This window comes from Achroia grisella, unplaced genomic scaffold, assembly GCF_030625045.1.
Source record: "Achroia grisella isolate CSIRO2021 unplaced genomic scaffold, CSIRO_AGI_Agris_v1 utg853, whole genome shotgun sequence".
NCBI classification, from domain to species: domain Eukaryota; kingdom Metazoa; phylum Arthropoda; class Insecta; order Lepidoptera; family Pyralidae; genus Achroia; species Achroia grisella.
In genome coordinates, this window is record NW_026713043.1 from 467,692 (window position 1) to 611,870 (window position 144,179).

A 144,179-nucleotide genomic window follows, 5' to 3' on the forward strand; every position below is an offset into this window, starting at 1 on the left:
AGGGTCAACCCTCGTAATTTTTTTATTATCGTTGTTTAAAAATAGTAGGCGTAAACATTCCGTTTATATAATGTGTACAAATGTATACAATTATTAAAGAATGTAGTGTTTTATAAGAACCTAACGCTTTAATTGTCAAATTAACAATGCAACAACATTGAAGTATCACAAAACGATTAATTTAAATAACGGAAATGTTAGAATAAAAGGTATATTTGTAAGTTAATGGACGTTAGAGAAGTCCAGGAACGTAGAATCTCGAGTGGCGTTACGTAAATTTATTCGTGCTTTATTATTGGAGTACTTCAAAGAATAACATTTTAAGTTAAACTGTATACGTGACGGGGTTTTAGTATTGGCGCATTAGGTAAATCGTAAGCGGTCCTTTTTAACATGTATCACATTTGTATGCGGCGACTTAGCCGCACACACCTGACAGTTACGTTCAGGGGAAATAGCTGTGGAATATTACTTCAGTTCGGTTCATTTCTCCGTACCGTATTCTAGTAATTACATGGTATTCACTGTTATCTATTTGTTATGTGTACGTTATACATCTACGTACACATGTGGCTGATTCATAATATACTCCCCTGAGTGTCAAACAGCCCCGTCACTCATTCTCTGCTAACTATAAAGTAATGATCATTTTGACTGTTGAACGTTTTATCATAGTATGTTCTTATGCTATCCACTTACACTGCTTAAGAAAAGATCACATAAAGCTAAAAACTATTAACTTTTTTATTCAAATTTACATGTAGGTATATATGATATTTATATGTATGAAGATAAGCTATAAATTAGGGGATACAAATAACTGCACGAAAGAAAGGTTAGGAGTTATCATGAAAAATATATATAAAATTCATCGGCGTTAGATGTAACAATAAAAATAATATCACCGGAATTACGATTCCAGGAAAAGGTGCTAATTGGACTGACTAAAATCGTTGTTGAAAATATGAAATATGGAAATATTTTTTACCTTTAAATATGAATTGTAACGTAACGTCGGCGTAGTCGACCATCCACCGCAAACATACATATCTCCCGTATTTTTTTGTTTGACACTCGGGTTACCCCCCTTTTCACCCTTGGGTTCCACCCCTGGCCGCGCCTGAATGTATCAATTGGAGTAGGGGTAGTACAGTAAAACTTTGTTATCGATCTATAAGAATGTTGCAAAAATAATACCACCAAAAAGGGTCGGCAACGCGCACGTGTCACCCCTGTTGTTTCAGGCATACATAGGCTACGGTAACCGTTTACCATGAAATGGGCCACCTACATAAAAAAAACCAAATATGAATTATACGCAGAGATTAATTATACTAGGATTTGTAGTTTTTGTTTCCGTACCGATCTGTTTGTGTGTTTGTTAAGTTTTTGTGTCAATATGTACGTATGTCACCTATGTCCATTACACTTATAACACCGAGCCGGCTCTTGCCTAAAATACCTCATAGTTGATCAATCAGTTAGTTATCTATATCCCGCATGTTATATATATATTGTTAATTTCTTACAATGTTTTATAATAATATTTCACATGTTCCTATATTATACGGCGATAACTTCTAAGTAGATTTCTTTAAATCTGAGTTCTATGCAATTCTTGTTTTTACCAAGTTATAACTTTTAATGACAGTGTTTATAGGTTTTTTAATAAACGTAAATCCACCTGAATGTTAGAGTTGATTCTAAAATATAAAGTTTTAAATTTTGGACAAATCTATAGCTATAAATTATTATAAAATGTTGCATATAATGAGGTAGGGTAATGGTAATAAATTGTGTTTACGTGGAAACATCGGATGAGGTAAGACGAGGCGGTTTTACTCTGCTGTCTGCTCCCACATTATTACAACGCAGTTACACCACGAGATTATAATTGTTTTTTCGCATGTGTGATCGTGTTACTTTGTATATTGCCATTGTTTTGCTAATCATTTATTAATTTAGTATCTTTTTATGAAACTAAAATATTGTCTCTAATTGTTAAATAAACGAATATATTATGCACAGACAATGCGGTCGATAAAGATTGGTGTGCGAAATAAAAGTTTTCTTTTTATATACAATTGTTTTTCTCCAAATGTATGCAATTATCTCATTAATATGTTTCCTCAAAACGTGATTTGATTTGATATGAATAGCCACATTCTGTCAAAAGTGTAGCTCGTCTTAATACGTAATATATAGACATTCATTCTAATTTTTAAAAAAATTGCAAAAGTAGTGTTTCCATTATATACGAACTAATTGCGAAATTTGTAACTCTGTCTGTCGAACATCGATAAATAATCGAAACCCCGGTGTCACAGATTCATAATAGGTACTTTATAGCGTTCTTCTTAATAGAAATGACTCATTAGAACTGTGTTGTAACTTCCGGGACTAAATGTCTATCAACTCGCGTTTTGAGGAAACACACGGTCTTTATCGTAATATTTCTTGTGTTTGTATGTGCAATATTAAAACAAACTCACGAAGGGTACTACTAACGTTTTAACGCTAAAATTTACACTTTATACAGTGGTAATATGATTAATATTGTAAAAACTTAGCAGTAAGTGCATGAACTATAATTATTATGATTTTTATTCTAGTAATACTTGCCCTATAATTTTTTTATTAAGTTTTTTGACTGACTTATTATATCTATTAATTATGTTATGTATTCATTATCCAATTTACAGCTAACCGTGATTTTGAAGTGTATTCAATATGTATAAATATGTTTTTCAAAATTCATGACACTGGTAAATAAATCACAGCTGAATTTTTATTAGATGATGGATTTATTGATAATGGCTAATTGTGATCGTAAAAGATGGTGTTCCATGTTGTTTATGCATCATCAGTTTTCGTAGTTATATGATGTATTAAAAATAATGTTATGATATAATATTATTTATTTATACTTATACAATGTTTCGAGACTCATAAATTTAAGTAATAGACTTGCGCACCGATGCCACGCCATGTTGATCCACGTCCTAAACATACATAAGTACGTTTATTGTACGAATGAATTTTAAAATAAGTAGTTATTATTAAAGTTTTCATAATTATAATTGAGATAAAATAAGCACAAAATTTTTATTTAATAACCTACAAAATATCCATCTTTATATTAATATTATACATATAGGATTTCCAAACCGTAACGAGATAAACCGAAAAATATATTTTTTTTATGGGTAAGTATAATTTTTGGTATAAACCTATTTTGCATGCGTGATCCAACCAAAAACGATTTCTTATTGAAAATTTACCATTATGTACTTGTTAGTTGAAGTTTTCACTTAAAATATGCGCTACATTGATTGTGATAAACATTACAAGAATAAGAAATATCGGTGAAGATCTACAAATTACCAACTCTCAGCGATGTTCCCTGTCAAGGGAGAGATGTTTGTTTACTGTAGTACCTATATAGTTTTTTACACACTACCAGGAATAGTTACAATTATAAAACAATCTCAATCATAGACGTAGCATCTGTATTAATAATCTAAGCTTCAAGCTTAATACTCTCTAAAAATATCGAAAAGTATTTCTAAGTAAATGTCCGTATTCGAGGGTCAGCGACTCCTCTTTACGTATTCTAATTATTTATATATAACGGCGGAGCCACCTCGCTAGAAAGCTACGTGTTTTGGGTTTTACGCGGCATTGCCCCAGAATAACACCCGTCGAGATTTCTTGGTAAGACCGCGTCGAGTATTTCGGAATCGGAAACAAGGATTCCGGGAAAACGCTGGCCTCAGCTCGCGCGCGCGTTGAGGACGCGCGATTAGTTTGTTTGTGTGGGTACGTAATAAATAACCTTCCAATGTATAATGCATGAGGTCCAAGCAGGCCGGCTTTTCGAGTTCGCGGCCACGAGCCCGAGCCGGCTCCCGCACTCGTTAGTCGTTACATGCTATGCTATCAATTTACTACTAACATTTCAAGGTAATGTTTCTTTTCCCAGAATAGAAAACTTAATCTGCTAAAGCGTTGGTGTACTTCTATAAATATATTTAGTAGTATGTATTTTTTTTTGTGCGTATCGTCTGCTAGATATTAATGAATTAAAGAACCAAAATAATGATGTTGATTACATTAGTGACTTCAAAGTAGCTGAACGGCATAATATAAAGGCGCCGCCCGTGTTTCATTGTTTATTTAATTCAATTCGCAGGCTCCCTAAAAATGCCAACTTTAATAACAATCTGTCAAACAGTATTAAATTTCTGGAGCAACTGTGAACAGGCAAAAACAAAGTAGACTGACCCCCAAACTGGAATATCATCCATAGCCTTGTTATCACTAAAGATAGTAATTTAACATTTGAAAACCGAATAAACAGGTAGAAGTGATCGTTAATAATGTCAGCTAGTCACCATTTGCTTGTAATGTAGGTACCTACGATATCAAGTCTACCTCCGCGCGTACCTCCTGGAAACCATTTAAATTCACAATGAGCAAACTGACTTGACATATTTTATGCTCATCCTATTATTTCCTACTGTCATTAGCATAGCTAGAATAACCATTTTATCATCATCTTAAAAAATACACTAAACTAGTGAAAGAGAGATAGATATATTTCTTTCTATCGGGGGATTATAGAAAGAAATATTTAGATTCGATTTTGTCCACGCATAGTTATGGAAACCCATGAAACTATACTAACGAATATAGCATTTTTTCTCGTTACAGAATTAAAGAAAGTGTTTCAATTGAGGTTCTTGCTAGTTCTTCTCTATTGGATCTATATACCGAAGTGGACGGTAGGGAAAAAATTAAAATTATAATGTAAAAAAATTAACGTTCATAAGCGGCTAAAATGTCCTACATGAATAAATATTTTTTTAATTTGAATTTGAAGGGAAATCAAAGAGCTGTAAATCATTTTGCATGATTAACTATTTAGACCTCTGTTTTTATTTAAAGTGATGCGGTCTGTTAAATGCTTTTTGAGCAAATAATCACTGGTATCGTTGTTTGCGTGTATGATATTCAACGATGTGATTGCGGTCTCTTTATTGACATACCTGTCACTCTGTATGAGTGACTGTTATGAGTGCAACTGTGCAATCAAAGTCATTCTCACTAATTTCTATTATCATATGTTATTGTTGTGTATTTTCCTTGAAATTATCATTTGAAACTTTAAAACTTGAATAAAAATAATAAATAAGGTTAAATATATTCAGCAGCATCTTTTTTACTATTAAATGTTGTTAACAAAATTGCTAATTTAATTAAACATTTGTCTGAACTTATCTGCTGTTTGCCTACAATTACAATCATTAATTCTGAATCTTTTCTAAGAGCATTATTTTTGTAATGTAAGAGGTAATCGTAATTGTAATTACTGACTTTCACTTAAGGACTCCCGTTATTCCTGAGTTTCTACAGAGATATTTAAAAAAATAAACATGTATACACATCTGATATAGTATATATAGATATATGACAACATGGCATCAGCATTTCAGCAACAAATATTTGCTTTAGACGCTCGATTCAATGCATATCGAGCGCCAAATTATCCCAATTTCAGTAAGTACTATTTGATTAATTTAAAAAAGTAGTTCTGTGGGTAATCTTAGATCTTAGACTTACATTACACATATGAATTGTTTTTAGAAACCTTATATATACGACGTCGCAGTCAACTTCTTCGAGAGAATGCTAAATTTAAGGTATATAAAAATTATATATTTACATTTGTTGTATAAAATTATCTATATAATTAATAATATTTTTTTCTTAATAGGATATAGAGACAATAAAAAAATATATAAATATTAGAAGTCAACTGCTGCAGAGGCGGTATGGCGTTCAGGATAACATATCCATCAGTTCAAGTTCTTCACGCCCAAGATCTAGTAGTAAGGTCAGTTTATGGAAATAATAATGTAATAATGACGAAAAGATATTTGTATGTAAAAGTATTTAATGAAATAATACCTTACATTTAAGGTAGGCATTAATCAACAGACCTTAAAGGATATTTTACTACTCCATACTAAGTTTCTTTGAAATCAGATAACTTTTTATAGCTGCGGGTCTAATATGCTACACAAATAATGAAATATAGATTTAACAAAACCTATTATTGTATTACTCTATGTAAGAAATTTATTAAAACCTACAGGCTATATAACACAAACTTTATTTTATCATTCATCATTTAAAAACCCCAAAAATAGTAAGAAGTGTGGGTAATGGAAGCAAAATGTGCTTAAGAAAAAATGAGATTTAATTATTTATTACCTATACTTATAAGAGGTTAATTTAAAAATTTTATTAATTCATTGAGAAATATTGTTTTTAATTTTAATTCCTAATTGTTTTTATTATGTACTTTAGGCTAGTTTAGCATTTGATGATTATCCAAGCTCGAGCAAGAGAAAAAATGACATGACTATATCTGAAAATTATGCATTTTCTGGAGTTCATCATATATTTGATCAGGTATTATTTTAATAATTTTATTACATTTAAATCAGAGAAAGTTTAAATGATAATAACGTACATACTTCCCAGGAGGAAGTATCATCCAATTCAATTGAGAAGAATGGCAAGAAATACATCTGAATTTTTTTCTTAAGTTATTATATAGTTATAAATAAAATATGTTATAAATCTACTTCTAATTTTTTGTCCTACTAATTATAATGTACAATCAAACCTAAATCTAGAAACCTTGTTTTTCAGCACACTGATCAAGTGAGTGTAGTGAAGTTTGCTAATAACGACAGATCGAAATTGTGCTGTGCGTCGCATGATGGCACCGTGTCCATCTGTGACGTAATGGCTTCACCACCACGCGTAAGTTTTGTTCTCGAGGGACACACCAAGGCGGTGACCGGTAAGATTTTTTTTACTGAAATGTCACATCTTGGTAAAGTGATTTAACACACCGGGATTCTTACGATTATGACCAGTCAATTCCTTGCATGATGCACACATTTTATTCAAGTATATGATTATTTTTATCGGTCTGGATGTTTTCTGCATAGAAATACAAAAATAATAATTAAATATTTATATCAGTTGTATAGTGCCCATAACAAAAGCTTTGCTTAGCTTGGGACTAAATGGCGCTGTGTGAACTACGTACTATCCTAAGTTTTTATTGTCTTTATGTAATTGTATATTATGTCCATCTATATTGTCCACGTTTACATAACTGTAGTTTTATGTGATTTGAAATAAATATCTTATCTATAAAGAAGCTAATGGCTCACTCGATGGCAAGTTGTGGTATCATCATCAACATAATCAAAAGTTAATCTTTTATACATGTATCAATTGTGTAAATGCTCTACTTGTATAATACATAATATATGTATGTCTGGGGCATATAGGGTGTGATTGGTCGGCGTCGAACGAGCTTCTGGTGACAAGTGGACTGGATGGAACGCTTTGTCTATGGGACGTAACGCGCCGGCGGCGGCTACGCGTGGTGGCAGACCAACTGGCCGCACCCCTTCTCTGTTGCGTCTTCCAGCCGGCTAATAACAACATGGTCATTGTATCCTTGTCATATGCTCGATATTATCCTCGTATTCTACAGTAATACGTACTAGTTCATCTGCGAGACCTAGGATGCCACATGATGACAGCTTCGAAGGACAGTCTGTGGCACAGATAATATACAGTACAATAGTGGCACTATGTTGTAGCAATTGATTATTGCTTTTACCACCTTTATATTGACTTCCTCTTTTAAATTCAGTTCGTTAGAAATCCATTCAATTATAGTTTTAGTCCATCTCGTACTTCCATAAAGTACGGCAAATTTGAAATGCGATGTCACAGAACTCCCATTTTTAAGAAAAGAAAATTTTACTTAATAATGTGTCCAGCTGTGATATGGAGAGGGGGATCGGGTAAATATGACTGAATCTGGTATGACGTAGTTATTATTATGTGAGAATAAAGTTTATTGACTAATGTAGTAAATTAATAAATAAATAATGATATCCTTAAGAACATTTCTATATATATAGGCTGGTAACGCTCGAGGTATGGTCGAAGTACTCAATGTGTCTACTGGGATATATCCGAAGGGTAATTACACGTTAAATTATATAGCAAAACAAAAGAATAAATTATTAATAACCAGCTTATATGTCTTTCATGACTTTGTCTAATTTCACGTAAGAACACAAAATAATTGTTATAAAATTACAATACTCTAGGTACTCTAATTTGAAGAATCCGGAACCTTATTGACTACATTATTCTTACTCTTAAGATAAAAGTATTCCGGTAGACGCTACATATCAGAAAAGGTATACTTGAAAACACAGAGCAATAATTATAGCCAGACATCGTTTGTTGCACATTTTTCAGGCGGCACCAGCATCCTGGGTGGGAGGGTGTTGTCGATAGCATGTGAATCTAGCGGCAGAATGTTCTGGGCGGCAAACGATAAGGTATTATTTAGCACATAAAATAAATATTTCGTTTGTTTTTCATTTATTCAAAATTTAAAGAGTACATATATTATTTACTGGAAATCCTGTTAACTAAATGAACCATATATTTATACTATGTATTTGTTAAGGGGCCGTTCAAGTATTACGTAAGCACTATAGGGGGGCGGGGGGTCTTTTCTTTGCTTATTTTGGATGACTGATGATTACGTCATGAACTTTTTTACATATATTTAAAAAAACAATACATTAATTGAGAAATGTTTCCGTACGCCTGGGGGGCGGGGTAAGAGCTTTGCTTACTTTTGCTGACAACGGGGGATGAGGGGTAAATAATTGTGATAAATCTGCTTAGGTAATACTTGAACAGCCCCTAATTGGAATATTATGTTATCTGTGATTGATAGTTAAATCTCTAATAAAAATCCGGCTCAAGGGATCAAAAATTTTAAGGTATATCATCTTTTATTATTGTATACCGTAAATTTAAATAAAAAAAGATGTGTGATACTGATACATACTGATGATACTGATACATCAGATTAGGGATTGTAGAATATTAAGTACCTATCGTATATACTAAACTAAAATAAATTTATTTAGCAAATATTATTGACATTAACATGCATTACAAATAGCATAGATTAAATTAAATTGGCCGCATGCATACATGTACACATGTACATATACATACCACATAGCTACACCTACAGAATAAAACAATTATAAATCAATAGTGAGCCGATATTAAGTATTCTTAGTTAGAGATGTTAGTACATGATATGTACCATACACGTACATAATGCTATTGGCGAAGATTATTAATAGACATAGGACAATTTAATATGATTAGGAACATGTAAAGTTACATCGTTAATCTTCCTAAAATAAATTATATTATAATCATGAACTGTGGCAGGGTGTCATAGTGAGCTATCGGCTGGAGGGCGCGGGCGGCGCGCTCAGCAAGCTGCGGCGGTGTATTGTAGGCGGCGCAGCTAGCTGCGTCAGCTGGAGCCCGTATCTCGCGCGACACCCCGCTCTGCTCGTCAGCGCGGCCGACAACTCGCTCTACCTGTTCCGGTATGTTTTAAAATAGAATAGAATTTACCGCCGACACTTCACTCTACCTGTTCCAGTAATTTTTAAAATAGAATAGAATTTACCGCCTCCAACTAGCTCTTCCGGTATGTTCTGTCTCATGTACTTAATACATTAAAAAATAGTTATTTTTAATGTTTCGTGCCTAATACAATTTGTTCCACAATTAGCGAAATATGTGTACTGAGCAGGTATACAATCGGTCGAAGTGGGAGCGAGAGGTATACCAGCGTAATCTCTACAATCTTCTAAAAAAACTTGGTCTGTCTATAATGGCACATACTAGAGCTGTACTGGCAGGCTCCTACCAGATTTGACTGGGCAAAGAGAGAAATACGAGCGGCGAAGGTGAGTGTTGCCGTACAACGGCAAAGGCCTTAAACCTACACCCGGGTCACAAGTCCCGGGAACTGCTCTGAGTTTCCCTCTCTGCTACACGATAGACCCGCATGGTAAATCCACGGACTGCTAAGGTTCGTTAGTCTTGTTTCTTCTTACATCATTCCAACCATATCCTAATACTTTTCATTGTTCATACTTAAATCAGGATAGTGGACCGCGAGGGTAGTTTGGTGTTGAAGAAGCGTTTCGACACCCTACACAGCGTGCACAGTGTGAAGTCGACGTTTTGCCCGATCATGTCGTTCCGGCGGGGCGTGTGCGTGGTCACCGGCAGCGAGGACTCCTGCGTGTATTTCCTCGACATAGAAGGGCACGCCGACCAACCGGTCGTAAATAAACTACAAGGTAACTATAATAGCTGACGAAATCAAAATTGATTTTACTACTTTCTATTTAATATCTATTAAAAGATATTAAATATTAATAGTAAAGTAAATAGTTATGCAATATCTAATGAATTGCATAAAAATTCAGAGGATGTAGATTTTCTAAGTTTACTTTAGACACCACAATGCCTCTGATATGAGGGCATGGATTCCTAAGATGCTGATCACAGATCTAGTTTGGGTGCCTTTTTGGGTTTCTTACAAGTTTCCTAATATGATAAGTGCTATTGTTATATATATTTATTTACAGAATGTCTTTTTTAATTATACCCTTTGCGTTATTACGATGCATAAGCTATGAACTGTACAATTTCCAGTAGTTCTTTGCATGAAAGAGTAACAAATATTTATCCATCCATATTCATAAACTTGCGCGTTTATAATATTAGTGAGATAAGATTTATACAATAACATGTTTAAATTACAGATTTATACAATTTTATAAGGTTACACCAAAATATTAGCACTATACCCATTACATTTACAAACATTTACAAACGTTTTATTATTATTATATATATTGTTTAAGTTTATGCTAAGTTTTTATTCAAATTCAAATTCAAGTCATTTTGTTCACAGGACACGCGTCGCCTGTGCTGGGCGTCAGCTTCAGCTACGACGAGAGCTTGCTGGCTACCAGCGATGTATCTGGTCTAGTTATCATATGGCGACGCAGTTGACAGCGGTCGGCCCGTACCGACCAGTAATAGTATTTTTTGTATATACATCTTATTCTAGTAATTGTAAATAAATTATGTATAAACATTAATAGTACTTAAAAATGTATCCATGTAAAATTGAATATAAATAGATAAATTTAAAAAAGATGTATTAATATATTTTTCTGTTCACATTTTGAGGTTCTTTTTTTCAGTTTAGTTACAGGTTATAATTGGTTTATTCGTTTAGGATCAAATGTCGCAGACAGACGGATACACAGACAGGATAATTAATACCCCTATTTTACGAAACTATGAAATTGTTAATCTGAACAATAAACAATATTGTTCATTTCAACTGTATTCTATAAATTGTGTAGACTCAAATAGGATAATTTTAACTTAAACTGGTTCATTGAAGGTACCTATTTTTACTATTATGATAGAGTAACAATCGCTCTGTATTGTGTAGATAAATAACATTTATTCATGAACGTAAATAACTTAGGATTTATTCACAGAAATAAAAATCACATATTGAGTCACAAGTTTCATTTATTATTATTCTTTTTCATAGAAATACTTTTAAAAGACTCGACAAAGTCACAATATGAAAAGACTTTTGATGCGTTCACATTCACTAAATACTGCCTACAGCTCATACAAATCAATAACAACTTACAAACAATAAATATCATAATTATTGGACAATTCATTCAAATAATTCCTTGTACTGTATATTAATGTAAAGAGACGAGTTTGTTACGTTGGAGATTTCTCGAACCAGAATATAATTTCGTAATACATTCTTAGAGAAAAAGGACCACAAAGTCGCAGCTTGTGGCCGACAATAATCTAGATATTACTAACTTGTGTATACATGAAGTGAGATAAAATCGGAGGTGGCATTGACGTCAGGACCACGCCTCCCTCCCCATCTACCTTTTGAACCAGCTCCTTCTAGACAAAGCATATTTCTATCAGCGGTATCGCATGCAGAAAAGTCTAAATGTATGTAGCGAGAATAGCCTATGTTTATGGGTCGCATACAGTTTTCATTTTTTTTTCTTGTGATATCGCTAACAAAAATGCGCTAAGGAGCTAAGTCCAGAAATCTCACCAACAACCATAACAAGATACCATCCCTACTTAGTAACAAAATGAACATCTATCACATATTTACACCTGTACATTAACGAAAACTTATTAAACTGTAAAAAATAATGTTCAGAACAATAAACATGTAGTAATTTGAATTAATAATTTGCAATCATCGTAAAAACATCTCCAAATCTATAAACATTAAATTATATTTACAGTAATAATAACTAAACAACTAAAACGCAATGATATGGAAATGAGAGGAATTGCACATCAGGTTCACACTTGGACGTATTGCATACTATATTGATGACGTAATTTTAGTGGCACTCACTTCTGTACAGTCAGCAACAGAAATGTTACAACATTGATTGATATTGGCTCATACTGATCGCAAAAGGAACAATGAATAGTTACAGAATATATGCGATATCTTAACATAAGCATAGTTCATACTAAAGTACGATAAAGTTATCTTTGAGTTCCAAAAAAATTAAATTTTGAAACTGTTGCTACATTTACTTTATTATTTATATCAGGGGTCCACATAAAATATAAGTACGGTCTATATCATGTATTTATGCATATCCTTATATTTAGAAACAGGTTTTCTGAAATCGACCATCATAGGTACAATTCATTTTATTCGAGATTGCGTTTCTTTCCTGTCAATGTGCGCCGGCCCTGAATCATTTCTGTTGCTGAGTTCATGTACAAATAACACGCTACGTCGAACTCACCACAATAAGATACATCTAACTCTACACTTACAATTATAACATTTCTTAACTAACAATTGGCTTTTTAACCTCAATAGGTATAGACCGAAATATTTAAATTTTGTTATCCTTATTACATTCGAGGACTAAATGATGGAAGATGCGTGATACTCACTTGTGCGTAATCTATAGCCGCAAATATAATTTAGACAATGATTTTGTTATTATCAGATACTTGTTTTTTCTTTTAACTGTGACATTAAATCATTTATATGTTTATTCATTTTAATAATATCTAGCCCCAAGGTAAGCTAGCTAGAGCTTTTGTTATGGGTACTAGACAACTGATAAAAATACATACATTTCATAGGAAACACCCAGACAGATACAAAAAATCATACTCATGAATACAAATGTTTGTACCGCGCGGGGAATCGAACCCGCGACCATCGGAAGTAAAGCGGTGTGCTAAACCGTAAGACCACCGATGCCGTCAAATCACTGTTAATTATATTAATTAAATATCATGTAATATTTCAATAATTAATTATTACATGATCTGTGGTACTTGTCATCATTCAAGTATCTGAACGTAACTGTATAATCGAATTCACTACGACATTATGAAATGAGATTAAAAAGTTTACGTATGAAAAAATCTAGCAAGTACAACATTGGGCGGTAATAATCGTACAAAATTGGATAGGCCTTAATTAGCAGTATTTACCACGAAAAACAGTAGAAAACATTAATAATATAACAGCTATTACTTACTGCAGGAAATGTATCAAAAATGCATTATATGTAAAGTGCGGCACAGTGAATAATGTAACATAATTAAAACCAATCATTCGATAAAACCATTCAAAATTGTCCATGCAATTTTAAATTTAGTATACTTTCTTATACGCGATTTTTTTCAATGTCCCTATTCGTGGCAATACTGTAATAGAATGTAATTAAAATTAGCCAGATCAAACCATTTAAAACTGTAAAAAGTATTCGAAAGTCCTTATTAATAATCAGTATTAAAAGTGTTCCATTACATTTAATGGCTTTTGTACCTTATGTCGTGATTGAATATGTTGCTAATATTATTGTAGTATGTATGAAGTATTAATAATTAATGTATGGGGCTCATTCATGATCAACTTTTTAATATGCTCTCAACTGCAGATTAAAACGCCACCTACATACATATGGGTTAGGGCGAATTAATTACGAGAATTAATGAATTTTGATATGAAATTTCACTTTAAAATTGTAAGGATTGTGTAATTAGTATTATAATCAAATGTAAGCTAAGATTTATGACAGTAATAGATTTCGATACTTTAACACTTTGATTTTCGTTTAAAAACGTAGGTGGCCTAGAATGATCTGATTTGATATTTATATATTTAATTTACGTAAAAAAAGTTCTTTGTATTTATACGCATATATTTTTTGTAGTTTTATATAAAAGAGTTTGACCACTTACTAATTGTTAAGAGATATTAAACTTAAACATATCTAAATAAAGGTTTGGTAATACTAAATCTTGGCTATTGTAATGGCATTATTTACAGCATGTCCCAATTTTTCTTTTTTTCGGACTACTCTAATGCTGTTGGCCGCGGCTGGCCTTTACAGCTTCACCGGACGAAAAGTCACAAGCTACTATACGTCTATTCAATTGCTTGCTCGACATGCTGTTACACCGCCCGGAATTACGTCATAACTTTAGCTTAAGAAATTACATAATGTATACAGGATGTTTCCAAAATTTCATAGCACTGTTTATGTATTTTACAATGTTGATGACATTTTAAGTACTGAATGTAATTTTTTTAACGCGCGTCATCCATTGTTTAATTGTCGCTTCTCCCAAGGGGTATTTCATCGTCGACATCGGGCGGATTTTTTATAATAAAATATAACAACATCAGTGACAATGACATTTTAGATTCTATTTAAATAGGTCTAAAACCATGTTTAATATAGAAATGTAAAAATTATAGCCATTCAGTACAAGACATCGTATCATTATCGTAACCTACATATCTAATAAGTACTATTTCAAAAGCAGATATTTTGAAAACACCTTATATAGTACAATTATAAATTAATCACATTCAAAATCTTATGTAATATGAGTGAAGAGTATAATAATTACAAAACATTTCTAAAGAGTCCCCTTCATACAAGTAACCAGTACAGTATTGAGGACTTCGTAGGTTTTGCTTTAGTCCGTTACCACAAATTCCGAGGGCGGTGACTATTTTAATATAGAGATAATCCTATTTATACAATAACAATACCACTACTGTTAACATTTTCTATAATTAGGAGATGTTCGGAGTCGTTTTGTTCCGTTCTAGAGTAGCCTTAGAGCTGCTCTCTATACCGGAGTCCTCGTCGCCGCTATCCAGTACCGTACCCTCACCTTTGACTGCTTCCACCACTTTTGGACTTTCTACTTTGTTCTCACTGTTCTCTTCAGCGTGAACGTCTTCTGTGAGTATGATACCCTTTTGTTCGGGATCGACTTTCTGAACGCACTTACCGAATGTGGAGAAGGTGGGTTCTGGTAGTGGCAGATCGTCGCTTTCCTTCGGTAGCGGTAGCGAGGTACTAACGATCGGTGTTTCATCGCTCATCACCAGCGGCGTACTACTGACCTCGCTCGGCCTCTCGTCTTGGACCTTGTGTCGTTTCGGCTTGTCTAGCATAAAGTTGAAAACCCTGTTATGTCTCGGCGATGGCAAGTGCGGACTCGGAGGCAGGTCGAGCTTCAGTTTATCCCTCGTGTGTCTCAGACCACCTAGAGCCTCGCCGCCCGGTGAGCTCGGACTGACCGATTCACTGGAGCTCCCACTGTCGACCACCCGCCAGCACTGACCGAGGTCGGTTTCCGGCAATTTCTTGGTTTTGTAGTCTTCTTCGGTAGTTGTAGACCCTGGAGTGATATCTTCAACTCCCGAGTCTGGTGTTGTGAAGTCTAGTGAAGGTGTCCTGGTGTGGACAAGTGTGGTGGTGTGGGCCGTGGTGGTAGCGGTGGGCAGCGGCGACGGCGGCGGTGGGAAGTCGTCGACGTCGTCCAGCTCGCGGTCGAGTAGCGCCGGCTTCATGTGCATGCCGGGGAAAAACTGGCTCGTTGTTGTCATTATGCCCAGACTCTCGAATGGCCGAGCCGAAGACGATATGAAGAAATCCTCGTCGTAATCTAAATAAATAATAATACAAAATGCAAATGAAATAAACTTTTTAGGATGGTATAAAAGGGGAAACCTACAATAATATTCACAAAACTTAACATCTTTTCCTGACTTGATAGTATTCGGTAACCGTCGCCTATGTATATGATGAACATTATGATCGTCACGGTATCATGCGAATATGTCATGCCTCATGGTCTATGATTTCACTTCCTAATTGCAGCCTACAACCGAAACAGCTTACAAAGTACGCTGTTCTTTATCGAAGGGGACCTTTATATTAGATGGTATTTGTCGATACAATTAAAGCAAAACCAAAACAGCTTCTAAAGTAAGCTGTTCTTTATCTTAGTTGACCTATATATTACATTGTATTTGTCTACAATTAAAGCAATTCCCGAGACTTGTGTGTTGTCTTACTCAAGTTCTAAAATATATGTCATTTGTTAAATCAAAGGATGGAACTTACCGGCACCGAATGCAATACCACCCCGCAGTGGATACAAGTCTAGCGCATTCGGAGCTCCAAAGAGTTGACCGTAGCCTAACTCCGCCTCTTCTGCACTGCTGGGGTCCCAGTCTATAAAATGACAATTAATTTTATATGGTCATACACCATTTTTATTAACACTATAAAACCTAATTACATTATGTAAATAGGCCAAAAAAAAATATTTCTTCGGTGCAGATTTTTTTATAGAATTAGGTGTTATTTTGCGGAACTCTATTTCACTACTTAATCGATTAATATTATTTTATTTAATTACGCTACTAAATTCTCGTGTCACAGGTTTTGTGTTTATACTCTTCCGAATACCCCTAAGTGTTAAATGTGCTTCACCACAATTTTTTTTTCATTATATCGTCAATTTTTTTTTATAGTGGCATTAAAAAATACATACAGCCTTAAATTTGCAACCCTCTACTCTACCTTATTTTTTAATAGTGATATTAATTTATATGGCAAAACAAAGTTTGTCGGGACATCTGGTATATATATAATAATTATTAGATTATATACGGTTCAGTTGTAACATACCTGTGTAGGTAGAGAAGTCCGGCATGTAAGCAGCGGGCGACTGAGTATCTAATTCGGCCACTTCGCGTGGATATTCGTACACGCAGTGATACTTCTGCCGTTTGAATACCACGCGCTTCTTGTGCTCCTGTGGATTATTTACTCATTACTTTGGAGTGGGTCCGTAAGATCTACTAAGGAACCAGTATCTTAGTTGTATTTGTCGACATTTTATTCGTAATAATTTACAGATTATATGCATAAGATATTAATGTTCATATACTATATAGTCAGGTGGTCGAATACAGTGAGTGAGACAGCAATACAATGTGTTCCCGTTCTCACCGAGGTTATAAATGTGCGAGGAAGCGAGGAGCTCGCGTTACACTAGCAGTTAGCGCGCTGCTGTAATGCCCAAATAATGTGTGATGGTACACTGTCATCCGAGTATTTTAATCGATTATAAAAATAAGGAGATGTTTGATCGATATTTTTTTTATGTATGTTCATTTATCGTGAATTGTCGACCGATGTTCATATACACGCCAGAGGGGACTTCCATCAGCTTCTATCCTTCCACACAGGTCCTTCTTCAGTCACTTTCATAACTTATCTCATATACACTATTCCGGAGACTTGAATGATGTTATATAAAATACACATACCGGTGTAGCTTGTTCAAAACTGCGCAGTGAAGACTTCGAGGGTGCAGCGCGGCAGTCCCACGAAGACGGCACAAACTCCACTTCATCACCCTCCGAGCCTGACCCGGAGTCTCCGGAAGCCTCCGATGGAGCGTCAGAAAACGCTTTGTCTTCCGCTTGTGCGTTGCCCGATTCGGTATTGTTGCCTCGTTGCTATATAATAACAATTGACTATATAAGTACAGTTGAAGACATTTCGCGACAAATGATCATGCACGTGTGATCAGCCATACAGATGAAAACCAAGCATCCATAGCAAAGCGAAAAAAGCAACATAAAGTTAATATGAACACTTAAACTACGCACCAAAACCGCAAGAACAATGTAATAATATGATTACAATAACCCTGGACAATACACACAGCGGCATCTAGTCCCAAGCTAAGTAAAGCTGATGTCAGCGGTACTAGATAATTGGTAGAAATACTTAGATAAATTTTTTGTAAATTTGTAAATACATAATATAGATAACACCCAGACCGATACAAACAAACATAATCATGAATACAAATGTCTGCACCGTGCGAATGTTTGCATCGAACTCGCGACCATCAGAAATAAAGCGGTGTGCAAATCCACAAGACTGCTGAGGCCGTCGTATTTCTATATGAATTGTACATTTAATAGGTGATTATGAGCGCGAAGTGCTGGTATGGGTGGGTTTTGTTATAGGTTAAAAAAGACAGTAACAAATAAATTAAATGTCCAACTATCTTTAGAAAATACGAGTAAACAGCTTAATTTATATGTGTATCTTATGCGATGTGTTTGCCAGTAAAGAAATTGCGTTTGGGGTTATTTTTTGAAGCAAGAACAAGCATTTAATCACAAATTTACCATTTATGTACCTAGCTTTACATGAGACCCATGAGAATTTAAGCACAGCAATTATCTCGTAAAACATCGATCCATTCCTAACCTAACTAATAACTCGTGTACGAATCCCCTTAAATGTGAGGGTTGTATGCAAACATTTGTGATTCGGATATGGGCTGGCCATATTCATATAAATGAAAAAAAAAACTATATGAATTCAATTTACATGATTAGACACAATACAACAAAAGGATGATGGATGGTGATAGAATGCATTTAATAGCTGTCTTTACACGACGTTCTTTCACGCGCGATCAGGAGCACCGGAATTCGTAAGTGCTTTTATAAATTAATTAATATTTTTTATATATTTTATAATTATTCATTTTTTCTTCTTTTGGCAAGAGGTTCATTTTTTTTTTGTAATCAATCGTACGTTGCGTGTTAGCGCGTACATTATTTTCCAAAGACACGTTTAAGATTAAAAAAATATCAATAACTCTATTTATGTCTTTGCTCTATAGTCCGATGTCCGTTATTTTACAATAATAATAGGCGCTCTAGCACCTTTTAAAAATAATAATGCTCTAGCATGCACGACTGCAGAGCGCGTGAATGCGCGAGCTGACAACGCGCGCGGTCTTTCTTATTACATTTGTTCACATACAGATTCTTTCCTGCGTAAAAGAGCGTACGTGAAAGCTAGCTAATGAGTAGAATGGTAGACAAGGGGGGACTTACATGGTCGAAGTGCGTGGACGGTACGACCGAGGTCTCGTGGCCGTCACCATCCTACGCGCCACACAGACAAGTTACAAACATGCAAGCACACCGACACCCACACGGGATTATAATACATACACATGTACAGTCGATATAGAACTTAAATAAATTTACTAAGCTATGCAAACTATCAGAACGTTGCCTTATTAAGGTACTTTGTTACGTGTAGGTACATTCGGATCGTCGGGTGCAAAGAACTGACTTAATAAAAATTTTAATAAATAAGTTTGTTACATAACTAGACGAGTGCTGTGAGTCATCCACTCTCATGTCACGCGTAAATTTAATATGGCAGTCATAAACTAAAAAGTGTTAAATTAAAATTACTTTAACTAGGTTTAGAGGCTAATCCAGCTCGAAGGATCAAAATAGTGAACTTCTTGGACAATTGAAAGTACTATTATTGATCGTTGGTCAATAATGAATGTGTGTTAATGTAATATGATCAGTAAACAAAGATTAATAAGGCATTACCTCTTACTTTGCACCAAACAATATATTTATCACATCAGTTAATTGATTTGAATAAGATGAAAAATAACAACTGTACATGTATACATATATACCATATTAAAGCCCTCTGATCAATTGGCAATAGAGTTTATAAACATACAGCTTTAATTTAATTTCACCGAGATTTGACAAGCCAAATAAGTTCAATAAATGATGATGACTAAACTAGAAATATTTGCCAACAGACCAGATAGCTCGAGATACTTCAGGTGTAAAAAGCGAAGAGCCTTTCCTTTAAATTAATCACTATTTAATATAAAATATAAATTTAACCCGATAGTCCAAAGCCTCTAACAAAAACATACTAGCAATCTTAGGGACCTATTATACTATCAAGTGATATAGATGGAATTATTCTCATCTTCATTCATAATATCTCAAGATGACAGTGACAGTTATTTACTGTCAAAATGTCGCAAACGACAATCAAACGACAAATGAAGGCTCTTAAATTGTTACTATAATCTAAACATAATTTGATAGTAGAATTTGTCCCTTAGTTTTCGATTACATCGACTGTTTATAAACCGAAAGTATCTGGAAACCATAGAGTTAAATTGTAACATGTTGTATAGTTACAAAATATTATTAATCTGTTCACTAAGCGAGGAAAAAGGAAAGATGCTGCCTACATAAACTCACACCATAACAAATCATATTTAAAATAATACATTCATAAATTTAATATTCCGATATTAATATAATATATACATATTCTTCTCTCTTATTGACAAAAACTAAAATCGTTAAGATTTTGTCACTTTCTTTTAAATTAAGATAATAGGTCAGCAAAAAACAACTAATTCGTCGACTTATGTTTTTATGAAAGATTAAATTAGTAATAATTTTTATTGCTAAATTAAAATCGAATCTAAATTTATATTAAAATTTTGCATTTTATGTATCTATCTTGCAATCTATCTTAGGTACCCTAAAGTGAGGTAAATATTTTAAACGAATTCTATTTCTCATTGACCATTACTATTAAATGTACATCTTCTTAGTAGTGATTTAATTATATTGATATATAATTAATATATATTTATAACGTTACTAAATATACATACATTTAATTTACTGTAATATTTCTTCATATTAATGGCAACACAATTTTCATAAAGTAATGTTATTTCTTGTGGAAATGGAGTAGATTATGTTTTATATCAGCTTTAACAGAATGTTGCAATTATTGTACGGACCTTTTGACGATGTATGGTTTAAATATTGTTTACAATGCAATCACAAGGGTATTTTCTCTGAATAAAAGAGTGATGCAATAAGCATCATATTTCATTATTACGCATAACTGTACATATATGGAATAAATGCAATATAGAATCATACAAATATATTCAATTTATTATGAACCACTATTACCACTAAAAAGCAACGGTCCTTTTACGGAATCTCACTATATTCTGTCACAGAAATACAAAAATACAGTTTCTATACTGCAACGCACGACGCGCGAATTACGTGAAGACTGCATTATAAAATTTATTTTGTAATAGTCACTACATTTTCATAGTCAAATATTACATTTCAATGGCGTTAATGACTCATGTCGCTTTTGGGGACTATATATGAGATATCTTATATCACTAATTATACCGGCTTACTCAGTTTTGTTTACACAATTATTTTTTTATTACATCACTGCATACATAAGGCACACAAACTAACATCTAGAAAATGTATTTGAATATAATTCATCACAAAATCAAATATTTACTCTAATTATCTTTTTGGTAATGTTATACACACTGCACATACTAACGGATTACGTTCGGAGTACATTCTCTTACCTTCCAAATGAATTCGCCGCTGGAGGAGTTGCTAGAATGCGTATCGCTATCACTGTCCCACTCTTTCAGTATGTCTACAGCGGCATCCGGTTTGCTGTCTTGTTCGCACTCAGGGGACGTCGGTTCGGTTGGGGATTCTTGGTTAAATGGCGTACTCATTATTTCTTCGGCTGGACCTGATACATTTGGATAAAATATTTACATTTAATAGAATTCTACCATCATATAGGGTATTGACAAATAAGTCACAAATATATGTATAAGTGAACATACGGTAAAAACTGTACATTTTATCAGTCAGTTTTTATTTATAAATTCTAAAATCGACTTTAATTAGGTTAATTACTCTTAATTAGTTAAGACTTTTCATCAGGTACTGCATATTATGATTTGTTATTTTTGTGACAGCATCAATACATTGTCATTTCATTATCTCTTAGTATAATGAATTTTTAATAGGATTTTTCAATAAAAAGCATATACCATAGCTTGAAAGTGATTTGTAGCTAATATACTATTAAAATTGCTGTTTTTTTTTCATAGAAATAAATAGATATCTACTCACCAGTGAACCTGATATCACTCAATAGTGGGAAATAAGAATCAAACTGACAGAATTTCTTCTCGTTTACCAAGAAATTCTCAGTTACAGATGTTAATTTGTCATCCACACCATTCGTGTTTACTTCATCACCCTCATGTAAATATTCATCCACATTTTCAGATAGTTTCGACTTGGAATTATTTATAAGTTTATTATTTTCAGTAATAGATTCTATATTTTCACTTTTAAGCTCAGATTGATCTTGACTAGATACTTGATCACATTTGTCATTTTCACAAAAATCTTTAGTGTCCTCATCGACATTGCTCTCCATAAGTTCTTCAAATGGTTCATTTAGAAACTGAACAGTGGCGTAGTTCTCGCTACTCCCGTTGCACTTTATTTCATTCATATTGTTATCTTCTTCATTTGAAAATGATCTGTTTAGGACACTTTTGCTGTCTGAGACATTAATTACAGCTGGTAAACACTCGACAATTTCTTTTACTTCATCTATATTTTCGGTTTCGGAGGGCTTTTTGTCATTAACTTGGCTTACATTTTCAATAACAGCATCGTGTAATTTATGATTTTCCTGTACCGCATCCAGAGTATCATCCAATGAATCAGGATCATTTATTTTAGTGAAAACATTTTCAATAACTCCATTTACTATAGGCTTTTCTAAAACTTCATTTGTACTTCCAATGTTAATTTCATTCCGGTGACTACTATTTTCATGAGAATCATAGGTATCGTTAAGATCTAGAAGCATTACTGCAGCATGAGAATCATAAGTACCATTTAGACTATCTTTCGCTATCTCTTTAGGACTCTCAGTAATGATTATTGAATGAGGCTGATCTGTTTCTTCTTCAGTAAAATCTAGTAAAAAATTATTAACGGGTACATTGACATGAGATTCTATTAAATTCACATTATTAGGCGGACTAACAGCTACACATTGAATTGGTTCGTTATTGCAAAATTGTCCAGATTGACTAGTCTGATCAAGTTCCGTTTTCTTCAGACAACCTCCTCCGAGTTCACTGGATTTCCTCTCACTTTTCAAGAATAAAGAACTAGACTCTATTACAGACGAAATATCTTGCGGTCTCTGTCTAACAGAGTCCTCAAACTGTCTAAATTCCTCTGAAGTAATTCCACTTTCCATACTTTGACTAGAGTTTTCTCTCCATTGCATATCTTGAGGTTTGCACAAAGCGGAGTTTTCAAAATCTGAGTACGATGGTGTGCGTTCTGCATTTGCCACACTATCTTTATTACTGTTTCTGCTTAAAGTTTTACTATCGCCTTCTAACATTATGCCTGTATCCACATTAGGCGTACAATCATTACTTCCACTAGAAGACATATCTTGAGGTCTTATTTCTGCAGATTGTAAGAACATTTGGAAATTTGGTATGTTCATTTCTGGAGTACTCAGTTGAATTTCTGGCAACTTCATGGGTATACCCTCGACTTCTTCATTCCCAACTTGTCCCGTCATAGGTGTACTAGTGACTGAGGGGGCCATATCTTTGTAGTTAGAGTTCGGACTATCGTTTATTTTATCTACCGACACTTGGTTCTCAATATTTTCAGATCTATTATGACTATCTAGCAGTTCGTCATGTAAACAAGAAATTTCTACACTATCCATTTTCTTAATTTCAGGATGTGTGGTTAATTGAGGACTAGTTTCACTACATACTGTGTCTTCCGTAACTCTAGGTGGTGTGAAATGAACATCATTATTCATAGGTGATCTTCTCACCAGCTCTGGTTGATGTAATTTCCAAACATCATCAACACCTGATAGGACTTCTGTTGTACAGTTTGAATACGACGGTAAACCAGACATCAATGTGCCATAAGCCAGGTCTTCTTTTGTTTGAGAATTCTTTGTAGAATCCACTTCAGATTTTGTAAAGTTGGATGGAGTTGCAGCCGTCGTTTCTGTCTTGGCTTTTGTGTACGTATAGTTATCGTTAGCGGTAATTGAGTCGGGTGAAAATGATTCACAGGCCTCTGATTTGCTATCATGGACTATGTAAGTTGAGCAGTGGCTCAATTCTTTTTCATCATCATTGTGAGTTAATGTGCTGCTACTTTCACTGTGTTCTTCCTTCTCAGGCTCATATTCTACGGGAATGTCTGAGTCCATTGCTAGATCGTCGAAGTTTTCCTCAACGTTATATAAAGTATCGTTTGAGCACCAAGAATCCATGCTGGTCGCTTTTGATAAGCATTGAGTGTCAAACGGCTTTGATATTTTAGCGTCTGTAGGTACTGTTGTTCGAGATAAAGTTGAAGCACCGGTCCCGTTGTCGGCGTTATCGGTCGTGTCGGGAGCTGATGTATCAGTAGTAGGGCTCACTAAAAACGGAGAGACTTGCGAAATCCTCTCGCAATTGGACTCGTTTCCTTCTTCATTCTTAGTGTAAGTCCTATCGTTGATTGGTGATTGAATTTCTGTTGCAGGTATTTTTTGAGGGCTGGCGTTCAAGCTGTCCGCACTCATTGTTATTCTGTAAGTAATATATTGTAGAAATTTAAAGTACACATGTAATAGGTTTGATGACACAAATTTAACACCAATATGTGGATGTCAAATTCTTTGAGAGTTCATGAATTAGTATAAGTTATAATTTCTAATGTATACTATACACCGTAGTAATATACGCGAGGATGATCACATCGATAGCCTTATTATTTTGCCATTTTAAAGTATCTTGGCCACATTTCATTGTGTCTATTTTTTTAATCCAAAATGACAAAGGGGGAAAGCGATATTGTCGCTGTCTATCGTCTATTATTGAATAACACAATTGTATAATCGTATAATATATCTAAAAGCATATTGTATATGTACTAACTCTTTGCTGGTGGTGAGGTCTTTTTGTAGCGTGTAGGTGCGGTGCGGGTCTGCGCTGGGCAGCGTGTAGGTGGCGCTGCGGGAGAGGTCGCGCGGGCTGCAGCGCGTGGCGTCCTCGTCCTCCGTCCAGTTGTTGCACGGCTCCGGGTAGCTCTCCGACGACGACGCCGCTGACACCGTCCCTGTATACCGCCGCCCATACGTTCTACATAATTAACCGTGGCTATGAAGGTCTTAAGAGATGGCGATAATGTTAGACCGTCCGTTTCTACGGCCGGCCGTACTTTGTACATAGTTAGACCATGATTACGGTGATGTACGTATGCGGGTGTGCAAAACTCAAAAAGACCGAAAACATCTTTAGTGTTTTACTGCTTGCACTAAAACACAATAATCTAACTCAAAACACAGTGTTTCGGAATTGTTAAATATAAATTACATGTTTTGGAATTTCAGATTCCAATCAGATTTGAATGAACTGAATAGTTGATGAATAAAAAAAGTACGTCGATACATCACCATAACAATAAGTAACTCATTTACTTATTATAAATACACTTTATTAGAGGTAGACTGTAAAAAGTCGCCCGAGTGGGTACCTCAGTGATCTATATTGGCTTGCTTTGTAAGCTATGTTTCGAATGTAGGATGCGATTTGGCAGTAAAATTACAGGATAAGAGCTCTCTTATCTCGTCAATATACACTAAGCTCTATGCACCATTCTAAAAGACGAACTTGTCATGACGTCTTAGTCCTGATGGTATCAGGGATGTCATATGATAATGTTATGTCCCTAGTGCTGTTAAGGCGATGGTGTTTACCATCAAGTCGCCCTTCAGGTTACCATTCCATTTACAGAATAAAGTCAGACAATCATTAACATAATAGTATATAGATTTGATAGATTTCTTCTTAGTAATGAGAACACATTCGTTTGACGTTCATGAGGTGTAAGTTATGTACGTACAGTTGACGTCATTCTCGTAGGCGGTGAGCTGTAGGCCCGTCTCCTCTGCGATAGGGCTGAGGGCCCCCGGGTACGCCAGCACCAGCTCGGGCGGCGGCGGCGGCTGCCACTCGCCCGCACTCGAGGCGGCCGGCTCGATACCAGACACCTGCGGATATAACAACGTCCATTAAAGTATTTACCTCTTCATTTCTAACAGATAAATTAAAATTATTATATGAAGAATACACACTACAATATATAAATGCATGCAATATACGCTTGATAAGTTTGGATGATTAAAGTTATAGTTATTAGAAAGTAACATAGAACCACAGTAATACTGTGAATAATTTTGGGTAAATTTTATCAATCAAGTAAGCAGACCCGCACAACCATGTCACATTTTCTGTGTTGTTTGCAACAATAGTCGCGTATTATATAGCCGATCAGATCACAGCAGATCGATAAATAGGCTATCAATCAGTAACACTATTGAAAATCGAGTTTGTTATCAAAGATTACTCATCCAGACTTTATCTCTTTGTAATGTTAATATAGATTTATTTTAATTTTTTACAGAAACTTCAATATTTTATCATTTGAAACTATATTAAAACTATGTATCACAAAGACTAGTAATACAATATTGTATCTATAATAGCTCTTCAAGTCTAGCCCGAAGTCACAATTCAAATTCCTCAAGTCTTACTTCTACTCTGCTGCATGATGTATAACCTCAGAGAGTAGAAAGAAAAAGTTTTCTTAAAACTGCACTTAAAGTAAATGCGATTTTCGCTAAACTATTTCTATTAATTTACTGCTAATTACTTAATTTAACATTTGTCATCACACGACTTGTCAACTTACCTGCGCCAAAGGTAACTTCAATTCCAGTTCATTTCTTAGCGCCTTCACACATTCCTCGTCTAGCGTGAGACTTTCTCTGAAGTCTTCTATAGTGCCTCCATTACCTGCTAAATAAGATTCAGGTATTTCATCACTGTCACGTATCAAGTGAGAATCTTCAGACACGAGACCTTCCACAGTAAGTGGACCTGAATATTCAATATTCAGATTGTTCTCGTTTTCCGCCATTGCTAACTTTGAAGTAATCTGCAACTCAATCTGATTCATTTCAATCTCTTTTTGTAGAGAACTGAGGCCCGAATCCGTTTCGGCTGCATGCTCTGCAGTCTGATTCAGATCTATATCTACTAAATATTTCTGCTGCGACGTTGACGCTAGAAAATTACCGGGCGAATTTGGTGGTGTGGATGGTGATGCACGTTTCTCTGTGACAGATTGCACCTCCGATTCCACTGTATTCACTTCAGACGGTAGCTCTTTTTCGGAATGCGGTTCGCTTATGGTTACTAGATCATCAAATTGTGTGTCGTCTGGGACGATGTCTGGCACTTCGTTTAGAAAGTTACCATCACGCAATGGTGACGGAGTTTCGAGATTTATTTCGCTAAAGTTTGACGAGAAAGCTAACAGTTCTTCCTTGGGTAAGTCTATTAAATCAATAGATTTTATACCTTTGAATAACTCGATTGTGCAGTTCTCAAAGGGTCCCAATACAACAGAACTATTTTCATCATATGTGTCGGTATGGTGACTTTTAGTCGGCGATTCGAATGGACTAATGCTATCTGGGACACATATCTGTTCCAGTTTCGTAAACGTTACACCTACACCATAATCTGGCATTTTCGTTTCTGATAGCATTTCGGCGTTGTTTTCATTAATAGAGCATTCTAAAGTATCATCTGTGGTTTTATCGCTACCCATAGGTGTGCTGGAGACAATAACATTTCTAAATTCTACATCTTGACTACAAATTATTTTTTCAGAATGCAAAAAATTATCTGTCTGCTTTATTATACTGGGTAAATCTAAATATTCTGTTGAATCGTATTTAGCTAAAGAGCAAGATGTTTCATTTGATAAAGGTAGACACGAGTTAATTACTTCTTTTACATTACTATCCATTGTATCATTCTCCATTATTTCACTATTTGTATTATTAATGAGATCCATATATACAGTACTATCGCTGTACTGTTCTGGTAAAGTCTTATTTACTATTTCATTTTGTTCAGATCTAATTGGCGTATTTACAAGCTCTTGTTCTTGTTGCTCTTTAGTGCCATGTGAATTTCCATCATCCTTTGAGAATGTTTCATAAATACAATTTTGTACTGTATTATCTGTTAAAAACTTATTTGCTATTTCTTTTTGTTCAGATCTACTTGGTGTAATTGAATTCTTTGTTTCATTAGGAACATCTGCATTTTCTGCATCCATTACAAATGTTTCATTAATATAATTTTGTACTGTATCAGGTAGCGTAAATGGCGTTGTGGTTGTATTCTCATGAATACTTATGGGTTGTACTGTACTAACATCTTCTTCCGTAGCCCAAATATTATAAGTTTGATTTTCACTATTGTTAATATTTTGTACTAACTCAGGTGCATTAGGAGTTGTAATTACATTTAAATTTTCAATAAGTTCTGATTCATCCGGTTCTACTGTGTCTTCTTGGCAAATTGTTTCATTTTTTGTGTTTTTAATTGTATTTTGTACCGGGGAGATGAGATCATTACTTTTATCTTCATGTTTAGTGAGAACACTATTAGACAAATCAAATGGTTGTTTCAAATCACTTGTTACAGTTTCAATAGTCAACGAATCTTGACTGTTCTCTATAGGATGTCTCTCAGTTGTTACTTCTGGCAAGAGTTCATCTTGTACATTATATAATTTTGATTGTTCATCATATTCTATGATTGCTATTTCTTTATTTTCAATAGCATTTGCATTTAATTCATCTGTATCTTTTATTGACTTAGTATCGATTTCGTTATCAGTCCTTTCTTCAGTTAGCTTATTATCACAAGATCTTTCACAGTCTTTTCTTACATTCAATTGTTCAATATTTATTTCACTTACACTAGGCATTGAGGCTATACATAATTCATTTAACTTGGGTACTTTACTAGCTTTATTATCTACATTTTCTATTGGCGAAACAGTATTTAAGAGTAATTTGGTTTCCTCATTGAAAGCTACTTCGAGAGGATCATGTTTTTCCATTGCCACAATTCCATTTTTATTCTCGATTTCACATATAACGGCTATATCTTTTATTGGAGTAATGGGTGTAATATTTTCTAAGGTATGCTGACTGGTCGTGTCACTATGGCGTTCAAAAGAATGACTCAATGTACCAATTGTATCACGATCAATATCGTCTTCCTCACATGGCTCACTATCAGACGTATTATCAAAACCAGTTACTAGTATATTCTGAAAATTACTAATACCAGGGGATTTGACCATACTAGATTGCATTGGATAGTCTGTTTTACAGTCTAAACTCAGATTATCTCTGGATGGACTAGCTTGATGACTTGATTCGGAGCTTGAAGTCTTTTCAGAATTGAGAATATTGTCGAGATTCTTAATAACATCACTGACATCTTTATAATAGCTGACATCATCCTGACTGCCAGCAATGATATCCTTGAGCCACGGGTCGACGGAACTATCAGAGTTATCGTGATCCTTATCCCTGCTGTCATCGAGAATAATGTTGCCTTGATGACATTCTAAGACGGCCATTTCATTGTGAGTGAGGTAGATGTTGCGTACATCTTCTAAAGAACCGTGGAGATTGGTGAGGCTTTCCGATTTGATTTGTATTGAGAGTGGGTCTTTGTCGGACATAATGCTGCTAGATCTGGAGACGGCAGTATCCATGTCGACACTAAGCGATTCGTGGACTGTGGGAGTGTTATCAAAGTCTTGATCTGAGCCAGTGAAATGAGACGCCATAGAAGTGGACGGAGCGTGCACTATGGCGACGTGCTCGTCTATAACAGGTATGGAGTTAGGTTTGAGTCTCTGCCAGCGCTCTTCGAAGTCGCTGCTACCATAACCATCGTCAGCAGAAGCGGAGCTCGATCGCGTGTGCGCAACATATAAGTGGTTGATCAGTGCGTAAACTTGGGCACAGGTCGGTCGAGCTTCGGGGTCGGGATTCCAACAGAGTTGCATCACTTGGTATCTGCATGAAAGAAATGAAAGCATTTATAATTCACAGAACTCTGATAATGGCCATTCTATGATGGATATAAAAAATATTTCTAGTATTTAGCTATCCTTTTAAGACAGAACACTGTTAACTTAATAATAGTCATTTGCAATTTATATAATGCAAAGTTTTCAAATGTAACACACAGCGTGCAACAGCGCAGTAGTTTGGTTCAGATATGACAGAACAGTCAAGTTTGTTTTAAAGTATTCAGAATCTATTACTCACAAATTAGCCAAGATGTTTTGGAGGTGGCAAACTTATACGTTTTACGTTTGTGATGACAACTTTATAGAGATGACGATATATGGTGGTCTATAATCCTTTCTAATATTTGACGATACGCAGATAATCATCACTCTCTTGTTTAATCCGATTATCAGAAATTGAAACTTTGAATATACGGGATCCAGATCGTATTCTTAGCGATTTTACCGAGATAATAGTTATCAGATAATATCAGTCGAGTTTATTGGTCGACTACAACTATACTAAATACCATTTCCTAAATACAAGAATGACAAAGGACCTTCCTTTACCTCCATCAATGTCACATTACATAGGTACTTCTAATAGTATGTAAACTAGAATTGTTTGTCTTATGAACATTACAAATTTAACTTTAGAGTAATAATAAAATGAAATGCGGAAATGTCAAGCAAGCAAGCATAGCCATATGCTATTTAGAGCGGTTTCACCCGTATTAAATTTATAGCCTATGAGTTATTCTGATGTACAAGCTATATTATTGTAAAGTTCCATTAAAATCCATTCAGTAGTGTTTGCGTGAAAGAGTAATTAATAATATTCATTCGTCCATCTACATTCATAGCTTCCACACTTATATGTATTTAGAATTGCAGAGTTTGGTAGAAGCGCTATCTAGTAAAGACGATAAAACATCATTAAGTAAAGAAGAATGAACACTGAACAAATCAAAGAGTATTCGAGGAAACATGCTGTAAAGTTGAAGCAGAGGAAGTCATGGGAAAATCAGAGCGATCAAGAGAGCGTAAACAAGGTAAGTAAATGACTTATTTTATGCCTGAAATTAATTTATTGGAATTTGTTGCACATAATCCAAAACCATGTACTATTTAAAAGATTAATTCTTAGCAAATTTGTTTTCTTATGGATGATAATGAAATGGTGGCTCCCGCATGAGGTCAGGTCAGTTAGCACATCGTGGTAAATGCACTATGATTTCCAGGAAGCAACTTGACATGGTACACTGCTAGCAATGGGGTTATCAGTCCACATGACAATCCCCTTTCCCCCCGGAGTTGTTTATATTAGTAACTGTAATATAAGTAAGATATATAGAGTAGTTACAGGTGATTTCTGTAGGGGCAGGGCAGATCCGGAGGAGGCGGCGGCTGCGGGTGCTCCGGGGGTGGCGCGCCCCACGTGCACACGCTCCACACCAGGCCGCCCATCGCACGCACCTCGCTACTAGCCTGCAGACAGTACCCCACATGTTACAGCAGTCTCAATAAAACAATAGTATAAGCACACACCACTGCTAAAATAAAAATATTATATTAATTTTCAACACACATCCTCGTAAAGTGGATTTAATTTCACCGGTTTTTTATATAGAAAGCAGCTCATAAAAAACGTATAAAATGATACCTCATAAAGGCATTATTTGCTATTTTTTTATACAATTTCGAACCAAACGCCGTGCAGCGCCAGCAAATCTGCAGCGTGATGATTTAAAAAATGAAAACGAATTAATAATAATTGTACTTTCACTGTTGCAATAATTCAAAATGAACACAATATAATCTCATCATTGTTTCCTTGCAAGTGTGCTGGAAAACGTCATACAATATACGCACGTATTTAACACACTCGGCTCTTTTACTCTATTGCCTTCGGCTCGGGCTAAATTTCCGCCACGTGTGTTATAACTATCATAACGCATTTATATTGTAATGTACATACTATAACAATAACCCAGGACAATTCACACTGCGGTCTAGTCACAAACTAAGCAAAGTTTGTGTTGTGAGTACTTTCACAACTGATACAAATATTATAAGTAACATGGTACGCTAAATCGCTAGACCACCGAGGCTGTAAGCTATTAGGTTACAGGATATGTAAAACGCACATAAGCCAGAAAATATTATTCGACTGTCTGGCCATTGAGTAAAGATTAACATATACTTTACCAAAAAGCAAAACAAACAGGTAACCATATTTCTTTTTATTTTTTATTTCTCTTTAAAAGTATTAATTTTGTGTTTATAATACTAACCGTGTGCGGTAGATGAGGCGGTGGCGTCGCGTCAGTGTTGTAGTGACCCAACACAGCACGAGCGGACGTAGATTCATCCCCAGCTTGTCGCACAAGCACTGTATCACAGCTCACGTTCCTGTGTTACCACAATTATATATTTTAGGTTTTGTTTAAAAAATAAAAACTGATTAATAATAATATCTCAGGACAAAATATTATACAACACCATCTAGTCCCAAGATATTATAATAAATTAATCCTGGATTATTAACTAAGCAGAACTTGTGTTATGGATACTAGACAACCAAAATATATAAATACTACATTTTTTTGTAAATTAGTGTACAGGTCACTAATGTACCTATATAATAGTCTTGTACGTGTATACAAATGTGTGCATCATGCGAGGCATCGAAGTCGCTTGTACATTTAATATTTTCTCTATTTGAATATTTAATTGCATTAATGCTAGTTGGTAGTTAGTATTAACACACTTCAACTTAAAAATGTAAAGTAAACAAACAAGTAAACGTAAGTTTTATGCTCGTTCTTCTTGGATGAGAAATCTTTCTGAATGAGTGGTAGATTGAAAAAAAAAATGTGATGACTATTCAAAAGTGTTTCAATGTTCTATTCTATTGTATTAATAATATTTTTTATATTTTACTCACCCGTACAAGTAACCCCTTGTGTGTAGATATGCCAGTGCCGACGAGACATCGCACATAAGCCGTAGTGGTACACCGCTCTCGTTTAATATCGCCATTTTGGGACGGTTAACTGTTAAATATTGCTGAAGATCCTAAAGAAGAAGAAGATAGAGTAACAAACATCCATGCATACTCACAAATTTCGCGATTATAATATTAGTAAATTTTACCATTTCTTATGTTTATTGTCAAAGTTTGAATATTTGTAATAATTAGATTTGAAATTATATTGTTAACTTGTACATTACAATTTATTACCCATAAATTCCATTGTGACCCCATTATTTTCCTTTGTAATATTTTTCTCTTCCTTGTATTGTACCTACGTTGGATTCAAAATATACTGAGCGAAATATGGACATGTTGGGCCCTAATTATGGTTAAACTGTGGCAAAGGGGCTCGCCCCGAGACCCCAACCTACACCCTCTTAGGGGGGTGCGGATGCCCTGGTTTATTCATATGTTGAGTGTTGTGTTCACTACAACATTGATAGTTGACACTCGCAATCTTAAAAATATAATCTTGAATAACATTTAAAAGAACAAAACGTAAGTTACTTGTTCGTATTTCTTGTGATGTCTGTTTTCTGAATCAGTGGTAGAATAAAAAAATATGACTATTCAAAAGCTTATATTAGTGTGCGGAGAGTACGTGTACCAACAGCATCCTGAGCATGATTTCGAGCAGGCTGGACTATACATATTTTAATCACTGCTGTGCAATTTCCAATGAAATTAGACAGCGGTGAATTTTATTTAATTTAATATTTATTTATGTCATTATTTATATGTGTAATTTGCGACAGTTTTATTATAGTTAATGGTTTAATATAGTACTTACACTACCATTAACTATAATAAAACTATAATACTAACAAAATGGGTAAGAAAGCCAGATAATAAATCAATTATTATTATTAAGTTTATTTAAATAGACTATCTCTAATTATTTATTAGATGAGATACTTACCATAGGACATAACTCGAATATCAATATCCAGGGCTCTTCCTGCAAGCATTTGGTCAGCAATGTGAGAATATTCTCGTGCCTCGCGTCTCTGTACAGCCGCGCCTCATCCAGGAAGCGCGCCTTGTCCTCAACGGAGGCGTTTTGGTTTAATATCTTCACAGCCACCGTTGACGTTGAACCGGCCTCTTCTATTTCACCCTCTACCACCTTCGGAAATGTAGGTAGAAATTAATATTGTGTAATAAATAACAATTATAAAACTGCCTGAAAAAAGATTTAAATGTCATATAAAACACTTCCTTTGTAAAAAAAGCTTACTATAAAATTGAAGAATTTAATGATAATGATGTTTTCATAGAAAACCTTAAACTCCATAGCGCTGATAATATTATCTGATTGCACAAGAATGAGTGCGTAGCGGTTTCTATGTTGATTATTACAATCACTATCACTATCCCTCTTATTTGTTATAACATAATATACATAGAAAACACTTAGGTGTTGAGTATGAATACAAATGTTTGTCACATGCGAAGAAGCTAATCCACGACCATCAGTACACGACATAAATTAAGCTATGTGCTAAACAACTAGACCACCAAGGACAACGCACAATGCCATATAGTCCCAAATTAAACAGTTTTCAAATACTATAAATAATAGATAAGTGATAGTCACTTATGAGAAACGCCAATACAAATGGATATAGCTACAAAATTTGAATTCATGAACAAATGTTTGTATTATGCAGGAATCGAACCCACAAAAATAACACAAATGTAAGATTTAATGATATCAGGCACGTTTCAGATATGACCAGTATATAATTACATATGACACACGTCTATATTAATATAATGAATATGAATAAAAGTATTTATGGTTTGACTGACTCATCTAAGCGTTATAATTTACTTATTTAAGGATTAATTACCTATTTAAGGATGCATATTTATTACAATGAAGGACGAAGGAGGAAGTAAGTAAACATTTTTTAATATATTCCAAATTATTTCATATGTTGTGAATTGATTTATGAAGTTAAGTCAATCACATACATTTAGTTTAGATCATGACAATCATCAAAATTTATAAAAGTATTCAAAATATTCTCTCTGTTATGAAATATATCGAACAGCAATAGAATTCATACCCTGCCAAACCATCCTCGACCGATTTCTCGAAGATATTGCAAATTATTTCTCGGAAAGTCTTCACCACCTGAAACAATACGCAAAGTTTTATTAAGTTTGTTGGAAACATATATAACAATAGAACCTATTTGCACGACATGGCATTCCCGTATTCATTCTCGTAACTACTAAAATGTACTGAACAGATTTCCTATAAGAGCAATAATAGTTCTTTTTATTCTTCAAAAATTTCCAAATATTCTGTCATGTTTTATTTGTTTAAAAATAGAGGCCACTACTTCTAATGCAATATTATATTTAAGTTCATTAATTTTCGTACCTCACCAACTTGAGGGTATAAATAATAAATAAAGAACATTACAAATCTGAGGAACTAACCAAACCAATCTGCCCGGTGGTCCAAAGGATTTCCAACTCCAATCCCGTTAGGAAGAGGTTCAAATTCGACGACCGACTCCCGGCTGACCCTATTCCGTTCCTCATTCTCGCTGACTATGTATGCTGTAGCATTGTTGTTCGCGATGTTCTGCATTTCACGTAGCGATATCGGGCCATTGTTGTTGTCCTCGCTGATATTGTTGTTGACGGGCTCCGAGAATCCGGAGTCCGGCGGGTGGGAGAGACGCACATCGTGTAGGTGTGTGGCGCTCGCTGCGAATAACTGTTGGATAAATTTGAACATGCTGTATTTGTTTTACCTTTTTTCTTACGCAATTTACTCTATATATTTTTTACTCCTTTTTCTAATTATTTAATGTACAAGTAATCAAAATGCTGTATGTAGTACCGTATGTTCAGTGTATATCAACCTATTAGCAAAATGGGATTTTTTGAAAATTAAATGCTCTGGCGAACCCCTAAGGACTTAGACTAAAACTACGACTTAAGTCAATGATTTTAAAAGACGTACTATAGAAATAAATCGACTGTATTATAAATACACTAAATATTAAAAGAATTATTGCTAAATGTACTTGGGTACGAAATGCTGTTGCATGTAGCAAGACCATTTCATCCCTAAGGACTTAAACTAAAACTACGACATAAGCTAATGATTTTAAAGACATACAAACAACTAGATTTTATTAGTGTGTAAATAAAAGAATTATAGGTAAATTACGTGCACGCGTACTTGACTATTTTGGTATTTAATTTTCTAGCACCTGTATGAATTGAATGAGACATCAATTATCAGATACAGGATACAAATTACATAAAACGCATGCGAAAAACATTACTCATTAATCGAATAAAACATGACCTAATATACTACATGTAACAGTAGTAACACAGTTTCTTATACACGCCTGCTTACAACAATCAGTTACTATATTAGATCCATATTTAGAAAAAATAAACAACAACACATTTTAATCTTATGTCAAATATGTACGCAGGCGTGCGAATGTTCTGCTTTCTGAGCTGAAACGACTCTAAAGCTACTTTTGAAGAAACTTCTTTCACAGATTGTGTTAATTTTGTTACATGTTAAAAATATGTAAAATTAGTTCTATCCGACAGATTTTGATTAAGAATCTAGTCAAATCTTATATGTGTACACATCTCTGATAGTGTCTATATTGAATTGAGAAGAGATCACACTTAGATCATCTATATGGGGAGTCTCCAAAGTCATGTTCCTGAATCCTGTACATAGGCCTGAATTAATAACTTCTATAAAGACCTTACAAACTACAATTTATTGTCTAATTAGGTTATGGACCACCAAAATACTATAGCATGCACAAGGCTATGTTCATACTATATCAATAGATATACTATTAGACTAGTTGTTGATGTAGTATGATGAGTAATGTATTCAATTGTGTTAATTAGTTGTTGTGCGGTATGAGTTACATAATTTTCCAAATGACGTATTAGATTCCCAGTCATAGATGCCCTAAAGTGCCGTTAAGTTACGCTTAAATTTGACAAACAAAATTTTTTAATTGTCATTAAGTTAAATCACTATAGCTGGCATACAGATTTTCTGGACGAAAATAGGGGCGTGAGCATAGGGCGCTCCAGTTCCTTTCGAACTACTTACAAAGTGTCTGAAAGCCCACTCATGACGGATACGACTTCAGTCTGAGGGCACCGCTAATGGCTCGACCCTCGGCGCAGGCCATCATTATTTCGATCCCGTTGAAATGGCAGAGGGAGTTGATATGTATTGATGTTGAGTGCACGATAAACATATTGATGGACTATTTACTTGATTAATGCGATAACACTTTTGTAGACAAAATACTATCGATGCAATTTATTGTTAGAAATGTTCAGACGCTCGCTGCAATGCACTATGTTATATTAAGATTATGACAGTGTACTTAATGTAATAAAAAAGTAAGCCAGAGTTTATCAAAACATATGTGAAAGAAAATTTCTAACAAGTAACAGTTAAATTTAGTACCTTCACTTGATGACCCTAAGGTCATAGTTGAGAACCAACACCAAACACAAAAGGCCACAAACACAATACAGGACGAACAATACAACTACTTTAATATACGTTACTAAGTGACTACCTGATTGTCTGCTCCTGCGTTTGGCTGAAGACAACAGAAAAATATGTTTATGAGAACATTGTTATATGATTTGATACATAGCATAATATGAAAATAATAGCTAAGTAAACACTGTTTGCAACTTCTACTAATTAACTTGGAAATTACATGGTTAAGTTTAATTCGCTTCGGTACATTTAAGTATTCTTCTGGGTATATATAGAGTTATTACTGAAAATTTAGAATAAATATTTAAGTATCAAATGAACACAACTCATTTAACATGTATTTTACATTACATATATTTGCTAAAGTCGCTGGAAAATATTAGTGTCTATGATACAGGCACGGCCTAGTTTAGATATTGGTGGTAAATTCTCTACTATGTATGCTTTGCTACCTTACATTGATACAACGAAATGTTTTATGAGAATTTGCTTGTTTTGATGACAATAAAATTATTATATTGATACCATTATTATGTACTACATACTATTTTAACTATTTGTTAATAATATTTTCTACATTACCCATCATCGACTGGTAAAAATTGACGTGAACTTATTATCCGCTAAATGCATCTTTGTTAGATCATAAATAAATTAAAAAACGTATAAGCAATAGAAATGCATTATAATACTAATATTATAAAACTTGTTAGATATCCTATTGTATATAAAATTACTTTAAACGCTGAACCTTAATAAAACCTTTTCATTTTGTAGCATAATAACAAGTAGGTAATAATATTTTTCCTAGTTGCTATGTCCCAGCGTAAAGTACCACTAGACCGTCTTGTTAGTGAAATGAAGGGAACAGCGTAGAAGAGCCTCGAGACTAGGGATGCCGACGGTACGAAAATCCTCGTACAAGTACTTTTTAAGAGATTTTTTACCATTTTCATCCTTGTACAAGTTTGAACCAGTTTTTGACCTACGAAAATCGATTAAAAATTACAATGTACGAGGTTAAATAGCCAAAATGCCAAAATTTCATCATTTTTTATTTCTTCGTACGGATTTAAATATTTAAAGGCTGCCAACCCTGCTCAACAGAGAACTCACACGACATTCCTATTTTCTGAGACTGTGTATTACTGAGGAAAATGCTTTAAAATTCTACTATACATGTAAGGACCTTAGCAACAATAAGTACTCATAATGTTATATTACTATTTTATAAGTTCAAATATACCGGTATAGCTACATGTAAGAAGATATTAAACATTAACATTTTCTTTTCATACTGATGCAACTGCCAGATTTTAAGATCGTGAACGATATATTTTTTTATTCCAGTCAATCACTATAATATGGACGAAATTATAGATCGAAAAGAGTAGAACAAAAAAAAAGAGATCCATATACCTCTATCGTTTTAAAATATAAAACTAGTGGTTAACGTAACCGCTAGTTTTATATGATGGAGTTTGATAAGAGAAATTATTCATTTTTTAAGCTAGAATGATATCGTGCATGTCTTATTTGTAAAATAATTAGCCTAAATAATTAAAATTGCTATCCAAGGGCATTATTCCACGCTGACAAACATGCGGGTACAGCAACTTGTTACATAAGTAGACCTCCTACATGAACTCGATAAATGAGCATAAACTGCGGTTGTCGCTATAACAGTAGCAGTAGTACAAAGCAGTATTGTCACAAAGAGTGTGTTTACAGCAGAGACAGCAGCAGGGTTCGTGTAACCGATACCTGCATCTGTCGCCACAACATCACGCAATGTGTCGTGCGAACGGGGTCGACAACGGCTAGTTAGCCTCCGTACTTATCTCTACCACTGCGGTGACGTAACGTGCGAAAATTCTGTATAGGGATAGGCTTTGGGATGGGCTGTAATGAATACGGTTGACATTGTATTGTATTTGCAATTCATGCTAGATTGAATGCCAAATTGATTGTAATAATATACATACTGTAGCGATGAAATCAAAAAACGTAGATGAATCCCGAAGAAAATTCAATTGATTTACGTAGTATCAAAAAAAGACAGACAATTTATCAACTATGATATTTTCCTATAATTTGCACGAAGATATCGCTGCACATTTTAATTAGCAATCAGTTGCAAAGCTCTGATAGAATAGACCCCTTTTTTAAAAAAGCAATGCAATGTAACTCATGATATTGTATAAAAAAGATTTTTTTTATGAAACTGAAAAGATAAACAACGAGTACACTTGACAGAAAGTGGCAAACATTGTTGGACGAGTATTCAAATAAAACAATATTAAAATGTGAGAAATTGTAAGATAAAATACATAACTCTGCAACGGCGAAAATCCAATCATCTCTATAATAGAGCATTCACAACGAAACGTCGCGACGTCGTCTTCGCAATGAAACGTCCCAGTGACACGGCGGACAATGAAGTTGTAAAACACAGGACGACTCTTTGAATTTGCACAATGTGTCAGATATTGCTAAAAGCTGTACTAGCATACAAACAAACGACAGGGCGCCTACGATATTACAGATACGAATGTCAGAACGATTCGCGACAACAATTTACATGACTATGGTTTAGACAACTAAGTTTGTATTTCTTAACATTAAAATTATTTAAAATTAATTACATACAAAAAAATCCGTCCAAAATTTTAAACAAATTGTCGCATTTCCAAGAAAGTTACTGAAGTAGACTTGTAAAAAGTTGTATGCTTGGTTGCTACAGTCTCACCTATTTTAGACAACCGACCAAGCAGATGGGTTTGTAATCTGTATTTCGATCCTGGATGAGATTAGGCAGTGAAATTAATGATATGAGTGGTATCATGGGCGTGACATGTTGTTTTTTTTATATAAATAGGCGACTGTTATCGGTGTATCATATCTACATAGGCCGTCAGTTTGTTTATCATTACAATTACATAAAAAAGAAACCTTTAATCTAGATATTACAATATTTAAACAACAAACGAGAAAAAAGCAGTATGCAACGAAATATTCAGTAAGACGACCTATGGACTTTTGAGAGGGGATACTAATTTACTAAGTATTGTAGTTACAAGAAATTAATCTTTTTCCCCTGAATTTTGGATATATCTGGAACAAAATTCATCAATTATTGAAATTAAATACAGTTAGCAGCAAATAATTCAATTATACTAACTTTTGTTATACCAGTCGACTGATTCAATAAAAATATCGAAAAATAACGAAAAGGGATCGCGAAATTTATTCTGAAGTGACTATCAAAAGCCTGGCTGATCTACTACTACTAAACGTGACGGATCTAAAATCTTGATGTGCATATGGATACTAATATGTCATCTGGACATTAGCAGTCAAGTTATTTCTAATTAAAATGTTAAGATATGCAAGAAATGGAAGACTCAAAAAAAATCAATTTAAATAAAGTATCTATTAAAATAGATAGTTATTCGTTGTAGGAGGTGGCCCCTACAACGAATCATGTTAGATTTTAGGTCAACATTCTGTCTGAAGAATAGGTCTGTACTTGTGAGCGAGTAACACAAGTGATTCACAATCCATGTAGGTACTTATCAACTGACACACACTACACAAGTCTGTGATAATAAAAATAAATAAACACAAAGACGTGTACAATCTGCGAATTGATTACAAAGTGTAAACTATAAATTAGAATGTACAGTCGTCGATAGATTTTTTCTTAAAATTTTGTTTATAAAACATTTTTTAATTTGAACGCAATAGTATAAATTATTTATTTATTTGGATTACAGTACTCTTCCGCAGAACGGTTATTTTGTACAGGACCTGCATATGACCAATGGTAATATTGTCTAACGAATTATGAATAAACAGTACCGTCATTTAACAACTTCAACTTAATAAAGTTTTAGAGTAATATTTGCACCGTGCGAGAATCGAACCCGCCATTGCACAGTTGGTAAAACGATGTATTAAACTGATAGACCACCGAGTTTATTAAAATAATATTAAACACTTATTATGGGTTCCAATTGATAATCTTTAAAAATAGTGATTGCTTGTGTTATGATAATCGTTCATCAATATTTATATCACTTTTTATTTGACACAAATAAGCACGTCTCCGAAGATAAATCGACGGAGGGACGGCAATGAGCACGCTACAGAATACGTGGGAAACATAAAAACTCGCGCAAAACGGGCATTTTGCATGCTAACCGTCCATCGTTATATATGATAACAACATCCACTTTGTATGTTATATAGATATATATAAATCACACTGAAAATTAGCAACATGCTGAGGAACGTTCAACATAACTAACACAGAATTGTGTTACATATATTTATGTTTAAAATAAAGCTAAATTCCACGCGGACGAAGTCGCGAATATAGCTAGTGTATCATAATTCATAACAAATAAGAATTATTACAAAAGCGAATACAAATTATAACTTCATATCGTTGTAAATGGATTCCAAGTATCTGTTACTTATAATTTTGTATTAATCATTACTGTTCAATTGTTGACGTTAAAGATACATTTAAAGGCGTTAATGCAATCATCGGTTTCTTAGTAATTAGTCGTGGAATAATCTGTAAAGCATTCTGTTGACACAGTGACTACTTGCTAAGTTGCTGGTAACGTAATTACGCTATGCTCATCTTTAAGTTATACTTTAAGTGGTATTCTAGTTAGGCCGCTAATATAAAGTCGTATAATTGTTGAATCGTCCCGGTTGCTACGACTCCCCTGCTCAGGGGTATATCCGACTCCATGATTGACTTGACTTGCTGTATGTCAACCTTAGTAGTAGATATTTGATTTTCCCTAACACTCATACATTTTGTCACACGTTTGAAATTTATAGTCTATGTTTTATCCTGATGTATAAGCTATATTACTGCATAGTTTAATTAAAATCCGTTCAGTACTTTATGTATGAAAGAGTAACAAACATGGATGGATGGTTATATCCATCTATCAATCGATACTCACAAAATTTCGCGTTTATATGTAATGTTAGTAAAATTGGGTAGGACGAGTCTAGATTTTCATCTACTTTTCATTAGACACACACTTAGAACCACTGGCAATTAATATTGAGATTGTCAAACGGTCTATCTGAAGGTAAATGGTTACCGTAGTCTATGAAGGCCTTAAAACCCGGGGCGCCTTCTTAAAAAGACCCCATGTCTCTAGACATTACAGTTATGACAAATACTGAAATAGCTAACCTTTGCCGATAAACAAGTTGGCCACTCCTCTATAGTCTGCCATCATTGGTCTTTAACTTGCAATTATTGAAAAATGTATCTCTTTATTTTTAGATTTAGTTGTTATTTAAACTTCATACTGTCAAAAGTCTTCATAAATTTGCTATAATAAAGTATGTGTGTAATATTTGGGAGACCACATGCATTTCTCTTGATATACCTAACAGTATGAATTCCAGTACAAAAATAGATTTAAAATGAATGACACTCTCTTGCTGCCAAAATAATTGGAATAGCTGCATGGATATTGACATTCTTTTAAATAAAAGGCAAGTACGCATCTCATATTTCGTATCTGTACGATAATTATAAAGAGATAGTTGATTTTTTCGTAAGGAAAATAAACTTCGAGCCTGCTCGATTCGCATCGATTAGGAAAATTATTTTACTGATGGAGAAATACATTGTTCCCGAGTGCCACAACCTATATATGTTAATATATACAACTTCTACAGTCATGAGACCCCGCGTGAAGCCACGATAGACCGCTAGTTTGTAATTCTCATGACAATTATTTGGAGTCTGTATTTAATTGAGAATTATAGATACATACATAATACCAAAACAAACATTTCAGCGGCAGTTAATAGTCTGTACTGCAGTAGTGTGTACTTATCATGTTTTAGAGCGCTTAAATTACATACAAAGGTTTAAATCAAATTTTTGTTTAATTTATCTTTGTATGTTTGTCATTCTACAAACTTATTAACATAGACTTAATCAAGATTAATATTAGTCATTAACTGTTTCCATTGTGACTTCACCCCTACAAAACTGTTAAGTAACGGTTTGGAGTGCCATCTACACCCGCCCTCTATCATTCGACTGTAAAGGCCAGTTGCGGCCAACAGCATTTGAGTAGTAGTAGTAGAGTGAAAAAAAGGTAGTTATAGTCATTGGATGGAGTTATCATATTGACTCGTTTCAAGGTGACCACGTGGTGCCAGAACAAATTTATTAACTAGCGAGCGCATACATGAATCAGCGGACTGTCTACGTCCCCCGTCCAATTCAAACGAGCATCGAAATTACCATGGCCCGAGCCGAGATTCGAAACCCTAGCGGTGCCCTCAGGCTAACGTCGTGTCATTCAGGCGGGGATTGGCCTTCAGCCCCTCCAGCTCTAAGTGCTTCCGCTGGTTTGGTGTATTGTCTGCACTCGCGCGCTATCGTTCGGTGAAACTGTAAAGGCCAGCTGCGGCCAAGTTTTAGAGCAGTCAGTCATTGGGTGGAGTAATCATATTAACTCGTTTCAAGGTGACCACGTGGTGCCAGCGCAACGTAATTAGCGAACGCATACATGAGTCAGCGAGCGCCGCGCAGACCCCGAACAACCACACAATGTAGTTTTATCTGTTGCGTATGCGCAATATTATGCAAATATGATAATTATTCTTGTATGATATTACGAATTATGTGTAAATTTACTCTCCCGTATGTACTTTCTCTTTTAAGTATATGTAATAACATACGTTATGATATAATAATTTAATATAGTGTTAAGTATTGATAATTTTATTGTACCTACGTATTGTAATACGGATGCGGTGAAGAATAAATTGCTCTACCGTTTCGCGACTAGGAATATAGCATGATGCGCGTATTGTGTGGAGATTGGTTGGTTCTTTAATTACATGAACATTATTTTAACATATTAACTATCGTATTAAAGCCTTTAAACTACCTACATATATTGATATGTAGTAGAAATAACACAGATTGATAATAAATGTATGTATTCTCAACAAAGCACCTCAAAAATAATATATATCAACGGAAAAAACCGGAATTGTAGTAACTTAAAAAATCCAACAATTCTTACAAAAATCTTTGTTTTTTTAATTTAGTAGGTTACCATTTTAGATTTTTTCATTTCAAAAATTGATATCTCATATATTTAACGAGTTAGAAAGTAGAAAATTACCAATAAAACCAATTTTTAACGTTATATTTCGACAAATATATGAGTTATAAATTTTTTAAACAGTTTTGTGGCTCAAGTGTAAATTTTGGTTTTTCAAGCTAAGATTATATTCCGTTATCTTCCATCGATATTCCATCTTTATCCTACAGTACGCCTAACTAATAAAGCAAGCATCATCAGCAGGTATGATACTCTTTTACATACATTATAATTTGCATGTGTAAGTATTTTTTATGCTCGTATGCGCCATACGCAAATCACTAATGACATACCAAAAGTGTGTGTCGTACATTGGTAATTTATTAGACGCTTATAAATTTATAGCACGAACAATAGCAGTAATAGTTGGAGGTGTCAAGTGATGACAGCGTAGGTGGGGCACGGCGGTAGGGTGCGCTAGCCCCGGGCTTTATGCCAAGCACAAGCGCCACTGCATCGTCGAATAAGTAAAATCTTTTTTCCGTTGCCAAAATCGTAAACATCTTATTGCCAAGCAGATAGAGTACATTTTACATTTAGCTGAACGAAAGGAGAAAATTGTTGTTTAGTCGTGTGAATGTCTCGGGCGTAGTCTAGGGTTTTTAATGTGAAGAATCTCAAAGTCCATCGCGCAAAGAATTCATGTGGAATGAAATCGCGTCGTGTATTGTGAACATTTGTATTTTTAGATATTATAACTTTGAGTTTTTGTAAATCAACTTTGATAACAGTATTCTTTTTATATTTAATTTTATTAATAAAAACAAATACGTTTCAATATGATAGTACTAGAAAAGGCAAATCCATGCAATATGGAAATAAATAACGGCCCTACATACTGCAACCGGTAACTTATACAATGATATCGGAACATCACACAAATTTTCTGACGTCTTCAGATCATCGAGGCCCTTATTATGCTGCTATTGTGAGTGATTGCGCTACCTATATCTAATTCCCCTTCAGATTAAAACAAAATTATTACAACTGTGTCCGTCATGACAAAACAGCTGAATGCATATGAAATATGACTTGAAAATACATTTATACCACTCATACATACATGGTCTGTCTTTTTCTCAAAAATAAACGAAGACGAAAGTGTAGGTAACAACTAATAATGTCTATGTAATTACAGTTCTACGAATTAAAAATTAAAATACTACTGAATGATTGAAGAAGTTGTTACATAAAATGATTTTAGATTACATTTAACGTAAAAAAGATTCTCGACAGTACTATAAGTATGTTCCAGTGAAACGCAAATACATATCCCAACAAGCCACTTGAATTTGCAACACTGTCATGAACAAAAAATGCAATGACGCATTTTAATCTCGAGCATTATGCATCTTCAACACACGCTATCCCATCTACGTATGCACTCGCTCAAGATTTACATACAAACATTATTATCAATAGGTGGGCGGACCGCGAGTCACGCTCGCGAGTTTAACAACATTCCCATTTGTCCTTTACCAAGGTCTAAATAGGTTTAATACGTATATAATGTTTACACAATTGAAAGAGAGAACGACAAATCCTATCTAGCTTTTTGACAGGATTTCTCTAACTGTTTTGATACTGCGTGGTGGCCAGATCTTTTTCTGTCACAAATAGAGGTTACACTGTATCTATCAATATCCCGGTATAAAAACATTAGACTAATACGAAGGGGGATAGAGTTTCAAAAATTGATTTTGCTTTCATACCTACTTTGTATAATGCATTCAGTTATTCGGTTCTTTTTATCCATTTTATCATAAAAATATTGGACGACCGTTTGGCGCGAAAATGGGAAAACACAATGAACATTCATAAAAGAATGACAGATTCTAAATTCAAATGTTATATTCTATTTATTTTTTATTGTAACAGTATTTATGGCCTGACTATGTATAATATAAAGGTTTTTATCTGATGCATATTGAACTATTGGAAGGCGGTAATATTAACCGCTGAACCATGATACCGTGATTAACTATTCCTTAAAAAATAATTTAAATATAGTAAATATTTAGGCACCGAGTCTATACTGATGATGTTATAGGATCTCTATTGTTAAACATAAACACCAAATGCAACGCATAAATTTAATTCGTGGTCATAAATATAGTCGGAGATAAAATTCAGTGACTAACAATACAATATAATGCCTGCAATGATGGAGCATCATCGCGGAGAATAGACATGTCGGAGCTGCCAAATATCGTGAGCTGGTGAGTAATTAGAGGGGCTGTCCCATCTGCGACTTGAGTCATACATTACATGACCATACGTACCAACATTGTGACGGACAGTCTCGTTTACTTCTTGTTCAAGTATACTTACTTAATGGGCTTCTATAATTTTGTCCAATTTCGCTACCGTTAGGATGTGCGAGACCAGAAATATTCAATGCGGAAATCTCTAAACGATGGATCATCAGGCATTGAACTTAACACTAGGCTTCCAAGCTATATTCGAACTCTATTCAAAGCCTGATGATGTCTCGTTCAGAGGCGAAACAAGTATCTCAATATGGGTAAAGACTGTAAACTCAAAAACGGTAAGAATTTAATCTCCAATAGGTCGTAACGCTTCAAGTAACGACAGTCAGGTTTCCGCACTGATTAATTGTGATCTCACATATGCTCATGGTAGCTAGCGGAATTTAAAAACAATTCCGCAAAATAATACCTAATACCATAAAAATATCAGGTTTACAATCCCATTGTCCCCAGTCAAAGCATAAATGTACTGTTTTTGCAAACATACAAACGATAACTCAAAGGCTTTTATGCGATTCCGTCACTTTTTTTGAGGTATGAGATAATCTATCTCATCTAGATATACTTAATATATTTTGAAATCTTTCACTAAAAAATCCGTTTATACATTTATTTGTGTAAAGGTACACCAACAATCTTTCGCTATTATAATATTAAAATGAATACGTTTCCATCCTGTATTAATTGCATTTTTAATGCCCTTTTGTTTATCAAAACCACCTCCACATAGTCATATGACCAGCTAATCACGTAGGCTCCCGGTGGAGTCAAACGAATATTGAAACTTATAATTAAATTTATTAAAATTAAACATTACAATAAACTGACACTGAACATCATTTGTACGAAAGTGCTCTCTTCAGGTTGGTTGCGGCTTTATTACTATGTAACGTCAGCGTTTTAAATCTGGCTCATGTATGTAATTAGCTCTATAATATGAATTAATATTGATTGATTGGATGTTCTTGTTTTTACTTTAATTCGCATGTGTCTTTTTAACGCAAAAATAAATGGTTATATTTTACTAATGTCAATAGGACATAAGAAATAATTTTAAATTAGATGGATGATGTGGTTTTAAAGTGGATTCTAAAGAATTCACAAATAATGCTAGCATATAAGCGTTGGTTACTGTATTTTCCCTAATTAAAATTTAAAAATGAATCTTTATTTTTGTAAACATGTATAAGCTCATTTGAAAAGAATAAGAGCAGAACTGAGTAGAATTGAGTTTGTAATAGACCTGCATGAATAAAGATATTGTGAATTTATTTATATAAGGGATTAAAACTTATAATCTGTGTGATTTTGTTTTTATTTTAAGTCGCAAATGTCCGCCAGACATCAAAATAAATGGTCATATTAGTAGTTCTATAATGTCAATTGAACATGACAAGTAATTAGTCGGCTTATGTGGGCGTTGGGATATGAGTATGTAGGGGAGTCTAAAGAATTTACGTTAATAAAAACTAAATAATTGTTTGAATGCACAAAAGAAATTTGCTATCAATTTCTAATTGCACCAAGTTACTAGTTACTTCCTACCATCATTGCTATCATAAATAAAAGAAGAATATAAATTTAGCAAATTCGAAAATACTAATCTTTACTTACTTAAAACTATTCTTTGAAACTATGCAATGGACTTTACTACAGTTCTTAGCAGTAGAATGAGAAGAATGATTCAAGAGGAAGTTTTATATATATAATACATGTATATCCGTGCGAAGCCGAGGCGGGTAACTAGTTCATAATAAAATATCTGGAAGATACAATTCGACCCACCTTTGCATGGGTGATCTAAATGATTTTTAAAAATTGGGTCAGTATAAATTTATATATTAGGAAAAAACAATATTCTTCATATGCTTAGAAAATAAAATCGCAATACGACAAGAAAATCATACGTTTCTTTAAAAAACAGTAAGTCAATTCAACTTTTCTAGTCATGCATAATATTATTACAAAATATTCACATCCGTTAACAATTGCAAACTCTAAATAAACTTTTATTCAATATTCCTCAATCAAACACAGTGTAACAAATTCTAGATTAGGCTGAAGTATTTATAAAAATTCTTTAGATTTAGAATAAACTATATTACCTACAAATATAACAATATTTGATTGAAAGTAGCGATTTTTTTTTATAACTGTCTCTAAACGTTCGTTTTAAAGTCGTATTTCTAAAACACGTTCCATCAAAATATATTTTTTCAGTTACTTCATTTTGATGCAATTTAATAATCTAATAGTTCCGTAACAAACGAGCCTGATCCCTTGTGGCATCATATTATAATCTCGTTCACATGTGCGTTGACTAATAAAACTTGCAGTTGTGTATCTAATCAACTGCGGCCGGTGGCGGTGGGGTCAACACACTATGCTCGCCCTGTTTTGATACACACATAGGACATATTGTTAGGTTTCATGCAAATCACTATACTTAATACCTATTTGAGTTCAGACTCATGCGCATTATAATTATACTAGCTGTGCCCGCGGTCTCACCCACTGAAATATATAGCCTATATGTTATTCTGATGTATAAGCTACATTACTTACTGTAAAGTTTCATAAAAATCCGTTCAGTAGTTTAGCGTGAAAGAGTAACAAACATACATACGTAACAAACTTTCGCTTTATTATATAGATTTTTTTTTAATATAGCTACGTTTTGCTACATCTATAATTAGACGTCGGTGGTCTAGCGATTTAGCACACCGCCTTACATCCGATGATCGCGGGATCGATTCCTCACAAGGTACAAACATTTATATTCATAAGTATTCATTCAGTATTCAGATTTCTATCATAATCTGAAAGCATATATCATCTCATTCTTCCTTATCCCATTAATTTGGGATCGGTGTAATGTTTTTCTCTTCCATTCATCTCTGTTCACTGTCATCTCATTATTTTCTTCTTATAATTATAGAATTTTCTTGCTATATCATCTTTCACACTGTCCATCCTTTTTCGGCCTTCCTTAACGCTTTTAACATTCACATAGATATCCTTTCTCTTTTGAATAATTCAGTTTTGATATAAACTGAATTATTTAAAAAAAATATATACAAACTCCAGCTTTTTGGCAGTTGGTAAAAATCAAGTCATATAGTATATTATATTTATTTTAACAACACTGTGTTATTTACGTGCTTAATATTAAATTTACTTATGAAGTGAAAGCAAACAATATCACATTAAATGAATGTAATGACTATTATGAAAGTATGTACACAGCACTCTCACATTTCATACAAGGAAATGTTATAATATTATCTTAATTGCAGCATTAGTGATAAAGGCTCTATCTTTATTATATTACTTGTCTCAATTTATAAGCAGTGTAAGTCGTCATTGTGATATTAGTCAGAAGTAAGAGATAAACATCATATAAAAATCATTTTCAATAACAAATAATTGTTTACTGCAAAATTCTTATTATATGAATAACAATTCATATAATAAGACTTTCAGTTAATCAATATGCTAATATTGTTTATAAAGTAAGGAAAATAAAGTAAACATTTTTTAAACACTGTGTAAAAACAAAAAATTCAAGATAAACAATAAATATAAACCAAAATATTTGTCTTCACTTCGAAATTAATTGCAGATATAAGAGATAACCGAAACTTGTTTCAGTAACAAATAATCATAACAAAAACACTTTCATAGCAATTACTCCTATGAATTGTTATTCCACTTAAATAATATTCCAAGATATGTATTTATATCAAATAACACACAATTGGAAACAACAACAGAACATACATACAAATTTGTGTAAAAATCTAGATATTTTTATAAATGCTAGATAAACCAAAATGTTCACAGCAAGTTATTATTCTCACTGGTATCACATTATTTTAAAGGTTTTGTTATGATGGGTTTGTTATTCTCACATTTAATATACAAAAATCCACAAAAATAAAAAAAGAATCAGTATTGGTTGACATTGTTGGACTAATTAGATCAGATATAGTGTGGAACTTACCTTGCAGTCTTTATGCCTGTAACACCAGGTGCATCCAAAGATCAGCCCAACGGCAGTCAGCATCAGGGCCAGTGCCGGCACTGCAGCATACACTCCGCCACCAGAGCCCCAGCTCTCCAGTACTGATGGTGAATTTGCATCTACAAGATGGAAATAATATAATATAATTAAAGATAAAAAAAAATTCATAATATCTCAGGATAATAATAATAATTGTACAACATTTTTATTGTACTGTACTTGTTGTTCTTTGTTTATTTGTGGGTACTATATGGTTATTATTATTTTTTTTAATATATCAGGACAATTCACATAGCACCATCTAGTCCCAAGCAGAGATTGGTTTATATGTATTAGACAACATATTCATATATATTTTTTAAATACATAATTAATACACATATTAAACACCCAGATCAATACTCATGAATACAAATATAAAACATAGCCAGTTCTAACAATATTAGCCCTCATATATAAGATTATAATATGAGAAGAATGGATTTTACAAAGAAAAGAAGCTGCAATTAAAATAAAACTTAGATTGTTATACAGCTACATTGTTCTAGAGTGCCATAAGCTTCATATTATGTTAATATTTAATACACATTCTTTTTTTCTCCTTTAAATATTAAAAAAAAGAGACATTACTGAATATCTTTCTTGAAACAGATATACAATGCCAAAATGGAAGGAGGTGGATGTGAATCTAAGTAAACAATAAGTTTAGATAAGTAAACAAAACAACAGTTGTCTATAAGGATAGAATGTCAAATGACACTCAGTTTTGTCTGCCTTTGAAAATAAGAAAATATCTTTATTTCTTGCTTCCATTGGCAATTGATGTGGATTTTGTTTTTTGTTTTATTTAACAAGACCTTTAAATAACCTTGACATCTTATGTGTTAAACGATATTAGTGATTAAAGTATAAAAAATAATTTGCAGATAATGCTGCAATAGATTATCAAATATGCTAAACAAGAGATATCTGTTCCTATAGTTTCCACTCTTTTAATGTTTTCATAAGCAAGGTCTTCAAATCGACAAAACAATAATAAATTATATTAAAAAAATCATAAGTTCTTAGGTATATCCATTACAGTTCAAGATTTATTCAAATTATTACCTCCAATATTTTAATTTTTCCGATTAATTTGTAGGTATTATACATTTATCTACTACTGTTGTTTAAAACATGTTTGTAAGAAACAAAAGAGAAAATAGATAATATAAAGGTTATTTCGCAGTGCATAGAATGGCAGTTTGTTCGATATAGAAGTTTTTATGAGATTTTTCATAAAAAACATAAGTATTTTCATAACAAAATGACTCACCGTGAAGGTAGGTCTGCGGTGTCGATCCTACGGGTAATCCGTATCCAAAATGTGCGCCGGTCAGGGCCACGAATAGCACCAGCCATAATGTACCCATCATTATTACATTATTTGCCCAGGTGCATTATTTTCCGTTTCATTATTTATAATTTTCATACATCACCACAACATAAAAAATACACGGTCCACGACAGATTTGCACTTTGTTGGAAAATACCGATTCACTAAAGATAATATTTACACTAATATTACGTATAATCACATATCCACTGTCTATAATATCTGTTAAACTTATTTATTAGTATTTCCTATGAGTTTACTACACAATTGGTTTTAAATTGCGCAACCCACAGCTGTATAGAACGCCATTTTTGATGTAAGTATTGCAATCATTTAAATGACATAAGGTACCATATTATTATTGTATGGTACAAATTTGTTTGATTTAATATTTTATATCATAAATGACTAATAATTGTAAAAAGTGTAAGAAATCATTGAATAAAAATAAATATTTTATTTCATTGAACTGAAATGCTTTTGTTTCCCAAACCTAAATATACATTTACAAGCTATTATGTATAACATTATTAAAATATCTACTTGTTTTTACTTACAATGCAAATAACATTTCATATTGATTTTTCTTTTCAATTTATAATTTATAGACTTTGAATTACAATCATATCTAATATAATTCATTGCCTGTGTCATAAACTTGCTAAATATATACACCTAAGGATAATATATCGAAAATTCAAATATATTCAATAATAATTACTCATCAACATTTCAGTTTGTCGGTCTGTTTATTTATATGGTAGTTTCTATGCTGGCAACAATTAACGTCAATTTTCCGAAATACTTTTATATATAATTTTTAGTTGGCTAGCAAAGATATTACTTATACAGCTAAGACTAGTAAAACAATTTCCTTTTAAACTTATAACTGTTTCGTATAATAGATTATTAAATCTATATTGGAGGCAATTTGTGACACTATATTTAATAAATTATTTAATTTCTTATTCTAATTTAAAACAGTGTTTAATTACAAAATTTATTCTGTCAACTGATCTGATCAGCTGTCAAAATAAAACCAAAATATTACTGTGACATAAAGACTTTTCTGAATTCATTGTTAGAAAATAATAGGTGTTCTAAATACGAAACTATGTCACTTAGTCACATATAACCATTATGTAAATAAATATGTATTTATGCAAAATATAATAATTACACAAAAATATAAGTGTAATGCTCATAAACTTTAGCTAGTAACAAATATAACCTCTAGACACATGTACGGTAAAACTGTATTTAGATGCCGACTAGTTAGTTATATTAGTTTAAGATGTTACAAGACCAACAATAATAAGAAGCTGTTGGAATTTCTAGCCAAAATGCCGAAGGTGAATACTCCGCGAATATCCGAAGCTCAACGTCAAAGACAACATATATCAAAAAAATCTGAAAAGTATGGCCCTAGCACAGTATACCTTCAGGTGATTGGGTCGGGAGCCCGAGGTGCGCCTAATACCTTGTATCTTTTCACTGATCAAAAACGGTATGTTGTTTTACTTTGATATGTATTTTTTGTAAGACTTTTTTTTTTACATGTACATAGTAAATTATTTAATTAGTATTTGTGCAAAGTTTGTTAAAATATATTGGATTTTCCACACATTCTCATTTTACATAATAAGGTTATTACTTAATATGTTCTGGAAACATTTTGATATTGCATATCAGATTTTTTATGGGATCTTTATGAAAATAATTTATAGCTTCTTGTTTAATTTATATTAGTACTTTTATTAGCCTATCATGATACACATATATAATTTTACATACCATATAGATTTATTGCAAGCTGTTGTGGAAGTTTCTTGCTAATTGCTATGTTTGGTTTCTCAATAAGTGGTAGAATAAAAAAAATACTATTGGAAAGTATTTAAATAAGGATTATATCTATTCTATTATTATTATATATACTAGCTGGCCCGGGAACCATTGCCATATTTTTGCCATATAAATTAAAATGGCTATTAAAAAATAGGGGTTGATGCTAGAAGGGTGTAAATTTATGGTTGTATGTATTTTTTAATCCTAAATAATAATAAAATGAAAATAAAATACTATGTTGAAAAAATAAAAAATATATATTTAGGGGTGGATATCCCTTACCACTTAGGGGTATGAAAAATAGATAGTAGCCGATTCTCAAAAATCAATTAAGCTGTTTGGGAGGAGTGTTGTAACTAACATTGTGACACAAGAATTTTATATATAAGATATTATATTCCATTTTTTATTAAATCCTTAATGGTAATTGAATTGAAATGTCTGTCATTTTCTATTAGTTTTTGATTATTATTCATCCTAGTTATCTGTTCAACTGCGGTGAAGGCACCCAGCGTCTTGCACATGAGCATAAAATAAAGCTATCTCGACTGGAACATGTTTTCATTACTAGTAAAACATGGCGTAATATTGGAGGTTTGCCAGGGCTGTCTCTTACACTGCAGGATGTTGGTGTTCCCAATATTACATTACATGGCCCTGAAGGATTGGTAAGTTTACATTTTTTACATATTTTGCTAGTATAATTCCTTCTTACTTTACTAATGTCATAAAAACACTATTGATATTGTTATGTGGACACATGTTGTATTATGAATTCAACATTTTATAAGAAAATCTTAATAAATGCTAGGTGAGGGTTATTATATTATTTTATTATTAGTATTTATTAACTAGAACTCATAATTCTCTCTTTCTTTGTTTCATAATAATTCAATCTAATTTTTCACCTAGGAAATGTAACTGGATGTCCTTTGTACAGGCCATTATAATAACCTAGCTTACTAGGTGTGACAGCAGTGACATAATGTAATGTAACATGTTACATGATTGAACATGTTATGTAAACATGTAACTTTTTATTTTGGAAATTTATTTTTACAGATATTATTAATATTTTAACATATATGTACATATATTTGAATGAGGAATAATTTGATAATGATAGCATATTTTTTAGATAGGTTTTATATTAATATGTAACAGAATGAACACAATTTCATAAACAGTCCAATATGGGAATTAATAATGAGGCTCATTCATATATATATTTATATAAAGACTATATGGTATATGTTCAAATATTTTTTGGCTTAGTTTAGTTATGGGTTCTATTACTGTGTGAACGTTATATATTTCAATACACATAAATTACAATCTCATGGGTATTTTTTTACAATTCCAGGATGAATTGTACAGTGCAACAAGAAGGTTTGTCATAATGAAAGACATGAATGTAACAATGGCTAAATGCAGTCCAAGTGAAGATTTTGAGGACAATGTTATGAATGTGAAATATGTGTTATTGTAAGTGAGTTCATTGATATACATAGAGGAATAAAATTATGCATTTTGGAGGAAAAGTATAGTAAAATTGTAGATAGAAAATTTTCCTCAAAGGAAACAAGGAACAATTATTATTGTTATATCATTGGAATTTGTTAAAGCACTTGTCTGAAATAAGACAATTGACAATGCAAAAAATGGACATTATAAATTTTTTTGTATTGTTTGTTGTTTATATAACAAATAATTACACATTGTGTTGTAACTTAAGGAAAACCTTGAAATATTAGATTTTGTACAAACCAGTTTTTTGCTACATGGCACATGTATTATTGTTTTTTTTATTGCCTGGTTATATTAAAAAGTGAAAAAAAATAAGTATAGTCTATTTTGTATACAATAATTAAATTATACTTTAATTTTAGAGACCAGCAAATGTGTTTGTATTATGTTTTAAATGAATAAATATATATATTCTAAGTATTTGTCCTGAATACCCAATATCATATAATTGTTTAACAAATTTTTATGAATATTTTTTTTACCAGAGGACCTCATGATAATCTTCTAGAAGGTAAAGAAATAAAGCCAGTGGCAAAGAAACAGAAACTGGAAAACCCTGTAGACAAAGAATTTGAAGAATTTACTCGTGATGATACAGACTATTATAGACAGGACATACGGAACCATGATGCAAATAAAAATAATAGAATGAAAGACAAGGAAAAACCTAAGGCTAGTTTTGATAAAGGTATATTGGGCATATTAAAATTTATCTATCAAAGTAATAATTATTTGTCTATTTCAATCGAGATCAAAATTATTTTTAGGCAAGATTATTTTTAATATTGAGAAAAAAAAACAGAATGCTATAATATACCATAGAAAAAATGACAAATGTAAAATAATTTGTTCCTATAAGATAGTTTTAGACAATTATGAAAATTTTTTAAAGGAACAAATTATTTTACATTTGATTTTTTTATCTGTCTAGATATTGATGACTATAATTATTCTAAAACAGTTTATTTACACACTTGTGCTGTTACAGTGTTACAGCTTGTGCCTTTCCTATTACATAAAAAGAGATAAAATATAGCTTATATCTGTCTACATGACAATTTGACATCAAAATTTCATTTATATCCATTCAACTAGGCATGAATAGGTAAGAAATAGATAAATAGACAGATTCAATTTGAATGTATAACATTAATAAATAAAATGTAGGTTATAAAGAACAAATGTTATTTGTTTTAGATGCAATGAAGAAAAAGACAGAAAATGTATTACATGAATTACAGAAAAAAAGCCACTGTTCTGTAGCTTATATTTGTACTTTGAAAGTAAGTAGTTTCTATTTAATTATTATTACAAGTATTAATTAATTAAGAAAATGTGTATAAAATAGTGACTCTATTTCCACCAAATGTTGAATTGTGTTATACATGAGAGCCTCTGTAACCACAGAACTGATTTAGACATAATATTCATTGAAAACACTCAGATTGATAGAAACAATCATACACATGAAAAAAAAAATATACCAGGCGAGAGTATCGAACTCGCAACGTAAGACGATGAGCTAAATCGCTAGACTACGTAGACTGTCATGTTTATTTTATTTTAATTTCTTAAATCTTCTATACAGAAACGCCTCGGGACACTAGACCTTGCGAAGTGCGTGGAATTCGGTGTGAAGCCCGGCCCATTACTGGGTCAGTTGAAGAACGGTCAAGATGTTGTGCTACCAGATGGCACGCTTGTTCTTAGCAAAGATGTAAAAACACCGGACGATCCTGGACCCGTTTTCATTGGTAAGAAAAGAAAATGTTGCAATATAAAGTCATATCATATATGCATTTTATAATTAGAATGGTAAATAAGCTAGTCAAGAGTGATAACAGAATGGTCAATAATATGAGGTAGCTGAATATATTATTAGCACTGTTCTCACTCGCCGTTCACAACTTAATAGTCGCATGACGCCAGCAGTGTGCAGTAGAGACGACATAATGTTTCCATCTCTTTCCCGTATATACTACAATATGTGAAATGATGTGTGGTATAAATTTATATATAAAATTATTAATGGATGTCTCCTGTATGTGTACAGTGTTGGAGGTACCAGATCTATCGTATTTGAAGGAAAGTGAGTTCTCTGCGCATTTCGATAACGGCACCAACCCACCGGAGAACATCCCACGTCTCGTGGTGCACTATACACCACCGCACGTGTTCAATCATTCCACGTACGTATTTTTGATTATTATAAGGCTTCTAATACGCTAATTTAAGATAATTTTCTTATGATGATAAAATATATAGTTATAAGTACGCACTCATACATAAAATTAGGAGTCACGCGCACTCTCGCACACACAAATACAATCAGGAAAAATCACACCATCTTTATGACCTTTCTGATTATGGGTAAACTGACGAACAGACGGTAAATGAAGTCTTTTATGGCCGTGATTTTTCGTAACGAAAACAAAAAGAAACGTTTCTTAACGGACGAAAAAACTTAATTTGAAATATAAAACATGGGAATTCAACCAACAGTATCAATATTTCAGTTACCGCTCATTCATGGCGATGTTCGGGCCGACCACGCGACATTTGGTGTTGAACACGCAGAATTCGTGTCTCGGGTCCGAAGCGGTGCATCGTACTCAGCACAAACTACATCTCCTCGATTCAGATATCTTCCCCCTATTGCGCGATGCCAGCCTGCCTGCAGTCTGGAACTCCCATCCACCATTGGCAAAAACCAATAGTCCTGTCCAACTGAAAGGGCTTGAAGAACTTAAAAATAAGGTGAGGTTTTGAATACTTAAAAAGAAAGAAAAATGACTGTCGATGATTGATGATGATGATATCATTTACGATCTAAAATAAAGCCATAAAAATAGTCTGAACTAAGATTGAATTAATTCTATTGAAGTAATAAAGTTACTCCCATGAGTATCTACACTATTATTATTATAAATGCAAAATTGTGTCCCTGTTTCTGTTAGTTACCTTTTAACGTCTAAACATATCTCAAAACAGTTTATCCTAAAGATTGATTGTATTATGAGGACGGACATATGCTAACTTTTCTCTCAAAAATAGGCATACGAAGTCGAGAGCAACAGCTAGTCGTAGACAAAAGAATCATAGATCGGACAAGAATTGGTGAAAACATCATGTAACATACCAAAAATGAAAATGACATTAATACCTTAATTTTAGAGTAGTGGAAAATACAAAACAATACAAATATGTTATTATTACGTAATAAATATGTGTCTATTTTTTATGTTTACTAGCTGTTACCCGCAACTTCATCTCTATAAACGTAAGTAGGTCCCTTATAGATATTTTTTTAAATAAAAGATTGCGTGGTTTCTTTTCGTTATCAAATTTTATTAATATCCATTCAGCGGTTTTAATATTAATTAGTTTTGTCAGCTATCTTGTTGTCCACAGGTAACAAACAGACAGACTGATACGCATTTATAATATTAGTATAGATTCCATATTTACACACTGACAGGAACAAATTCTTAATTTTGTAGTTTGCATATGTGGTGGTGGGTCCATTTTGTGCACTAATATTTTTAGATTGCCCTCGCGCAGTTCCAGAATATAATAAATATGGAGGGGTCATGTAAGGGCGACGGACACTGCGGTGATAATGAAGAAGAGAACAAGTTAGAAATAATCGCAGGCCGGACACTCAGTGTATTTCACTTGAGACCTAAGAAAACGCTTGACAGGTAAATACCAGAAAAATAAATTCAATTATAGAAATGCTTGGCGGGCTGAATGAACATGTTTAACAGGTCGCAATCTCTCCGCCGGCCACGTGTTTCTCATCCCTAATATGTAATTAACTTTCATTTACCATGGTTTATATTATCCATAGAGAATTTTAAATGCATTTTTATTTGATTAATGATAGTCAAGTCTTTCTTATGATTATTGATGTTTGTAATGTTCTTTAAACAACGTCAGGTCGGGCGCTTAGACATTCTTTTTTTAATTGAAATTGCTACATTACTCTTTCTGCAGCTGTTACATCTTGGTGAGGCTGAGAAGTAGTAACAATATATTCTTATACAAGAAATTATTCTTCTTTAGACCTTTAATAGGGCGTTAAATAGTGGAATAATAAACAGGTCTTTGGAACCGAAACTGCACATACAAGATTACATCCAAGAGACGATGGATGTGGACGGCTTTGTGACCAGCCTGGAGCAGTTCAGGCGGCAGGTGGAGACCATAAGATATACTAAAGGCAATGTGAAGGAGTACCCCAAAGTGGTGTTCCTTGGCACTGGCTCTTGTATACCGAGCAAGACTAGAAATACCAGTGGCATAGCTGTTCAAATTGAGTGAGTGCTTTCAACTTCCTTTTTTTTTTATATATTTACATGTATAGACAACGGTTAACCCCTTTGTTAGTTTGTTAATTAAGTTTGCTTTAGAACTTTATTGTTAACATTTTATGATGATCTGGACCTCATCCCAAAAACCCCAAAAGAAAAAAATGCACCGAGCATTTTATGCTTCGGCTACTCAAGTACCCAATAAATTATAATTACAGTCTATGTTTAATTGAATAAATTGAAGTAAATAATAATTAAAACTATAATAAGTCTAAATTAAATTAAAGTCAAATTCAAAACTATTGTTTATGTTTAGTTCATTGTCTTTGTGCTTTACCAAATACACAAACCATTGTACGGTTTGTGTACCATAGTTCTGTTTGCTATCGGTAATAAAAAAATAATATTGAATATGAACATGCCTGTATGTTAAGGGAGAGAATGACTTAAGAAAAGATGGATGGACATGGACATTAAAAAAGTAAGGTCAGATATGACAGCTAATTAGGAATAGTGGAAAAAGACGACATACAGCGCCAACGTCAAATAATAAGATATTCGTTAAAGCAGTGATGATGACGATTTCAATGACAGTAGATCAGTTTCTATAAGAGTCGTCTGGTAGTGTGTTACATTCTTATCCCATAATTTAATGAACTCTATACGTAAATTGTAGCAGCAAGCTTTGTTTGGGACTAGATGTCGCTGTGTAATAAACACAGAACTGATTTAGACTTATCAATCTGACATCAGTCCTTAAATAGTAAATTAATAAAATTAATTTCAGTGAAAATCGATCAATGCTCATGGATTGTGGTGAAGGTACATATGGTCAGTTGGTTCGTTTCTACGGCCCGAAACGTGTGGACGCGTTCTTAAGAACACTCAAGGCTATTTATGTGTCACATTTACATGCCGACCATCATATTGGTGAGTATATTGTATTATTCTATTTTGCATTGTGGAAGTGGCAGTAGCTTAAATTAACCATTTAAAATTACTTATTACATTACATACAAAAGTGCATGAAATTAAGTCGGATTTTATGACCTCGGTGGTCTAGAATAGATTTAGCACATACCGATGGGCGCAGGTTCGATTCCTCGGGCACGAAACAAACATTTGTATTCATGAGTCTTAATTGTTTGTTTAGGTATTCTCTATGTACATTATATGTATATTTACATAGAAAAATAAATGTATATGTTTATTATGTATATGGATTGTACCTTATTTTTAAAATTTAAATTTAGAATATAACATTATATTAATAAATAGGTTTAGTATGTAAATAAAAATCAATAAAAAAAGTCTACTTACAAATCCATTCTTATTTGTGTGCTCGAAATTTGTTACAATACATACTCAACGAATCTTTTCTCAGGTTTGATTGGCGTGCTCCAGGCAAGACGACGAGCATTTGAGGATATACATGAGGAGCAGGTGCAGCCAGTATATCTGCTGGCACCGGGACAGATAGTCACCTGGCTCTCATTATATGATCAACAATTCGAGCGGATACGTGCCGACTTTACCCTCATACCCAATCAGACCTTGGTGATTATATGTTTTATAAGCTATGTGTCAATACATACGATACACTACTATATAATACTAGCTGTGCCCGCTGTTTCACCCGCATGAAATTTATAGCTTATATGTTATTCTGATGTATAATCTATATTACTGTAAAGTTTCATCAAAATTCGTTCAGTTGTTTTTTACGTGAAGGAGTAACAAACATCCATACTCACAAACTTTCTAAAAAATAAGATTATACACAATAGCAAACATGAAATCATAATATTTCACACAACGCTACATCAGAAGAATTGTCTTAACATTGTAGCGAAATGGTATCACTGCACCACTGTAGCGTTATATATGATGTGATGAGGTGCCGCTACTTAATTATTTGTTCCTATAGTATCTAGGTGTGTGTTATACAGGTGTAATGATTGAACTACATTAATAATTTAATATAATTATTTGATAGTGCATTACATGGCTTATTACTAACACGTGCACTCAACGCGGAATCGTGACATGGACACGTGGTAATGTCTAAAGGTGCACGTGTGAGAGGTACTTGTATGCTGCTACCATACTAATATTATGAATTCGAAAGTGTCTGATCTGTCAGTCTGTGTTTGTAATATTTTAAACGACTAAACGGCTGCACGGATATTAAAGAAATTTGACGTAAACATAGATATCATGAGGATACACATATGCTATTTTTTCTCATTAAAGCAGAAAAGTTTAACCCTTACCTGCATAAAGTCGAACATATAATAAATTAGTGTTATATGATCCTCAGTCACACACTATAGTGATAGTATCCGATAGGTGAATGATAGGGCCTACGAATTTTTTTTATTATTTCACAATAACTTTATCACGAGTCTTCTCATGAAATTTTTACTTCTTAATAGATACAAGACGCAATAAACCAGAACAATGAGATGACGTCAGCCGTTTTGGCCAGCATCGGTGTTCAACAGATCCAAACGTGCTTCGTGTCGCACTGTCCCAATGCATTCGGAGTCGCTGTCAACGTTGACGGTCAATTTAAACTCACATACTCTGGAGACACAATACCCTGTGAGGAACTTGTTAAAATAGGTATGTATAATTTGTATACATATTATTTTAGGCATTTAAATTCCAATTTCATTACGTTATTGTCTATATTAATAGTGTCGTGGCTTAGTGGTTTACTAATCTGAATTAAAACTAAGAGGTCGTAAATTCAAATTTGGCCGACATTTAAAAAAATAAAATTACAGCCGCTTAGCGTCTGAAACAGGCACGCAGTCTTTTACGCACTACGTATACGGTACGGTAAGAAAAATATAAAATGTTTATGTGTTACGCAGGCGAAAACTCCACAATACTAATCCACGAGGCGACGATGGAAGATGAGTTAGCAGATGAGGCACGTATCAAGATGCACTCGACGACCTCACAGGCAATCGAGGCGGGCCGCCTTATGCGTGCTCAGTACACGTTGCTGACGCACTTCTCGCAGCGGTACGCGCGGCTGCCTCGCCTTAACCAGCATATACTCAACGACAACCACACTGTTGGCATCGCTTTCGATAACATGCAGGTGAGTGCAGGTATCTCTGTAGGAATATACAGGCTGTAAGGGACAGGTTGGTCATAACGAAAACAGCTGATTTAGATGAATGGTCTGTATAACATGCAGGTGAATGCAGGAATTTCTGTAGGAATATTCAGGCTGTTAGGGATAGGTTAGACAACGACAACAGTTGATGCAGATGAATCGTCTGAATCAGATTATTTTCCCACCGGAAATACGCTTGAGCTGAGTTTCTTGTCGGTTCTTCTTAGCTGTCAGTAAATTTGACAAATCAAAAAAGTCAGTAATAAACCTACATGAATAAAGATATATTGTTTTTTTTATTTTGATACCACTGCACTCCAATACCCTGGAAACCTGTGTTGAATTTGCCACAATGTCTATTCAAAACAAACAACACGTTAATTATATGATTATAATAATACTGAAAATTTGTCACTATTGTGGTATAAAAAAATTAAGAGATTGTAAAATATTGTGTGTGTACAGATCACAATGGGAGATTTGGAGCTACTGCCCTATATATACGCGCCGCTGCAGCTAATGTTCGCTGAGCACTGCGTCGAGATGGAGCTAAAGGCCGCACACCGCGCGCGGCAGAAGGAAAGAATTTCCCCGCCCGCCTCCGCTTCTGCTTCCGTCCCCGCCGGTACCGACCACGCGCAAGCTGCTACCGGCAGCTGTAGTTAGTACTGTCCAATAAATCTTCAGTTACACTGGTTAACATTTTAAGGGCCATCATTAAATTATGTCATATGTATTTTTTGTTATCGAGTGGTAATGGAATGGTGCACCCGTGGAGGATGAAAAGATGAGCTTAAGGTCAAGTCAGTTAGCCCATCATGACAAATTTACCAGGAACTTATCACAATGGTTTTCAGGTGGAACCACGTGGAGGAGTGATATGGTGCATTGATGGCAATGGGTGCATTCATGCACATTACTAAAAATCCCATTACCTCCTGTCATATTTATTTCATGATTCGTAAAACAAGCACTGCATAGATTGGGATTGTTTAGATCGCTCTATGAACATTTCTGAGAATGGAAGGTCAAAAGTTTTGGTCCTCCCCCTTCTGTTCTCGTCACAGATAATAATATCTCAGGACAATTCGCACAGCGTCATCTAGTCCCAAGCAAAGCATTGAGTTATGGGTATTAGACAACTGTTAGAAATAGTATGTATGTACAATATTATGAATGGAATTATGTGAATTGCCTTAGAATAGAGTTTTCAATAAACTACACATTTAAAATTCCATATTTAGTATGGAGATGTCTTATTTTTTTATATATTCGTGCATTAATTATAGTGTAAAGTGATAGAATTGTATTAGGCTAATATATTCATTTAAATATAGTTGATTTGATTCATAATTCTCATTTACCTATTAATAGCAGTGTATTTAGTATCTGATACATATGTAATATGTACTTGTTGTATTTGAATATTGTTACTTTCATAATAAAGTAATGTGTTGTTAAATTAATACTAGTTTATATTTATTACCCTTAGTATTCATCAGAGATTTTTTATGATTATTTTGTTTTTTTTTTTAACACAATGAATACAAACTAAATATTGAAGAAAGAAGCAGGTACAAAAAGCGGTTTAATCGCTAACGCAATTTCTTTCAAACAACCTTAGGAAAGAGAGTATTACTATAAATGTAATAGGCATACAAATATAGTATATGAGTGGTTATAAGCTATAAAGCACTACAATAATAAAAAATACTACTACATTAGTGATTTGTGTATAAATATAAAAACTTATGTAAATGAACCAAAATTAAGTGTACGAGTGTACACCGCTATGGGTTTAAAAAGTAATAATAATAAATTATTACGCGCATAAAAACATTCATACGCGTTTGGAAAACAAGCTGAAGATCGAGCAACCGTTACTTACGAAGTTCATGTCAGAACCGAATGTCATGCCTCCGTACAATTTAGGCATAAAATGGAACGAATTTCAGCAAAGAATAACCCGTGTCGGGTAGCGGTGTGGGCGCCGGCCACGCCCGTAGCTATCACGTGCCAAGCGGCCAACTCCGCGCCAGCACGGGTGCACGCGCGCTACAGGGAGAGCCATGCTTCTAGTTAGTCCACCAATTTTTCGATAGAAACCATAGGATACATTCTGTTATGTTGTGGAGAAATTTATAAAAGTAATTATATAGAGTAGTATGGTGTTAGTCAACAATCACTGAAGGGTTTGTTTGTTTGAACGCGCTAATCTCAGGAACTAGTGGTTTTAAAAATTGAAAAATATTTTTTGTGTTGGATAGTCCTTTTGTCGAGGTAGGCTTTAAGCTATATAACATTACGCTACGACCAATAGGAGCGGAGCAGCAATGAAACATAGTGCAAAAGGAAAGGGGAAATGAGGTAGTATAAAATAAAAATTATGAAATCTATATTAAGAAGTACTAAATGTCAACTCGAACTTTGTGTAAATTTATACAATTTAACTACAGGATTAAGACAAGAATTAAAAGGGATGACGATCACTGGTTTTGTAAGAAGACGTCGTAGCAACTCGTCGCCCACGAAAACACAGCCTAGCACACCCAGTATGAATTTAATTTCCTTACATAAACATTGCATATCAAATGTCGTGAAGCATATAGAATATATATAGTATATTTTTTTTATTGTTTAATAAAGTGATAAGGAGAAGACATTGTACAGTCGTATGCGTAGGCATATTTTTTAAATAACTTCAATGCAGAAAATACCAAGGTAAAAATACATATGGCGGCCGTATGTCTTACGGCATTTTCTACCAGTCAACCAGAGGTTGTGCAGTGTGTATAAGACCGCCAAGCAGTTTATGTTGTTAGTGTGTTTCAATTGACGGGTGAAATCATATTATACGAAGTCATGACGTCTTAGTCCTCCAAAAGCATGCCTATATTTTTTTTAATGGATGATAATTGAATGTTGCTCCCTATTGCTATCAGTTTAAGCTGGCGGGGCGCCAGTGGAGGATAATGTACGAGGTCAGGTCAATTTGCCCATCTTTACAATTTTACAAGAATTTATCACGGTATCTAGATGGAATCTGGCATTGTTAACAATTGAGTCAACAGTCTACATTACTAACAATCCCCTCACCCCGCATACCTACGGTTGCCAGTTAACATGTCAGCTCGTTGTGAATGCGCAAGGTGCAAGATCCCATCTTAAGTATTTAAATGACTTGGGTAACTTAGGTGGTGATTACACGAATAAATAAAAATTAAATTTTATTGTTTCGTGTAAGGGTCGCAGAATAGTGGATACGCTACGCCACGTATTCGGAACGGTAATTCGCCGGATAAGATGGCGGACGTAATCAATACACGTAAATATTTATTATTATTTTATTTATTGTAGCAATCATTCAGAATAAGCCACCTGCCGTGGTTTTCTCTGCAGAATTTCACAGCCCTCGTGTACTATTTGTCTTCCTAATTATCGGCACTCAGACAGACTCTACTGTTCTCACTCGCCGTTCATAACTTAATGCCCGCATGACGTTAGCAGTGTGCGCTAAAGAGGACATAATGCTTCCTTCTCTTTCCCACGTATGCTACACCAGCATAGTGGCATAGTGATTTTAAGTTGAGTGTAGTACGTTTGGAATTTTTAAAGAAAAATTAACGCATTAACTTTGTAGGTCACTGTTCCAGATCTAATTCTAGAGCTAATGAAAATATTTTATAGGTAACTACAGACAATCTAGGGAGACTATAAGAAAGCTTAGGAAACTCTGCTCTAGATGCTCTAAAATACAGTATTTCCATAGGTGTATATTAAGGTTGCTCAAATATTTGCATCGTAGACCTAACATTACGAACTTATACAGTTAATATTTGCCATCATTTTTGTATAAAACACTGTACCTACTATACAATACCTTATTAGTAATTATTATTGCATATCTATAATTTTGACGTATTTTTATACTCTATTAGATTATTTCATGATATATTTCACAGCTCGAACTACTAGTGAGACTTCAAATGTAAGCAGAGAACAATCTGAACGTAGTAAAGTCGTGTCAAACGCCTCCTCAAAATACGTCATTGATAGTAAGTGAATATTAATTTTGTTTCATTAAATAGGTATACAGTCCACTGCTGATGTTTGACCATCGAGGTACTTGCGCCCTTTGTAAATATTGACTATTAATAGTGTAAAATTCGTATGTTGAAAGAGCCTCAGGTAAGTTCCATACTCGCAGTCTTCTTGTGTTTGATTCGCTTTCAGAATGAGTGCGTGAATTCCGAAAAAATGTAAATTATCCAAAGTGCTTAAATTTATTTTAATATACAATATTTCTCTTCTATTCTATTATACGTCAATAGAGACAACTCTATTACCTTTATATCAAAATATATTGTGATTTTCTTTTATATTTTGTGCCCTGGACTACTTACAACCTGCCATCTAATCCTAAAATAAGCAGAGCTTGTGCTATGAGTATAAGAGAAGTGGGTTGTTTTTTAGAAATGTGTGCTTGGCAGTGGATTCATCGCAATATATTAATATATTTCTCCATTTAAGGTCGCTCCAAAACTATTAACACTGAATGTCGTGTTTCCTGCAATGACAATATTATTCATGGTGAGTGAATAGTTGGTTGATTTCATATAATCACGTATAATTCCATATGGGGTAGTCAGAGATTGTAGTCATTGTAGTTATAAATAAAAGTTAATAGGGAAATATCTATTTATTTCAGGAACTACAAACGGTTACGGCAAACCTTTAGTGACGCCACTAAATAAGAAGATTACCATCATGAGGGACATTTCACGATCCGTCAAACCAAGTTAGTCAAAAAAACAATAATAACGATAGGTATGTCTATATCGATAAATATAAACTAATTGAGTGTTCTTCTTGCAGGTGAAAAGGATAAGAAAAATCCAGTCAGCCGGAATAGGTCACCAATAAAAGGTGCGTATGTACGAGTATAATATTGAGATAACAATATTTAGCCTTTGGAAAAGTTTTTTTGTTGTTTTACCTAGGTAGATTTTGTAAAGAGTTATTTGCGTACGTATTTTCACCTATTAGACAAGACGGAATTAAGGATTTATGGGGCGGCTAAAGGCCAACTCTTGCTTGACAGATACGGTTTTAGTCTTAGGGCTCCACTAGGGGCTTTTTTCATTCATTATGATATCTATTGTATGTCTATTTTTCAAGCGGAACACAAAGGCATGTCTTCGCCGATTATTCACAAAAAGTTGGACAGTTCACCCAAATTACGTAAGTAATATTTTTATATAAAATAAGTATAAATAAGTATTATGATATACGATGAGACAGCTTTCCGAATGAGTGGTAGATTAATAAAATAAGTATGACTATTCAAATGTGCCTATATTTAAGTTTATTTTGATAATATTTATACCGACTCACGTACCTACATGTGGAATATTAATATTATTAAAATTATAAATTCGAAAGTTTGTGAGTATGGATGGATATTTGTGACTCCTTCACCCAGAAACTACTGAACGGATATTGTTGAAACTTTACAGTAATACAGCTTATACGTCAGAATAACACATAGGCTATAAATTTCACTATAATAATATTTTTTGACATATTCTATTAATTTTAGTTATTGTTTCCGTATTTTTCCTCACAAAACCCTCAATACCTCTCACTCATCAGGTACATCAGATACCTCCTCTTCAGGCCTTGTATTATATTATTATACACTTTCATTTCAGTATATCCGCTTAGAGTAGACATTGTGGGAAGCGTTCTGTTGCATTTAATATATTGGAGAATGGCTCGCGTGGCCACTCTCCTGTACCCGGGACGATCTCTCCTCTTGTTTACAATAATTGCTGTTGGTGTTTTGTTTTGGACAGCCGCTAAGAGTACCGTATCTGGAAACAAATTGCGGTGTTCAACCAATCCCAATACGAAACCGGGTACAAAACATGTGATGGGTAAACTACCGGTGCCGAGCAAGCGTTAGTCAATTCTCTAATACCTCTATTTTATATTAGTAGGTACTAGCTGACCCCGCAAATGTTTTTGCCATATAAATTAAAATCACTATAAAAAATAAGGGTTGGTGACAGAAGGGTGAAAATTTCGGGTTGTATGTATTTTTTAATGACAAAAGAAAAAGAATATTACACAAAGAACACATACACAAAAGAAATTGTCCAACCCGGTGAACAACCCTTATCACTTAGGGGCTTGAAAAGTAAATAGTAGCCGATTTTCAGACCTACTGAATATGCATATAAAATTTCATAAAAATTGTCGTATCAAGCTGTTTCGGAGAAATACGGTAACTAACATTGTGACACGAGAATTTTATGTATATATAAGATTTAACATAATAATAGATAATATTTTCATTCTATATGCTATTAGAGTAAGATCATGGTTTACTTAGGTGTACTAATTGACGATCTCGAAAGTCTAGCAGTTTAGCACGCCCTCTACTTCCGATGGCCGCGGGTTTGATTCCCCGCACGGTGTATATGTATAAATATAATGATATTTATACATACACATATATCATGTACATTTGCATTTATAATGTTTTCTATATATAATATAATATGTATGTATATGCAATAAAAATTTATTTAAATATTACTAGCTCTTCTTAGCTTTGGACTAGACGACGCTGTGTGAATTGTCCTGATTATATAATAAAATATTCAATCTTATTTCAGAAGCAAGAATACCATCAACCTCTCCTAACAGATATAATAATAGTCCTAATCGACAAGTCAGATCAGCAAACGGTAAAGGTTTTATTTAATTCTTCTCGCACACACTAATATTTACAAAATAAAATGAGTTCTATTTTCTTTGTTAGTCCAAAATTCGCAAGATTTGCTTCGAGATGCGACTAGGACTCGCTGAGGGTAATAAAGTCAATCTCTCAAAGAGTACTATTTTGAATAACTGCACCGCATTAAGCAGCCACATAGCCAATTATTTAAAAATAGATGACCCAGGATCGTAGTGTATATAAATCTCTAAGGGATCAAGTCGCGAGGCCTGAACCCCTAGAGGTTCATAATAGTTCATATGTACTCAGAACGCATATATTTCGAACGCCTTGAAATGGGTCAGGGAATTGATCAGAAGGAGCGATATTGAGGCAGTGGTAATAAGCGCTCTTGATCGTCTCGAGTGTAGATAAATCATCGTCAGAGAGTTCAGAAAGTGGCTTATAATAATGATTATGATTCACGTAACGTGTTTAGGTTAATCGTGCTTGTATATGTTTATTCATATTTCAGATACAAAAGGATCTACGTCATATAGTAAGATGAAAACAACAAAGCTATCTTCCCAAAATAGCAAAGGCCCCTGTTCGTCAGGTACATGTCAATTATTCTCTTAAAGGTCATGACTTGCTTAGCGCTTCTTACACATAACATTTTTTCTTCTTCTTACCCACCGAACCTATGTACATTTTCGGAAACTAACAGATTATATCGTTTTTTCCTTTTTACGTGTGAGAATCTTCCAAATACTATCCATCCGCCGAAGGGAAGGCTGTTGGGATATATGATGTAGGTATACCTAGGTAGGTTTTAAGTGGGTAAAAATCCTATATTTTACCCACTTAACGGCAAAGGTAGGCTACCTTTGCCGTTTGCCTTTGACGTTAGCATTGTACCGCGATTCCAGCAGTGTTGGTCCATCCTCTAGATCTCTTATATCATTTCTGTTAGGGCAACTACTTCGCCCGACTTAGTTAAGGTGATGTGAGTACACGACTTCTAAGCCGTTCTGGGATGCTGCCCTCAAGGCGCGCGCCGTGGCCTTAGTGGGGTACAGAGAGGGGGGAAGTAATAGGTGTATCCTACATTAACGATAAGTTAATATTTAACCGAATTAAAATTAAATATATATCGATTATAATATGTATATATCACATTGTAATCGAAAATGATAGAATAGAAAAATAGATTTCTATTTTATAATATATTTTTTTGAATGTAGCAAAAACGGAACCATATAAGAATTCGTCATGCGTGAAGCGGCCATGTCCTGAGCCCAGAGCCCGACTTTGCACCAAAGATACTAAGAGTGAGGCTGTTAAGAATGATTCAGTACCTCTCCGTGATATATTGACGGAGCTAAAGCGACCATTGTACAAAGATTTACCTGGCGTGGGTAGGCTCGGCTGTAAGTTTTTTGATCGCTTTTTTAAATGTTATATGTAGTGTAGTTTTCAGCAGTTCTTATAGTACTAGCATGATATGTTGTATAGGTATTTTTATCACTTGAGAATAAGCCTATACAGTGACCTTACTTAATAACATACTATATAAGCGTTTCCTCAGCGTTTGAGTATGGTTGTAGTCTAGTCCTCGACTACCCCGACTTACTGCCGGTTGCATATTTAATAAAGAAGAATATTATACTGTATATACTTTTACAGCTGGAATTTATAGTAACAGAAGTTTTAAGCCACAATTAGAGGATATTAAAAGCTCATTTTTACTACTGAACAAAAAGGGACCGGAGGAAAAATTTAAGGCCAATGTGGACCATAGTAATTATCCATACATACTTTCTATATGTATATGTATCAACGTTATTGTATTATCATTAGACTAGTATGTAGTAGATTTTTTTTTATGGAAGATAATGGGATGGTGCACCCGCCTGCGCTAAGGGTTTACGCTGGCGGGGCACCAGTGGAAGATGATAAGATGAGCATGAGGTCAGGTCAGTTAGCCCATCGTGACAAATTCACCAGGAATTTATCACGATGGTTTCCAGGGGGAACCGCGTGGAGGTCAACCTTACATGGTACATTGATAGTAATAGGTTCATGAGTCCACACTACTAACAATCCCCTTCCCCCCTATGTAGTAGATTAGTAGTAGGACATTAGTAGTAGAATCATTGACACATACAGTTGGTATAATTATTTTTCGGCATGTATCAGAGGCTCTACGGGTTAAGCAGGTGTACATCATTTTTTAAGTCGGAAACAAAAGTATGATTTTACACAAGTTTATTACAGGTTAGACATTTTGTGTTCAACATCGAATTCAAAAGAATAATGTCTACACTATGAATACACATCTATAACACCTTGCTAAAATTTCCTGTACAGACAAAAAACAATCTTAAACAATAGTAGACAGTTATCATTTTTGCAATGTAACAGAGAAATATAATAAGAAAAAATCAAGGGATCTTAGTATCGGGAAATCACGAATATAAATAAAATGTGGTATGATCCCATGATTTTTCCTAATTGTATGAATGACTGCATATGAATTAATAAATATATTATACTTTTATGGCTATATTTCAAGTTATTAACTAGTTCTAAAGTCATGTTATGATGTGTATATTTTGTGATTTTTAAAGTAACACTGTTCTATTATTTTTAGTGAATAATGGACTGACTCTGCCTTCACATAAATTTTCAAGAGTCACTAATTATTGTGAGTTGAAGTAATATAAAGGTTCCGGTCCCATTTTCACAGAAAGTAATAGAAAACATATTGCATTATTAAATACATTTATTCATTTATTAATTTGTAACATATTTTCTAATTTTCAGGAAAACCTAAAGAAGTTCCCAGACCAATGAGAATTGTCAATGAGGAACAAAGAAGAAAACAGATTGTAGAAGCAAAACAGAAATTTCAAAGCAAACAGTTCTGGAATGACTCAAGCAAGTTCAATTACTCAGTATTTTAAATTTCATTGTTAATTTAATATTGTGATTTATATATCTGAGATTAAAGTATGGTTTTCTATTTCAGGATATGATAAAATTGAAGGGCTGAATTGGATCTCATGGAAGTAAACTTCATTAATTGAAATAATATTCTGTATTTTATAAATTTAAAGTAACACTGCTGTTATGTCTAATGTTAAACTTTACGAGCATAATGATTATTGATTAAAAAAATTGAAAAATGTCGTTTTACTACTCTTTGGAACCTGATGATCCTTTTCCATCTTTCTCTTCTTTGTCATCCTTGTCATCTTTATCTTTCTTAAGGTGAGACATGGCATTCCTAATGGCCTCACTCTGGGGATCCACTCCAGGTAGGTTTTCCAATACACTTTGTAGGAATGCCGGGTCATTCATTACTTCAGCATACTCTTCAGAGACATCCATGCTCTCTTCAGCCGCTGGTGGAGCATCTTGCTGCATGCTCATTTGCATAGCAAGAGCAATTTGTTCCTCCTCCGACAATTCCATGGCTTCACGGCCCAATGACATGGCAAGAGCCCGCTCCATGCCAGTGTTTTCAGTTTCTGTCTTCCCAGCCTCTCCTTCAGTAGTAGTCTGTTGGCGCCGCGATTCCTCCTCCTGGCGTTGTCTCTGTTCTTCCATAGACACACGGAGAGCTAGGGCGAGTTCTGGATCTTCATTGGGATCAACACCAAATTCATATGGTGATAGTCCAGAGCCAGATGGACCGGCTCCATCACCACCAATTAGTGGACTGGTTATGAGAGCTTCAGACAGAACTATACACCCCCCAGCGGGCACAGACACAAGGTGACTTCCTCCAGATGTATTATCTTTGCCGTTTAAGGTATTAACAAATGATGTTAAGAGGGGATTATTGTCAGAGTCCTCACCAAAAGAAACAACGTCGCAATTTACTTTTTCTTTCTTTAATTTCTTGGCGAGTTTAACGAGCTCCTTCTCATCAGTGTTCACAGGAGAGCCGACGAATACTACAATACGCATTTTATGGTTCTTTCCCTGACGATGCTTCAGTGCCAAGTGAGCGATTCTTATTCCAGTTAATAAATTAATGTCTCCATTGGGTTGTACACGATGCAGTTTCGACAATATACGACCGACATCACTAGTTAAAGTGGCTAGAACCTCGACATTTGCCAATGTCAGCAAACCAACATTGTTTTCAGGATTTGAACGAGTTTTAGAGTGACATACCAGGTTTACAGCATCTTGCTGTGCTTGGAGTCTCGTGGGCAGAAAATCTCCATTTCTCATGTAATCACTATTGTCCACACAGATCATAGTACTTTCTAAGACCATTTTTATTTAATTGTTTATGAGTTATTAAATGAATAAATGTTTTGTTCAATATTGTTACAAATAATGAAATTTGCTGTATAATCATACAATCATAGACTAACAGAATTGACATACCATTTTTCATGACTGCATAAATTTCAAAGCACAGATCCATAATAAAAAGTACAAAAATGCTGTCTATGATTTTGACATACTAAGACTTTCTTACTACCAATCAGTTGTCAGTCAGGTTCAATCATCTGTCACATTGTCTAATGACTGCAACGTTGGACTGATCGAAATTTTATTCTTCAAAGGAAATAAATCACTGAAGAATCATGGCTATCGGTGATTATCCTAAAGAGTACAACCCAGCGGTTCATGGACCGTATGATCCAGCGCGATACTATGGAAAGCGTAAGTAACAATATAAAGTACAATCAAGTCTTCATTTGATGTTCATAATATTCGATTATGTAATTTTGTCCACAGCCGATACACCTTTTGGTCAAGTGAAAATCAACGAATTGGGTGCATGGTTTGGTCGCAGAAATAAGACCCCTGGTGCGATCGTGGGTGCATGCAGCAGAGGTAATACCAAAAAATTGTTAAGTATTTTTTTTTTATAAATTGAGGTTAGACTCCAACAAAGTCATATACTATCATCTCATAAAAGCAATATTATTTTATTAGAGCGAAAGATTCATAAAGTTTTCAAAGAAATACTTCACATTTTGCTGTGGGTGATTTTGAATTTGTGGGTATTTATAATATAGCTATTTTAACAAAGTAAAGTTTAATACCAGGTTTCCCTTGAAGACCGGAAGAATCGAATCCGCGACCTTCATGTGTTATAGACCACCGAGAACGTTATTAATACGATTGAAATTATCTCACTAATGATACAGGTCCATCATCATCAGTCTGTCAACTTTTATAATAATTAATGACCTTGGTGGTTATGGCATTGATCTCTGCATAATACAGACACGTTAATTGCATGGTATAATGATTAATATCCCTTTTCTGATATGTAGGTATTTAAAAAAAAAAAAACTATCGCAATTATTAAGTGAAAATATACAAACTGATCTTTACATACAAAATGTAAATGTAGTATGGACTCTATTCTCCACATTTAGCATCTCATTGGACTGTTGTGTGTTTTTTCATACAAACATATGCTCCCTCAGTAATGATACTATAATACAACAAATCATTCATTAGTATGAATACAAACATGTATTTTTCAAGGAATCAAATCTACAATTATTGGAAATAAGGCAGTGTGTTAAACTACTTGAGTCTGAACTGAGGCAGTCAGGAAATCTAACAATTTTGACCCATTAAAAAAATTAATTTAACATTTTATTTTCTAAAAAAAATAAATTAACAAAAATTTTCTCTAATAGCTTGGTGGAGGTGGCAACACAAATATATGCAGCCTAAGAAAATTGGTGCCGCTCCATTCTTCCAGCTTCTAGTTGGCTCTATGACTTTCTTCTATGTAATCAACTATGGCAAAATGAGTACGTACATTTTGAATAATCTAGAATCTTATTTATGTTATGGCTGCAATATATATTTTACAAGTCATATTTTGGTACTATTCTTAAAAACAAGCTTTGTAAAAATATTTGTATATATGTTTTAATCAAATACATATATTCCAATTAATTTATTCTGTGTATATAAATATCTATTTTATCTTAATAAAAACAATCTGATTTTTAGCTTATGTGGTTGGCTACCAACATTTAATGGGTGTTAGAATGGAGTAGAGTAAAATTTTTATATTAAATTAAAATTTGTATTTTTTTTATTTTGCAGAGCACCACAGGAACTACAAGTACCACTAAAGACAGTGCCCATATATTCAATATTTATTATCATGTTTCTGTGTATGGTAATTATTTCTGTCAGAATTTGTTGGTATAATAGTTCATTAACTCTGTAATTTGCTGCAATAAACATTATTAGTCCAAAATATAACTTTGTATTGTTTTAATATAAAAATTTGTAAACCCTACGAACAGTGAATAATTTGGAATGTACTTTATGTGTTCACTATAAATATCTTTGTAACAAAATTATTAATTATAATTTAACAATAAAAATGTACATGTAGAAGTCCTCAAAAATAAAATCTATGTTTGTGTCTTCTTACACCTACTTCCAAATATTCCTTAAATACATAATCAATAATAGATTTAATGACAATAATGATATAGAATAAATACAGATGACAAGCATAATCTGACCACTGTCAATTATTAATTTTTTGTTTTATAATAGGTTATCCATGTTATCCATTGTAAAGGGGAAAAAATAGATATTTTTTCATGTTTGTAGTATATAATCTAAACCAAGTTTCAAATTCAAATATAGAAAGATATGTTTTTAAATAAAAATATCTTTATTAATGTAGGACTATTATAGACTCCCTATATGTCAAATCTACAAAAGTATTGGGATTAAACCTTAATGCAAAGTCGTGTATTATTTTATAATATAAGAAATATTTGACTGTAATAAAATATCAATAATCAGTCATTATCATCAGCCCACTGCAGTCCACTGCTGGAAGGTCTCCCCCAAGACACTATCTTCAGTTCTTCTGCTGTTATTGTCTGCAACCCTATGTATCTTCGATGCACCTAGCTACAGTGTTATTATATTTGTGTTTTTGGAAAATTTATATTTTATTTGGCATCTGGAGGATAACACTTATTTTTAAGGCTGTTCAAAGCATAGGTAAAAATTAATAAAACACTCAATTTCTTTAAAAATATTTACTTAATTACAATAATTTACTCATTGATGTTCATTTATTCACCACAAATACACTCCCATAAAGTTCAAATGCATAATTCAATTAATTCATTGATCACTAGGACGAACCGAACCATTGCTCCTGTCACCCGTTTCAGTGCTTCAGGCTCATATCACATTGTTACATGAATAATTTACTGAAAAAAAAAGAAATCAATTATTATGCTAATTATTCATACAAACACAGTTATAACAAATATATGGCCAGAAAATTACAACTGTATCAACAATAAAGATTCAATTGATAACTCATATTGCAATTGTCATGATATGATAATATATATAGATATCTGAATAAGGGAGTGTACAATTTCAAATAAAGTAAATGTTAAATTATTATTGCAATAAAACATTACCTTTGTATTACTTGTCAGTTCTTAATAAATAATTGCTATTTGAACTGAAGAGTAGGGATTGGTCCTTAATTTTATTAATTTGGTTTAATGTACTAGCAAAATTTTCCTTCATATATATATATATAAATAAGTTTTCAATCAATTACTGTTGAAAATAATAGGTTCCACAAATAAGTAGGTTGTACTGCTTATTTTTTTTTATAACATACTACGTCTTCTATGATTATTACATACAAACTACTCTACATAAATAAAAATATTGCAATTCTTTTCAATATTTCATGCCAGTAACTGAGATTTGATTTTCTAGCCGATTTCAGATAACAAATGCTTCAGTTAACAACTTATGAGAATTATAGGGTTAGGAGAAATTATCCATCCATATTGTTAAATACTAGCTTACTTATCTACCCTTCTTATTACACAATTACTAACTTGGACACTTTTATTAGTGGAAAGAGAAATAGTAGTTCATAAATAGTAAGCTCACCTAATGAATTAGACTATTTTACAAGTCAGATCTACCCATATATTTGGGTTTTAATTCTTCTATTCTCTTAATAAAATCTGTCTTCTCGATGCAGCCGTCGCAATCCTCGTCCCAGTCATTCAGAATCTTCTTCAGATCGCGTACCTTCAGTTTTTTCAAATCAACATTGTTCAGGTCGATTTGTTTGTCGAATCTTAAATCGCAAATCTGTGCGTCCTTTTTCCTTAATTTTTCACAAATTTTATCTGCTGGCATTGACCAGCTCAGTGGCTTGGATAGCTCGCCTAGTATGCCGGTTGCAGATTCCTCCAAACCACCCAAGTAATAACAGAATCTGTTTTCTTTATTCTTTGAACCTTTACAGAATTTTTTAAATTGGGCCTCAATTAATTTGGGGTCATTCTTTACTTTGTCTTCTAATGTGGCTGCGAATTTCTCAATTGTTTTCACACAAACCTCACATTCACCTTCTTTTAGTGCAACAGCTACATGTATTGTTGCAGCGACGAATAATAAATGAAACACGTTTATTTTATACATTATGAACACAAGTTTATACAAAAAATATATAAATATAGCTTCAAAAGTTGCGTGTTATAAAACATCTACTCTAATACAGTAATTCGAGATATTATACTAGTCAGAAAATATCGTAAATCCACGACAGGCCACGACTGAAAAGGTAGACGTTGACAGCTTTACTTGGCGAATTGTGATTGGTGCACGTTTGTAGGTTATATTGTACTTTTTTTATTTATATTAATTTGGATACATGGATATTCAGACGAGTTCAATCATTGTGCGTGATAGGTGATAGTGAACGTCAATAATTAAAATTGTAAGTATATGTATTATAATTGGATTAAAGATATAGAAATAGAAATGATCTTTATTCAAATAAACTTAAACACTTTTGTAGGCAAATTTTTTTATTCTACCGATTATTCGGAATGCAGACTCTTCACAAGAATGTTCAAGAAACTTGTCTGTTGCTCTTTTAAATAAATGTAGTTTTAATTAGATTTACATTAACAATGATTATGCGACAATCAACGTAGAAACCGCTACGGACTTAATCTCTGTTTTCTGTTCAATTCCTCGATTTTATAATAAGCTATTTACATTTTACATAATATTTTTTGCATATAAAATACAAGTACATAATAATAAATTGCGTCCAAGACATTGCATCGAGAGTTAGTATACTGATTCTACGGTTTCTTGAGTTTGTAAAATAAGTACATATTTCTTATAATAACACTACAGCAAAGGGACGGTTACCAAATAAATTGTCTCTTAGTTAGCAAAGAAGATAATGATAGATGATTATTTTTTAAATAATTAATGTAATGCAATAATTGTTAGCCACAAATTATGCGTGAGTGCATGAAAATGAAAGGAAATGTAAAGTGGAATATTTTTTATTAAATTTATGAGATACAAATAATTGTAGCATATTACACCATCTTCTCTAAGTGACTAGCCAGACGCTCGTAGGCATCTTTATTTCTGTAGAGGTGTATATTTGCTTTAACTTTCTTCATCAACACCTTTGGGTCCACGTCGCTGAGTACTAATAGTGTTTCTGTAATAAAATGAAGAATTAAAAATACTTAGTATGTAAAATATAAATTTGAAGTATATTCAGTAGCGACAATCTCTTTCTAAGGCTATAAGGATTGATTGATTTTTTATACGAAGTTAACGATCCTCTAGTTATTTAAAGCAAAAAGAATTTCGAATAACAACAATGTTATGGATATGAAATTTCGGATACGGATAGGTTTCGGGTACAGTAATGATTATTATACCGGATACGGATGCGGATATGAAATTATTTCGGATTGTCCGTTAGTTTCTCATAATTTCGGTTACGGAAATTAACTTTTTAAGGAACAACAAATAGCTAATAAAATGGTTAACGTGTCTCAATTAGGCTCCGCCCTTATCCGATATTATCAGAAACTTATTTCGGATTCGGTTACCGTTACGGATATTTTTTTATATCGGCTATCCGATAGTTTTGGTTACGGTTACGGAGCTCCCTAACATCCCTGATAGATACACAGTTACATTGTATTTAAATCTACTGATTTATATATAATATGGGCATATCAATGATCGACTGTCCAATTCAAACGGGGATCGAAATTACGACGTCCTTAGCCGAGGTCGATACTCTAGCGGTGCCCTCAGACCAAAGTTGTATCCGTCAGACGGGAGTGTGCCTTCAGTCGTTCCATAAGTCCTTCCCCGAGTTTGGAGTGCATCTACGTCGTCCGGTGATGCTGTAAAGACTAACTCCTGCCAACAGCATTAAAGCAGTCTGAAAAAAAAGTTGACAATGTCTCTGATGACCCCATCTGGGATAAAAGTTGTGATAGTATGTTTATGAAGAAATATATTTTGTGTGCAATAGTTCCATAAAATCGACTATTAATAGAAAAAACATCTAGTTCTAAGCTAAGTAGAGATTGTGTTATGGGTACTAGACAACTCATGACAAAAGGTACGCAAAAACTACTGAATCGATCATCATGAATTTTTGTATACATGTTCTTGGGGACATAGGATACTTTTTATTAAAAAAAAAATATATATAAAAGAAAAAATAATATATCAACATTTTGCTAATTCAGCGCCATCTAGCAGCCGGTAATAAAAATATTCATCATAATGATTAATTTCTATTGTAATGATGTCCGATACTTATCTATTGGATTCAATGCGAGCGAAGCCGCGGGCAAAAGCAAGTAAACTATTATACCGAGCACTTGGTCGCGGAACTGTTGGTCCGGATCATCGAGATGTATGAGCAGTGCGCTATAGAGTGCGTCCACGTGCGCGCCGTACAACACTACGTCGTAGGGGCGCGGGCGACGTGAGAACATCTCGCGAACTGTACGCACAGCGCCGTCACGCACCGGAGAGCTGCTGTCATCCAGCCGCTTTAGTACCACTGAAACAGAATTATATTACATTAGCGACTATCCGGCTTCGCACGGGGTGTAAATATATTTTTGCTGAATTTTTTTTTTGCTACAAGCGTGACGTGATGACGTTTCTGTGTTACTTTCAAGCCTTATGACTCACTGCCCCTGAGTTATAGACTGTTTTGTCCCGTTCATTACTTTTAAATTTTATTATTATGTAAGCAGCAAAACTATTTTTTATTTGAGACAACTAAACATTATTATTTTATTTTGCTCCGCCTTGAAAAAGATCCGGGGTTGATTACGACGTACTCCTAAATACATTACAATAGCCCAATATATATATATTATAAAGGCGAAACTTCGTTTGTTTCATGCAAAAACTACTGAATGGATTTTAATGAAACTTTATAGTAATATAGCTTATACATCAGAATAACACATAGGCTATATTTTATATTGAAATTTAACGCGGGTTAAACGGATATATATATATATACATAAGATACTAGCAGTGCCCGCGACTTCGTTCGCGTGGTGTAACTCGTGGTTTACGCAGCGCACGGAACGGAAGCACTCAGATATGAATAATTTCCTCGTTTTTGCATCATTTTCCATTTATCGCATTTTTGGTCATAGCGTAATGTTATAAAGACTTCCTCGACAAATGCGATCACAAAAAGAATTTTGCAATATGAACCAGTTCCTGAGATTAGCGCGTTCGAACAAACAAACTCTTCAACTGTATAATATTAGTATACATGCATAAGACGCTCACCGAAGTACAACTTGTGTAGCACATCAGTAGTGAAACATTCGCGACGGTCAGCGATTGCTGCGAGGTTGCCGATTGCTCGCAGGGTATGCTGCCGCGTCAGTTCCGAGTTGTCATCCATCAGCGCCGCCAACAACGGTACCAACTCGTCCACGAACGGCGACAGCGATTCTTTCGTTGGGAAAAGGTTCACTGCCTACGATATAAAAGCATTTTTTTATATTGATTGTCACCTACGGCTTCCTGTGGTTTTTTTTTTAAAAAACAAAATGTTTTTTTTTATACTGCGCAATACTATAATACTATAAAATACTAGCAATTAAATTCATAATTTATACACCGTTTGGTGCATAAATTATTAATTTAATTCCTAACAAGCATACGGCCCATCTGATGGTAAACGGTTACCGTAGCCTATGCTGCCTGAAACATCAGGGGTCATGTGCGCGTTGTCGATCCTGATTTAAGGTAAAAAACTGATTTAAGGTTGTATGAAAATATCGTTATTTTTAAAGACAGAATTTTGAAACTTTTTTTGCTGTTTTAAACATTTTATCTCTATTTAGTCAGTCACTATTCCACACGGATGAAGTCGCGGACACAGCTAGTTAAAAACAAAACTAAGTACAATCAATATATGTACAATCTCTTCCAGACAACCTTTGGAAAGGGAGTATGCACAAAAAATATTATTATTAATATAAAATGATACTTCTATTTTTGTAGTTATCTCGTTCAATGCTTACAAAATGATACGGATATTTTTGTAGTTAGTACGCCAAATACTTTATCAAAATATCATACCTTATCGTCATCTGCTTCTGGCCCATCCCCACTCGCCTCAGCATCACCTGTAGCCACTTTGCTGTTGGGTTGAAAGGCAGCGCAAAGGCAGGCGACAGCAGCGGTGCGTATAGCCTCCGCCGTCCTCCCAGGAGACCACACCAGGTTCAACAATATCACGTCTGATAACGAATAAAAATAACAATCTATACATATAAATAAAATTGGAATGTCTGTTTGTAATATTGAAATAACCGTTTTTTACTACATGCATATTAATATTGCATTTTTATCTGTTTGTTCCGGCTAATCTCTGAAATGGCTGGACTGATTTTGACGGGACTTTTTTTTGGCAGATAGCTGATGTAATAAGGAGTAACTTAAACTATTTTTATTTTAGAAAAATAAAGTTAAATTTCAAGCGGAGGAAGTCGCGGGTACAGCTAGTATTATACATAAAATATGTAAATGTATTATAAGAATACCTTTTTGTGTTCCCACAAAAAGAAATAAAGAAACTAGTCTCCATTACTAACAATCCCTCACCGCACATGGAAGGTGTGAATTCAGAGTTAATAAAAAGTGCTTTTATACTTTACCTTTAATAATAATTTTAAGGAATGTCTCCAGTTCATCCGCATCACACTTGCTGAAGGTGATTTCTCGTTGGAGAAGCACGGTGCACAAACCGGAGAAAATCTTCAGTTTGACTTCAGAATCCACCTTCGGTGGTGTCAGGCACCCTTTGAGAAGACGACCAATAATGTTCAGATGGTTGCCCAATGCTGCCCCTATAATATATAGTCTTGTTTTTCATTCGATGCTTAAAAATCGCATAATAACTGCATTTAGGAGGGCAATCTATTTATATATTATATACCATTTTATAAATACCTTACAGAGTAACATACTAGATATATTAAATTTAATATAAAAATAAATATAAATTGTCTGTGTGGTCACGGCACTGATGGCGTCAATCTGCTACGGTAGCGCTGATACACCACACCCTTCGGCCAATAGTCCTTCTTCATGAAGGTATGCACCACGTTGGTGGGATCCGGGCCACAAACGCCTTCAAACTCCCGTTGTGGCTCGACTCCAGCTGCGTCACCCTCAATGTCAGTTTTCTTTTGGTCCGTATGTAGTCAACAGTCAACAATGTCCTGCTCCTTAGTGGAGTCTGAGATACAGGCTTGGACTAGTTTAGACACTACTGCATGGACTTGGTGTTTATTTTTAAGCGTGTTTATTTCGTAATTGTTTATACAATAAAAATATTATTATAACAATGTTGTACATCACAAAGAACAATGGCTGGGTCATCTGTTTCAACTTTAACATTTCGACGATATATTTGTAAAAGTTATTAATTTTATTTTATCAAAAGAAAGTATAATATTGTTTTTTGAAGATTCAACTAAATATTGAAAATAAAAAGTTGATTTTGATGTGTTTTACTGTCTGTTTGTTACCTTTTCTATTATCAATACAATCCCGGGAGTATCCCGAAATCACGGGTATAGAAAAATCGACTGGGATCGAATACTCTATTCTTAATTTAACATACCAGATCGTAGGAGTACACAGCTGAGAAGACACCGGTGCGGCGTGAGCAGGGACCAGGAGTTCGGGTCGCTGTCGATACTTGCCAGCACGCGGCCCACGTGTCTCTCGTACAGGCTCGACAGTGTACTGCCGCACTTCTCTATGTACCGCAGCTTGTCTAAGTTTGCTGTACAACAATACGAGTTATTAGGGGGGAAGGGGATTGTTAATAATGGGAACTAGTAACCCCCATTGCTAGCAATGTACCATGTTAGGTCAACCTCCAGGCGATTTCTCCTGGAAAGCATCGTGAATTTGTCACGATGGGCCAACTGACTTGACCTCATGCTTATCTTACCATCCTGCACTGGTGCCCCGCCAGCGTAAGCCGTTAGCGCAGGCGGGTGCACCAGTCCATTATCATCCATGAAAACGAGTTATTTGAGGGAAAAGACATCACACAGCGCCATCTAGTTTTATGGGTACTAGATAATTGATATAAATATATAGATACATTTTTTTGTAGTAACAAATTAATTTACGTACAATACAATTTGTGTTTTGTACGCATATTATTTTCGTTTCTACTATACAACAAGATACAAACAATCATACTTATGAACATGTTTGCACAGTGCGAGGAATCGACTCCGCAACCATCGCTTAGCAAAAATTACTGAACGGGTTTTGATGAATTTTTACCGTAATATAACATAGGCTATATTTTATATCAAAATTTATCGCTGATGAAACTGCGGGGCACCGCTAGTTAATATTATAGACGCGAAAGTTCGTGAATACGGACGGATGTTTGTTACTCTTTCACGCAAAAACAACTGAACAGATTTTGATGAAACTTTATAGTAATATAGCTTATACACAGACTAATATACGAGGCTATAAATTTCACGCGGGTGAATCCACGAGCACAGCTAGTATAGAATATAACAATAGGATTTCTCAATTTGCTTCGAGGCGTCAAGAAACGCCTCGGGCACGATTTCTACTCACACATGATCAATTATTGTGCTTACAGAGCGCCATAAACTGTATGTGGTCGTCGACCGGCATCGCGTACATGGTGAAACAGATCATGAACAGCTGATGAAACACGGGAGCACACGCCTCGCCGCATAGCTGCATTAGTGCTTCCGTCACGTGGAGCAGATTGGTTTGGTATTTGGACTGAAAAATTTATATAATATCATCATTTTAAACTATTAGCAACAACATTTAAAGCACAGGAATTTTAATAAAACGTTTATTTAACTGATGACATTGTTGAGAAGCTTATTTAATATAAATATATTTAATTGATTACCTTATGTCATTTTTTAATCGAAACATCTTACAAAGCCCGAGAATTTCACCACATTATCATTACGCTTCCAAGCAACTTGCTTGATGATTGCTTGAAATAACTGTTTTTCAAGTGTAAGATATTTCAACTCGTATGTACTAGTAAAAGTATGTATTATAATAAAATAACAACGATATAACATTAATTTAACTATGTCTCTAACACAATTCACTTTAGCATTTAAATGCCGCGGCTTACAAAAACCCTTCCTTTTACACAGAGAAGATATGAGTGGGGGTTATACGCAACTAGTTTAACGATACCGAGTAATAATGAAACTACCTTCTTTTAATATTTTTAAATATCAGATTTTTCGACAATTTCGATATGACTTTTAATTACTTGTGTACCCTAACACAAGTAATTAAAAGTAAAGTTTATTAAACAGAATAATTTTTAACACATTTCCATTTCAATTGTCACAGCCTCCTTCAGTGTTTTCCATCCTGATCTTCCGCTTTCTCTAGCAAGTCTCGTCCACAATGAGTTACAGATTGTTTTTCATATCATTCAATAATGTCAAGTGTGATCTCGAACTTTCTTTAAATATTATAAAGTGGTGACGTATGAAAATGTAGAAAAGAGAGTAAAACATTAAATTGCCGATGTACTGATCTGATGATGACTGCCAACAGGGATGAATGGAAGAGAAAAACAGTACGGCGGCCCCAAATAAATGGGATAAGGAAGAAGCAGATGATGATGATAATGGGTCTAATGCTTGGAGAGAACAACAAGTGAACCTGAGTAATCACTGAGTGAACACCTTGCTATAAAAAAATTAATAATACACTATAAACCCACTTTTCTTATTCTACATCTCTCCGGATCAGCAATCTCTTTACACAGCTCCTCCATCACCTTCCCGGTTATGAGTTCAGGACGGGAACCCTTCAGTATGTTGGCGATAACAAGCAGCACGGGCCACGAGTCCACATCGGCTTCCACGAGCGGCCACCAGGTGTCGGGGGTGATGAAGTAGCCTAGCAGTTCTGATGCGCGCTTGATCTGGACAATCAGAATTATTAAATATACTCCTGCCAAAAAAAATCTATATATTTGTAACTAGGTCTAGATACGCTGTGTGAATTGTTTTCAGGCAACTTGATACTATAACAATAATGGCCCATATTATATAGTATCTTAAGGACTAATATATTACCTTATAGACTAATAGGTGATTCTTTGTAAGAGAAAATATATATTTTTACTAAATAAAGATCACAGCATTTTACATCATGATAATGGTCTAAAATAATCTGTGGTTATATTTTCTATATGTATAGCTATACTATACAGCCATAATCACAAACTTCCGCGTTTGCAATTAGAAAGATGAATGTTAATTTATTCCAATTCACTACTTCTTTTGTTTGTTAAATCATACTTTTCTGAGCATATACCTATATTCCAGGTCTCTGGGCATAATCGATAATTTGAAATGAATATTTTATACCTCCGTGACGATTCTGGGGTCATCGTCATTGGCGCCACGTATCAGTGTGCGGACAATCGTGTTGGAATGTTGAGTGGCGCCCTCTTCAGCGCACAGCAGCAACCAGCACAGCAACTGAGACGATCTGAGACGTGCGTCCGCTTGCCACCCATCCATTTCTAGACAACATTTAATTTATGCTATTACTGTATTTCACTTGTTTAACTACAGGTTCGAGATAACATTGTACCAGCAACAAATACTTTTTACTACCTGTTCCCGCGGTTTCGCCCGCATAAATTTATAGCTTATATGTTATAAGCTATATTACTGTAAAGTTTCATCAAAATCCGTTCAGCAGTTTTTGCGTGAGACTAAACATCCATCCGTACTCACAAACTTTAATAAGATTATTATAGGTATTACTGTTTTTCATTTGCTTGACTACAGAGTCGAGATTTGCTATACTATTGGAAACTTATAAAATTAAATTGTAACATTATGTCGTATCAAATATTTTTTACAAGCAGTTCTGATGTATAAGATATATTAATGAAAACTTTCGTCAAAATCCCTTCAGTAGTTTTTGTGTTAAAGAGTCACAGACATCTACACTCAATAACTTTGGCTTTAACAAGATGAATAATAATTGAATGGCGCTTTTTGTAGTCTATACTAGTGTGTATGATTTGGGGATGAATTAAAGGTTAAGGATAAAATCAGACCATTAAATTTGTCTTTAAACCATCTGAAAGGGTACATAGCTTGCAATGGAGGTAAGAGTCCGTGTGAATGTAGTTACAAGTGGCAGCTTGCATCATTATTTTAAAACATGTGCTTTAGTGTTGAGTTTATTATTAGTGAATACCTCGGCTAATAGCAGGTACAATCTTTCCAATATTGCTCTGCACTAAAACCCTACATCCGAGGTTTGGCCGTTTCAAATCAGGATAGTGGGATGGTACATCCTTAAGAAAATCAGCTTTTTTCTTTAAGTCTTCTTCATTTTCTTCCATATATTGAAGACCTATGTCAGTCCAGAGCTTAGTAGCTGTGTCACGGACATCAGCCATAGCGTCACTTAAGCTGAAAAGATTAGATAAAGTATATGACTTAGACATGCCTCTTATTTTCAATTATGATTGTGTAATGATCTTTGTTTACATTATTTTTTTAATTTACCGAAATTTAACATAAGCTGTAGTTTATAAAATATATATAATTAACTTTAATCATCTAATGGGTTCTAAAGCCCCCATAAAAGATCCTTTTCACTTACTACACTACTTATTATATTAGATTTTTGTATTTAACATGTTAATAAAAGGTACATTTGAGGAACTGACTAAAATAATTTACTTATTTTTCTGATTCAAAGTTTTATATGAAACTTTGTAAGGATTAATAGCAATGACATGCTGCAGCAAAAGCTAAGTTGAGGCCCTATGAGCTTATGGCACAATCTTAGTTTCTAAGTTATTGGTACATTTCTTTATAATTATATATATATGTTATGCTATTAAAGCAGAATAAATGTCAATTCTTTATCCCTTAAAGTGTATACTTGTGATATGTCCTAATTTTGCACATAGGTACTAATGAATGGAGGCAATATATCTATATGCATGTACATGTCTCACAATCACTTAGAGATTTTTAAAAAATGATTGTGAGTTCCATATAATATTCCATTGTATTCTGTTCTAAAGAATACAATGGATTATTATATAAACAATGAAACAGAAACAGACAAATACACACCTTTATGTTACACTTGTGTTAGTTGTGGTGTGGGGTCTTCATATGAATTCTAAACTATAACTTACTAGCTGCCCTGGGCAACTTTGTCTGCATCACATTTCCTTGAGATGTATCATTATATTTCACGCATTATTTTACATAAAATCTTTTTAAATTATAGGCTATATGTTATTGTCATGTATAAGCCCTATAGATCTATTGTGCTCGCCCTTTTTATGTTACTGTAAAGTTACATCAAAATCCATTCAGTAGTTATTGCATGTGAGTAACAAACATCCATCCATACCCACAAACTTTCATATTTAATATATTAATAATAAGACTACATTAATTTTTTACCTGGTCAGCAACAGTGGTATCATACGGTGCCAGAATGAGTATCTATCCCTATAATTGAGCATCCAGTTACCAACTTCTAAAGTTACTTGAAGACGAACTTGTGTGTTCTCATCAAACAGCTTCTCAGCCATTGGTGTGATCGACAGCTCAAAACATTTAGCATTGCCAGCTAGAACAATGGCTCCTATAGCTTTAATTGCTGCGACCCGAACCCTAAAATGCTGGTAAGAAAAATTCGTCAAAACAGGTTTCACATAACTCTCCGATTGGAAGTGAAAATCCCTTGGCAGTAGATTTGTTAATAAAATTATACATTCACATGCTTCAAGCTTTACTTTAGGAAATGGGTCTGCACTTGTTTTAGTCAATATACTCGTAAAATCATTAATGAATGGGCACAGAAGGTGAGACACTTTGTATTTGTCTAATATTTTATGAACAAGTACAATTAAAACTAGACGAATCTCTTCAGATTCTTCGACTATTTCCGGACAACCAATTCGTCGTACCAATACAGGTAGTATGTAAGTTAAGTAATAATCGTTTAAAGGCAAATGCTCTATAAAGTTAGAAACGATTAATGCTGCGGTTTCGCGACATGCTTCAGACTCATCGGAAAAACTTTTCAGAATATATGCATATATTTCTGGGAATACAATGGTCAAGTCACAATCTTTATTCGCAGGGTTCTCGAATATTTCTTTGTTAATATTCAATAGAGCCTCTTTTCTTGTCATTTTTAATTCACTTTGCAAAGCATTAATATACTGCTCTAAAGCACCACGGGGATTTTCTTGCAGATTTGTTTCTATCTTATCTTCTGCCATTATTTATCACTTTCAGAGACGATGAGAATGACACTAATTATTAACAAAACAAATTGTCTCTTTATTTCAAGTTCTATTCGCTCCTTCAGGCTATCGAATAAATATGTATAAGTAGAATAAACAGAAGACTGTTTCCATGGCAACCAATCTGTAAAAAAAAAAAAGAGACGGGAATCGATCGTCAAATGGCATAGATAATTTGTCTTTTTATTAATGGTCATTTGTCGACTCTCAATGTAAGCAGGAATTCTGCAGACCTCAAAGATACATTGATATAATAAAGTAATAAAATAGGATTAAAATAAAGAATTTTCAAAGAATAAAAAACTTTGCATGTGTAATTACACAATTACACATATAAGACAGATTTATGTGACCAATATCTTTTGCTTCCACATATGTGAAACATAGAGACTAAAAAAAATTGTCAGAGCGTCATATGTCTGTCAAATTAATGTCATAAAAACGTCAATAATACTACTGAAAACTGGAAATCAATCACTGTTCCAAGCATAAATTAATGTTACAATTGTGTTATATTATTGGTTATGTTTGGAATGCATTGCACTGTCTATAACTTAAATTCCCACTTGAACTTATTTAAGTTTAGACTGATTAAAACATAGGAATAACGAATACTTACTATATTTAGTTCTAACAAATTAATAATTTAAATTTAGCTTTTGGGTTGTGGTGCGTTTAAATATTGACCCAACCGTTGGGAAACGATGGAAGTGACTCGGAAAAGTAAGTTTTTAATCGCGAGACTGGCGTTGTAGGAAATAAGTATTATGTGCGATGATTTAAAAAAACAGCCGTATATGTAATAATGACAAAGAAATATAAACTAAGACCTTTTGCTTCCAATGTTCGCGTACATTCTTCAATTTCATGCTCAACCTCGTTACACGGCATATATTGATTGATAGAGTAAATAGTAATTTATACTCGTTAGTGTCAGAAATATTAATTTAAATTGAATTCAGTTGGTTAATCTGTTAACAATAAAACTTGTGTATACAGAATAACTATTTAATTTTAATATTTTAAAAAGTTTTAGTTGTTTAGAAATATATAAAATTGCTATATCTAAGTATCTATTCTGTTTATTAACTCCCTATAAGCATACATGAAATATCATAAAAAAGATTTAGTGAATGGAACTTTATAATTATAACTTTAAAGATGTCTATTAATTTAATTTAATTAAGTTTGTCATTAATATTTAATAAATTTGAATTAAAACACATTTTAATATCCTAATTATTTCCAGATTTTAATGAAGTGCTGCCACTTGTTAAAGATTCAATACAGAGATCAGACTTTTTGGCAATAGATACGGAGTTTACAGGTCTTATGAACAGTAGAGAATTATCTGTATTTGATACACCCTCTGAATATTATACTAAGGTTGTAAATAGTTCGTCAGATTTTTTACTTATTCAGTTTGGTTTATGTGCCTTCTGTTTTGATAAAGTGAACAACCACTATGTGAATGAGGCTTATAATTTTTACCTGTTCCCTCGTGGAAGCCCTGGACCAGAGAAAATGTTCCTTTGCCAGAGTTCCAGCCTTGACTTTTTGGCTGCACAAGGTTTCGACTTCAATAAATTAATCAGAGATGGTAATTATGAAATACATTATATAAACTTTTTTTTTCTTTTACTGTTAATTGTCAATTTTTTTTTCTTTTTAATTACCTACTTATAATTGGCAATCTGTTTTTATATACGGTTGTCCAATCTGATGGCTCTTTACTATTATATAAACTAATATTTTTTATTCTCTACATCATTAATATTTTTCCAAAACTACCATTATCTGTTTATATAAATAGAATAATTAAAATTTAATTTTTAGAAACATGAGGTTAGTTCATATGGCCACATACTACTTAGATATAACAGTAATAAAGTAAATTTTTTTTTGTCATGAAAACATGCATAGACTATAATCTTACTATTATAAATGTCAAATTTTGTGAGTATGGATAGAGAGATTGAAGGACGGATGTTTGTTACTCTTTCATGCAAAAAGCACTGAATAGATTTTAATTAAACTTCACAATAATATAGCTTATTCACCAGATTAGACAGGTATAAATTTCATGTGGGTGAAGGCACAGTTATTTTGAAATGTATGTAAAAATATTTTAAAGATTTTTCAAATGTTTATGAAATCAAACTTGTTATTTTCCCTTTACTGTTTAAATTTACTAAATGTCAACATATGTTAAATATTTTTAATAATAATGGGACTTCTCACTCATTCAGTTTTTCATTCGAGTATGAGTATAATGAGTAGTCATTCATTTTTGTATAATGCTTTTATAAATTTAATGTAGGTATTTCATACATGACGGGTCCAACTGAGAGCAAGCTGAGAGAGGCACTTGCAGAGAAACAAAAAAATTACACAGTAGTTAAAAATATAATACCTATTCCTGAAGAACATAAGCAGTACATCAAAGATGTATGGTGAGTATTTTCTATTATATTTTGTTTATATATATTTCCACCATAAGAAAATACTTGAATTAATAAATGCAAGGCTTGTGTGGACCAAATACCTTTAATTGTACCATTTAATACATACCCAAGTTGATGTTGTTGTTTTCATTCTGTTAGTAAAAGATTTTATACCTAACTGCATTTTATGGTATCTAATGTTTATATATCTAATTAAATTAAAATCTATAATATAAAATGAATGTATATTGTAATGGTTTAAGTAATTTAATTATTTTAAATAAAATATATAAATGTAAGATTTTACCATCCTATAAATTGGTAAATATTGCTGATCACTTGTTAATTACTGTTAAAGTCTCATATGAATTGATATACATGCTTTGTTTGTAAACTAATTTATACATGCTACAGATTGTTATTGATCAAACTAATATTGAATGAAATGTTAAAATGTGTAAGACTAAATAAAACAATATAAATTTCATTTATTCCAGTGAAAGTGTGAAACAGTTTGTAAATAAAGGTGTTGAAAGTGAGATGGTGATAGACAAATGCAATCTGTTTATCAGAAGACTGTTATACCAGGAGTTGGGTCAAAAGTTTAAAGACAAGGTGTTTCTTGACTCCAGAACATTAGAAAATAAAGACAGGTATGTTTGTATTTTTATATGCACACAAAATATTTAACAGTCTAGTTGTTATATGTATATTTTAGAAATAAGTTGACTAATTGACTGTTAGCACACTGCTTTTCGTTATCGTTATTTCAATATTGTGGTGAAATGTTAAGATGTTACATCTTGACAGAAAATAGTAATACTATTAGTAAGTATGTCCTTTATATTTTAGAGTTCTGGTTGTTACGCGATTGACGTCTGATACTCACAATGCAGCTAAAATTCAAGAAAAATCAAAGAAAGAATGGGAAGAGTTTGAAAATGCTGTAGGTTTTTCTAAAGTGGCCCAACTGATCAGCGAGTCAGTGAGTAATTATTTTAATATGTTTATGAAATTAAAATTAATGTAACAATTGTACTTACTGTATGAATTAGTATTAGTGGTAGCAATTGTTGAATCACTGGCACTTGTTGTTATTATAACAGTTGTTATAATAACGATTTAATTATTATTCTAATGTTAAAATGACCTAACCAAAAACAAAAGATTGAATATACTAATCTATACTTTCTGCAAAATTTGTAGTTGTAGAGTTGGAATGAAGATACAATACTTGCCGCACAAATTTAATAATGTTCACTCAAATAAAGGGAGCAATGTTTGTTTAAAAAAGAATGGCAAAATATGTTATATATCCGATATTATATGTTACTTTTATTTCGGATCGGTTACGGTTACGAATATTTTTTTATATCGGTTATACGATAGTTTCGGTTACGGTTCCGGAGCTCCCTAACACCCCTGTTATTTACTAATAAGAGTGTAACTCCTATTGAAAAAATAAGTTTTATACTGAAGACACCATTCATAGCCACTGAGAGACAATTTTTAATATAAAATCTATAAATATTTTATTTTGTTTCAGAGAAAGCTTATAGTGGGACACAATATGATACTAGATATTCTGCACACACTAAACCACTTCTTTCAACCACTGCCAGAAGACTACACTTCTTTTAAGGAGTTTGCACATTGCATGTTGCCCAGGTGTGATTATTTGTTATGCCATAATCAGTGCAAACATAGTTACTGGTTTTCTGATGAAGCAACATTTTATATGATTTATTAACACCTATAATATCAGAGCTCTCTATTTTGAATATGTACTAGAATCGGTTCACCAAATGACAAATGTGTTCATAGAAATGTATACTTTTTAATAACAGTAATAAGATTTAATTTTGTAATATAAAACCATATTTTTACTGTTATAATATAATTTGAGGTACAGGCATCAACATGATTTGACCATAGACATAAGTTTCTTACTTAATGGATTATATTATTTTGTTTAATTTCACAAATATTCAGTGCGGAAACCTGAACAGCGCTACTGGAAGCTTTATATCCTCCTTCTCTATTGGTGACCAAATTCCGATCTTTTTTTTATTAAATATTGCGAAAGCGGTGTTCAGGTTAGGTCAGTTTGAAAAACTGAATATTTGTTCTCTCACACATGCTAATGGTATTGCTACCAGACATTTAAACAAAATAATATAAATCTATTATGTAATGAGATGGATTTCAGCATAATAAAACCTACTGCTATAAAATACATAACTTTCTATGTAAATTGTCTATTCTTATTTTAGATTATTAGACACAAAGTACATGTCAAGCATGCCCCCTTTCAAAGAAGAGGTGAATTCCAATGTTTTGCAGCATCTGTATGCAACATTATCGAAGTCGCCATTTTCCTTGCCAAAAGTCGGTACGTGATCTAAGTTATATTAAAATAGCTTTGAACATATATACAAAAATATGTGGTACTAACCCAGGACAATTTATACAGCGTGTTCTAGTCGCAAACCAAACAAATCTTTTACTATATACTGTTTTAAATTTGACGCGGTCATTGTTTATACGTATAATTATACTATTGATACTATTGTTAATTATTACTAGTTATGCCCGCGGTTTCATCCACGTTAAATTTCAATATATAAATTTCAGTAAAAATATAGCCTATGTATTATTCTGATGCCTAAACTATATGCTTTAAAGTTTTATCAAAATCCGTTCAGTAGTTTTTGCATGAAAGAGTAACGAACATATACGTACAAAGTGCGAAACTTATAATATGACTAGCTACTCGCCCCGGCTTCGTCCGGGTGTACATGTATTATACATATAAACCTACCTCTTGAATCACTCTATCTATTGAAAAAACCACTTCAAAATCCGTTGCGTAGTTTTAAAGATTTAAGCATACATAGGGAAGGACAGACAGCGACTGCGACTTAGTTTTATACTATGTAATTATTAAGATTTATTATGTATATTAAACATGAAAGTTTAAAAATAACTAAAAGGCGGTAATTTTAAAAGGATCTTGTGGTAACAGAGGCGTCGTCGGGGCGGGGCTACAGCCGCACGGATGATAAACAGCACGAGGCCGGGTACGACGCGTACGTGACCGGCGTGTGCTTCCTGGCGATGCACGCGCACGTGGCCGCCATGCGTGGCGAGAGCGGCGCCCGCGTCTCCGCTGAAGACTCCCCGATCCTGCGGCCCTTCCTCGACAAGTTGTACCTATCGAAGACTGCGTACCAAGATATACCCTATATGAATTTGAACGGCGATGACCGTGAGTTTCGCCATTATATATTATTTATATTTATGTACATTAATACTATGCTTTGTATCCCAAATAATTAAAAAAACATTGGCTAACTCCGAGCGAAAGTTTCCTTAAAATGAGTCTAACCCTTTTAGAGATTAGCAAAAACAATGAGACACAAACAGAAAAATATGTTTTAAATTAAATTTTTGCTGTAAGTTTCGTATATTTATATGTGTTTAATTTTAAATATACATAGATTACTAAAAATACTTTGTTGTGGCTGTCAAAATTGTAATACCTATCTATAATTTTCAGCGAATCCGCCGAGGGACCACGTGTTTTACTTCACATTCCCTAAAGAATGGCAACGTAATGAAATTAATCAACTCTTCAGTCCATATGGTGAGTTTATATGCTATTTATACATATAAAAATCAATTAAAATTTTTATTTGCTAAAACTCAACATGAGCTTGATAATTTTAAAAAATGATTACTTAATTTAATAAGAATTTTGCTAAACATCTATTGTATGTAAACCATAGCTATAAGAACGCAGGACATGCTACCACAAAGCTCGACCATTAAACGATTGTTCACAATTTTAAGAGTAATTAAATGCTAGCAATTTACCATGTCAGGTTGACTTCTACGCGGTTACCCCTGAAAACCTTTATGATATAGCAGTCGGGTGCAACATATTAGTATTATAAATTAAAATAGAAATAGAGTATATCTGTATATTAATATTGAATTAAAAACTTTGTACCGCTTTTTATGAAAATTGCTTTACTCCTCTGTACGTAAGCCTCTGTACGCACAGAGGGTTATGAAATGTCGCACACTTATAGTCTATATAGAGAAGTGCAGAAGCTATTTTCTTTTGATTATGCATAAAAATACATTTAATCAATAAAAACAAAATGGCATACTACTATGTGTTTAATACACACTAGCACTTTGTTAAAATCTGTGGTCAAATCGAGAATATGTTAATATTGTCTGTCTTAAATATTATTTGTCTATAGAATCTTAAAAACGTTCAAACTGACAATTTACATTAATTATAATCGAATATCCATCATTGGCCGACTAATAGTTGTTATAATTATGTTTTATTTTCATAAGGTGCGGTGACAGTACAGTTCGTGAGCGAAACGACGGCGCTGGTGGCATTATTGAACCGCAAGAAGGCGAAAGATGTGATGAAAGTACTCACTAAACATAGTCGCATTAAAATCCTGCCGTTCGACCTATATAAGGTAACAAGTAAGGTAACTGTCCTGTTTACTAATAATAATAATCATCACCTAGAACAATTTACATAACACTACGTAGTCCCAAACTAATACATCTACTGTCAACTGTTTAAACCTTGAAACATCGCAGTTTGATGTGGTTTGACTTTTACAAACTATTGTTCTTATATTTGTTAAGTAGTTAATAGTTAATAATTTTAGCCCAAAATTATTTATTTATTGTAAGTTGGAATAATTATTAAATTTTTAATGTTATCACTCGTTGATAAGGTAAATAAGTGATTTGTATTTAAATTTTGCCGTAAATTGTACGTCAGTTCAAAGATATATCGCCCATTCCAACCCACCTGTCGGAAACGCAAACTCTGAATGGATATATGGGAGCAGTTCCCTTTGCCTATCCTTTAAACAATAACAGAACAAAAAAAAAGCAAACTTTGAGCGGCCGAACTTTATGTACATTGTTCTGGGATATTAGATCAGCCGATTCTAGTAAAGTGTGTATAATTTTGTATTTGATTGATAGCTACTCAATTATAAAATTTCATTGTTGCATGTCACATGTAAAGCCATTTTCTGGGGATTATCTCAAAAGAAAAGGTATGAAAGTTTTATTAATGGTTGAAATCAAATAGACACAATTCACTGATCCTGCGTCTGTAGATGTGAACAATAATTATCATAAATTCTGAAATTATCTAAATGCTCCGCGACGCGCCGCGCGTGCGTCCAGCGTGAGGGAACTGGGCTAACTAAAATTTTTCTTTTTGCAGTTATGGTCTCAACCTAGGAGTTCTTTATTTCTTTAGTGTTTTTGTTTAAAGGTACAAAGTCTAGAGTCTAAAATAAAATATTTACATTACTAATAAAAAGTTAATCTATGAACAGTTTAAATGAAATAGTCTTTCGTCAATTTCAAAAGTTATAAAAATATATTTCAAACAAATAAAGCTCAATTTTATACTTAAACTTAAAAATGTAAAGTAAGAATAAAATAATTTAAAAGAGCAACACGCAAGTTTCTAGCTCGTTCTTCTTGTGATGAGACAGCTTCCCGAATGAGCGGTAGATTAAAAAAAATGTGATGACTATTCAAAAGTGCTTCAATGTAAGTTTATCTGAATAAATGATTTTCTATTCTATTCTATTCTGTTATTGTCCACAGATGACAGAGGAACAGCAGCGTTTGCAGTTAACAGCGAAGAAGACTACGGCTATGTACGTATTTTTTTTAATGTATTACATTTTTTTTAATGGATGATAATTGAGTTGTGTAGCCACCAGCGCTAACGGATTACGCTGTCGGTGCACCAGGTTTTTTAAGTGATTATGGTTTTAAACCCTCATGATAAATTTGTAGGGGGTCGCGGGGTCGGCTCCTCGAACGGCACGGTATAATTGTATCAGACTGCGTGTTTACTAAGTAAATATTTAAAAAAAATAGTAACTAGTTATTTTTATCAGTTGTCTAGTACCCATAACATAAGATCTGCTTGCTCGGGACTTGGCGCTTTGTCCTGAGATATAGAGAGAGATTATTATTATTTAGCCGGCATTTTATAGTACATTACATACATATATTTAGTAGTGCTTGTTATATTTATTAAAATATTTTTTGTAAAGAAACAAAATACAATATTGTAACAGACCTACTAAGGCACTCTAAGAACAGAATAGAATGGAAAATCATTTAATCAAATAAATTTTTGAAGCTCTTTTGTCTCTTAGTCATCACATTTTTTTTCAATTTATCGCTTATTCGGAAGGCTGTCTCATCATAAGAACGAGAAAGAAACTTGCGTGTTGCTCTTTTAAATAATTACTAGCTTTTACCCGAGGCTTCGCTCGTATAACTTCATTACTAGCTGCTAGATGGCGCTGAAGTAGCAAAATGTAGATATTTTATTTCTTCTCTTTTTTTTATAAAAAATATTTGTTTTTTTTTAATAAAAAATATCCTATGTTCATTCTAATACTTCCAAGAACATGTGTATAATATTTCATAATGATCGGTTTAGTAGTTTTTGCCTGAAAGTATAACAAACATCCCTACTTTCTAATTTATAATGTTAGTAAGGATGTTGTCACTTTACATTTTTAAGTTTAAGTTGAATACAAACTACCGATTAGCACTAATTCAATATAAGAAATACAGTTGCATTGAGAATAATGCGATAGTAAATGTTATGCATTTAGAAATAGAATTCAAAATCACAATACATTCATAAATGGAACTGAGAATGAGTAGTTTTCATTTATGTTCCTCCATCTTAGGCTCGGATACTCTGAATAAGTGGAATACTTGATTACCTAAATAATTTTCTATTGTGGAAATACAGTGTTTAATGTGGGTAGTTTTAGTGCAGGTTTCGCCATTGTACGCTGAGATACTACAGCGGATCGTGAGAAGATAGCTCTTGTGTCACCACACGTTGTTATTTTATTCGGACATTTCGTATAATGTTATAAATTCGAAGCTATGTGTACGTCTAGCTGCTTGTTTTCTATATATTTACGAAAAAACGATAATGGATGTTAAATAAGTTTATGGTGTAAAGATAAATTGTTTATGACGAATATGAATGTTTTATATAAAATATCAGATAACAGTTGTGGGTTATAGACAGTTTAATATAATAACCCAGGGTAATTTATACAGCGCAGTCAGGTCCCAAGCTAAGCAGATCAAATGAAATCATTTTCATGTAGGACATTTTAGATTTATATAATTGTATATGCATATTGATAAATCTAATCCTCCAAATAAAGATGGGTGACACTGCATGTTGTCAACTCACCCGGCCGGCCAGCGGTGGTTCTGGGCCAGACGGATAAGGTCTGCCTCGGTGTCACTGTTATATATTAAAGTAAATTAAAAAAGGCACGGACGAATATGTCTGTGGAAAAATGTATTTAAATATAAAATAAAAAAAAAAAAAACTTAAATTAATCTTTTTAATACTGAAATACATTGTTTTGCAAATAAATACGTCCGAAACTATTCCAATACAAACGACAATAATCATAAATGTTTGTATTGTCCGTTGTCATTCTGGTTGAAAACTTTCGCATCAAGTGAAAAACTAGCAAGAAACTTGCGTTTTGTTCTTTTAAATAACTTTACATTTTTAAGTTGAAATGTGTGAATACCAAGTACCAACTGGCAGTGATTCATTAATTTATATAATATTGATATATATTGATATATGTATTATAAAATCCAAATAAAATATTATTTACATCAACCAAATAGAGAAAATTAGGATGGAGTAAGTGCATGCTATATATAAACCCAGCGTGTGGTACTCTGTAACGAGTAAGGTCTTTACAAATCTCGCTACTCGAATTCCAATTCGTGCAACAACAATCTAGACAACATATAGTACCTAATTAATAATTTCATAACATAATACGCTTGTAATTCAAACCGGGAGTCTGCCGTACACATGGTCACACTACTCAGTAGCTTGGACAATGGCGCGTGGCGATACTGGCGACCTCGCGACCTCGCGTGCGCGCTTCCGCCATCTTGCATTTTAATGTGCCCGCGCAACATTTGCATACCATAGACAAGTGAGATGATATTTTATTCTCATTTACTTAGCTTTTAGGTTAAGTGGTTTATAGTTTTAATTTAAATCATTGTAGGTACTTTATTTTGCGGAAGTATTTGGGATTGCAACGTTGGTGTACCTGTAAAATTAAATTTGTTGCCAACACTTTTATTTCACAATATTAATCAAGCTCATAGATACATTAATAGTAAACATGTAATATAAATAAATAATTCTATACAATTGAGACAGCCATTAAGTCCTAGACTAAGTAGAGCTTGTGTTATGATATTACTTTTTTTTTTAATTTATTCATAATATAAATATAGAAATACCCAAACTAAATGTGAGGTTATGTCCTAAGAGAAAACTACACTAATACAAACTATGGGTACTAATGAATAGAAATGTTTGAAGTTTGGCAAAAGAATTGTAGTCTCGATTATTGTAACTAAGGCTGTATGATAAACCACTAAACAACCGAGGTCCTTAACATCTACACTTTCTCTCTGGCAAGTGACTTCTCTTAAATTTTCCACTTAAGTTTAAACAAATTCGTGACTACAAATGTGTAATTGTGACTTTGGAAAAAACTTCTTTTGTAATGAAAAAAATAATTCTCGAATATAACCGGCAAAGAATATAGTGCCGGTATATAGTTCTTTGCCGGTTATATTATTTAATATATTGTTACTTTTATTTCATAGTTGAAATAAAAGTAACAACATATTAAATTTAGATTATTCTCATAAGTATAGACCATTTGTAACACCTGCATTTAATGTAAAATAACATTTATTTAGTTTCATTTATTCAGATAAAAACAACAATATTCTAGTAGGTATATCTACAAATATAACTTGACACGTAAGTTATGTGTTCATAACACGAGAGTGGGTGTATTAGTAAAGCCCATAGACAATTTACATGCCCTCGCGAGTGCCACGGGCCACAGAAACAGATGCCAGGCTGATTTGCACACACGTCATTGTACTGCGTATTGCTGCCCATCAGGGTTGCCAACCTTAAAAGTTTGAACTCGTAAGAAGCAGGTAAAAAATCTTGTACTGTCGCTCTTCAGGCTTTTTTTTTCGAATTATTCTAATGCCGGAAGCTGGCCTTTACAGCTATAACGAACGATAGGGTAAAGATGGCACTTGAAACCCGCGGATGGACTTATAGAGCGGCTCGCTCTTCAACCTCGTTCAACGTCATATATATTTTGAATAACGGTAGGGCAGGAGATGGGGGCTATGGCAACTTGTACAGTTTATGTCATATATACTAATTACAAGTTAAAAGTAACTTAAGTACAAAAAAAAACAGTAAACCGAAATACCGTTAATACGTCTTATATCCCTACCACAACTACGAAAAATACTTTATAACCTTGAATAGATTTTAGAGAATTATCTCTACTATGTCAGCTTTCAAACAAAAAAATGCATTTAAGAGCTTGACCTCCGATTTACATACAGACCCACTGACACGTGAAACTTATAACAACACCTTGCGTGGGGGTTAAAATTAGGTATACAACAGTAGAAACTTATTAAAAAAAAATTATAACCGTATACACGGTATATGTATCAGAAATGATGCATTTCTGTATTAGTACAATTTTGTACATACTATCCACACCAGCGGAGCCTCACTCTTTAACCAAATGGTTTCATAAACACGTTACTATGGCCGGGCGTATCCTTTTATTTATTTGTCAAGTACAAGACAACATTTTTCTGTTTGTTAAAATTTTCAATCTGTGTGTTTTTAAACGTTTAATAAAAATTTAAGTAAACTTACTATCTGAGGTACCTAGAGCTGAAAACCAAAATGTTAAAAAAAAAAAGAATCTTCGTACGGTTGACATCCCTGGTATTCATAATCGCTGCACAGGTTACTATAGGATACCGTGACATAAACCGTATTCCGTTGTAATAAGGATTAACTGTAGTTCATCTGCAACTCGTCCAGTAAAAATCGTTTACTGTTATTCTCGACTGTAACGATTTTATTTGCTCAGGTCTCTTTATGTGTAGTTATTATTTGAAATGGCCGCTACGGTTGTAAGTTTAGAGATAAAATTATATATATAGTTAGATATATATAGTTATTTGAGAACTAGTATCACGGAATTGATATCTATCTATTTTTTCTGTGTAGCCGAGAAAAATTAACAAATGTAAGAAAAGATTTAATATAAGTATGGATATACCATATATAGTTAGAACTAGCGGAATGCTATCTTTTTTTCTAGCTAGACCCAAGTTAAACTAGCGAAAGCTTGTGTTGTGGGTACTAGACATATACTTGATACATATACATAGATATATATTTATTTATTTTTTTCGTAAATACATATATATTATATACGGAAAACACCCAAACTGATACAAACAATCATATTCATGAATACTAATGTTTGTACCGTGCGAGAAATCGAACCTGCGACCACCGGGACTAAGGCGGTGTGCTAAACCGCTAGACCACTGAGGCCGTCAATTTTATTGAAATATCTATACTATCACTATTTAATTATTGGAATTAAATGAATCAGAAAACTATTCTTGAGCCGAGTGGACAATTAAAAAAGAAAAAAAAAATCTTCTGAAAATGGCACTTCTTTTTTAATTTCGTGTTGCGGCGCGCACGCGCCACAAACGGGGTCGCTCGCGCCTGCTGCAGATAGCTGCTGGTAGTTCCGCGCCGTGATTTAACAGTTCGTGACGATGGAACCGTGTTAATGTTGTGCCGACTTGTTTATGGTTTATAACAATGCTTCACGTGCTATCACTTCCCTCGTATAGTGTCTATGGTTTTATTGGTGGTGCAGTAATATACTGTATTGGGGGAAAGGTATTTTAGCAATGTACCATGTCAAGTTGAACTTCACGCGATTCTCTCTGGTAACGTTCACGAAAGTCCACGATATATTTTTAATAAGTGTATATCTTAAAGGTTTCACAATAAGATCCAATACTGTATAATATCTTGATACACTTTGGCTGAAGTTTTCACTCCTTTTTCACAAAAATGTAATTTTGTGACTCCTTGATAAGACACGCCCCACCAAACCATCTCTGACGCAGGATGATGACCACGTGTTACCTTTCCGATCACTTGAGCAGCTTCTTTAGAACTGTGAGCGTAGACTTTATCATTTTGCTTATTGTAGTGTTTGTTGTGTTTTGTGGGGGAAGTGAATGCGTCAATGAAACACAAGATCAGTTTTTAGACTAACTGTATTTCTTATTTACCTTGATTGATATATCCCACATAACTAATATATAAACTACCCGGTAGTGTTCATAAATCATGAATTTTTTTTCATATGTATAGAGGATATTTCTTTGCCTTTCACCTGCGTATCGCGACAGGCGTTTAGATCGATCCATACTTCTTTTTATTGTAAAGATTGATTTAGCGCAAGTCCGGTATATCGATGATAAGCACCGAGCTTTAGATCTTGTTTTACAATACGCGACCGAGTCCTAGCGGAAATCTTCATTTCTCGCGATAAGATTTTTGATTCTAATGGTCTTTCGACGAATTTTAGCTTTAACAGCATTAACAGCCTTTGTAGTTCTAACAGCACGCGACCGCCCCTATATTTTCTGGTCTTCGACAGATGAAGTGTTGTTGTATCTGTTGATAGTACGATATACGAACATACGGCTGATACCAAGCTATTGCAGTGTCTGGAATATGACTGACGGCTCCATACCCACTTTGTGCAAGGCGATCACTGCAATCCTATTTTTATTTTCTTTAACATTATTTTCTTTAACACCCCATTCCATATTGTAATTTGATCGTAGACACGAAAAAATATGTGAAAAGGCGCAAAATCGAAAGAAGTTTTTAAAATAATATACGTGTTCCAAATTAAAAATAATAAAAAGTTGAAAAAAAAGAAAAGTTTTTATGTAACAGTATTTATAACTAGACAGTAGTTATATGAACGAGTATATCGACTTTATAAATATGAATGATTATTCTTAAAGTGTTACCCTCAATCTTGTGTTCCGTTAGAGATAATGCAGTGAAATGACGTGAGGTGAAGCAGGCTTGAAAAACGAGCGCGAAGCTGGTTGTCATATTAGATTTGTTTGGATACGGGGATTTAAACACGCTGCAAGTATTGAAATTTTAACATTAAATTCTATTCTATTAAACATTTGACAGCTTTGGTGATCTAGCGGTTTAGCACATCGCTTTACATTCGATGGTCGCGGGTTCGATTCCTCGCACGGTGCAAACATTTGTATTCATGTGTATGATTGTTTATATCAGTCTGGGTGTTTTCTATGTATATTATATAAAAAAATCTAAGTATTTATATCAGTTGTCTAGTACCTACGCAACACAAACTCTTCTTATCGTGGGACTATGGGCGTTGTTTTAATAGTCCAGGGTTATTTATTTATTTAAACAAAAACAAATTAGACTTTGGATAATTAAAAAATATGTACATATTTTGTTTAAATAATATATTCTTATCATAGGTTAACCGCGATTACGTCCGCGTGGAATTTAACTTTTTTTTACTAAACTAAGTATAGTTTCCAGCATATAATATTTATAAGTAAACAAAAATAATTAAATTACATATGTATAAAATTCTCGTGTCACCATGTTAGTTACCCATACTCATCCAAAAGGGCTTGATTGATTTTTGAAATTTTATATGCATATTCAGTAGGTCTGAGAATCTGCTAATATATAGCTTTCATACCCTATGTGGTAATGGTTGTCCCTAATAGTATTTTTTATTTTTTGGACATAATTGTATTTTTTAAATAATGTGGCCTTAAAAATAATAACAACATAATGGTTGTCCCTAATAGTATTTTTTATTTTTTTACCAATTGTATTTTTTAATAGTGATTTTAAAACATTTGCGTGGTCAGCTAGTATAATATAATTATGTACATCCATGACTTGCTCATTCAGTAATACTGGCCGTTTATACCCTGACATTGTACAAATGGTGCCGCCCGACCCCGCTCGCGATTTATTGTTAATACACTACCGGTTAACGAGTGTATATAAGTTCTCTGTTGTGTTATGGCCGAGGAATGCCACCTCTACGTGCCCGAGTAGCACTTGTAGATTGGACTCCGAGCTAACAAGATCTGGGAGGGCCCTAATTTACTATGCTCCGTGGTGCTTAAATAAATGAGGTTATTTTACTAATGCCTATTGAAACTTGGAGGGAATACCGATGTCTTATATGGATAGTGTATTGTTTTGATATATATTCTCATGTCATGCGGTCATGCTTTTTTTAAGTCAGCATAGCATAGTCGTTCTTGTGTAGGGTATAGAGTACCAACCACATATGTAAGCGGAAGGGGATTGTTGGTAATCTGAACTAAAAAACAATTATTAGCAATGCTAAGATCCGGCCGGTCAGAGTTTGCGTTTGTGACAGATCGGGATTTTTCATGATACAAAAATTTGTATTTATGATGAGATTGATTGTTTGAATCAGTCTGGGTGTTTTCATTGTATGGTTATGTTTGTACTTAAATAAAAAACTTACTATTTATGTCAGTTGTCTAGTACCTATAACACAAACTCTGCTTAGCTCGATAAATGTAAATTGTCCTAGATTAATATTATTATGTCCGTCTTTGTAATATAATCCACTTTCCTGTGATATTTTATTAAGATAAAGATCATTAAGCTGCCTAGTTATGAAAATGCAACAAACAAACAATTCACATTTGTAATATTAGTATAGATTAGAGAGGCACTGTCAATCCTCTCGCGGATCGCGATATATAGATAGATAGATATCAGATCTCGTCTCGACAACGACCGTCCCGCGCGGAGTTGAATTCCTCTCGCGTTGTCGCCTGCCCGAGGTTCATCAGGCACCTAACAGGCGAATGATGTCACGTGGATATTGCTCCACTGGATTAGGTATATAGGTGTAGATAATTGAAACAAGAATCTCTGTCCTAATTGAAATCTCTATTTCTTAATCTCAAAAACTCAAGGTTACATTTCGCATGGAAAGTGCCCAAATGCCTATCCTCTTCCCTTCTATTCTTTATTCTAATGTTTATCTACCTACTCCGTCTTTCTCCTAAAAGACCAGCAACACAAATGCAATTTACTACACCTCATCACCTGATTGTCGCCAGTGTTTGAGGGTGACTACATCACGCTATAATATTAAAAAAAAAACTTCACAGATTATTTTAATACAGTTATTAAATTTAAATTTATTTGAATAACATTATTTTTTGGAACGTCAAGAATGTTAAAAACATCTTGGTTTGTTGGGTGTTAAATAGTTTCAGAAACTAGAATTGATCTACCCAACGTTCCTCGTATCTTCTATGCGATTTATATCTCTGTATTCGAAGTATCGCTTTGCACAGCCGCCGATTGCCGACAAGATGCTATCGTCCGATCTCATTAGTTAATGGCGGTAACGGCCAATTACACTGAGTGACGCGTCCGGGGCAAATTGTGAGCGGGGACATGAGGTTTACGTATTTGGGGCCGCTTTCAGTCGGCGTCGGGCGTCGCGCGTCGCTGTCGACACTGTCGCATCACGGGACAGTACCTCGACTGTGTGAAATGGACGTGTCGCGCGACAAGAGACATAATGCTAGAGATTGAAGCCCGGTATCCATATTAGGGACGATTCATGTATTTTGCATTTTAAAACAGTCAAGTTTATATCTGTAGCTACGAAAATACAAGTGAGGAATGACATTTATAATAATGTAAAGCTAAAGAGTTTATTTGGCTGTTGGAACGTACTGTTATTATTATATTATGTGGATTATTGTACTAGACAGATTTGACATTTTTTTAATATATAGCGAAATTCTTGGGCTTAATTAACATTACGCTACAACATGTAAAAGCCGATTGAAAAGAAAAAATCGGAAAGATGCTTATTGGAAACGAACTATTACCGCAGGTGGGCAGTATGATGCGTTGATGAGAATCGGTAACAGAACACGTTGGCGATATCTTCTTAATTGCTTATTAAATTTATATAAACTTTATAAAGCTATATTTTACCCGTCTTATAAGAATGTCTTGTAGGTAATTTATTCCGGTTTATTGTAAGCAGAATGACAAAGTGCCTTGGCTTCCTTTTTACCTTGCTTAAAAATAAATAAGTTGCGTACGAACGCGTAGCGACACTGCGGCGCGGCGACGCGACGCGACTCGGTGTCGCGGTACAAGACCGATTGGGAGACTCGCTTATGTGCTAGGCTTACATGCCGCTCACTTTAAAATAATAACCATACTTGATGGCTTATGTTAACAAGATTCCATCCCATATTGTTTATTTGATAAAGGCATAAAATACTTAACTGATTTTAAAAGTTATTCATCAATGGGCATTTGCAAGACGAGACGGCTCGCTAGTGATTTAATATATTTATTATGCTCTCTCTCTGCCTAGCCATTTCCCATGTTACCAGGAGAGGTGACCCCAAGGTCGACTTTTCTGGTCTTTCTTCGCCAGGCACGTCTGTACTGGGTCGTCGAGTCGTTTATTTCCGTTTCTTTAGCTCCGTATTGATAATGGTCTGCCAAGTTAGTAGGGGTTTTCCTCGTCTCTTTGGGCCGGTGTCAAAGTTTAGGACTTTTTTGTCATGACTCTCTTGTATTATTATATAGCCATACCACCTTAAACTTGTCTCGGTGAGTCTTTGATGGGCCGGATCTTAATATTCCCTAATATATTTATTTTGTATTTGCAATAATGTACAATGTCGGCATGTAAGCCTCGCACGCACGGCTGCTTTACCCACCATCGACTTGTCGTCGAATGGCGGACAAACGATAAATACTGGTAGCGATTTACAGAGTCATCGTAAACGTTAACATAGCCGAAACCGACGTAACTTCAGATCAGGTTACAACCGACAACTCCCATATTTCCCCTTTTAGGGCCTTTCCTGACTCGAGCTTTAGATTTAAGCGGTGAAAGTGCGCTAAAAATAGCGTATAATGGACATCAGGAAGCGTTGGCCGGCTCACAATGTTAGGTTGATGTGAGGTCACGGTGTTCAAATGTACTCAGCTATGATGAGCTGGAATTGTTTAGAGGATATCGAAATATAATAGTTATTTTTTTTTATTTAAATATCAATACATGGGTCGTAACTTCATTATTGTAGTATAGTATTGAATGAAGTGTAGCGAATTTTGTAGGAAGATACCCACTACAATACGCATGCTTATTTCTTTCTTTCTTTTTTTAAACTTTATTGAATTTTTGTATAATATGCCGGTTTCATGCTTTTAGCATTCTCTACCAACCGAATATATCGAATAACATATCTTGTAGAGTCTTGTAAAGTAGTGTGAGATATAGCTGTGAAATTACGGGGTATTTAGGGTATTATATAAATAAAGATTTTTCAGAAGTCACTAAAATATACTCATACTTACCCCGTAATTAAGAGTACATTTTAGTGACTTATGTGAGTCACCGTTCCAACGGGGTCATATAATAACACGGTGCCCAAAAACAAAATCGCCACAGCTGTCTGTTCGCTTTTAAATTACGTAACAGATTTTATTGCAGTTTTCAGCAATAGATAGAGTGATTCAAGAAGATTGTATATAAGCATAATACATGCGTGTTATATTATAGGACAAGCCGAGATATTCAAAGATTTGTACTGCATACGTGCGAAGCTGGACGGGTCGGTAGTTAATGGATATAGGCGACGGTTGCTATTTACATGGGTGGCCATCATTTCTTTTGCCATACCAGTTACAAAGAAACTAGGTACAGAGCAACTTAGAAAAGAAAAATGGAGTAGTAAGTAAAATCCAGTTAAATATAAAAAAAATGTTCACAGATAAAATTAGAAATGAAATAGGTAAAATAACCAAGTGCACACCTAAATTGTATGCACAATGTAATGGCGGGAACAGAGCTTATTAGTGGCGCTGTACAAAAACTGCCGCGTTACAAGTCAATCAGATGTTGCTTTAAATAAGTGTCATCTGCGAAGGCGCGCCGCACGCCTTATATGGTAGGATGTATTTGATAAATAGCGTACGCCACGTGCATTTCATCTGACATTAGTCACTTTAATGAAGAGTAACATGTGAGCCACTTATAAATATTGAAAGGTATAGCGCAGGCGGACGCTTGTTATCAATACTTTGAAACTGCCGGAGCAATAACGCGATGATGGATATTTCTCATTTATATGTATTTATGGATTTCTTATGGGATTTAGAATGGTAAAGTAGTCGGTATATCTGATGGTGAGAAACCACTGTGGTCTGTAGTTAGCTGCAAGCTAGCTGTTAGTGCAATATTATTCATTGCAGCTCCGCTCCTATTGGTCGTGGCGTGATGTTATCCTATACCTAGCTTTTATTGAGAAATGGGCTATGTAACACTAAAAGAAATTCCAAAATCAGGTGTGTAGTACCGGAGATTATCAGGAACATTTAAAACTTTAGCTACCTCTTTGTAATAAAACTTTAGTATAGTTATTCCTTATTTTTGTATACATATATATATTTTGGGTTTTGTTTTTATTTTATTGCAAAATGCAATCATTATATTTGCACTGTTAACAATTCTTCTCAGTACCATCTATGGATGATTTGGAGACAATAGGGTATATGGTATGCATGAAATTCAAAGGCTTCTTAGCGCCAGATGTAGGTGAGACTTTTTTCATTTTCTGTAGTCTCTTCTCTTATGAAAGGTTTACTCAAATAAGTTTGAAAGGTTTACGTTCTTTTCTTTTCTGAAAGGTTTACCCAAAAAAGTATTTTAAAAATGTTGTCAAACTTTTAAATTTTTTTTAAAATGTTTCTTCCGGCTCCATGAAACAATTTAGTTCGTTAGTCTCACGAAAAAAAAAATGGATTTAAAACGAGTGCAGACTGGACACTGTTGCCCAGTCCCGTGGTCGTGACCGTGTCTGAGCAATTTGGCGTTAAGTGTCGTGTCGTGTTGCGACAGGTGAATGCGAGGCGCTAGTGTCGCACGTCCCTACAATTAGTCCCAATTAAACTGGGACAAAGTATTGAGATAGGTGTTTTTTTTTTTATCAAATCTCACACTTAATTGAAGTTGGTAGTTTTATCTTGATCTGGTGATCTGTATTACAGGTTATGCCTATCTCAAACACCAGCTCCTCACAGCAAATCGATTCAAATAATAAATTTAAGTATTTTACAATAAAGAATACTACACGTATTGTTACCATCATGTTTGTGAGGAGAAATTAATAAATCATATTATATTATCTTAAGTCACAACTGCATGTTTCGCATTATAATTATTGACTTTGAATGTACATTTATTATTAATAATAATCTAATAGGATAATTAGATTATTATTATATACACAGCGCCATCTGACCCAAGTTAAGCTTGTGTTATGGGTTACTAGACAACTGATATAAATACATAGATATATATATTTTTCGTAAATATTCAGACATACAGACAGACATCCATACAAATATACATGAATACAAATATTCAGGAACCGATACAATTATAACAGCTGTCCCGGCGACGTTGTTTTCACTTAAAATAAAAAAAAAAAAAAAACTTATGAATAACATTTAGGGGGATGAAAAATAATGATTCTGTACTCAATACGCTCACAAAATTTCATGAGAATCGGTCAAGCCGTTTCGGAGGAGTATGGGAACGAAAACTGTGACACGAGAATTTTATATATAAGATAAAGAGAAGGAATACAGAATGTTAATGTATTTTTTAAATAATACATTAAACACACAATAAATCAATAAAACAATATTACACACTACCATATATTTGACACACACGGATAGAAGTATAGTCTTTGACAATAAAACCTTAATTGTTTTGCTTATTTGCTTAGTTCAAACTTATAATTAAAATTATCGTCGAATTTCGACCATCGGGCGATCACTAGTTCCAAGTAATGTTACATTCAAAATATTTATTGAATATTATTTTTCATTTGTTTCAGAAACAAACCTGAGCCATTACAGCCAGTACAGCAAGGTATTAATTTTATATTTTTCGTCATTTATTCTATCTTTCATATAAAATTATTGGGAATGAATGAATAAGGTAACAAATAGCCGTATTGTTACAGAATTGAAAGTGAAAGAAGAACAGGTAAAGAACAGCGTGAGTATTCGACACAAGAAGAATTCGACATCAGAGGTAAGAAATTAGTATTTTAATTTTTTTTTATTACATATACAGCAATATTTTACTTTATTATATTTAATTATATTATATTTTAATTATACAGGAATCTCGAAATTTTAAATAATCTTAGTTTTACGCAATACAAGGTATATCGTAAAAGCTATCAATGTATAGTAAGGTATCGCTAAGCCAATTTTGAATGATAATGGAATGGTGCACTCGCCTGCGCTAACGGTATACGCTGGCGGGACACCAGTGGAGAATGATAAGAGGATGAGGTCAAGTCAGTTAGCCCATAGTGACGAATTCACCAGGAATCTTTCATCAGGAATTATCACGATGGTTTTCAGGGGGAACCGCGTGGAGGTCAACGTCACATGGTACAATGAGGTCTATAGCAATGTTGTTATTAGTTCACATTACTAACAATCGCTTTCCCGCCCAAAACAAACGTAAAATAATCACGTAAATGAAACAGTTTCACCAAGTAATGAAAAAATTAAAAAATAATATTAGATGTTTTTATTATATTGTCATAGTATATTCATTAAGTACGTTGCCGCATAGTTCTAAAGGTTTTAAAAAATTTATTTTTATTTTTATTTGTTCAATTGACTTGTAAATTATCTCACCATTAGGATGTGTACCTTTGTGACTTCCACAGTCTGCTCTAAAATTCTTCTATAAATAATAAATTTTTTGCTCAAATTGTCACCAATCTATTTGGTCAGCTTTACGTTGCCTTATTCGGTGTCTTGCGGTTCAGTACACCGCCTTCCGATGGTCATGGATTCGATTCCGCGTAATATTTGTATTCATATATTATGAATGGATTAACAAAAAAATGTATTTAAGTATTTCTTTCAGATGTTTGGTACCCATAGTGCATTTATTTATATTGGAGTTATATGGCGCTCTATGAAGAATTGTTCTGGGTTATTATTATGTTGAAGAATTTCAATAAATGAGACCAAAAACATGTGACCTGCATAATCTGGCAACTCTGGTACTCCTTACGTCAATGCGGAGCTCTTGATACAATCGAAGGTTCTGGAAAACCCTATATATATGTATAGATTTATACTAACCATAGGCTAGATACAGTAATTTAAAAAATATATAGATCTTTTTAAGTTAATATATTTGTTTTAAATCATATAGCCAGAGGAAACCGAGCCAGTGATAAAAAAGAGCCGACTGAAGATTACAATAAAGACAGACAACAAAGAAAAGAAGGAAGAAGTACCGAATTGCGAGGTATATTTAAATTAGAAATTTAGTCAGGAGCATTATGGTCTAGTGATTACTACCGCGTCTTATAACCAATAATTGTCATTTTGTATCTGGACGACACAAAACAATGTGTCAATTTAAAATTATGTCTGATTCTCCGTTAATGGTAAAATCAATAAACAAAATTCCGAAAGAATCCGTGAGGATCGTTGGTTTTAGATATACTAATTGAAATTGTAATATCTAAAAATTGACTTAAAAAATAGGCGAAAAATGTACAAGTTGATTTTCCAATTCTTCTTAACTAAAGTAGGTAGCTGCACTTTTTTTTATTTGTGAAGTAAGTGGCGACGTTCTTTAGGTCTTTAGGTCGTTTAGGTCTTTGCAAGGTAGGAGTAGTGGTAAAAATATAACATACATAAGAAGTAGAAATATGGGAATTTGAAAATTAAAATGTGGACATGTCAAGTGTTGGTTTCACTAGAACTTAGACATTTTGTTAATGCCTCAGACTATATGGAGCGTATTGTTGGTAACGCAAGCCCCCTGAAAACCGTTAAAATTTCTGGTGAATTATCGACAATAGCCTTTATACGACATTTTATTTCACACGCGCTTAGCATCGCACGATTTAACGGAAGCAAGCGCGCGCATACTTGAGTGATTCTTCGTATCGTATTTTTGTATTAATTTTTTTACGCCCGATTGCGTCGTCTTTTCATGTATCTATTCATTTTTAAAAATATGAATTTTAATATTATTCTAATTTTATTTTCCGTAGACACCATTTAAATTGATAAATTATCAACAAATCTGTAATTAGATGTTTCCTGCATGTTTAGGTCTGATGATTATTTATTATAAAAAGTGCGAATGCACACATGCATTTTTTAAAAATTCATTGTTAATATTATCCGACTTCTATTTTCCGTAGACACAATTTAAAATTTATTAATTATCACAAAATCTATAATTTGCTCTATTGTTAGATGTCCGCTATTTTACAGAGATAACTATTTATAATAAAAATCACGAACGATTGAAGTACGAAAGTATGCGCGTGCGGATCGCGCTCGCGCGCTTATTCTCGGTTTCTTTGTCTGTCTTTACTTGCATACTCTTTTTCGCGTGAAAGCAGATTTGCGCGTGAAACAGCGTACGCCGCTGCAGGCAAGGCAAGGCAAGGCAAAACAAAGCAGCTAACTAACCTGACATGATGCTTATCTTTCACTAGTATCAGGCCAGCAGAGATGTGACCAGTATTTTATTTCAAATACAAGAAACCAATCTCCATTTTGTATTTAAATACTGGTTTTAATAAAGCTTTTTGTATTTTACTTGAAATATTTGTTAGCACAGGCGAGGCACCATTCCATTATCACCAATTAAAAAAGTACTGACAAGTCCATCTGGGATTAAAGTTACAACATATGTACAAACATCGTCACGACATATCCCAGATGGAGTGTCAGAGGCATTGTCAATCATTCAACGTCATGGAGAACGCAAAACTTGACATGTCCACATTGCGCAGGGTATATTTGAATCCAACCTGGCAGAGTGCGAGCTATGGTCGTCTTTCGGATTAATTTCTGGTTCGTAATCGCAGTTTACTTCATTGGAGAGGTAGTAAGAAATATGAATTGATATATAAAGATTTTTTACTGTTGGCCTGATTTGAACTTTGGCGAAATTAAGTTGGACATAATTCAGAGTAGTAATCCACTAAGCCACTACGCTCTCAAAGAAATATTTTATTTTAATACTCCATCTTTACTATAAGGAGAATATATACGTACCTATATATTAATATGTTTTATTTATAGGTTGGTCAAGCTGAAGAACCATCGCCAAAAAAGAGGTTGAGAAGTACAAGTTTAAACGAAAAGAAAGAAAAATCGCCGAGTCAGGTATGTGCCATTTTTAATGTATTTCGAATGGCAAATTAGCATAATGACGGATCACCTGGTAGTAAGTGGTAACCATCGCCTATATATGAAGGGCGCCAAGGACATCATCATATGATACCTCATGCATTGCTATTAAGGAGGACTAAGATCTTATAGCCTTCGTACCCTGGAATTTCACTGCCACATATCATTCTCTCATCGTAACATAGCTAGTAAAGAAGCTGCTTTTTGGCTAAAATAGATAAGTGAAAGAGCTGAACCTTGCCTAACCTCTCGCGTTCTTTTTATTTTTTTTTACGTGGGGAAAAATTTCTCGTGGAGACCCGGCCGTCTCAGGGGTTGGACGGACGGGTACTGTGTGACTCCTACTCACCAAAAACCCCACGATATTCCTCCTCGCCGCCATAGTGCCAGGGTCGCGGTCGCGGCCAGCTGGCAATCAACCGCGGCGGTTGCCCGCAAGCGAACTGGGAGGAACTCTTTCCAGTTCCCCTGCCTCCGCCCACCGTGGGGAAGACGCACCGGAATACGGGATGCGCCTCCCCCCCATCTCGGCTCCGGTAATGTAGACGGTAGACTTGAACCCCTGAGACTGTCGCCCATACAGAGCCGCGCCCGCTCCGCACGTGTCTCTACAAGAGTAGAGTCATAGCAGGAGCGGGCCACCAACGCGACACTTGACAGCCGGGACAGGCCCCACCTGGGCCTATTGTCCCAGCCTGCGCCACCCCCCTTAGCCGGACTATCGGCCGATATATTAGCAATATCCCGAAAGAACTACTACAATCCCGCCCAGGGCGTACCAGAACTAAACCATTGCTCGGCCAAATTAAAATATGTAAATAGGCTATGGTTACTGCATAACATGAGATGGGTCATCGGCTAGTTTCTATAAAAAAATAGAAGACTATTATGTAGTTGTCGTTCTAAAATGGAAATTAAATCTAACAGGCTACAAATGAGACAGAAGAGAAGGAAGAAGAAAGAAAAAACGTCACGTGGCCGAGCGATAGCGACCGCGCCAACGGCGACGCGGCCGCACCCGCACAATGCGTCGCTGTCTTCAAGGAGAGCGATAGTTGGGCGTAAACAATAAATGTTGACTTCAATGTACAAGTTGTATTATTTCCAAATATCATACCCTCACGATTAATATCCTGGTTGGGGTAGGCAGAGGCACAGTCATTTGACTGCTTATTTCATTACTAGCTGTACCGGCGAATTAGTCCGCGTGGAATAATGACCTTGACTAAATAAATAAAATATATTTCGTTAGATTATAATCCAAAAGTTTCGTTTTACTTAAAAAATGACGTTACTTTTGTGAGAAAAAGGGTTGTAAGGGGTTGAAAGCGGAGTAAAAAGTAGCCTATATCCTTTCCCAGGGTCTAGACTATCGGTGTACTAGATTTTATTTCACCGTCACGATTAATATGCCGGTTGGGGTAGGCAGAGGTACTGTACCGGGAGCGTGGCGTCACCTGTAATCCGGCTAGTCGGAGGTTGGAACTGGAGGATAGTTTGAGGTCGGGAGTCCTGGTGCTGAGTGGCCCATGTTGACTGGACGTCCACACTAAGCCCGGTATTATGGACCCCCCAGAGGAGTCTGGGGGGTGCAGGTTCACTAAGGAGGGGGAACCGGGCCAGAGGGGAAACCCACCCGCCAAAACGCACAGGCACTGTCATTTGATTTCTATTTATTTATTTCCACAGATACAGTCCGTGCATAATTTAAAGTATTACTAATTGAAAATAAAATTAAACCGTATAATGTGTACTACAATAACAATAAATTGTCCACTATTACTACTATTATTACTATTAGTTTCGTCCACTATTCTTTCGCCGTTCAGGCTATCAAATAAATTGATATGTAGATTTTCTTTAAAACGTAAATCGAGAATATTATTAATGTAACCTTTCTATTATATAAACGGAATGTATATTATCTTATATATTGCTCTTTAGTGTGTACATTTTCTAAGTTATAATTGATCTTTTTTTTTTCTTTCTTTCTTTCGTATCTATTTCCTATCTTTTGTTACGTTCACTCCCTGTTTTCACTTTTTCATTGTCAGACTATGTTATATGATATGTATATGGTATATTTGATTTATATATTTTATTTTATATTTATTTATAGATTGATATATATTATATGTATATATATATATATATATATATATATATGTATTTGTGTACGTATGTGCATGTGTTTACATGTATTTACTTTTAGTATATGTATATATTTTTTTTTTGACCTATTGTTTTTATTAATTATATTTGCACCACTATGGTTTGACATGTCCATTTTACCTTGGTATTTTGTGCATTAAGGTTATATAAATAAATAAATAAATAAATTAATGAATTCAAAATCATATTAATGTGAAAATGAAAAAAAAAAACTAAATGAAACAAAACAAACATTTAAAATAACATTGCAATTCAATAATATTTAAACTAATTTTTTTACGCCATGGTGAACGCAACACTTGACATGTCCATTTTAGGAGGACTACTCGCCGAAGGGGGTGGTGTATCGGCGCTACATCGGCAGATTGCTGTCGTCTGTACCGTGGCCATAGACACGATATCTTTTTATACTTATTTATATTATTATTATTATATATGTACGAGTACCTTCGACTAACGTCTATAAGGTATTTATAATATGGGCCATAGTAGCCGGAAATAAATAAAAAAAATACACTATGTACTTTTAGTGTAAGAATGGATGACGAGGGGGTGTGTGATATTCTTACCTTTCTTTTCTTATAAACCGTCTCCGGTTTATTTAAATATTTTATACTTGATTAAAAAAGGGGTTTTCAAAAATGATAGATTTTAGGTAACTTTTGTCTCAAGATATCTGTCTTACCCGCTCCTGTGACTTCCTTCACTGCAGTGACTCTGTCTCGCTGGTTCTATAAAATGTTTATTTTATAGAACAACCATTAAAAAATGCATTTATAAATACACACAACCAATTTGTGTGACAGTCACACAACCACATAAATAGTACTAAAACATGAAGATTGTTATTAATTATAAATATATCACAAAAATATAAGTAGTAGTAAAAAATATAACGACGTAGAATGCTGCGGTGTCGATGGTCGATGTTGGTGGTCACCAGCACGTTTGGGATTTCCAAGGGCATTGCATGGTGGGAAGCACATACCGCCTAGAAACCCCAGCTTTACGGCGACACGAGTAAGTACCTAATATTAACGTTATAATAGTAATTACATTTAAAATACAGGAATATATTTTTAATCTACGACAGTATATAAATTTTAAACGTATACTAAGTATATAAAGTGTCCCGTAAGTAGACCAACAGGTTATGGAGGGTAGTCAGACCTATTATTTAACAAAAATACTTTTTTTAACTGAAATTTGAACAAAGCTGGTATAAAAAAAATGTATTGTAACCTTTTGAAACTTTATTTTATAGTACCCCCATAACCCGTTGGTCCACAACTTACGGGACACTCTGTATATACATATACCACTATGTTACACCTTTTATTCTACACATACAAATAAATAAAGTAGAAGTGTCTGTTTGTATGTTATTCCTAATTTCTGAAACGGCTGGGTCGACTCTGACGGAACTTTCATTCGCAGATAGCTTATATAAGCGCGAAAGTAACTATGTATGTCTGTCTCGCCTTCACGCCAAAACTACTGAACCGATTTAAATGAAATTTGTTACACAAATAATGTGGAACCTGAGAAAGGACATAGACTACTTTTTAATCCAAAAAAAGGGTTAAAGTGGTTGAAAGGGGAGATGAAAGCTTATATGGAAGTATCGACAATTTACGCGGACGAAGTCGCGGGCACATCTAGTATATAAATAAACCGACGTAGTAAGTTTCAAAATGGAGATAAATATGGACTATTCTATATATATGGTTAATTATGGTCACACGGTCGAATAGAATCATTTGCCGTATTTATAAAATCTATTATAATATTACTTCTATCAGTAGTTCATTATCTATTTATTTATTTTAATACGACAAAGTTATATATAACTATACATTGGACCTCTCACTAGGCAAACATGTATCGCGGGAGTCCACAAAAGTATTGACAGATGTTATTAACTATAACAGTTAGAGTACATTAGACCCACATGAATAAAGATATATAAACTCGATTGCATTTGAAAAAAAATCTAATTTTGCCCTTATTCCCTTCTAATATGTAGCATATTATATATGCTTACCTATAATATGTATGTTTTTCTATACGGCTATATATATTAAATATAGTGTCTAATGTAGTCGTTTAATTAGTAGAAGCGAAGACGCGAAGACAACTATGTGGTTAAAAAAGTGCTCAAGATACTAAACTCGACCAGTGGTAGGAGCAGACCACGCACCATTTGGTGGAACAATATTAAGAAGCAGATGGACCAGAACAACCTCACTATACAGACAGAAGAAGAAACTCAGAACAGAGTTCTCAAGCGCAGATGTACAGGGAGACCCAGCCCTAGATAAACTGGGAAAATGGGTTGGACAGAGAGAGAGTCCAATGTAGTAGATTGTCTATGAAAGTTTGCTTATTACGATTGCAACGTTACGCATTTTTCTAATACTGTTTTTGATCTTTATTTATTATCTATGCTCAATACAGAGCTTATTATTGTATTATAACATACAAAGTTAATTAATTATCGTGCAAATTCTATTATTAACGAAGCATTAATTTATTTGTACATCGTGATCTACAAAACAATGAGAGAGGTGCGCGTGCGCATGCCGGCGTACATCAAAGTACACCGCGTCAATCAGCTGCTCGTTTAATTAAGAGTGATCTTGTATGGAACAATTACTAGCTGACTATCTTTGTAAACTTTAGTTTGTGTCTAAATTAATTCAATACCGTACAAAGAATTTTCTACCTTATTACACATTGTATAAAATAGCTTTTATAATGGACAAATCAATTTGTAGTTTATACAATTCCATGTATAATATCCACCAAAGGATTTTCTACCTTATTACATGTATTTTAAAATCGCTTTCATAATGGTCAAATTAATGTGTAGTTAAATTGGAATGAATAAGTACAAGATAATTAGAAGGAAAAAAAGTTTTAGGTTTATTAATTAGGTACAGGAATATTGTTTTACGATTATATTATAGAATTGTTCTTAGAAATAGAGACGCTTCATATTTTTTTAATTTACGAAATGGCTAATTGTGACATTTTCAAGTACTAGATTAAGGCAATTAAATAGTTGCTTAATACAAATTATCCATGGCCAATTGTTAGGAATACCACGGAATAACTAGAATAGCTACAATACTACGAGCCTCGTGCATTGTCTGCTTGCGATAATTTCACACAGCGCCATCTAGGCCCAAGCTAAGCAGAGCTTGTGTTGTGGGTACTAGACAAGTGATACAAATACATAGATAGATTTTTTTTGTAAATACATATGTGTACATAATATACATAGAAAATACCCAGACCAATACAAACAATATTCATTAATACAAATGTGCCGTGCGAGGAATCGAACCCCCGAACTTCGAATATAAATCGGTGTGTCAAACCGCTAGCACAGAGGGAGCAAACTAGTTAGAAAAAAAAACCTTTCCCCTCGAACTGGCATGGGCAATAATAAAAATTAACTTTAAATCAGACTCGAATGCCTTTTGAAAGTACTTGCTACGGCCCGGCGTTCGCTTAATCCGGCACTGAGGTACATCAACTCTAAATAAATTTAAAATTCAAAACTGCGAGTGACCTTTTTATACACGTGAACTTTATAAAATTGAGTCAATTACAAATAACAGACAGTTAATTAAATTGAAAACTATGCTATAATTAGTTAATTTCTTTTATTAAAGAGTTTTAATCAGTTTATAAATTAGTAAAGTAAAAAACAAACCTATTTTATACCACGCCATCGTGGTATATAAGTAGGTCTTAAAAAATGGTATTTTTAACGATGAACTTTGTTAGATTGTGTGATCACAACAAAAACCTATAATAATAAACCTGTAATATATATCTACGTACATATTAATAATAGAAATTTTGCTATATTTATAATTGATTTATTTTATTTTTATTTATTGTTAATTTAAATTTTGTAAATGTAAATTAAAGTGTATTGTCTACCTAAGTTTGACATTATTATTAAGTTAAGTTAATAATAATATAATAATAATGTATTTATTATCAGGCTTACTTGCCCACTTTGTTAGTATTACATATTTCTTATAATTAATGTTAGTACGTACAGACACAAAATAGACACACAAAAATAAAATACAAATAATATCAAAAATTAATATTAAATTAAATCAAAATATAAATTAAAATAAAATATAAAAAATCAGTATAAAAATCAACTAACCTATAGATACAGATCGGATCTAGGTAAGGGCTTTTTGGGCTGCAGTCCAGGGCCTGTGGATACAAATGGATCCCCACTGAAACTATATTTAGAATATAAAAAAATATCGAGAAAGTTAAAAAACCTATCATAAGGTTGGCAACACTGAGATAAATCAACGCATGCAAGTGCGCGTCTATCAAACGGAACGGGGAATTTCTGGTCGTTTGTTTTTGGTCGGTGTATTTTTTTTTGTTTAGTAATATATATATATAGGTAGGCCCCTAAGTAGCCCAGCCCCCTACAAATTACCCCCTATACGATCCGCCCCTGTATAGATAGATACATACTACATAACAATAGAAATTTTCCTATATTTATAATTGATTTAATCTGAAAATTAAAATTCTGTAAATGGTAATAGAGTCTATTGTCTATTAATATTAATGAATATTGACTTTATTATTAAGTAGTTAATTTATAATCCACCAACTAGTTGAGTCGGCAGACTCTGTCCCGTCTTACTGGATGTGCTTAGTTAAAATATTTAATTATTTAAATTAATTAATATAAATATGTAAATTTTGTGAGAATATACAATATTCCATTTTCAATAGGGTGAACTACCCTTATCGCTTATAGGTATGATAAATAGTTTGCGTTCTATTCTCAGACCTACTGCATATTACACATAAAATTTCATAACAATCGATCAATCCTTTTCTGATGAGTTTTGCCACAAACACTAGATTAGACATAAACTACATATATATGAAATTCTCGTGTCGTATATATGAATTATTTCTACGTACAATTAGAAAAAGAGAAACTCAATAAAAATAAATAAAACGTGGTAAGATCCCGTGATTTTTCCTAATTGTTACGTATGAATGATTTCTGTTTTTATGTCTGATAGTTTATAACAATATGTGGTCGAATGTACCTACCTAAAAGTTGTTAGATTAATAAATGTCATTAAAGAATTAACCAATTAAAATACAATATTCCAGTTCTAAATAGTATATAAAATAATCCAGTTCATCAGGTCTTCTTTGGTTGGTTGTTCCCAAAGCAGCTTGGGACTTAGCAGGCCAGTAAGAAATATACCATTAACACACACCAGACCGCCAAGACCCTAACTGCAATTGGGATTTCCTCTTTTCTTCATTCTTCGCCGTTTAAATTTATCACTGATCTAGCTAAGCCCACAACTTTGTACTTGTACATATAACTTTTCGTTTGTAAACAGATTCCAGTAAAACTTACTTCTAAGTGATGTTTAACACAGTATATTAGTAAGATCCGCATCAAAAACGGTTTGCATAAACACATAGATAATGAGACAATTTTCTTTAATGGCACAGGAGACAAAATGCTTGCGGCTCACTTGATCATCTCATGGTAAGTGATTACCGCCGCACACGAGTACCCGCAACATCAGAAGAATTGCAAGTGCGTTGCCGACCTTATAAGAAGGAATAAGATTCTTCCTTGAAGGTTTCAATATCATATTAATTATTGTTTAATTAATTAACTTTAATAATTGTATAATAGTACTGTACAGTGTAATAAATAACACTGATAATTTCTTTTCACTTCAAGCGTAGAAAACTTGGAGATTATTTTACCTGTAAATCGACTATGTTGGAATTGTTCATTATTCTTTCAATTTTGTCCAGCTTATACCTACTGACAACGACAGTCTGAACACGTTATCTGAAACAATAAAAAATACATTAAAGTAACGTCTTATGAGGTTGGTATTTATTTTTGTATGTTTATTGTTTAATTTTAGTTACTATTCACAACAATCCACATTTACGAAGAATAGGTACATGTTATAGGTTGTTGATTACATGTTACATCTGAATAGGTGTTTTAATACACGAGTGAAAATAGAATTAAAATCGATTAATACATTTTTGATAATAGTATGCAACAAGCAACTATAAGTCTGAAACCTACTGCATCCGAAATACAGATTATTTCAAACTATATAGTTGCTATATGATATAAATATCTACAACATATCACGACAGTTTTTTTAGGTACTTCGTTTACGATTTTATACAGTATACCGTACGGTATACTTTATAAAATACTACTGGTTTTTTTATTTGCATGAGATGTGTGATAGTAATACAAACAAATTGGCACGAAACAAATGTATATGCCACTGCTATCCGATATGGCTGTACAACTGACGTTTCCGTAGCCTGACCCACGGGTCATTTATTTCAAAAAATATATGAAGTGTCTACGGCACTATCTGAGGCTTTAGGCGTTATAGTTTAAGAGACGAGTGGTGTTATTCCAAAAATTAAATAAATATATTAATAATCTGTATTGAAACAAATTGAATAAATGCCCTTAATTTGAATACTTATAAATTGTTTTATTCTACCATTCATTCAAATTGCAAGATAAATTACAGAAGATGTGCGAATTGGAATAATTAATAAATTATTATCTAAGTTTAAAATTAACTAATTTGATAGGTAAACCCAAAAAAGGATTAAACAAATGCACCGCATGTTTCTATTGGTTTTTCTCTACTAAAAAGGCATAAATCTTAGACAATAATAACATATATTAAGAAATGTTATTTTCTAACTTAATTTTTTCAGAGGCAATACAGTTACTTTGTACTATATTTGTTTGTCATGTCGCCTGGTTTTGAACTGGAAAACTGTTATAACAAACAATTGGTTTTGGATTAAAAATAACGAGTATGTTTCCATAAACACATACTTTTTTTATTCGTTTTAAGCGATACACGTCTACACTAATATTATATAACCTGAAGATTTCATTTGTTGAAACAGGCAATCTAAAAAATACTGTAATTGAAAAATTATTTTAGTGTTGGATAGTATTTTGATCGAGTAAGATTATAAAACATCACGCTACGACCAATAAGAGCGGAACATCAAAAACGTAGACAAAGTTACAATGTTTCGCTATAGTCTCACTAACATTATAAACCCGAATGTTTGTATGGATAGATGTTTGTTACTCTTTCATGCAAAAACTACGATTTTTTATGAAATTTTACAGTAATATACCTTATTTATACATCAGAATAATACATAGGCTATAAATTTCACGAGGGCACAGCTAGTGCTGATAATTCCAAGCACAAAATGAAATTGTAAATAACTTCCTATCTAGGCGTGGCATCAAACTACCACTTAACATTTTCAAATGTTACAAAAGCTAATATAAACACTAATGATCGAGTTTTACATCACACAACCTATATATTCATTCAATCACGGAATTTAGAATTACTGTAGCAGTTGTCGAATGCCGCGGGCGGCTACTTTTGTGGTGAGCTCTCTGGCCATAACGTGACCAGACGTCCCGTTTTGAATGGGACTGTCCCTTTGAACTTTGGAATGAACTTTGGGACGTAAAATTTGTCCCGTTTTCGAAAACCGTGCCAAAGTTTAGGTTGTTGTGCCGGACCATTTTGAAATTTATAATTAAGGTAATATAAAAAACGTGTGAAGAGTTTCATTCTTACTTAAAATGTTCACCAGCTGTATTAAAGCAAATTTGTTTCACCGACAAATATAAACATAAGTAAACAATGTTTAGTTTGTAAATGTTTAGTTACATTTATACTTATCTGGTAGGTATATTTTTTAATTAGTAATTTTTTAGCTAAATTTATCTATTTAGATATTACTACTTAGATACTTTAAAAACTTATATTTTATTTTACTTATTATTAATTGACCTAAATAATATCCCATTTTGAGTCAAATAATAAATGGTCACATTAGTTATAGAGTCCATGATTAATCAACACCACATGGTCGGTGAGGAATGGTGTTCGTGGTAGCCGGGGGCTACGATCTCGGATTATGTACGTGGGGTACCTGTATTCAATCCGATTGTTTCAGCGATCCGTGATATTTTAACAGATATTTAGAACTCGGCTCGGCTCGTGTTGATCACTGAGGTCAGATGCATTGAGTGAAGACTTTTATCGATCACACCTGTTATAATATAGAGCAGTGTTTAAACACTACACCCACAGAGGGGCAATTTTATTGTCAAGGGGGGTAATTCGAAAATGAACTCTTTAAAAATTATAAGAATGTGAATATCAATTTTAAATGTTTTGAAATATTATGTACCGTTTTATTAACAATTTCCAAGCGATTTCTACCTAAAACCTATTATTTAAGTTATTTTTTGTGAACAATTAATTATTTTTTATGTCATAAACTATGAAATAAGATATAATATAGAATAGGTAAGGTATAAGGGATAGAGGTATGTATTTACAATAATGTTTTTGATTTATTTTAATTAGTTTCATAAATATCAGCTTTTATATTCAGCTTTCTAGTTTTAAGCAGATTCCTGCTTAGTTTTGATTCTGTCTTGATAGCTCACAATGTCTACCAGTAATTTATTTCAATAGCATTATTTCAAAAACTAGACGTGATAACACGAATTTGGAGTGTAAACTAATAAAAATAATATGTACTGTACAATTTGACGCTATCTAGTCCCAAGCTAAGCAGAGCTTGTGTTATTGAGTACTAGACAAGTGACAGAAATACTTAGATACAGGTTCTTTTGTTAATACATAAATAATATATATAGAAATCCCAGTAAAATACAAACAATCATAAGAAGAAATAAGTACATACATTTTTTTATAAATACATACATAATATACATAGAAAACTCCCAGACCGATAGAAACAATCATAATCATGAATACAAATGCTTGCACCGTGCGAGGAAATGAACCCGTGACCATCGGAAGGAAAAAGGTACATTATTAGATCACCGATGCTGTCAAATTATATACCAAACAAGCTTTTTGTTCTTGGTTTTTTATTTTATTTTCACCAATATAGTTAGGAGAAACAATATATATATAATATTCGATATACTAAAATGGTGAGTACCTAGAGATCCTTTGAGTCAGTAATTTTCATAGTTCCCATATTTAAATGTTCATCTTAATCTTCGGAGACGTCGTTAAGTTTTAAATTTCTCGACGACTTTTGATACGTCGCTCGCAATCCCAATAAACATGCTGGCAACATTGTATCGAGAGAATTGATACGCTGAACACGACGCGCCGCGCCGGTGCTGCCATGTGCCGTGTGCGGTCTGGTACTACATTGTAATAAATAATAATAGTACGCCGACTACAATGTACGCTATGTTATATAAGTTTATAGGAACACTGAGAGCTGATAGCTTAGTAGATACTATTTCCCACTTTTTTAGGGATGATAATGGAATAATGAACCAGGCTACGCTAACAGTTTACGTTGACGGGGCACCAGTGGAGCATGATAAAATGAGCATGAAGTTAAATCAGTTAGTTCGCCTTGGCAAATGGCAATTTACCACGTTGATTCCAGGAGGAACCGAGTGGAGGTCAACCTAACATGGTGCACTGCTAGAATTGCTAGAATGAGGTTATTAATCTACATTCCTAAACATCTCCTTTCTATCAACTTTTTCTTTAATCTACATACACTCATATTACAATAACGTTTTACATCTGAACGGAGCATCCTCAGGCATTGAAAAGTCTGTTGTTAACAGTTTGTTCGGCGCGGTTTTGGTCGCCAAACAATCAACACAAGACGAGACTTCCAAGCTATATCCGAACTCTATTCAATACCTAATGATGCTCGTTCAGAGACGAAACACTTGTCGCAATATGGGTGTACACTTAATAACAGTCGGGATTTTATCACCATTAGAGAAAGTCGGAAGTGTAGTCAAGTTTCCGCACTGAATATTTGTAATCCCACACATGCTAATTGTAGCGGAGTTAAACAAAATGATAAAAACCACTAGTAGTAGTAAATAACACCTAATTCGATAAAATATATAGCTTCGGTTAGTCGATTTGAGAGCAGTCTGTGGTTTTATAGTTTTTTAATGGCATAAAGATTTATTTATAAATTATTAAGTATCTATGATAAATTAACAGTGTTACCATTCAATCCCTATTTTCAATTGCAAATTGTGATATTTATTAATCACAGCTGTTGCGGACAGGAAAAGCAATCGAGTAGATATTAATATTTTCTTTCATTCCATTTAAAACAATGGACGGATATAGTATTTATGATGGCATTCTAATAAAAAATAGCATCTAGCAAAAAGATATTCTCTAGATATGCACATAGTTACGTATTATGCAATGAAAACAATTCAATGCAAAGGTATACCTAGGTATATTCTGTGATGCCTGAATCAATAACATGAATCGCAAAAACCTATACACGGCCGTACGCTACATAAAATAACAGGAATTTCAATTGTCGCGGCGTCAGCCGGCGGCGAATCAATGTATTCGAATAATAGAAATGGTATGATTCAATGTCGGCCATGATTCAGTATTCGATAGGTTTGTTATTATATCGAGTGCTGACGGGAAATTGAGTGCTGAATCGATTATTCGAATATAAGTAATGCGACGCTGCGGGCGAATGTAAATAAACGTAGTGGCCTGCGAGCGGACGTCGCATGATTTGCTGAATTTCATTAGTCCTCGACGCTATTGGATCGTAATTGATGTTTATTTAGTAAGAGTCCTGCGGCTGTGTTTTTATTAATTGCAACCTTCAGCTACCAGTTGTTACACTTCATAAACAAACTGGTATGAGCACGTAGGATGGGACTTTTTAATTTTCCTTTTTTCTAGCTCAGAGCCAACGAACATACTGTTTAACTGATGGTAAGTGATTATTGCTATATGTAATTGTAGGACGAGAAATACTGGGCATGTTACCCTTTGGAATATAGATATATTTTACAAAAGATATATATATTCCAAAGAGCAACATACCTAGCCTATGTGTTTGTTTTGACAGCCTCGGTGATCTAGAGGTATATCACACCGCTTTACTTTCGATGATTGCGGGTTAGATTCCTCGCACAGTGCAATTCATGAGTATGATTATATCGGTCTGGGTGTTTTCTATGTGTATTATGTATGTTTTAAAAAACAAAAACAGATCTAAGTATTTATAACAGTTGTCTAGTACACATAATAAGCTCTGTTTACCGTGGGACTAGATGGCGCTGGGTTATATTATTTATTTATTTATTCTATAATTATTTTATTTATATACATATTTTAAATAAATAAATAATATATTTATTATTTATTACTGAAGGTGTCATTATGGTATTGGCCAGGAATATATATAAAATCTCAAGCTTCATTTATTTTTCTATTCATTTGTAGTTATTCTAGTATGCCAATAAATAAGAGATAAACAATTCCATCAACATATATTTCTTAACTGAAGTATACACTAAAGTATGACAACCTCGGTGGTCTAGCGGTTTAGTACATGTCCGCACAATGCAAATATTCATATTCACGACTATTGACTGCCAACTGCCAGTATTGCTTTGGATATATTTGAATATAGAGCATGATTTAAAAAAAATAAACAATTGTATAATAGCGACAGTGCAAACTCTGCTTAGTTTCGAAATTCAAAGTGAGGCAAAGACAATTTTTTTTTGGTTTGTTCTGTTTAGTTTCGAAATTCAAAGTGTTAAGTCACAATTATTTTTCATAGACTTTCGTCCGATAAATGTAATTTTTTTATCACTAACCTTATCATCTAGTTCGGCTAGCTGCTTCATTTGAGAAGAACAGGGAAGAAACTCACTAGTACTATTTTTTTTTATAAATCTAATATACCTTTTAAATAGAACATATTGACAATATTAAAACTCCTTTGCATGCATGCATTGTATGAACAACTAACATCTGACATGGTCGTCTCCGTAGGCACTAGATATCTAGAATTATTGATTAAAAGATAGATCCAAAATATTTTTCGATATCTTATTATGTGCCTACTCTCATAATGACCTAATTTCCCTGAAGAAATTCTAAGATCTAGATGTACTTATCTTGAATTATTTGTTTAAATGTAGATCCAAAATATCCTTCGATATCTTAATATACACTTAATGCCTACTCTCATAATGACCTAATTTCTCTGAAGAAATTCTAATCTGTATATCAATAGGTATGTTGGAAGGGCGGTTTGCTACATTCCGCATTAGAAGATTAGGTACCAGGTCGTCCCGTTACTATCGGCCGCATAAATAATGCATCAGATATATAGCAGAGTGGGCACGATAACACCGACCGCTTTTGTTAACTGATACTGTTCGAACATCGACCATTGTGGCCCTTAATAATAGACTTGCTTTAATTTTAATTCTATCTGCTTCATTAGAACGCGTTGTAATAAATACCTCTATATATTACACAATTACTTATAAAATAATATGTAGCAAATATGTCATCTAGCGAATATATTGGTATTATGAACACAACATATCATTAAAAATGTTTGTTTAACATATGTCGCAAAAATGTTTGCTTTTTAATTCTCTCTGCTTCATTAAAATGCGTTTTTCACTAAAATAATACCTGTATAATATGTACATCTTATGAGTATTTATAAAATAACATGTAGTAAATATGACATGTCGCAAGATATAGGGTAAAATGCATATTTAACAACATGTTCATTACGAACACAAGAAGTTGTTAAATTTGTCGGAAAACATATATATCGCAAAACGTGTTTCGAATATAACATGTCGGTAAATATATCACAAACATGTTATGTTGCATACTACGTAATGTATTTAATTAAAATACAAATTATAAACATGGTATAATCCTAATATATTGTTAATACATATTTGTGATACTTTACATATAAACTAATATTCTATATCTTACAATACATACAAATATTGCCGTATCTAAATACCCCTAATATTTATGACTTCTTTTTATAATATAAAACGTGGTATGGTGTAAATATGGTATCAAAAGTCCCAAAACTTATAGATACTTATTTACTAATACACAATGTAGCTAATATTTAATAAACTAATGTAATATAAAAACCTTAAAACACATTTCATGCTTCAAAATATTTACACATATAGTTCTTATGTTAAAATATCAATAAAAATACATATTTTTAAGTATAATAATTAGAAAACGAGAAAAAGTATTGTTACCTGTTTTTGCTAACTGTACTAAACTTCATTTAAAGTACATCTATATTATAAACGTCTCTATCACACATCGTACACTTTGTAACTACTCAGCTATAGGTATCTCCTGTCGTAGACAAAGCCACTCTCTCTCAGTTATCGCGAACAATATGTTTTATTAGAAAATTTAATGAAACAAATCTAGCGATGTATGGATTTAGAATAAAATAGAAATAGAGATAAACTTTATTAAAATAAAATCAATATATATACTTTTGAATAGTTCTATAATTTTTTTTAATCTACCTTTCATTCGGAAAGCACGGAAAGCACTCATCACAAGCAGGACGAGAAATAAACACGCGTGTTGTAATAAATGTTGTTCTAAGTAAAGACACAATAACAAGGAGTAGGCATGCGACAATCAATGTAGAAATCGCTACGCGCTCAATCTTTGTGCAATCAGATAACGTTGTCCGCACTATGAATTCTACAAAAAACATTATTATCATTTATAAGTTCTTTAATTTTATACTAACCTTTTTACAAAGAAAGTCAGCACTATATATTTAAGATTTTTAGAGATGCAATCTATCGAAGAGTATTTATTCAAATAATAGCACATTGGAATAGTCACACATATATTATTTATCTATAAATGCGTACATATACCTATATATACTATGCAAATGCAATACATATATTATATTGTACACAATGCTTTATGTGAGTATTTCATAAAAGCAGCGAGGCATGCGCGCGCGACATACCGCTGAAACTTGGCTTAATTTCCAACGTTGTACCGACAGCAGACAAAGTGCAATAGATACATTATATATTATTTTTTGTAGAAAATATTATGCAGTTGTTATAGTAGTGCGACACATTCTCATACAACGCAACGGTGATCGGATCGGACCACCAAATATGACGCAAGTACCATGCTAGCAATGTACCATGTTAGGTCGACCTAGAAACCATCGTGGTTAATTCCTAGTTATTTAATCACGATGGGCAGACTGACCTCACCCATGCTTATCTTATCATCCTCCACTGGTGCCCCGCCAGCGTAAACCGTTAGCGGGTGCACCATTCCATTATCATCCATAAAAAAATATATGACGCAAGAAGGTGCTACCAGGAAACACCTACATGAGTCAGCACTCCAATTCCTGTCACTAATGTTAACTAACTATTCATTTGCTTTGTTTTAGAAATTATATAGCTTCACTTATTGATCAAACATCGATCACAAGACTATTGTAGTAATTAAATTTAAAATTTAATGTAGTTATCTTTTTAAAATTGTTATTTTTGGGCAGCTTTTCAGGTTCTTTCGCCAGCGACTTCAATAACTCAGTATCAATTTGTATTATAATGTAATTTTTGGATGTTTGTTACGCAATTATGAGCAAATGAATTAAGGAAAATAATTTTAATACTAAGTGTTTCATTTGCTTCCAATAACATTAGAAATGATTACTCTATTAGTAGGTATATTCAGAATGGAGATGCAATCAGAAATTTAGGAACAATTTTTTTATATCCATTCTTTTTTCCTAATGCAATGAATATCGTAAATTGCATTATAAAAGAAATATTTATATTTAAATTTAAACTAAGCACTTTTTGATTTTATAGAACTCGATAAGGAACGACTTTCGTTTTTGCTGAAATCATTTAATAATATCACAGTGAGCAATATATTTTAAAGAAATATTATTGTTATCGAAGTAGAACATTTACAGCGCAAGAAATACTTCAAATAATTGCAGTTCTCGTAATCTGAATTCTCCAACTTAACTCGAACATAACTTTATCGCCATTTGCAATTTAACTCCTAATAAGGTATCATTGCTTGTTAAATACCCGTTTATGGAATTTAACACAGGAATGTTGAAGTAAAACATCGCATTGTTTTGCCAACGGTACAAGTGGACAAAAGATCCGCGCGGGGGCGTAGTCGCGTCGCGTCGCGTCGTCTGGCCCACGCGACAAGGGCCTAATTAACTGCCGCCACAATTAACTGCAACACACGATCCTACATAATTGTCTTGCTGACTGTACTGCGCATTGATTTATAAAGTTCCGTGTTTATTGGTACAATAGTGGAAGCTGTACGGTAATGGTTAGGAATTTAACTGTGATCTTTATTGAAAATGTGATAAATTAATTAATGAAACTTTATTATATACTAGCTTACCCGCGCATCTTCGTCTGCATAACACTTTCATAACATTTATCATTATATTACGCCTAATTTACATACTATCTTTTAAAATTATAGCCTATATATTATTTTGATGTATAAGGTACATTACTGTAAAGTTTCAGCAAAATCCGTTCAGTAGTTTTTGCGTGAAATAAAAAAAAGATCTATTATTCACAAACTTTTGCGTTTATAATATTAATAAGATATATAAATATGAACAATACATGAGACTGAATATTATAATTATTTATATAAATTTATTTTCAGTTAAGACACGATACAATTTTGCAGTACAAAGTAGACATATCACGATCCTCTACCTACAGCAGGTTTCATAAGCCTAGGCTCACATTTTAGGTTCGTGCCGTCGACGCCTGTCGATTGGCGGATTTCCAAAGAGGGCGGCGCGTCGCAACCAGTGCACCAATCGGACGGTGTCGTTGGCACAAACCATTGACTCTCAACTTGATAATGTGAGGCAACGCTAATAAAATCGGTCATTTTATCTAATCGTGTTAAGTGGAAGCTAATGCCGCGTCGTGACAACCCGGCCGTTTGTTAATTCGGTAAGATTCAGTTATCTCTCCATTAATGTATGCTCACCGGGTACTTGAATATTAAGGGGTATATATAACGAGCAGCTCGTCCCGGCTTTGCATGGGTATTTAACAAAATTTTCAAATCAAAATAAAAAATAATTTATTCATGCAGGACATTTTAGCCACTTAAATTTCTGTATTAACATTTTTTCCCTAACGTCCAGTTCAGTACAGATTCAATTGAGAAGAACTGGCAAGTTACTCAACTGAATTACTTTTTTTTTAATGCAGTTTACTTACATTGTATTATATATGTCTATTTGTAACATTAATTGAAAATCCCGTGCAAGCACATTTGTCATTTAGGTAATAGGCTTTGCTGAATAAATATGACTTAACAGATGTTCCAAAAATTATATTAGTATGGGATAAAAATATATAATAAACTTAAGATACTTCTTAAGGCATTAAAATATATTAGTAATACTTATCAAATTAAAACTGCTCTCAGAAATATTCTGATAGAAAAAGTTTCTTGATAAGATGAGCATAAGGTCAGGTCTTCATAAAAAAATCACGAGAAATTTATTACAAGGAATTTCGTGGAGGTCAACCTCTCATTGTACATTTCTAGGAAATGGGTTAACAGTCCACAATAGTAACAATCTCCTTTCCCCCAGTTCCTATATTTTTAGATAATAAGTATTCAAGTTACATACATGTGTTAGAATCAATTTTATAATGTTAAAAGTTGGCCAATTTATCTGTCACCAGTCCTAGAGTCTGGAGGTGGATATGTGTCGGAAAGATGAAGAAGCAACCGATTCAGAAAACCAAAGAAAAAGTTTCATTTTTCACGAATTTTCTTCCCCTATTTTACTTTACCCCCTTAAGAGTAACATTTTTACAATCTTTGAATGTCATATTTATTTATACATCGATATCTTACTATGCTAATACATATAATAAACACGAAAGTTTGTGGGTATGGATGGATGTGTGAACGGAATTTGATGAAACTTTACAGTAATATAGATTATGCATCAGAATAACATATAGGCTATAATTTAAAAAGATATTATGTAAACTGAGTAAGTGAATTCGCGCGGGGCAGGTAGTCCTCTATAAAACTTAAGTTTTCATACGGATATCTAATGTTTTTGAAACTACACTATAGCCTATGTTTCCCTAGTTCACATTACTGACAATTTCCTTCCCCTTAGTTACCTGTTTTAAATCAAAGTCTTTTGTATTCTTTGAATATTTATTTGTAGAATATTAACCAACTAACGATATTAATTACAGAGATGTTGATCTTTTGTGCACGTGTGACTTTTCTGAATGACTTAACCTCGCTTGCTCTTTTGACAGTTGACCTGTCATCTCATTACTTTTCTTTATTTAATGGCCATAGATATATTCAACATTGCCTATACTTAGCTTTACTTTTAGATAAGAAGTGTTCAACTTATGTACTGATATCAGATACAATTTTATAATATTAAAAGTGGGGCCAATTGATCTGTCACCCAACCATCGTAGAGTACCTTCCATCTATATATAATATATATCTAGCTGCGATGTAAAGCCTGGGAACATAGAGAGGTGATCCATCACGCCCACGTCCCATCCCGTCCCGTCCCGTTCCGTCCTGTCCCGGTGAGGTATGACGCATCTGATTGAATTACTCTGTCATTTACAAGTTTAGCTCGCGGCTGCGTCGAGGGACTATCATTCGAGGGTGAATTTATTGATAACTTAATGTTGTGGCCATAATGGCATAGTGGATTAGTAGGTATATACCTATAGCTAGGATCTCAGTAATTTTACAGATAAGATTAATGTTTATTTGCATAAACGTAGTTGGTTGGGTAATGTAAATGCCATTTTTATGCAAATAGTAGTCGAAATTCGACCATAATTAATTTAACATTATTAAGGTTCTAATTTAGATTATTGCTACTCAACTTTACGTTTATATTTAGTTTTATGTTAGATTTAAATTTGTATATTACGGGAGAAGTGGTTTTGGCTTCAGTTGTAATATGAATTTAACGATATTACGCCGACCCCAAATAAATGGAGGAGAAAGCAGATGATCATTTTAATTTGTATATTAAACGAGCGGTATTACACTAATAACTAATATATACAGACATATCTACATATATATATATATATATGTAGATATGTCTGTATGTATATAGTCTGTATATATATTAATAAAGATAATTAAATGACTTCGAAAACCACTATCGCCAACACGCACACATATCCTTAAGTAATCTTTTTAAACACATATTAACAAATATAATTAATTGGTTACGTAGCCAACCAAGTGAAAATAATTCTTCGCGTCATGAAACAGATTTGTTATTCCTTTGTTTTGCTTTAAAAGTTTTGTAAAAGACCAAAGTATGTGCTACAACGGTTAGTGTTGGCATACGGGGGTTATTTATTTTTTTATCGGGGGGTTTAGTTTATTGTCGTTACTTGGTCCTGTAGCCGAGCGATTTACATAGATCTATTGTGCTCGCCCTTTTTCAGAGTACGCTACCTAGACCAGTCAGGGACAAGAATTTAAGAATATTGTTAGGAACGATGGTTTTTATCTCCTCAGAATGGAGTGTACTTTCCAAAGGAGATATTTCGTTTATGAATGAGTGGGCTACAACCACATAGGATGTTTAGTGGTGTTTTCTCTTCAGTTTGGCAGAATCAGCAGATTTTTGTTGTGCACAGGCCTAGGTTTGCCATATGTTTGATCAATTTGCAGTGTTCTGTGAGGGCCCTAGTCATGATGCATATATTGTTTTATTTAATAGCAATAATCTATTGGAGTATTTGTTCGAGTAGTTCCATATTAATGCTTTTGAAATCCTAGCATTCAGGTTACGCCGCCATACTATTTCTATCAACTTGTTTGTTCTGTGGTCGTACCTATAGAGGCTACCTTACGACGTCACAAGTAACATATGTACGAGTCGTTATCGCAGCATCGGCGCCTTATCTACGATCGAATCGCTGCCCCGATATCGATACATCACGGGAATCGATTCTATTCGAGTGTTCACATGCATTCAGATAGTGTTGTGTTCATTGTTAGTTACTTGCTTATCAGTGGTTTACATTAGATTTTATTACTTATTAGGTATTAGCTGTGCCCGCGATTTCATCTGCTTGAAATTTATATATATGTTTTTCTGATGTATAAGCTATATTACTGTAAAGTTTCATCAAAATTCGTTCAGTAGTTTTTGCGTGATAGAGTAACATGGATGTCCATCCCTACTCACCAACTTTCGTGTTTATAATATTAATAAGATTAGTTACATTGGGTTGTTATTGTCGGATACGTATTGACGGCTTCGATCTAGCAGTTTAACACTTCTGATGGTCTTCAGTTCGACTCCTCGCACGGTACATTTGTATTAATGAATATGATTGTTTGCCTGGAAAATATCTAGGTATATGTTTTGTGTGTGTATTTATAAAATAAAATGTATCTACGTATTTATATCACTTATCTAGTATACATAACACGAGCTCTGCTCTACACTTGGGACATGGCACTGTGTAAATTGTATTTAGGTATATTGGTTTATTACGGTCAAAGTTACGCGGGTTCAATTCCTCGTTCAGTACAAACATATGTATTCATGCATATGATTGCTTGTCTGAAAAATTTATATATATACTGTGTATGTATTTATAAAATAAAATATATCTACGTATTGATATCACTTATCTAGTACCCATAACACAAGCTCTGCTTAGCTTGAGACTAAATGGCGTAAATTGTCCTGAGATGATTTTTTTTATATTATATACCTATTTATAATCTAATACCAAGATATTAGATACTTTATTAAATATGTTATAATTATTTCAGTTAGTTAAGTTCTAACTATACAAGTTGGTATTATTACAGTTACGTTATCGTGTTGAGATCGCCGCTGTTATCGGCACTCGGATCGCGGCCGAGATATCGATACAATATAACAAGAATCGATTCTATCTGCATGTATTGTGTGAAAATTCACATGTTAGTAGTATAAGACTGTCCTCTGTGGACGCAGCTTCCTATGTAATATTAGAAAATTCAAAATTTATAAATAATTTATTCGTGTAGGACATTTAGCGGCTTATGAACGTTAAAATATTTTTTACTATATTTTTTGTTACCGTTCGAGAATTAGGTATTTGCAGATAAAGGCTTAAACCAAGTTCCCGGAGTTCTTGCCCTGGAGTTGATGCCGGGGAAAGAAGTTCGGCTCGAAGACCCTATCTGCACCCTTCAAGGGTAGTGTGGAAGAATTCAGATTTACCTACTTAAATTTTTAGCTATAATATTTAAACAGTAAAATAAAGAATTAAATAAAAGAATACAAAATTTTTAGGAATCTTTCTATTGTCGTTCAAGTTCTTATATTGTTGTGAACTATTTTTATACCTTTTTTATTATTTATGTTTTTTTATAATATTATATTGATTTTATATGACATAAGTCATTTAATACACAAATATTCTACAACTATACCGGTGCCATTTACTTTGCTCGTCGTCTTCGTCTCCATCCTACATAAATATACACCAACTAATATCAATAAAGTATCTTTTTTTTATTTATTAGGTCACCACCAAGGTTTTCCCCGACACAGTTATATTATATATTATACATTACAATTATTATATTAAGCGCAACCTTAATTATAGGCAACTACGACATTTATATGATAAATTTGTACTTACAATTATCTTATATATATTATCTAAAATTTATTTATTTATTTATTTGAGCGACCAACCAGACATACACCTTGAAGTTACAATTATTATCTAATAATCTCTTGCAAAAAGTTCAAGTATATAGTGTTGACTTAATTATTGACTGTCTGTATATATAAATATATTTATCTTTTTCTTTATTTATTTATTTATTTATTTATAAATGTTTGTCTTTTTTACATTATTATTATACTATATTACAAATGTTTATTCACAAAAAAATAAAACTTAATTATAAAATATTTACTGAATTTCGTACTTAAAATTCAATATTTATTATAGTAATAACATTAAAAAGTGAACTAAATAAAATCTTGTTATATTTGATAAGTCGGTTATAAAAGACATCAACGAGTATACATATAAAAGACATCAACGAGATTACGACGTCCGTTCCGTGGTTGGGTAAGGTCGGCTACGAAAGACATCAACGACTACATTAGAAGAAAGAAAGAAAGAAAGAAAAATATTTTATTCAGTGCAATGTAAAAAATACAATATAACATTAGATATTGTTTTGTTAATACTCCGTACATTATACGGGACAAACTGCTAATCGACTCAACAAATTAATATTTATTTATCGTTTAGGTATATATTTACTAATCTAATTTAATGCTTCTTTTTTCTATCGATAGTATTTACTCAGATGCCATCAAGTCTCATACGCATTGTTCAGAATAAAAGTGGCTGTTTTGTGAAAGAAATTATTTTTTGAATATATTTAGAATAGGTGCTTACTTATGTAATTATTAGTATTTACCATATATACTGTATACCTGGTAAATACTATTGATATAGGTATATACTGTTAGGTAAATTAAATCTGTTAATCTTTTCAAGAAGAATTTGGTTTGACATCTTCTGACCAGGAAGTGCGATGAGAAATTTAAACGATACGGCAGAAGAATAGAAGAACAGAGAAGACCACGATCACAATATCACTACTGTCCTTACTAGGTCATTATAATAGCCTGTCTAACGGACATCCAGGTTAATTTCCTTATCTGCCTTAATAATGATAATCTGAGGACAATTCACGCAGCGCCATCTAGACCCATGTTAAGCTAGCCAAAGCTTATGTTATGGTTATGTTAATTTTTCGTAAATACATACATATATATTATACATAGAAAACAACCAGACGGATATAAACAATCATACTCATGAATACAAATGTTTGTGCAGTGCGAGGAATCGAACCCGCGATCATCGAACGTAAAGCGGTGTGCTAAACTACTAGACCACTGAGCTCGTCGTATGGATACCTAGCATCGAGTATCATCATGTGAAGAATGAACCTATGATAATCGGAAATAGGGCATTGTACTAAACTGCTATACCATCCAGCTAGATGTATGGATACTATCCATTATGGAATTTTTATATTATATTAAATTAAATTATATTATATTATATTAGATCATATTATATTATATTATATTATATTATATTATATTATATACTGTTTTAAGTTTGACGCGGTCATTATTTATAAGTATAATTATAATAGTATATCCCGGGATCTTACTACGTTACTACCCGATATTCAGTTTACCCGTGACCATGGCCGTTGAAACACTGCCGAAATATCGGGTAGTTAGTTTACCCGGAATCACGGGTAAACTAACTATCTAAAAAACAGTTTTAAACTTTTTTAACGTGGTAAGATCCCGTGATTTACTAATTATTCTTATATGTTATATTAGACATTCATAATGTACGCAATTCGCAAGCGGATCTGCGGTTTCCACCTAGTTCATAAATAAACAAACTAACCAATTGCAATATAACAGATGTCCCGCTGCGTGTGCCGTCGTACGTTGTATACACAGACGGACAACTCTATCATCCACTTCATACATTTTCATACACGCACGTGACGCGATCCCCATTGAATTTGTATGACATTCATATTGAAACGTTCACTGTGTGTCAGTGGGTAGCTCTGGATTGTATGGCTGGATAACGGTCAGTCGTAAATATTTATGGAGTACAGTCAGCTTGGTACACCTAGATCTTAACGTTAATACATCGAGAATGATTCATATTTTATATTACAATTTGTTACCCTCGACTTCGTCGGCGTGGGATTTATCTTTGTTTTTAATTATATAAATATAACTTCTAAAATAAAAGTAGACTAAGTTATTCCTTATTATATTAGTTATCTGCGAGTAAAGTCCAGTCAAAATAGGTCAAGCCGTTTTAGAGATTAGCAAGAACAAACGGACAGAAAGACGAAGTTTAATATTGATGATATATGAAGCAATGATCGTCAATAAATGTCTTATCTACCTTTTTTTAAATTATAGAAAGCATAACATATCTGTGCAGTAGGTACAGCCATACCTAATTGGCTGCGCCTGCGCATGCCGCCGTGCTTGCTTGTAACACTCAGCCGGACGTACGGACACCGTTACATTACACGATAATTTCACCTCGTATTTGCATAATATCGGATCAGGCTGTGTTGCGAGCTACAGACATATATAGGACTAGCTGCACGCGCGACTTTGTCCGCGTGGAATTTAAATTTTTCTAAAATAAAAGTAGCCAAAGTTACTCCTTATTACATCAGCTACCTGCCAAGAAAACTCCCGTCAAAATCGGTTCAGCCATTTCAGAGATTAGCCGGAACCATCAGACCGATAAACAAGCAGTCAAAAATTGTAAAAAGTGTTTTTTTGGTATATGGACCGTATTTATATTCATAAACATGTAGTAAAAAACGGTTATTACAATATTACAAACAGGCACTCCAATTTTATTTATATGTATAGATGAAGGCTTCTAATCGTCATATGACTGGATATAATAATATATTACCTAAACATAAAAATAGGTATAACGTATGCTTCAATATTACCTGAATTGATTCCGCGCAATTTTGAGTACTTAGTAACTAGTTAAGAATAAAAAGAATGGTACATTGTGTAAATTTACGTTCGTTGCGGAGTGGCCCACCGGTGGGCAGGCGGTCTTTCACTCAATCCGGGATAGCTCCTTACTTTAACGTAACTGAAAGAGTTAGGAAAACATAAGGATAATGGAAAAATAAGCATACTAATCATACTTTGCTCGCGAGTGTAGTATTAAAACGGCCAATATACGATATCATGAAGAGCATTTATGGTAATTAATTATAATAACAATAATATTTTCTTGAACAATTCACACAGCGCCATCTAGACCTACTAAGTTAAGTTAGCTAAAGCTTGTGCTATTGGTACTAGATAACTGATACAAATACATAGATATATTTCTTTTTGTAAATACATATTATACATGAAAAATACCCAGACCGATACAAACAATTATACTCATGAATACAAATGTTTGTACCGAGCGAGGAATCGAACCCGCGACTATCTGAAGTAAAACGTTGTGAAAACCGCTAGACTACTGAAGCCGTCGTGAAATGTCGAGAAAATTCCCAGTTAAAGTTTATAACTTATCTGCCACCTCTTATTTATATATATAAATTTCAGCTTTATTAAAATAACGTAAGTTTAGTTATAAAATAATATAGTTTACGGGCGTCCGGGGGGGGGTTGTAACCATACTAAGTATCTGGCAATGAGCAGCGCATATTATAGTACTGTTACAAGCAATATATGAAAAAACTGAGTTTCATAAATTAACGAATTTGATATGAAATTGTATACACCGTTGTTACCCAATGTACGGTTTCAATGAGTCTGGTAGCATGAAGAACCAAGAAAACTGTCTGGCAATTTAGGAAACACGGTTTAATAGGTCGCTTAATAATATATATAAATTTCAGTTTTATTAAAATAACGTAAGTTTATTTATAAAATAATATAGTTTAGGGGCGTCCGGCGGGGGCTTCGAACCATATTAAGTGTCTGGCAATGAGCAGCGCAAGTTATAATACGGTTACGAGCAATATGTGAAAAAATTGACTTACATAAATTAACGAATTTGACATAAGTAGTAGTAGGGAGTAAGGCAATGCTATACAGCTAGACCACCGAGGTCCTCGGTAAAATATTAAAAACATTCTGTCAATTCGGTTTTTTTTCGGATTACTCTAATGCTGTTGGCCGCAGCTGGCCTTCATAGATTCACCGGAGGATAAGGAGCGAGTGCAGATGGCACTCGAAACCCGCGGAAGGCCTTATGCTCTGGCTGAAGGCAACTCCCGCCTGACGGATACGACTTTAGTCTGAGGGCACGTTAGGGGTTCGAACCTCGGCTCCGGCCGTCGTAATTTCGATTCCCCGTTTGAATTGGATGGGGGATCGATCGGAGGGGGGCCGAAGGGAGTTGTGTACCGCCGTTACCGTGGCAGATTGCTATAGTGAATACACAAAGTCTATATTAATATATTGTTTTATGTTTTATTATTTTCTATATATGTTAGTCCTTCAAGTATATAATATGGACCAATTCAAATTCAAAAATCATTTATTCAAGTAGGACTTTTTAGCCACTTATGAACGTCAAATTTTTACATTATAATTTTATTTTTTTCCTCACCGTCTAGTTCGGTATATAGATCCAATAAAGAAGAACTGGCAAGAAACTCAATTGAATTTTTTTTATAAAAGCCAGTTTATTTACAATGATTATTTATATAGGTGTCTATGTCTAGCATTAAATGAAAATCCAGTGCATGAACAACTATTGCCATGCACGCTCGTCATTAAAGTAACCGTTTAGTGAGTAATAGGGTTTGTTGCAATATTTTTATATAATAATATTAAGTTGCCTGAAATAAATAATATTCGTGCATATTATTTATTTATTACTTTTATCGATCCGATGTTAAAGCAATTTTTTATTAATGTTTTTTTATTATTTTTACAAGTCATAACCGTTAATAAAATCCTTCTACTTGTCCTATATATACCTGTAATCGTATAATAATACCTACATATATTTATATATATATATATATATATATTTACATATTTTATTGCTGTTTAGATATATGACTACAATTTTGTAGACTCCGCAGAATTATTGTTGAGCACGCCATCCGTACATTAGGCACAGTTCAAATGCGTGTTTATGTATTTAAAATAAGTGCATATAGCTGTTGTAAATAGATTAAACCCTTAGATAATTGTATAGTTCATATTTCTGTATGTTTGCACCTATATTTGCAGTATTAAGACCTACCGGCTGGCTCTGGATTAGCTTTAGATGTGGCTCATCTAATTTGAGTTTGTAATATATATAGATATATAAATACGTACATACAATGTAGTTCAATTACACAGAATTACACTTTTATTTTAATCTAGCCGTGCCCGCGGCTTCACTCGCGTGTAATTTATAGCATAGATATATGTTAGGTATATTGATGTAGGTACATATCTATAAGCTATATTGTTGTAAAGTGTTATTAAAGCCCATTCAGAAGTTTTTGCGTGAAACAGTAAAAAAGAATAATTCATTTAGCCAGTTTTACGTTAAACACAATCACTAACAGATAGTTTTTAAAAGGGCGAGCACAATAGATCTATGTAGGTCGCAGTGCTACAGGTGCTACAAACATCTGGCAATAGCCCACACAACCCAATAAAAAAAAACAGCTAGTTTTCGATTTTGCAATTTTTAAAATATTCTTTATTGCACTTAAATACATTTTATAAGAATATTAATTAGAAATAATGTTAACAAAGACGGAGGAGGAGTTTATTTACTTTATAATAAAGAAAAGTTCGCTTCGAACTTTCGCTTCTATTGTGAACCCACTTCAAGTCTTTTGAAGTCAGAACTGTACACCACTATGTCACGACGTTCGTTTTCCGATAATATGTAAATATAACGAAAACTCTACTTTAATCCTATTTTGAATCCACTACAAGCCGTTTTAAGTCAGAACTGTACACCACTGTGTTACAACGTTCCCTTTCAGATAAAGTGCAGTAATTTTACTCCAATTTAAACAAACGCATAAGTAATATACGTTATTTGATATAAATGCAGTATAATTTAGTTATTTATTCAAAGTGTTTTAGTACAATTACATAGATAGGTAATAGGTATATATAAGCAGACTTTATAAAATGATTTAGTACTAATAGATTTAAAATTACTCTTTTGTATTCAGTTTAGATGTCGTGTGTCATGAAATCTTGATATTACCTATGGTTTGCTATTTATTTATTATATTATATTTGCATATTAATGGTTGCTGCTTGTAGTGAATTTTTCTGACTGTCCTAATATTGTGGGTCGTAGCTTGCCTTTACAGCTTTACCGGACAAAGAAGGCGAGCCCAGAAGGCACTCTAAACCATTGGAAAGACTTACGGAGCGACTGAAGATTTCCTACCTGATGGATACGAATTTAGAGCACACCGTTTGGGAATCCAACCTCGGCTCAGGCCGTCGAGATTTTGTTCCCCATTAGAGACTTGTTGGGAGTTGAAATTTTTCAAACTAGTTCTATCTCTTCTATGTGTTCGATGTCAGAGTGCGAGGTCCGTAGCTTTTGTTGATCCTGCTTTTATACTACATCGGCGCTAGTACTTATATCTTATTATTCTTTTTCTATACTTATATCTGTGTTTTTGAGCAAAAAAATTATAATTACTATTATGTGTTTTTCACAGCTTAAGCTGGTGATTAGTACCAAGGACGGGACATGCCAAGTCTCTCGTTACTTTATTTTGTGTGATGATTTATTCTATT

General features: G+C 33.6%; 8 protein-coding genes across 11 annotated transcripts; 4 read left to right on the plus strand and 4 right to left on the minus strand.

Moving 5' to 3' along the window:
* The first annotated feature begins 5,128 nt into the window (after positions 1-5,128).
* LOC131852527 (WD repeat-containing protein 13-like) lies at positions 5,129-11,513 on the plus strand. Its single transcript, XM_059203201.1, has 11 exons — positions 5,129-5,559; positions 5,647-5,702; positions 5,777-5,896; positions 6,373-6,477; positions 6,721-6,874; positions 7,374-7,540; positions 8,019-8,079; positions 8,365-8,447; positions 9,367-9,530; positions 10,096-10,295; positions 10,916-11,513. Exons 1-11 carry the CDS (start codon positions 5,478-5,480, stop codon positions 11,014-11,016), a joined length of 1,293 nt encoding a protein of 430 aa, XP_059059184.1. The 5' UTR covers positions 5,129-5,477; the 3' UTR covers positions 11,017-11,513.
* A 2,635-nt stretch (positions 11,514-14,148) lies between these two features.
* Positions 14,149-52,531, minus strand: LOC131852498 (uncharacterized). The gene is made up of 21 exons (XM_059203166.1): positions 52,432-52,531; positions 51,096-51,235; positions 42,434-42,436; positions 37,730-37,753; positions 35,580-35,862; positions 35,201-35,268; positions 34,048-34,254; positions 33,039-33,169; positions 32,386-32,503; positions 31,455-31,579; positions 28,276-30,095; positions 26,891-28,149; positions 26,042-26,189; positions 25,075-25,255; positions 22,217-24,726; positions 21,652-21,827; positions 19,292-19,342; positions 17,696-17,887; positions 17,052-17,178; positions 16,482-16,592; positions 14,149-16,020 (listed from the first exon to the last, which is right to left on the minus strand). Exons 1-21 carry the CDS (start codon positions 52,529-52,531, stop codon positions 15,140-15,142), a joined length of 8,655 nt encoding a protein of 2,884 aa, XP_059059149.1. The 3' UTR covers positions 14,149-15,139.
* Positions 52,532-53,537: 1,006 nt separating this feature from the next.
* On the plus strand, positions 53,538-73,151 carry LOC131852451 (ribonuclease Z, mitochondrial). The gene is made up of 29 exons (XM_059203107.1): positions 53,538-53,998; positions 54,818-55,004; positions 55,700-55,821; positions 56,349-56,551; positions 57,061-57,146; positions 57,452-57,617; positions 57,917-58,052; positions 58,380-58,620; positions 59,410-59,564; positions 59,967-60,182; positions 60,964-61,106; positions 61,561-61,733; positions 62,612-62,801; positions 63,056-63,288; positions 63,772-63,967; positions 65,262-65,384; positions 65,763-65,858; positions 67,269-67,361; positions 67,837-67,896; positions 68,015-68,104; positions 68,182-68,232; positions 68,485-68,547; positions 69,018-69,266; positions 69,987-70,058; positions 70,563-70,643; positions 71,272-71,457; positions 71,714-71,827; positions 72,854-72,967; positions 73,059-73,151. Exons 1-29 carry the CDS (start codon positions 53,733-53,735, stop codon positions 73,100-73,102), a joined length of 4,149 nt encoding a protein of 1,382 aa, XP_059059090.1. The 5' UTR covers positions 53,538-53,732; the 3' UTR covers positions 73,103-73,151.
* Positions 72,989-74,428, minus strand: LOC131852450 (26S proteasome non-ATPase regulatory subunit 4). The gene has a single exon (XM_059203106.1). The coding sequence runs from the start codon at positions 74,315-74,317 to the stop codon at positions 73,226-73,228; it is 1,092 nt and encodes a 363-aa protein (XP_059059089.1). The 5' UTR covers positions 74,318-74,428; the 3' UTR covers positions 72,989-73,225.
* Positions 74,429-74,554: 126 nt separating this feature from the next.
* Positions 74,555-76,288, plus strand: LOC131852509 (putative ATP synthase subunit f, mitochondrial). The gene is made up of 4 exons (XM_059203178.1): positions 74,555-74,713; positions 74,789-74,887; positions 75,709-75,825; positions 76,127-76,288. Exons 1-4 carry the CDS (start codon positions 74,635-74,637, stop codon positions 76,153-76,155), a joined length of 324 nt encoding a protein of 107 aa, XP_059059161.1. The 5' UTR covers positions 74,555-74,634; the 3' UTR covers positions 76,156-76,288.
* Positions 76,289-77,092: 804 nt separating this feature from the next.
* On the minus strand, positions 77,093-78,671 carry LOC131852512 (mesencephalic astrocyte-derived neurotrophic factor homolog). Its single transcript, XM_059203183.1, has 2 exons — positions 77,975-78,671; positions 77,093-77,265 (listed from the first exon to the last, which is right to left on the minus strand). Exon 1 carries the CDS (start codon positions 78,512-78,514, stop codon positions 77,993-77,995), a length of 522 nt encoding a protein of 173 aa, XP_059059166.1. The 5' UTR covers positions 78,515-78,671; the 3' UTR covers positions 77,093-77,265; positions 77,975-77,992.
* A 720-nt stretch (positions 78,672-79,391) lies between these two features.
* LOC131852465 (dynein axonemal assembly factor 5) lies at positions 79,392-89,866 on the minus strand. The gene is made up of 11 exons (XM_059203129.1): positions 88,909-89,866; positions 87,677-87,894; positions 86,830-86,987; positions 86,178-86,381; positions 85,048-85,198; positions 84,036-84,200; positions 83,065-83,256; positions 82,487-82,647; positions 81,686-81,878; positions 80,742-80,933; positions 79,392-79,559 (listed from the first exon to the last, which is right to left on the minus strand). Exons 1-11 carry the CDS (start codon positions 89,733-89,735, stop codon positions 79,432-79,434), a joined length of 2,589 nt encoding a protein of 862 aa, XP_059059112.1. The 5' UTR covers positions 89,736-89,866; the 3' UTR covers positions 79,392-79,431.
* A 277-nt stretch (positions 89,867-90,143) lies between these two features.
* LOC131852456 (poly(A)-specific ribonuclease PARN-like) lies at positions 90,144-115,670 on the plus strand. 4 transcript variants are annotated; one of them, XM_059203113.1, is made up of 16 exons: positions 90,164-90,482; positions 91,009-91,359; positions 92,080-92,212; positions 92,701-92,856; positions 93,056-93,188; positions 93,750-93,871; positions 94,477-94,595; positions 95,229-95,471; positions 95,763-95,849; positions 96,575-96,708; positions 97,871-97,923; positions 111,242-111,276; positions 111,371-111,441; positions 112,591-112,686; positions 114,489-114,572; positions 115,524-115,670. In XM_059203113.1, exons 1-16 carry the CDS (start codon positions 90,464-90,466, stop codon positions 115,659-115,661), a joined length of 1,974 nt encoding a protein of 657 aa, XP_059059096.1. In that variant the 5' UTR covers positions 90,164-90,463; the 3' UTR covers positions 115,662-115,670. The 4 variants fall into 4 exon arrangements, with proteins under 4 accessions (XP_059059098.1, XP_059059097.1, XP_059059096.1 ...); XM_059203112.1 differs by having other exon boundaries at positions 90,170-90,482; positions 96,575-96,720; XM_059203114.1 differs by lacking the exon at positions 112,591-112,686 and having other exon boundaries at positions 90,151-90,482; positions 96,575-96,720.
* The last annotated feature ends 28,509 nt before the right edge of the window (positions 115,671-144,179 follow it).

Coding starts and splice junctions, on each gene's coding strand:
- LOC131852527 (XM_059203201.1), top strand. CDS start 5,478: ATGGCATCAGCATTTCAGCAACAAATATTTGCTTTAGACGCTCGATTC. Junction 6,478..6,720: donor TTCATCATATATTTGATCAG/GTATTATTTTAA, acceptor CTTGTTTTTCAG/CACACTGATCAAGTGAGTGT. Junction 9,531..10,095: donor AACTCGCTCTACCTGTTCCG/GTATGTTTTAAA, acceptor TACTTAAATCAG/GATAGTGGACCGCGAGGGTA.
- LOC131852450 (XM_059203106.1), bottom strand. CDS start 74,317: ATGGTCTTAGAAAGTACTATGATCTGTGTGGACAATAGTGATTACATG.
- LOC131852465 (XM_059203129.1), bottom strand. CDS start 89,735: ATGGCAGAAGATAAGATAGAAACAAATCTGCAAGAAAATCCCCGTGGT. Junction 87,895..88,908: donor ATACCACTGTTGCTGACCAG/GTAAAAAATTAA, acceptor TAATCTTTTCAG/CTTAAGTGACGCTATGGCTG. Junction 83,257..84,035: donor CTGTGTACTCCTACGATCTG/GTATGTTAAATT, acceptor TATATATTATAG/GGGCAGCATTGGGCAACCAT.
- LOC131852451 (XM_059203107.1), top strand. CDS start 53,733: ATGTACGGTAAAACTGTATTTAGATGCCGACTAGTTAGTTATATTAGT. Junction 55,822..56,348: donor AATGTGAAATATGTGTTATT/GTAAGTGAGTTC, acceptor TTTTTTTACCAG/AGGACCTCATGATAATCTTC. Junction 72,968..73,058: donor ACAGTTCTGGAATGACTCAA/GCAAGTTCAATT, acceptor TTTCTATTTCAG/GATATGATAAAATTGAAGGG.
- LOC131852512 (XM_059203183.1), bottom strand. CDS start 78,514: ATGTATAAAATAAACGTGTTTCATTTATTATTCGTCGCTGCAACAATA.
- LOC131852498 (XM_059203166.1), bottom strand. CDS start 52,531: ATGATGGGTACATTATGGCTGGTGCTATTCGTGGCCCTGACCGGCGCA. Junction 25,256..26,041: donor CTACGAGAATGACGTCAACT/GTACGTACATAA, acceptor GGCGGTATACAG/GGACGGTGTCAGCGGCGTCG. Junction 17,179..17,695: donor GTTTTGAACAAGCTACACCG/GTATGTGTATTT, acceptor AATAATCCACAG/GAGCACAAGAAGCGCGTGGT.
- LOC131852456 (XM_059203112.1), top strand. Junction 93,189..93,749: donor CCCAACTGATCAGCGAGTCA/GTGAGTAATTAT, acceptor ATTTTGTTTCAG/AGAAAGCTTATAGTGGGACA. Junction 97,924..111,241: donor GCGAAGAAGACTACGGCTAT/GTACGTATTTTT, acceptor CATTTGTTTCAG/AAACAAACCTGAGCCATTAC.
- LOC131852509 (XM_059203178.1), top strand. CDS start 74,635: ATGGCTATCGGTGATTATCCTAAAGAGTACAACCCAGCGGTTCATGGA. Junction 74,888..75,708: donor CGTGGGTGCATGCAGCAGAG/GTAATACCAAAA, acceptor TTTCTCTAATAG/CTTGGTGGAGGTGGCAACAC. Junction 75,826..76,126: donor AATCAACTATGGCAAAATGA/GTACGTACATTT, acceptor TTTATTTTGCAG/AGCACCACAGGAACTACAAG.